Source organism: Eublepharis macularius, chromosome 12, assembly GCF_028583425.1.
Source record: "Eublepharis macularius isolate TG4126 chromosome 12, MPM_Emac_v1.0, whole genome shotgun sequence".
NCBI classification, from domain to species: Eukaryota; Metazoa; Chordata; class Lepidosauria; order Squamata; family Eublepharidae; genus Eublepharis; species Eublepharis macularius.
Genome location: NC_072801.1, coordinates 80,809,868 through 80,932,381, shown reverse-complemented (window position 1 = coordinate 80,932,381; position 122,514 = coordinate 80,809,868). Strand labels below are relative to the sequence as shown.

At 56.7% G+C, this 122,514-nt stretch overlaps 7 protein-coding genes and 2 non-coding genes across 10 annotated transcripts; 3 read left to right on the top strand and 6 right to left on the bottom strand.

Moving 5' to 3' along the window:
• The first annotated feature begins 2,777 nt into the window (after positions 1-2,777).
• On the top strand, positions 2,778-10,948 carry MOGAT3 (monoacylglycerol O-acyltransferase 3). The gene is made up of 7 exons (XM_054995530.1): positions 2,778-2,969; positions 3,581-3,688; positions 7,539-7,609; positions 8,075-8,279; positions 8,742-8,913; positions 9,017-9,201; positions 9,301-10,948. Exons 1-7 carry the CDS (start codon positions 2,900-2,902, stop codon positions 9,453-9,455), a joined length of 966 nt encoding a protein of 321 aa, XP_054851505.1. The 5' UTR covers positions 2,778-2,899; the 3' UTR covers positions 9,456-10,948.
• TRNAT-AGU (transfer RNA threonine (anticodon AGU)) lies at positions 9,584-9,657 on the bottom strand. The gene has a single exon. It is a non-coding gene; the product is annotated as a tRNA-Thr (tRNA).
• On the bottom strand, positions 9,969-10,040 carry TRNAW-CCA (transfer RNA tryptophan (anticodon CCA)). The gene has a single exon. It is a non-coding gene; the product is annotated as a tRNA-Trp (tRNA).
• Positions 10,949-30,174: 19,226 nt separating the features above from the next.
• NAT16 (N-acetyltransferase 16 (putative)) lies at positions 30,175-37,588 on the top strand. The gene is made up of 4 exons (XM_054994583.1): positions 30,175-30,491; positions 31,442-31,652; positions 34,206-34,430; positions 37,034-37,588. Exons 1-4 carry the CDS (start codon positions 30,175-30,177, stop codon positions 37,586-37,588), a joined length of 1,308 nt encoding a protein of 435 aa, XP_054850558.1.
• A 28,414-nt stretch (positions 37,589-66,002) lies between these two features.
• VGF (VGF nerve growth factor inducible) lies at positions 66,003-67,493 on the top strand. The gene has a single exon (XM_054994582.1). It carries the CDS (start codon positions 66,003-66,005, stop codon positions 67,491-67,493), a length of 1,491 nt encoding a protein of 496 aa, XP_054850557.1.
• A 3,067-nt stretch (positions 67,494-70,560) lies between these two features.
• AP1S1 (adaptor related protein complex 1 subunit sigma 1) lies at positions 70,561-74,396 on the bottom strand. Its single transcript, XM_054993294.1, has 5 exons — positions 74,314-74,396; positions 73,833-74,011; positions 72,814-72,922; positions 72,098-72,235; positions 70,561-71,300 (listed from the first exon to the last, which is right to left on the bottom strand). Exons 1-5 carry the CDS (start codon positions 74,314-74,316, stop codon positions 71,253-71,255), a joined length of 477 nt encoding a protein of 158 aa, XP_054849269.1. The 5' UTR covers positions 74,317-74,396; the 3' UTR covers positions 70,561-71,252.
• A 380-nt stretch (positions 74,397-74,776) lies between these two features.
• On the bottom strand, positions 74,777-81,675 carry SERPINE1 (serpin family E member 1). The gene is made up of 9 exons (XM_054995021.1): positions 81,536-81,675; positions 81,105-81,420; positions 80,649-80,882; positions 79,819-80,013; positions 79,279-79,474; positions 78,995-79,095; positions 78,370-78,456; positions 77,591-77,674; positions 74,777-76,240 (listed from the first exon to the last, which is right to left on the bottom strand). Exons 2-9 carry the CDS (start codon positions 81,397-81,399, stop codon positions 76,203-76,205), a joined length of 1,230 nt encoding a protein of 409 aa, XP_054850996.1. The 5' UTR covers positions 81,400-81,420; positions 81,536-81,675; the 3' UTR covers positions 74,777-76,202.
• Positions 81,676-92,575: 10,900 nt separating this feature from the next.
• TRIM56 (tripartite motif containing 56) lies at positions 92,576-99,048 on the bottom strand. The gene is made up of 2 exons (XM_054992335.1): positions 98,966-99,048; positions 92,576-98,201 (listed from the first exon to the last, which is right to left on the bottom strand). Exon 2 carries the CDS (start codon positions 98,116-98,118, stop codon positions 96,061-96,063), a length of 2,058 nt encoding a protein of 685 aa, XP_054848310.1. The 5' UTR covers positions 98,119-98,201; positions 98,966-99,048; the 3' UTR covers positions 92,576-96,060.
• A 5,595-nt stretch (positions 99,049-104,643) lies between these two features.
• On the bottom strand, positions 104,644-119,597 carry LOC129340276 (mucin-2-like). 2 transcript variants are annotated; one of them, XM_054994981.1, is made up of 11 exons: positions 119,434-119,597; positions 110,885-113,338; positions 110,537-110,737; positions 107,463-107,660; positions 106,907-107,022; positions 106,004-106,062; positions 105,749-105,897; positions 105,595-105,663; positions 105,332-105,494; positions 105,097-105,223; positions 104,644-104,832 (listed from the first exon to the last, which is right to left on the bottom strand). In XM_054994981.1, exons 1-11 carry the CDS (start codon positions 119,492-119,494, stop codon positions 104,737-104,739), a joined length of 3,693 nt encoding a protein of 1,230 aa, XP_054850956.1. In that variant the 5' UTR covers positions 119,495-119,597; the 3' UTR covers positions 104,644-104,736. The 2 variants fall into 2 exon arrangements, with proteins under 2 accessions (XP_054850956.1, XP_054850955.1); XM_054994980.1 differs by having other exon boundaries at positions 104,697-104,832; positions 105,595-105,897.
• Between the last annotated feature and the right edge of the window lie 2,917 nt (positions 119,598-122,514).

Sequence of the window (122,514 nt, the reverse complement as noted above, 5' to 3'; positions counted from 1 at the left end):
TGAGGACCTGCTTTCACCCTCAGTCACAAACTGTCTTGTCCCTTGAAAGGCATGCCTCCAAGCGCCTGCAGAATGACTTATACTTAAAAATGAATAAACCGTGCCAAGCTCCTCCCACCAAGGATAAAGGATGAGGACACACCTGCGTCTCGGTTTCTGGTATCTGCTGCTAGAGATGCCAGTCCAAAGGCCCCCTCCCGGCTCAAGCTAGCCTGAGAGATGGCCCCCCCTCACCTTGGCATGGCGGATTTGGCCACCTGGATTCATGGCACAGTGACATCGAGGCTAGGCAACGGCGAGACGCTCTCCAGAGCTCTTCCCTCTCAAAGTCAACCCGGAGACTCCCGCTGGTGCAGAACGAAGCAGCTCGTTTACTCTCAGGAGCCAGACGGCGCGTGCAGATCGCTCCCCTTATCCAGTCACATCAGTTACCGGGCTCACCTCAAGGTCATGACTATCACATGCAAAGCCCTTCATGGCCTTGGCCCCTGGTATGTAGGCAAGCACCACTCTCCCTGGGTTCAGCCGCAGCAGCTTCGCTCATCTGGACAGGGCCTTCTGCAGGTGCCCCCTCAGAGAGATGCTTGGACAGGGACTATATACTATGCTAGTCAATACTGTGTGCTGATGTAGGTATGCTCCTACTAGGGAGTTGCCATGTTGCTAAACATGCCAGGTTAATTAGTTAGACTTTGTTCCAGAGAGAGGCCCCCTCCCTGCTTGGCTGCGTGCTTGTTTTCAAATGACCTGCTTACTGAAGGGAGATAGTTGTGAATTTTGTGCATTGTCCAGGGGGTCGTTGGACTAGATTCTGTGCAGGTCCTAAGTGCTGATTATATTGTTTTCCACTTGCACTGTGAGAGCTGCTGTAGCCCAGTGGTTAAGTGGTTTGGCTGTGAATTGGCACTCTGCTGGTTTGAATCCCACTCCTGCCATGAGCTCAGGAGGTGGCCTTGGGTCAGCCACTCCTCTCAGCCCCAGCTGTATTGTGGGGATAATAACAACACTAAATTGTTCATGGGTCTGGGTGGGACAATAAGCTGTCCAGAAGAGCAGTATATAAGTGCAGTTACTGTTATTATTGTTATCTGCCTTGGGTCTTAGTGAGAAAGGAGGACTATAAATACATAAATAAATCTATGACACACTGAAGTGTATTTTGTATTTTTATAGATCTGATATTTTCAAGTCTGTCTGTAGCAGTAGAAAACGGCAAGAGCCCAGCAGCACCCAGAAGACTAGCCAAGACCGGAAGACTACTAGCATTTGCGGTAGGGTCCGAGCCTTCCTGGAAGACGCGAGCTGCGGCTGGCGGAAGCTCCTGCCCTGCCACACATGTTGTCCGTCTGCTAGGTGCTGCTGGGCTCTCTTGCGCTTTTCTGCTGATATTTTCAAGAGTGATCGGACTGGTTTTAAATAAAAGTGGTTAGAAAGAACAGGGTGGGGAAAAGGGGAACGTCCTGGGACGTGGCGAAGCTGTACGAAAGAGACGGGCCTCGCGGGAACGGGAAGGGAGCCCCAGGCTAGCCGGGCAGGGGCGCTTGGACGCTCCCTTGCTGGGCTTGCGCGCTGTCCCGGCCGGGAACGATCCCGAACTGGTAAGTGTGTCACGTGTCCCTGCTAGCCAGGCCGTGGGAGCGCGAAGAGGTTCCCCCTGACACGGAGCGGTTCCGGAGGAGTGTCCTAAACCCGAGTTAGAGATTTTGCAGGCTACGGAGACACGTGAAAGGGAGCCTGTGCGGTAACGCCTGGGCCAAAAGGGACAGGGCTGCCTTTTGTGGGAACAGAGTTGGCGCGCTGAGGACTGAGACGACCCAGCCGAGAGGCCTGCCTGCCTGCCTGCCTGCCTCCCCGCGCTGTTGGCATCTCCACTGGCACTAGGAACCGAGGCACACAGGGCCATGCCCATCCATCGCGGTGGGTTGCAGAATTCTCCCGTGGGTAGTGTCTGGTTCACAGCCAGGGTCTCAAAACACTGAGGGGCGGGGGCGGCGGGGTCTGCCCGGAGGATGGTGAGGAGCGCGCCCGCCTTTCCTGCCGCCAGGGGTATTTCTCTCGCCCAGGTGAGGCTGCTCGGCTCCCGAAGCCCCCGTTTGGCAACTCCTTCCCCTACTTCGAAAGTTAATTGGGGGGGGGGTGCGCTAGTGCAAGTCGTTACCGGCTCGGCACTGGTGGGGGGCGGTCCTGCTGCCGCCAAGGGACCGGCGCGTCTCCTGCGGGGCTCCAAACTTCAGCCTCCCCAGAAGGGACCCAACTCTTCATAGAAAAGGCGCCCCTTTCCGGATGGCCACTTGGGACTTGGAGAGACCGAGGAGCCCCGAGCGGGACGCCAGCCCCGGGCGGCTGCCTCCGTGCTTCTGGCGGCCGAGGAACGCGGCAGCGCAGGGGCTGGCGCAACCCTCCCGCGACGGCACCGGCCCTGCTGCGACCCCCTCTGGCCCCACGGAGCCTTCAGCGCCGCTCCGTGGTTCGCCCAGCGCTTCTTTCGGACTAAGCCGACGCCCAGCCAGGAGCCCCGCCGCACAGCCCGGACAGCGCAGCGCCGACGGCCGCCCGAGGGCGCCCCCGGGCCCCCGGAGACCCCCTCTCCAGCCCGGGCAGCCTCGCGCATCCCTTGCCCGCCCTCGCCCTCGCGGGCTGACCACCGGGCTGCCTCTGCCTGCGAGATCTGGGGCGGCCCAGGCGCCCGCCTTTCGCCCGCGCCCACGCCCCAGCTGACGGCGAGCTCCTTATCGGCGCCCGCCCGCCTCCAAGCGGGGCCAAAGTGCAGCGGCGAGGCCGGCAGGCGGGCCACGGAGGAGCGGGGGCGGCATCCCGAGGGAGCGGGGCCCCTGGCAGCAGCGCCGGCTTTGTGCTGCAGGGCTGCCCGGGAGGCGAGCGGCAGCGGCGGGCGAGGAGGATGGCCCGCGCCCGGGCGCACCTGGCGGCGCTGAGCGTCCTCCAGTGGGTGATGACCTTCCTCTTCTTCGGTGGGTGCCTCGGTCCGCACAGGCCCCCCTTCTCCCGGCCGGGAGCATCTCCGTGGGCCGCCGGCCGCCCTCTCCGCCGGGCCAGCCTTCACCGGAGCCCCCCCCCCCCCCGCTGCTTGGTCGCCCCGACGGTGCCGGGCTGGCTGCCGCTTTCGAGATCCCCGCTTTGCCCGCCCGGAGGGGTTGGCTTGGGGCGCTTCTCCTGCTGCTGGCCTCGCTGCCTTTCCCCGCCCGCGGTGTGAGCCGCGTTGCCCCTTGCAGAGAGCGGCACCCCGACGGCGCAAGCAGAGAAACCGCGGCCGGTCGGCCCCGCAGGCTCCTCGGAAGCGCCTCTTCGGAAGAGGGCTTCGGCTCGTTGCTTCCATGCCTGCGAAGCGTAGGCAGTTTTTGAGATTCGCGTAGGGGAGGGGGGGATTATTAGTATCCCGCTTTCTTGCCTCGTTCTCTGATATTGTTGTTCTCCAGTTTTCGTGCGTGATTTGTTGCGTGCCTTACATTGGCCTTCTTTGTAATCGCCGAGTCTGAAGGGCAAAGGCTGCCCGTCCCTGACCCAAGGAGCGGTCCCTGGCCTCGGCCTGCCCCTCACGGCGCCTCTGCCCTGCTCTCCACAGGCCTCTTCTTCACCGGCCTCCTGATCTACCTGCTCTTCACCTCCTACTGGTCTGTCACGGTCCTTTACGTTGCTTGGTGGATCATGGACTGGGAGACCCCCGAGCGAGGTGAGCCCCTCCCCAGCCCTCCGCGGCAAGCCAAACCAAAGCCTGCTGTGAGCACGAAGCTCACCCCCCCCCCCCACACACACACAAGCAGTTGCTCCGAGATGCCCACCTGGATTCCAGACCCAGGACGGGAGCAACGCCTGGGAAACTACAGCACCCCACGTGCCCCCAGCCTCAGGGGGCGCTGCCTGCCTTGCGGCTTGGCGGCTGCAGCTCAGAGCAGTTCTGTCAGGCGCCAGCAGGAGGCACACAAGGGCCGGATCTGCGGGAGGGCAGAGAGCTTGTTGCGTCATAACCTCAGCCTGCAGATAGGCTGGTGATGAGGGGACAGAGTACAGGGGAAAGTGCCAACTGCCAACCGGCAGGAGGGCAGGCCACTCCCAGCTGTGCTGAACAGGGCAAGGAAAGGCCGAGGAACAGTTTGCACCACCCCTGCTGGGCAGGGCAGCCCTTTCTCTCCTGGGCCAGCCCTCTCCACCCCTAGGGGTCAAAGGCCCACAGGAATGCCAGCTCAGCGCCTGCAGGCCGACACGTCCCTCGGGTATGTTCAGACTGGAATAGGCAGAAGGACAGGGGGGGACGGTCCCAAACTCCAAGGCAAAAGGCACACCAAGGACACGCCAAAAGACCGCTGCTGCAAGCCAGAGCTTTATTCACCAGTGCCCAGGGTCAAATCAAAAGGACAGGGGGGCGCCCACACTCTCCGGCTGCTCCCGGCGGGAGATTGGCAACGGGTTTGCCTGGCTAAATTGTCCCGTTTCACAAGGCTCACAGCTTCATCAAAAGCCACAAATAAATTCTTAGTGTAAAGCGTATTTCTTTTACTGAAAAATAACGTGCTAGACAAGAATCAAGTTTCTTCTTAGTTTTAGTTGAACAGAATTGACAAGAGAGGAAGGAGAGCCTGATCCTGTCAGGGCTTGAAAGCTAAGCAGGGCTGGGCTCGGTTAGTAATTGGATGGGAGACCAAAGAAATCCAGGGCTGCAGAGGCAGGCGGCAGCAGCCCACCTTAGTCTTTTGCCTTGAAACCGCAGCAGCTGTGACTTGATGGCACCCTCCGCCACCACTGAGGGGGCAGTCCTGCCACGCAGTGGGCCACGTGAGCCCCTTTGTTCTCTGGCCTGGAGGTGGCTCTCCCTGGCTGGCTGTTGCCAACGCGAAAGGGCTTTGCTGTCCAGGGACATCTCTGAAAATGAACAGCTGAAGGAGCCCTTGAAGGGGGGGGGGCTGACAATGTGGCAGTGATGGGGGCAGTGTTGGCACCAGGGGTGTACCTCCATTTCGACACCCCGTTACTGCTGGTGATGAGTCTTTGGTTCAGGACGGAGGGCTCTTCCAGAGGTGTTGATCTCTGGCGCTGTCCAGTCAGAAGGACCCATGTCCCTTTGGGCCCCCGGATCTTCTTTTGCTCTGCGCTCTGCAGCATCTCAGGTGGCTGGTCCTTCAGGTGTCTCTTCGTCATCACCTTCTCGTCTCCCTGCTCTTCTGGGTGCCCCACAGACACCTGTCTCTGCAGTGTCATAGTTCAGGTGTCCGGTGAAGAGATTTCGGTTCACAAAAGCTTCTGCATTTGTCTAGTCTTTAAGAGACCACGAAACATTGCCACTTGGGCTACCACCGGCACAGCCCTGACCCATTCAAGGCTTTAAACGGAAGAACGTGGCACCTGGAACTGGGCTTGAGCGACCCAGTGAAAGTTTTTAAGACCAGTGGAACACGTGGCCATCTTCAAAGGTAGCCCAACGTGGAGAGCATTGTAGTAGCCTAGCAGGGACTAACAAATCGAAGGATGTGGCCAGATCCCACTTCTCAAGGGTGGCTGCAACTGACAAGCCAAGCACAGCTGACCGGAGGCCACAGAGGAGCCCTGAAGCTCCCCACGAGGAAGCACACCTCTACTACCTCCAAGCATGGGGCCTGCTCCTGTAACCCTCTCCAGAGCAGTCTCACTCCTGCCACCTTGATCGGTTCTACTGCAGGTCCAACAGCACCCATATGCTGAGAGCGGTGGCACTGCCCTCCTCCAGCCTCCAGATGCAACCGCCCTGGGCTTCCATTGCCTCTTTGGGCTCGGCTGACAAAAGGCTTGTGTCACCGGCGTAGGGGAAGCTGCTAAAGGGGCCGTTCAGAGGCTTCGTATCAACGCTCAGCCCTCGTTCGCCACACTGCCACCCAGTTGGGAGAGGGCCTCTGGGAGCTCCTCAGGTTCTGCGTTGGTTTTCACCATCTTGGATCATTCAGTGTCTCACACCAACTTGGCCACTTTCCCTCAATTCCAGGCAATCTAGCGACAGTCCTAGCGCAGACATGGGGTGGGGGGGACGCCTCTGCTTGCTTTGTCCACCGTGAGACCTGTCCACTTCTGCTCCCTGCTGTTTGACTACTTAGAACCCCTGGGGAAGATCCACAGGCCTGCTGAGCTCACATGGGAGCCTTGGGGAGGAACCTTGTTGAAAGCCTTTTAGAAGGTCAACTACACGATGTCACTTCCTCCTAACCTGTGTAGTTGCTAATGATTTCTGTATTTACCCTCCTAAAGAATGCCAAAAGGCACTGGATTATTCCCTCTTTGTTAACAGCCCCACCCCCACCCACACACACCATTTTACCTGGAGCAGGATCCCTTCCCTGCAATTTCCCGACTTCCACTCCTCAACCTATGATGCTTTTTTTAAAAAAATCAGCATTTTGTTCATTTCTTTACAATTCCGGGGCAAAGGAGCCAGTTTGAGTGAGATTGTGTTGTCAGGAGATAAACAATTCAGCACCTGAGTTCTCTAACAGCCCTGCGGCACAGGCCATCTGGAACCAGTGATTTGTTTTAGTTCTTAATTTTCCAATTAGCTCTAAAATATCATCTCTTATTGCCTCTGACTGACTTCTTTAGACATTTCCTTCTGCAAAACGCTGTTCAAGTCCAGGTGTCCGTCCCAAGATTTTCTGCTGTCACATCTCAGCAATCTCCCCATTTTGCTTTTGAGGGTTGCTCAAATCTGTAAACAAAGATCAGCCTTCAGGTCAAGCACTGGAGCTGGAGGCATCTGACTGGATGTGTTGCTGGGGACCGGGGACATGTCCCTGGAAATGAGTGAGATGCTGACAGGTGGGCACACCTTTCTGGGCTAAGAATAAACAGCGTTGTGTGTGTAGAGTGCCGTCAAGTTGCAGCCAACTTCTGGCAACCCCTCATGGGGTTTTCAAGGCAAGAGATTTCCCATTGCCTGATTCTGAGTAGCAACCCTGGACTTCATTGGTGTTTTTCCATCCAAGCACTAACCAGGGCTTCCCCTGCTTAACTTCTGGGCTCTGACAAGCTTGGGCTAGTTTGGGCAGAATTAGTAATCTGCAATATTTTAATTTGCAATAAAATGTGCATGCAATTTCAGCTAAAGTAAAGCAATGCATTCTCATGCTAGAAAGATACTGTATAAAATATTCCTAAAAGCGGGTCGCTGTGGGTTTTCCGGGCTGTATTGCCGTGGTCTTGGCATTGTAGTTCCTGACGTTTGTATCCATGTCTACAATGATACAAATGACCTGCCAACATCTTTTCCACACTGTGACACTGAGAGATCTCTGTCTTTTGGTGCTACACCTCTGAAGATGCCAGCCACGGCTGCTGGCGAAACGTCAGGAACTACAATGCCAAGACCACGGCAATACAGCCCAGAAAACCCACAGCAACCATTGTTCTCCGGCCGTGAAAGCCTTTGACAATACATTCCTAAAAGCTATTTTTAAAAAATCGAAGGCCCTTGTCCAGAAGGAAGGATTTGCTCTGGTACCAAAGGCAAGCCCATAAAGGAAAGGATACCACAGGCCGTAAGCTGCCCTTTGCTTGCTTTGCAGGTGGTCGCCGTTGTGAGTGGATGAGGAGGTGGAGGCTCTGGCAGCTCCACCGGGATTATTTCCCCATCAAGGTAGGAGAAGAGGCTTGGGACAGGGGGGAGCATCTGGCTGGGGGAACAGGGTGGGAGAAGGGGCTTGGGACAGGGGGGAGCATCTGGCTGCTGGGCTCTAGTGCTGGCCTAGCACGTGGGTGCCTAGCGAACCCAGAAGGGACGCGGTTGCTGTCCCATCTACACTTGAGGGAGAAGGAGAATGCACCCTAATGCTTGTGCAGGGCAGTTCCTGGACTGGCAAGGAAGAGCAAGGGGGCTTGGAGGAGAGAGCCAGAGGGGTTGCTTGGAAGGTGGGGCTAGTGCAGACCCAGGCCAGTATTTTGGGGCACAGCCTACACGGGGCCTGGGCCGCTCTGCTGTGGCGTCTCTCTCAAGGGCAGGATGGGAAGCAGCGGGGAGGGGTTGTTCTTGGTGCCAGCCCTGATGCCGCGGGGCTCAGGATGGGCCAGAAAACCAGGTCCCACCCAATTCTCTGACTCGCAGCTGGTGAAGACAGCAGAACTGCCCCCCACTCGGAACTACGTGCTGGGCTCTCACCCCCACGGCATCATCTGCGCGGGGGCTTTCTCCACCTTCTGCACAGAGGCGACCGGCTTCTCCCGGACCTTCCCTGGCCTCAAGTCCAGCCTCTGTCTCCTCAGCGGGCTCTTCCACATGCCTGTGTACCGCGAGTATATGATGAGCTCAGGTAGGCTGCATCGCGGGGGCGGCCCGGCCCTGTGGCAGAGCTTTTGCTGGCCAGATAGAAGGTCACAGGCTCGAGATGTGACCCCCCCCCATGCAGATGTCATAACTGTGGTAAGGCTGGGGGGAAACATCGTAACATCGTTCGTCCGTCCGTCCCCCGTTCCCCCCCCCCCCCGCTCACGGAAGACCCTGGCAGATGCATTTTGTATAGGCTAAGGTTTCCGATCCATGTCAAGGGCAGCACCGTGCAGAGTGCGCTGCAGTAGTCAACCCCAATGTCTCCAAGGCACGCGTGACAGAGGGCAGGGCCACTGTTTACAGGACCAGCCACAGCTGTCCAGCCCTAGCAAGCACCAAGGAGCCTCCGGGGGGCCGGGGCGGGGCCGGGGACACCCGTGGCTCCCTCTCTGTGCGTGCCCGCGGGGCTTCTCTGACCGCGCCCGCCTTCCTTCTCTGCTTGCAGGCATGGTGCCGGTCAGCAAGCGCTCCTTGGACTTCCTGCTGCGGGGCGGCCCGGGCCACGCGGTGGTCATCGTGGTGGGGGGCGCGGCGGAATCGCTGGACTGCAGCCCCGGGGAGCAGCGCGTCCGCCTGCAGGGGCGGCGAGGCTTTGTGCGCCTGGCGCTCCAGCACGGGTAGGGCCCGGCCGCGCGGGGGGGGGGGGGTCCCTCCCTCCCTCGGGGACGAGCCCGGCGCTGGCCCGCCCTGGCCCGCCTGACCTCTGCTCTCGCCCCGCAGGGCCGCCCTGGTGCCGGTGTACTCCTTCGGCGAGACCGACCTCTTCCGGCAGCTGCAGTTCGCCGACGGCAGCCTCGCACGCCGCCTCCAGGAGGCCTTCAAGCGGTGGGCCGGCTTCGCGCCCTGCCTCTTCCGCGGCGGCTCCTGGGGCCTCCTGCCCTTCGCCGCGCCGGTCACCGTCGTGGGTAAGAGGGGCGCGGCGGGGCGGGGGCGCGCCCGCCTGCCTTGCCTTGCCCTGCCCTGCCCGCCCGCAGCCCCCCGCCTCTCGTCTCCTGTCTCCGCAGTGGGGGCGCCCATCCCGGTGCCGCGCCGCCCGGCGCCCACGCAGGAAGAGGTCGCGCACTACCACGGGCTCTACGTGGCCGCCCTCCGCGCGCTCTTCGAGGCCCACAAGGGCGCCTGCGGCCTGGCCCCCTCGCAGCAGCTCCTCGTCGCCTAGCCGGCTGCCCCCCAGCAGCGAAGACGCCCGGCCCAGCCCGCAACGTGGGAGGCCGCTCCGCCCCAGCTCCGACCGAAGCTTCCTAAAAGGGACGCCGTCCGCCGGGGAGGGAGAAAAGGGCCCGCTACAGGCACCGCTGGGATTCGAACCCAGGATCTCCTGTTTACTAGACAGGCGCTTTAACCAACTAAGCCACGGCGCCGCCTGCTGGCTGTCTGCTCGGCTGCCGCGGCAGTTCTCCGCACGAGCGGCGGGGGGGGGGGCAGGGCTGTCCGCGCCGGAGTCCGCCCGAGAGGCGCTCCGGCGGCCTGGATCGGGTAGCGGCCGCTCTGTTGTGGAGGGGAAGGCGGTGAAGCGCGCCCCTTGGCAGCCCAGGGGCGCCGTTTTGCGCGCGCCACCGAAGGGGATCTCAGGTGGGGATGTCGCTGAGCACCCGCAGAGTGTAAAACAAACGTCCCAGGCGCTGGAGCGCCAGCGCCTCACTTCCAAAAGAAGTTTAGAAAACTCCAACGCTGACCCCGACGTGATTCGAACACGCAGCCTTCTGATCTGGAGTCAGACGCGCTACCGTTGCGCCACGAGGTCATCGCTGCTTTGATTCATCGCTACTTTTACTCTCTACGATGGCTCCCTGTGCTTCCTGGGTGCCTCCCTCGTGCCTCCCCTACTTCGTGCCCGCTGCCCGCTGGGGCCCAGGACTATGCCCGCTGCCACCTTTTGAAGAACGGCGCTTTCTCTGGCTGCATCCTCCTCCTCCTTGGGGCCCCGGAAGCCCTGGCAGGAAGGAACAAGCCCGGCTCTGGCAGCGCACCTGTGCCCGGCTAGCCTGAAGGTGTGTGTGGGGGGGGGCGGTAGGCACAGGCCTGAAGCAGAAAGGATCCGGGTCCCCGGGGCGCCCAAAAGCCAACCTGGTGGGCTGCTGTGGCCTAGCAGCTGAGTGGCTGGACTGCAGGCTGGCCCTCTCCTGCTCTGGCTGCCCGGCTGGAGACAGCCTCTGCTCTCAGCCCCAGCTGTATTGGGGGGATAATGATGACACTGAATTCCTTCACTGCTCCGAGTGAGGCCCATCTGCCTAGAAGAGCGGAATAGAAGTGCTCAGCCGTTCTTATTATTTTCTTCCCATAGCAGCTTCTTCCATAAACTAGTCTAGGAAGGTGCCTGCTGGGATAAGAAGGGGCTCCTCTTCCTTTGATTTCAGTCTAGACCTGTTAGCTTTATCTGATGAAGTGAGGGTTGACTCAGGAAATCTTATCCCCTGGGAAATTCCGTTGGCCTAGGACGGAGGCGCTCCTGAGCCTGAGCTTCATGAGCCTTTAATATTTCAGGTCCAGCGGCACCTTAGAGACCAACAAGCGGCTGGGAGGGGGATTGCACGGGAGAGTGTCAGGAAGCCGGCTGTGACACCTGCTGCAGTTAGCTTGACAGAGCAGGGGTGTGAAGTGCAGGAAATTAGCACCTGCAAATGCAAGGACAAACATCTCTCGACCCTTGGGTGGGTGGGGGGGGGGGTCGTTGTTCCAAATTTGCAAATAAACTCCGTTTCCACAATCTGACTTTGTGATTTTCCTTTGGGTTTTTTTCTGCCTGAGAACTGCTACTCTTAGGTTAGCGATGGCATGTCCTGGCAGATTAAATTGCCCCCCCCCATTGGTCTTTGAACGTTGTGACTTTTGATAGCAGATTTGTGTCCGTTTGGTCTTCCGCGAAGGGGCTGGCCTGCTTGTCCAATACAGAGAGTGGGAGGGCACTGCTGACGCCTGATGGCATACCTCATGTTGGAAGAGGGACACGTGAAGGAGCCCGAGCGGGTATCGCTGGTGCTGTTAGGGCCAGTGATGGTGGTGTGGGAGTGGGCACGGGGTGGGGGTGGGGCGAGTGGGCACCTGGGTTTATTGCAGGCCCTGGTCCCAGAGTGCCTAGCCGTGTGGGGAGTGCATTGGTGTGAGTGAGGGGTTGTTTCAAGTGGGGGGGGCTGCCTGTGGGCAAGAGGAGGTTTGCCTCCCACTGCCGGCGAGAGAGCAGCATTGTCTATGGCATTGAGCTGGGAACTGTATGTGACTACCAATCGTGTTCTGCTGCTGTTCCATTCGGGCTTATCCTATAGCAGGTCATCCCTCGGTATCATTCTGGCTTTGTTGATCTTACTGCATCTGGTGGGTACTGTAATTCCAGAAGTCTCTGTTGTAGATCACGGAGATGGGAGTGTCTGTCAGAGGGACTAGAGTGGATGTGGCTGTAGGTAGAGCTCGGCTGGAGAGGATGGCTTGCCTGGTGTGCTTGGGCGGATGAATGGAGGTGCATTGATACGTTTGGTGATCAGTAGGTTTTTGGTATAAGGTGGTTCTTACGCTTCCATCATGCCTGTGTACAGTGGTGTCTAGAAAAAGTACCTCCTATGCGGGTTGATTCATGGTCGGGATGATGGTTGGGTGGAAGTTGCAGCAGGTCTGGTGAAATTCCTCCAGGGCTTCTTTCCCAGGCAATAAAAATGTCATCAATGGCTCTTGGGTACAAGAGGGGTGTCTGTGGGTGAGAACTGAGGAAGCGCTGCTCCAAGTGAGCCATGAAGGTGTTGGCCTATTGGGTTGCTTCGCGATCCCTTACCTATGTGGAAGGTGGCAGATCTCTGCAACTCCACTTGGAGCCACACAAAATCTCAGGAGGGACACGCCTTGGTGGGTGAAGAGCGGGACCACTTTGTGACGACCCCAACCATCACATCTTTAAAGAAAAAACCTAGGAAATGTCCTATTTATTCTTTTTATAAAATGAGTGTTTGCTTTTCAGGGGAAAGCTCATCTTGAAACAAATATTTTTAGCCTTTAAGATGCCACTGTACTGTTGTTTTGTTTTACCAAATTTAGCAAGCCTTTCACAAAACAAAACAGGAGTCCAGTGGCACCTGAAAGACTCTGTGTGTGTGTGTGTGTGTGTGTGTGTTATGTGCCGTCAAGTCACCTCCGACCTATAGCAACCCTATGAATGAAAGACCTCCAAAACGTTTTATCTCTAACAGACCTACTCAGATCCTGCAAACTGGAGGACGTGGCTTCTTTCAGTGAGTCAAGCAATCTCATTTTAGGTCTTCCTCTTTTCCTGCTGCCTTCCACTTTTCCTAGCATTATTGACTTTTTCAGAGACTCTTGCCTTCTCATGATGTGACCAAAGTACAACAGCCTCAGTTTTGTCATTTTAGCTTCTAGAGAGAATTCAGGCTTGATTTGATCTAGTACCCACTTATTTGTCTTTTTGGCTGTCCATGGTATCTGCAAAACTCTCCTCCAGCACAACATTTCAAATGAATCAATTTTTTTCCAGTCAGCTTTCTTTACCATCCAACTTTCACATCCATACATCGTAATGGGGAATACCATAGTTTGGATTATCTTGATCTCGGTTCCTAGAGAGACACCTTTATCTTTAAGGATCTTTTCTAGCTCCCTCACAGCTGCTCTTCCAAGCCTCAATCTTCTTCTGATTTCTTCATTGCAGTCTCCTTTTTGGTTGATGATTGAGCCAAGACGCAGAAAATCTTGAATAGTTTCAATTTCCTCATTGTCAACTTTAAAACTGTGTAAGTCTAATAACATTTATTCCAGCATGAACTTTTTCTGAGTCAGAGCTCACTTCTTCAGCTGCATAATGCCCAGGTGGAGTGAGCAAAAATGTAATCCTAAGAGATCTTCTTAGATGTGTACTGAAGTCTACTCAATGGAACTTAATACCAGGAAAGAGTTTTAGGGTTGCCCTGTGAAACGGTTCTCCACGTGTGTGGTAGGCTTCCCAGTTGCCCACCAATCAGGGCCAGATCTACGGTTGCCGGCACCCAGGGCACAGCACACGCGCGCGCTCCCAGCATTGCATGATGATGTCATTTGGGTGATGTCATCATGCAGGGCAGCGGAAGCAGTGTGCGGGGCTGGGAAGCCGCCCTCGCCATTTGCCTCTGCACAGGCGAATGGCGCAGGCGGCCTCTCAGCCCCCTGTGCTGCCTTTTGCCTGCCCCGCAGGACAGGGGGCGGCCAGCTTGCCGCGCACCCCCTGTCCTGCAGGGCAGGCAAAAGGCAGCGCAGGGGGCTGTGAGGTCGCCCGTGCCATGCAGCTGCCCTGCAGGACACGGGGCGGCTGGCTGCCCCCTCTCCTGTGGGGCAGGTGCATGGCGCGGGCAGCCACGCTGCCCTTTGCCTGCCCTGCAGGACAGGGGGTGTGCAGCAAGCCAGCCGCCCCCTGTCCCGCGGGGCAGGTGAAAGGCAGCACGGGGGGCTGTGAGGCTGCCTGCGCTGCTGCCTGCACGCTCTGGCAGCTGGCAGCTGCTCCGGGCGCCCCCTCCCTGGCAGTGCTGGGGGCAGACTACCCCCCTGCCCCCCCTCAATCCGGCCCTGCCACCAATAGTGGGCAATCCCCTGGGGGGGGGGGGGTTGGCCCATTCCCTGCCAATCACTGGTGATCGGTGGGAGGTGGCAAACTCCACAGAGATCATCCACCGCTGGCAGGTAGCTGGCGAAAGTGTGCATCAGTCATGCTCCCGTTGGGATGCGATGTCACATCTTGAAGAGACATTGTCTCACCAACCGGGGGCATGCTCCCGCTGTTACCAGAACTGCTGTTTTATGGGGGGATTAGCTTGCAGTCTGGGTTTTAATTATTGCAGATCTTAACCAGCTATACCGGAGTCCCTCTTCCAGATTACTCGTGCAATAAAGAGGTGAGACTAATAAAGATAAAATGTGTTTTTACTAATAGTGTTGCATATTCCTATAATAACACACACAAACAAGGTACATACAAGACACTAGGAAATAAAGAGTAGGAAAAATAGAGCCGTTTGTATTAGCAGGAGGACCCACTTGAGATCGAAGGAACTGGGCAATACGCACCTGGTCACGGCGTGGAATAATGATGTAGCAGCGAAGTGTGGCGGTATCTAATGCCTGCACTAGACACGCAGAGAGACGGCAGAGGGTCAGGATAGGAATGGCACGCGCCTCATGGCAGGGGAAGCCTGCTTAAATACCCCCAAACGTACCCTTAGGCTAGTGTCTTCCATGTGGTTCTCAAAAGGGGAACAAAGGCTTAATGGGTTCTACAACTATCCTTGATGGGCCACTTTAGTATTTGATTGTATGATTGTGACACCTCTGGAAGAGGGAACAAAGGAGGGGAGCGCCGGGTGGGTTGATTGGATCTGCCAGGAAGCTGGCCTTGTCTTGATGGCAACAGTTCTGGAATGAGGCGGTTGCATTGAGGTGCGTCCATTAGCTGTTCCGGACATTCGACACGTAGCTTCCATTTCGGGGCGGCTTTCAAAATATGCATAGCAGGGTGAGGCTGGCCGCTGCGGACGTGACCGGCTCGCTTTCACGAAATGGCAGCCTTGAAGTAAACTGTCCAGGCTGGCTCTTTTGCTGCATGGGAGCATGGCTTCTTCCTTGGCACGGCTTGGGCTTGCTAGCAGGCTGCCCAGTGGTGAGGGCAGACTCAGTGACCGTCCTGCAAGGGGGCCCCTGCGGGAACTGACCAGGGGGTGCCTGGCCAGGCTTGTGGAGGTTCCCCTCCGGCTGGCATTGTGCTGCTGGCAGCGTGGCTCTGGGCCCAGGTGAGGTGGGTGCCCAAGGAGGCAGGAGGCAGACATGGATGGCACAGTCCATTGCAGCAGGGGGAACAGGATACAGGCCTGGGCAATGCTGTCCCAGATCAGAGTCTTTGGTGGATCTTTAAAACAGCAACACAGGAGACTGACGTAGTCCATGGCAGGCCCCATAACAGGAGCGGGGGGGGGGGGTCCCTGGCAACACTGCATTTCACTGTGGCCAATTTTGGCCCTAAACAAGCCAGAATTAGCCCCACGCAAACTACGGGAAGTACATTTTCTAGGAATGACGTTATTTCCCAGGGATGGGCAGGTCCAAGCACCACACAGACGTCTCCACCTGCCCCTTCTGGCCAAACATGACATGCACACGAGCCACTGCTTTTCTTCTCCAGCGTTCCCTCCCTTCTCCTCTGCGGTTTGTCCATTCATGCCAAATTGGAGCCCTTCTCAGAGTCCGGCCACTTGTGCTGGGAGCTGGCCCCGGCCAGGGATTGCCCCCCACACCCTCTACCCAGGTCCTTATTCCCAGCAGGGGGGACCCGAGACTTACTGGCTCTGAGCTCCTCGCACACACGCAAAGCACGTGCTCTCAGAGAGGGGCAATGGTGAGGTTCTAAGGATGTTTCTTAAATAAATAAATGAAGATGAGAAATGAGGAGAAATATCAGAAAAAATAAGATGGGCCACAGAGTTGCTGGAAGAGGTTAGAGATGACAGTTGGGTGGGGCTAGGAGAAGAAGGCAGTCAAGGCAGGACAAAACAAATGAGGGAAGCAGCGCGTAAGAGAAAGAGCAGAATAAGGTTTGGGAGTGAAATTTCACAATGGCATGAATCAAAGAAAGAAAAATAGAAGAGCCCTCTAAAGCGACTCTGAGGTTAAGGGTGGGAAAAACACCCAAAAAAATACAAAAAGGCTTTTGTATTTGTAGGGAGGGGCTCTCTGATGCTTTGCTAATGAGTTAAGGGCCAGAGACTTCATCACTATGTTGCCTTATGTACTATCTGCTGTTTTGAATATGGGCTCCTGTGAGCTACTCGTGCCTCACGTGGCCCAGTGTCAGCCCTAGAATGGCTCATGTTCCGTCTCAGCACTTCTTCCACTCTGTGTTAGGTTCCTGCTTAATGCTATGTCTTTGTAAACATGTTTATTTGCCCCAGGGCATTGTTTATGGAAATGTCCTTGATACTGATTGTGCTAATCTCACACTGTGTAATCTGCCTTGAGTCTCAGTGAGAAAGGTGGACTATAAGTGAGATAAATAAATAAAAAGAAATAAATGACATAAATAAACAAGACGGCTACATTTAATGTTGAGCTCAAAAGAGCTCAGGGTAGCATCAAAATGCCCCCTTGGCAGGGCACATTTCGAGGGGGAATGCACCGGAACAGCGTTCCAGCCGTTCCCCCAAGTCAGGTGGCCCTGCCCACCTGACTTTAGGGCCATTTAGGCCTCGATTGGGGCCAAAATGGTCCAAATCTGGGCCAAAATGGCCTGGATCAGGTCGGTGCTGGGCGGAGGAACCTGATCCTGGCCGAAACAGGCCCAAAGTGGCCATTTTGGGCAATTTTGGGCTCATTTTGGCCCAGATCAGGGCTGAATGGGCCCGGCTTGGGTCGGTGTCAGGCGGGGGAAGCCTCCCGGCACTGAATCAGGGCCAAAACAGCCCAGACCGGGTCAGTGCCAGGCAGTGCTGGGACATTTTGGCCCTGATCTGGGTCTGAAAGGCACAAAATGGTGACTTTTGGCCATTTTGGCCCAGTTCCTGCTGGGATCGGGGCTGGAATGGCCGGAATCGGGTCGGTGCCGGGTGGGGGAACCCTCCCCTGCCTGGCACTGACCTGGTCCTGGCTGTTTCTGGGCCCAAACATCCATTCTTGGCCATTTGGGGCCCGTTTCGTCCAGGATCAGGACCAAAACTGCCAGCATTGGGTCGGTGCCTGGCGGGGGACCACTCCCCTGCCCAGCACTGACCTGATCTGGACCATTTTGAGCCTGATCCAGGCTAAAATGTGCCCAAAATGGCCATTTTGAGCCATTTTGGGCCTGTTTCGGCCTGGATTGGGGCCAAAAGGGCCCTGATTGGGCCACTGCCAGGTGGAGGAACACTCCCCCATCTGGCAGCAGCCAAATCTCGGCCATTTTGGCCTGATCAAGGGGTGTGGCATATGCTGATGAGTTGTGCTAATGAGTTCCTGCAGCTCTTTTTCTAGGAAACGACCCCTGCCCCTTAGTGTACCTCTGAGCTATGCCAGCCTACCTGAAAGACAGGCAAGGTATCCTCGCAGACAGCCACACCCCGGGGCTGCATTAGCTTCAGCCTGGGCAGAGTTGGGGGCATGCTGTGGATGGAGTGATTTTTTTTTTATTTTATATTCCTTCATTTATGCCCCACCTTTCTCCCTAATGGGACCCAAAGCAACTTACGTCACTCTCCTCTCCTCCTGTTTATCACCACAACACCCCTGTGAGGTAGGTTGGTATAAGAGTGTGTGACTGACCCAAAAGTCAGCTAGCAAGCTTCCATGGCAGACCGGGTGCTCACACCTGAGCCCCCCAGATCCTAGTCTGACACACTCCTAAACCATGCTGGTGATCCCCCCCCCAATGCCAGTGAAAACCCCAACAGAGCCCATAAAGCAGCCCGCAAAGGGAGGAAGTGCCCCCCCACGTCTGTCCTCAATCAGCCATGCAGTTTAGAAGGAGGGGGTCAGCTGCAGCCAGTCCCAGCCAGGATACCAGTGGGTCAGATGACAGGGCCAGGGTGGGCTGAGCACGGAGTACCTTGTTCTTTGGTGGTGGGAACCCCACAGAGGGGGGCGCTGAGCACAAAGAGCCAAGGCAAAAAGCCAAGATCCTGGCTGCCTTGGCCTGGTGCAGCGCTGCTCTGCTCCGAACCTTTTCAGTTGCTCCATCGCAAGCCAGGGAGCCCAAAGGGGAGAGATTGTTCCCCCAGCTGGGGAGAGCTAGCACAAGCCCAGCAGCACCCATACAAGTCAGCAAGGGGGGCAGAGGGGTCTTTTTGTGACTCCCATCACCTGCTGATGAAGTCACACACCTGGCCCTCTGTACCTGCACTGCTGTTTTGAGGCTTCACCTAGTGGCACTCCCCTGGACACCTCCCTCCAATCAGACGTGATGATGCCATTGACAACTACTCTATGGGTGCGATTGTCCAGCCAGTTCCCTGTCCATCTGACCCTCCCAGAGTCCAGCCCACAGTCCTCCAGTTTACCCAGCAGAACATCATGAGGAACCTTGTCGAAAGCGTTACTGAAATCCAGATAAACTCCATTGACAGCATTCCTGTGATCCAGTAAGCCTGTCACCCAATCAGAGCAGGAAATGAGGTTGGTCTGGCAGGACCTGTTGGGGACAAATCCATGCTGACTTCCCTGTATCACCATATTGCCCGTCAGATGCTGCAAATTCCCTTAGTGCCCCAGAGCAAAAGGAATTCTAGGAGGATGTGATCAGCTCTCCCCAAGGTTCTCACCAGCTTTACCCCCATCAACCAGCCCTTTCAGGTTCAGTAGGGCCCAGCCCCTCATCACTTCCTCCACCATTTGAGAAAGTAAGTTGTCGCCCAGATTCAACTTCAAGTTGTTCTCTTTTGGCCATTTGACCACAGCTGTCAGGCAGCAATCCAAGATTTCTCCTGCATCCTGTGTTGATCGAGTCGGGCGTCATCTGCATATTTACAGCATCCCGCTCCACAGCTGCCAATGAGTTCTCCTAAAGGCCTTATGCAGAGGTTGAATAACATGGGAAATAAAATTGTGCCCTGTGGAACCCCACAAGATAGTTCCCACTCTGGAAATAGCCAGTCTCTAACAGCAACTCTTTGAGGACGTTCCATGATAAATGATTTAAAATAGTTCAAGGCCCATCCTTTGATGCCCACTTCTGTCTCCAAATGCCTCAACAGGATGGCATGGTCTACTGTGTCAAAGGCTGCAGATAGATCCCGGAGGAGCAATAACAAAGCATGGCCTTTGTTTATATTCAGACAGAGATCATCCACTAAAGCTACCAGAGCCATCTCTGTCCCATGACCTGGTCTGAATCCAGACTGAAAAGGGCCCAGAGCACTACAGTTATCCAAGAAGACCTGGAGTTGGTCAGCTACTACTCTCTCAGTCACTTAGCCCAAAAAGGGCACTTTGGAGATTGGGTGACAATCGGTCATGTCATTTTTGTCGAAGAGCCAAACTACAAGTGACGCCTTACACAGGTTGGACACTTGTCAGCTTCCCTCAAGTTTTGATGGGAAATGTAGGCATCCTGGTCTTGCAGCTGTAATGGAGAGCCAAGCTGTAAAACCAGGACGCCTACATTAACTATCCAAACTTGAGGGAAGCTGACAAGTGTCCAACCTGTGTAAGGCGTCACTTGTAGCTTGGCTCTAAGGGTAGTTTTTAGTTAGCGGAAGGATAACTCCTGTTTGAGCTGTTGGGGAAAGGTGCCCTGAATTAGTGATTGATTTACAATAAACCTCAGTGGTTCATTTATGTTGTCCTTATTTGATTAGAATAGCCAAGAGGGGCAAGGAGTGGCTTTCCCACATGCCAGGATCCTCTTAAGGTCTCTCCCTGTAACTGGTTCAAAGTGGTCCATGCTTGAGCCAGGTGGTGTATTCAGCCTTTCTTCCACCTCATCTGTATTACAGCGGGCATCCAAATCAGAGCATATTCATGCTATTTTATCGACAAAAAACTTTGCAAAGGCCTCACAGCTAATTGTCTGACCTTGAGACTGTAAATGTTCAGAGTTAGTGGTTAGAAGATGCTGAGATATCTTGAACAAGTGGCGTGGTTGTGGACCAGCTGATGCAACGGTTACCAAGAAATAACATTTCTTTGCCGCTTTCATTGCAGCTTCACAGGTCCTCCAATGGGTTCTGTAGCACACTCCATCGGTTTCAGCATGAGTTTCCCGCCAGCATCTTTCTAGGCATCTTCTATCTCTATTTAGGTTACCCAGCTCTGTGGTAAACCATAGGGCTGGCTTCCATCCCAAGGGCCAATGGGGTCAGCAAGGAGTAATGTTGTCAATAGCTTCAAGGAGCTTTGCATTCCAAGAGCCTACAGCAGCCTCAGTAGGACAGGGGTCTGGAGCTATACAATCCCCCAAGAACTCATGCATTGCCCCCCCTTCCCTTAGTGCAGCCCCCTTTCCTTGCACTCGGTACTTGTCCTAAAAACAATGTTTCAATAGAGCAGGTTAGCAATGCATTGTGTTACAGCAGTTCAAAGTTCTCATGGCTGGGATTTCTCCCCCTTGTCCCTCACCAAGCAGGCAAGAGAGAGCCCCGAGGTAAAAGCTTTGTTCTGTGAGGCTTGTGTAGCTAAGCATGTAAAAAATTTAAAAGTATTAAAATGGTTAGAAATGAAAATTGGTTGCAAGGAGGAGAAGGAAAGGGCCGAGGAGACCGGAGAGGAGCTGCAGCAGACGCTGGGGAAGAGGCGTGGCCTGGGGACGGGAGAGCATCTGCCGCGATTCCTCCCCCCGGAGGGGCAGCCAACAGCTCTGGCAGCCTGAGCCCGCCTGAGTCAGAAGGGCTCCCGTTTGGCCGGAACAAAGCCCTTCAGTGACGACTGCTGAATGGCGAGCAGCACCGAAGCCAGGCTGGAAGGGGCCAAAAGGAGGAGAAGCGGGAAGAAGACCAAGGCCCCGGAGAAGGCGACTCTGAAACAGCCAGGAGGGAGGGAGGGAGAAAGGGGGCAAGAATTCCGTACAAGAAAATCTAAAGAAAACTAAGGAAAGGAGAAGCAACTGCTGGCTCCGAAGTAGCAGGCAAAGACGCAGAGCAGAGACAAAGTCTGCAGAGGTGAGGGAGGAGGCTGGCCTTGGGAGAAAGGGCCCTGCACGGAGACCCAAGGCACAAATCAGGGGGCGACCAAAAGAGCGGATGTGCGAAGGCAGGAGTGTCTTGGGAGTAGAACGCAGAGCCAGAGGAAACAGCCACAGGGGAAGGAGAAGCACAAACTGAATTAAAGGTGCTGGTTAAGAGCTCAGCAATGCCTGGATGGCGAAGCAGAGGACAGAAAGTTAAGAACGGACAAGGTGTGTGTGGAAGAATGTGCAAGAACAACCACCGCCAAATCAGGAACCTGGAGGCACTGGCGGCCAAGCCAACACTCCCCAGATTTTGCTCCAGCCGAAGTTTTGATGGACCAGGGGCTACTTCCTCAGGTACATGAAGTGGAGGTAAGGTGGAGGCATGGGGGAGACACCAAACATAAAGGAGTTTAACGGTGAAGAAAACAGTGCAAATTAATAGCAAACAAAATCTGCAGGCGTGTGAGACTGGAGCCCAGATGCTTAGAGGCTTGAGTGCAGGAGAAGGGATAGCGGGATGCCTTGAAAGGGAGGGCTGAGGAAAAGAGCACATGCCAGAGTCAAAGATGAGGGGAGAAGAGAGAAGCAGGTGCCCCCCGCCCCTTCCCAGGGGAGGCAGTTGAGGAATCGGAGGGGATGGAAGGGGAGTGAAGCAAACAAAGGCAGAAGGAAGTGAGGGCCAAGGAGGGCAGGCAGGTGGTGCGCTACTAAGGGGCTCTGGAGGCAGCCCTTGCCTGCATCATACTTTTTCTGCAGCTCGCATTGTTCTCCTCTCCATTTTATCCTCCTAACAGCCCTTCGAGGTGGGTTAGGCTTGCCGAGTGAGACTGTGACCCCAGCCAGCTTGCATGGCAGAGCGTGGATTTGAACCTGGGCCTCCCAAGAGCCTTGCCTGACATGGACATGGAACCACTCCACCACATTGGCTCGCTGAAGAGTGACAGGAGAGAGCAGAGGGGAGAGGGGGAAGGAGAATTGAGAGGAGGGCAATGGAGAGGCGCCACCTTTGTCACTGGGGCAGGGAGAGGTCCCAGTGCCAAGGAGAGGGGTGGGGGGAGGCCCAAGCAGGAGAGGAAAGGGGGACGTCCGGAACGGGGCCGGCCTCCACCCCTCTGCTCAGGCCTGCTATGCAGGAGGCTGAAGGGGCCCAAAGAACAAGCAGCAGCCGGAAGGAGGCTCTCCAGAGGGGGTCCGCAAGACCAGTGCAGTGCTGGGGGGCCATCGGGGGCCTGGGCACTTGCCCTCCCCTGGAATCCTGCACTGGGTATTTCTTTAAATGTGCCCAGGTACATTAAGCAGGCACACACCTGCTCCTCAACTACCTAGAAAGAAGCCCTGAGGGAGTGACTTCTGAGGCTGCGCTTGGAGAGAGAAGGGCAGGCTCCGGGGCTGAGGCCAGGCCTCTCTGGACTACTCTCAGGGAGAACTGAGAGGCTCAGCAGAGAGCTTAGACCTGGTCTAATGAGCCTGCTGCTTTGGCAAGCTTTATATGATATAGACACCCTATATGAGCAATGCTGATATAAACTGGCGGCGGGGGGGGGGTATATATATTAACCTGCTGTCAGCCTCTGACGTTAAATTGAGGACTGCAAGAATGGAGAGGGGGGCCAGGCATCTGACAGACCACAGTCCATGGCAGGGGGGGGGGGCTTGTGCATGGTGGCTTTATGGCCCAGTCATCCTTATCAGTAGATGTAAAACAAAGCACCCCCTCCCCCTTTTAGGGATCAATTTTGTGGCAAGAATATGCAAGCCTTTTAAATAATGAAATGCTCTAGAACTGAGCTGTGGCTTCTTATGACACAGGAGCGGTTCAAGAATAACATGGCGGAGTGTCCTGGAGAGAGACGCATGGAAGGTGCGAAGACAGCAAGACTTCGAGGCTCCTTGACTTCTGGGGTTGCCCCCAGGGGCCAATAGATGACCCATGATGCAGAGGTGAGGCAAACCATCTCCGCCTCAAGCCCAGGGGCCCCCTGCACAGATGCAGGGGGGGGGGCCTGCAGCTGGGTTGCCCTGATGGCCAAGGGCCCGCACCCCCAGCGGAGTGCCTCTGCCAGTGTGCTCACCTGGCACCCCTCTGGCAGCCTTCTTCCTGCAGCGTTCTTGCTTGGGATTGCCCGTCCCGCAACAGATGGGCCAGGAGCTTGTTCTGTGGCGGGACTGGCCCTTCGGCCTGGTTTTCCAGAGTGGGTGTGGAGGGCACCCTCAGGGAGGGGAGCAGAAGGCGCGAGGGTCAAGGGTGGCACTTGCCTGTGGATTGGGTCATTTTCTGTGGCTGTGGCTTTTTGCTTTGGTAGCCACCTTAAGTCTAAGAGACAAGGCAGGATAGAAATATTTTGAATCAATAAATAGGTCCTCAAGGAGATTCTGGTCCCCTGTCAAAGCGGGGGGGGGGTGGAGGGGCATGGGGGGGGTTGTCTTGCACATTGTTGTTTGGAAGCCAGCATGACGTGTAGAGCTGCGCGCCTTGAATTGCGGCGATGGCGCTGCGTGCTGCGCGGGCCATGTTGCGAACAGCGCGCAGCCCCTTCCCTGCGCCTGGCTTGCGCGCTCGGGATCCCCGCGCTGCCTTCTGGAGGCGGGCAGCGGGCGCCTGCGGGCAGGTGCGCGCGCGTGTTGCGCCAGGGCTCGGTGGGCTCCCCCCAGTTACGTAACGTGTGGCCAGTCGCACAGGCAGGCGGCTGCGCGGCGCGCTCTGCGCTTCGGCGGGCGCATCTCCTTTCCCCCTTGTCCCCACGTGCCCTCTCCTCCCCTCCCCTCCCACCCCCATCAGTGACGTGGGCGAAGAGGCCGGGGAGGATGGAGCCGCCGGGGAGGCGGGGCTTATGGAGACGTGGGCGGGGCTTGCGCGCATCCTTATACTGGGGCAAGGGGGAGGGGGAGATCTCTCCGCGCATCTGGCAGGACCAGAAGTAGACGCAGGGGCAGAGGCGGGCGAGGCTCCGCTCCGCTCCCGAAAGCCAGCGTCGTCCCCAGCAGCAGGTACTGGGGGAGGCGGCGCGCTGTCAGCCAGGGAGTCCGGAAGTGAGGGGCCCCTTCCCCCGCCCTTTCCCTGGGGCAGAGCAGCCGGGGGCCGGCGGGGTGAGGGGGCATAGGCACCAGTTTTCTTCTAGGTCCGGGTCTCGAGGGGGGCTGCCTGGGAGTAAGGGCGGGGAATTGGGCAGGAGCCTCCTTTCATGACCCCCCGCCTCAATCCGACCTCCCCCCCTCCCCGGCCTCGCTGCACCTCCTCTTTCGGACCGACCAGAGAGGGAGGGGGCAGCTCAGCCGCTGCCATTTCCAGCGAGGAACACAGATCTTCCTCCTCCCCGGAAAAACCGGGGAGGAGGGGGCGAAAGCCCCCCCCCCGTCCCGCTCCCACTCCTTGCCGTGCCGGAGGGGGCGCCCCCTCCCCTCCCCCTTTTTTCTGCTGTCGATTGCCCTCCTCAGTTTTTTGGAGGGGCGTTAAATATCCATCCCTTCCTCCTCAAATGCCTTCCTTTCCCGCTAAGCCCCCCCCCCAGCGAACCCCCCCCCCCAACGATGTTGCTGGCGCAGGGAGACTTCTGGGAGACCGGCTGCGGCCGGGGGGGGGGCTGGTCTTCATTCCTTCTGTTCGTGGCTTCTATTTCTAGGTCGGGACATGTGACTGGGGGGGGGGGCGAGCATCGGCACAGAAGGCTGCTGGAGGTGGGGGACGCAGGGGAAGGCGCGCCGCCTCGGCAGGCTCACGTCTGGGCGGGGGGGGGGGGGCTCCCGCGCCACCTGCTTCATACGGAGGGGGTTCAGGGGAGAGGGATTGGGGTGGCCCCTCCCGCAGTGCTCCCGGCGGCTCTGGGGCCGCCTCGATGGGTCCAGCGGCAGCGGCCCAGCCCTGCTGTAGCCCACGAGAACGGCTGGAAGTTTCCCGGGGGAGGGCGCTTTCTACCCCCCCCCCCGCCCCACAGGCACACATGGGGAGGAGGAACTGGCAGCCCCGTCTTGGCTGGAGCGGGAGGGGCTCTTGGCCTGGCCTCTGCGCTCCCTCCAGAGAGAGCTACTCGGGAACTCTGCCCAGATGGACCCAGAGGGGCGCCCGATGTCGAGCCGAAACAAAGCGCAAGGAATTCAACGTGACCTACTACGAAGCGGCAGAGAAACGACCGGGCAGGAGCAGGCCGACAGCTGCAGAAAATACACAGCGATAGGGCCTGCCCTCCGTATCCCTCTCACCCGAGCCTCTCTCTCCGACCCGCTGCCTTCCAGCGCGGCCCTCCTGCCCGTGCAGAAACGCCCTCCCGAGCAGTTTGGATGCGAATACTTGGAGGAGAGCCCAGAGGGGCAGCTCCCCTGACCTCCTAGGCAGGCTGTTCCGCAAGGTGGGGGCCCCGCAGAGAACGCCAGTGTGGGGGCAGCTGGCGATGTTGCCCACTTGCCCCGGGGAAGATGCCGCGGCAGGGCAGGCGAAGACCCTTCTGAGGTCACTACTGAGTCCTCCGGAGAAAAGAGTAGAGGGAAGGAGGGGGGGGCGGGTTGCACGCCATAGGGAACCTGAAGAGAATCGTGTGTGTGTGTGGGGGGGGTCCTCCTTGAGGAAATGGGATGAGGATGGGTGCGGGGCATCTAATCTGCCCAACCTCCTTGGCCAGAGGGGGGAGGGGGTGGGCTCAGCCCCCCCCCATCTCTTCCCCTGCAGCACCAGAAAGAAAGCCAGGCCCAAAGGTCCACAGCTCAGGCGACATGGGCCCTTGGCCCTGGGGCCCTTGGTGGGCATTTAAGTGATGGGCAGACGCTGGCAGTTGTGGGCCAGGGAGAGTGGCGCACGGAAGCCAGCCTGTCCTGTCCTGTCCTGCTCACCTACGTGGGGGCGGGGGGCGGGGAGGCAGTCTTGCTACTCTCGGGCTTCTCCCTCACATGCACAAACTCGTGCTCAGATTCTTCTCACTCTTTACCTGGCCAGGATAGACATTTGGTATCCTCGATGGCTCCTGAGACCCTCTCCTGGCATGGTTTCAGGTGGGTAGCCGTGTTGGTCTGTAGTAGAAGAGCAGGATTTGGGTCCAGTAGACCTTCAGGGAGCTCTGACTCTCGAAAGCTCACACCCTGGACATCTAGCTGGTCTTTAAAGTGCAACTGGACCCAAATCTTGCTCTTCTACTGACACGGCATCCAGTTCTGTGATTCTAAGGCCCGGCAAGCCGCTTGGTATGTGTCCACAGGGGGTCTCCCCCTAATCCCGCCTTTGGCCACGTCCACATCATCCAGGAAGAAGGATTTGGGAGAGGTGGGAAGGGGCGACCCCTTTTTGACACCCACGACCTCAGGAAGCTTTTGGTTGGGGCATCTTGGAAGGAGGCGTCTTTCACTTTGAGATGGCTGCAGTTTCTAGAGTCATATGGCCCTTTCACAGCACTTCCTGGCCAGAGTTCAGCTCACAGGTCTGCATGGCTGGGTCAGGAGGCCAGCAGGGAAAGAGACGGGTGCCCTGCTTGCAAGCCCTGAGGCCTGGTGGAAGAGACCCCGGCCTCCGTCTGAGAGCTCCCCTGGCTATGCACTGCACGTCCTTCTGCTTTCGGGACAGAGGCAGCGGCTGCAGTGCCACAACGCAGGGGAAGGTGACCTGAGGAGACAAAAGTTATTCATGGCCATACTGGTCCAGAATCCAAAACCAAAGCCCAGTCCAAACAGTCCCTTTTATTAGGATGAGCGTTTTACAGCTGCTTCTACATGGTGGTGTCAATCTGCAGTTGAGCCTTGAATTAAAAAAAAAATGGGGGGGGGGGAACAGCCAGGCATGAGCCCCATTCCTGCTGTGGTCAACCAGCCATAGACTACCATTTGGAAAACATCTGGACAGAAGTCTCTGGAGATCAAACCAGTCGGTTGTGCCCCGTGGGCAAGGAAGTGTAGCCCCCTGCCGGCATACGCCTCTTCCCATCCTTCCAAGAGGTCCGTGTTCAGCAAAGGAGCAACGCACGTGTCTCTTCTCTGCATTCCAGACAGGCCAATGTCCTTGTTAGTATTTTAACAAGAAGTCTGCACCCCTCTCTTTTTTCTTTCCTCTCATACGTAGGGCTGGCTCAAGGTTCTTTTATGCCCTGCAAGAATTAAAACATCATGTGTGCCCTGACCTGGATAGCCCAGGTGAGCCTGATCTTGTCAGATCTCAGAAGCTAAGCAGGACCAGCCTTGGTTAGTAGTTGGATGGGAGACCTCCAACAAGGACCAGGGTTGCAGAGGCAAGCAATGGCAAACCACCTCTGAGTCTCTTGCCCTGAAAGCCCCACTAGGGGTCGCCATAAGTCAACTCCGACCTGAGGGCACCTCACACATGCGCACACACTCTTCAAGTCCTCTAGCATGCTGAGCAAAATGGTCCATTAAAGAACTGTGAGTTCATGGGGATGGTACCACTTCCTCATTTCCCCTTTCAGTTTCGGCTGCCCTCCCGTTTCCCTCCCCCCTTTCTCTCTGCATTAGCCTTGAGCAGAGATCAGAAAGCTGTGGGCCGCTTGTGTCCCTGACAGGCACACGAGTCTCCCACTCTGTGCCGAACCTGAGCCAAGAGGCGGCAGATGCCCCTGCCAGGCCCCCTTCCCCTTTTGCCTGGTTTGTGTCTAAGGATTTGCCAGCCAGCCTTCCGCTGTTAACAAAAGATTCCTCTGGGCTCCTACAGAGCAGTGCTGTTATTGTGGCAGGAGGAAGGGTTGGGGGCTGGGGCCCACTGTCTCCATGGCGTGCCAAGATCTGCTTTGAGGAAGTAACGCTGTGGAAGTGAGCAGCTGCCAAGCACTCTTTGGGCCACTGAACTCCCTTTGAAGGAAGCCTCCACCAGGGCTTACCAAGACAGTGCAGAGGAGGCATGAAGTAATCCCACCAGATTCAAGGCGGATTCTGGGCATGACAGAACTCGCAAGCATAGATTACCAGGAAGGGAAAGGCTCCCCATAAGCCTCCAGTGCCTTCTGGGCAGAAGATCAGGATATGTGGCTAGAATGTCCTCGTGCACGGACTCCCCAGCAGCCTCGCCAGGGCTCCAACCCCCCCCCACTCCTTTGGCTCGTAGCATTCTGCCGCTGAGTGGCCGATTCCCCGAAAGGGAGGCTCTGGGCTCTGTGGTGCAACTCCTTGGACCCGCAGGCCTTAACGCCTTAACTCTAGGCGTGAGCAGCTGGACCCTGGCTACTCGTCAAGGTTTCTCACCTGCATGCGCCAAAGCAGCAGGCTCCAGTTTGACTCCCACATCACTTGCTCCTGACGGGGGGGGGGTGGGCGGGCGGCGATGGTGAGACTGCCTCCTCTTGTCCTCATCCCTCCCTGCCACCCCCTCTCTGTGTGCAGCATGGAAAATCTGGGGCCTGAAAGCCTCCGCTTGGTTTTCTCTTCCGTATCTCATTCCCAGGGCCGAGGCCTCGGGTTCCCTGATCCAGTCGATAGAATATTAATGGCCAGCTGCTGAGGAAACCCAAGACCTGCCTCTCAGGTGTCGGCCTCCAGATAAGGGGGCCAGGAGTCCAGCAGTGGGTGGACGTTAATTTCCAGAGCACCTCCCAGTGCCTCGGCCGCTTCTGGCGAGAGACTGCCTCCCCTTTCATTTAGGGGGGATATCTTTGTCTCTGTTTTGGCCTCTCCAGCCCCATTTCCTCATGCTTTGCACGGGATGGCCAGTTACGGAAGCACGCACATCATGGGTGGAAAAGCAAGGAGCTGGCAGCTTATTTAGAACTATTTATTAAAAGATCGGCTCAGCTGGGCAGCCACGTTGGTGTGCAGCAGAAGAGCAAGATTCAAGGCCAGGGGCACCTCACCCAGCAGCACGGCTGGTCTCTAAGGATCTTGCACTTCTGTTCATTAAAAGTCTTTCTGCCCCCAGAACGGCCGCAGTGGATCAGATGCAGCAGTCTGCTAAGACCCGTCCCCACCTTGGAAGGGCTTCTCCTGCCCCTTGCTGGTTCTCTAACGATGCAAAGCTGGACGGGCTAAGAGGCTTCTGCCTCGGGGGAGGGAGAGGAGGCTCTTGCACTAGCGAGTCCAGGCCTTTCCACAGGCTCTTAGCGGGGGTGGGGGGTCAGGCAGGATGCTCCTGGATGGAAAAGAGCACCCTGGACTTAACTGTCACATTTACTTTTTGTCATTGAGCAGGCTTAAAAGAGACCATTTTGCTACCCCAGTGTGCAGCGCCCCAGTGGACTAAATCGAACCCCCCCCCCTAATTGTCCTGATTTTGTTTCCAAAGTGTCTGGGGCAGGACCCCTGGGTGAGGCAAGAGGCTGCCAGAACCCCGCAGACGCATCGTGACCTCCACCCCACGAACGACGGCATTCCCCGGAGCCACGCAGCCCAGTAACTGAACCTGTAAAGCCAAAATTTCTCCCCCCACGTTGAATTGCTGTACCTGCTTGTAGTCACGTGTGGTGCTGATCCGAAGGCTGAGCTGGGGGGGGGGTCGGAATTGCCTGGAAGCAAATCCTGAAGCCCTGAGAAGGAGTGGGAGTTGCCTGCGGGAGAGAGGAACGGCTAAGCTGGGCAGCCCAGGGCCCTGCGTGGCTGTGGGAGACGCAGGGCTGCAAACAACTTGGGAAGCCAGCTGGATTTGGAGGGCTGACGGGAACTTCTGCACCTGGGTCTCCATTTTCCATTCTGACTAAGGACCCCAGAAGAAGAAGCAGAGGTGCATTCTCCCCATCTTTTATGGGGGAAGAGTTAGGGAAATCTCGGTGCATGGGGGAGTCCACAGGGGTGTAGACCCAAGGAGTACGTTCCCACATGGGGAGCAAGCCAGGAGTCAAGCGAGTGGGGTGGAGGTTGCGTGTGAGTCTCAGTGCCTCTCTTTGGCTGTAGGGAGCTGTTTGCCAGCTGTCCAAAAGTGCAATGACGCCCTTCCTCCCATGCAAATGTGGGACCCCATCTTTCCCAAGCTTTAGTAGCCCCCCCCTCGCTTTAGGTCATTGCCTCCAGTCCAGATGGGGCCATCTGCTTGCCTGTAGGTGGCAGTGTGGCAAAGCGACTTCCAGCAATGGTGGCAGCGGTGGGACAGCCGGATACCACACCGCTGCGAGGGGTGGGTGGCCTGTGAGCAAGGATTCCTCTATTTCCCCCGGGGTTGCAGGGAAGGAAGCGCCTCAGGCTCTCTCCCGTCCCAATGGTTTTGCACTGTTCCTGGGCTGCATCCGGGACAGTCAAGCCTCTTTTCCTGTGGGGAAGGAAGAGCCCCCTGGAGACTTCCAGAGACTCCGACTGCTTCTAAATGAGCAGACTGAGGTGGGCTGAAGGGGTGCCCTGGCCAGCCACGCCTCTGCCGCTCCCGCAGCGCAACCAGGGCATGACTCAGGAGCTACCCAAGCGGCCGGCTTGGGCTGCTGCCTTTCTGCAGCAGGTGTTCTGTTTGGAAGCCGCCTGCAAGGCCTGCAGCAGAGCCAGGTGTGGCCCCTGCAGGGACATCCTCTGTGCCCTCCATGCCAGAGTGAAGCAGCCCCGGGCGCCTGGCTTCAGTCAGAGCAACCCTCTCAGTCACCCCAAAGAGGGCAAAGCAGCAAGTGGGGGCCTGAGCAGGACAAGCGGCTCCGTTGCCACTGCCCTTGGGGTGGGAGCACAAGAGCCTTTCGGCCACGTGCAGGGAGAACCCTCAGGGGTCGTGTGGTGATGCAAGGATATAATATGTGTATCATTATTTTTGTCCCCTGACATTCTGCCTTTCTCCTCATTGGGGACACAGAACAGCTAATATTGCTGTCCTCTCCTCCATTTTATCCTCTCAACCCTGCGGGGTAGGTTAGGCTGAGAGGGTGTGACTGGCTCAAAGTCACCAGTGAGCTTCTATGGCAGAAGGAGGATTCGAACCTGGCTCTCCCAGATTCTAACCACTATACCACATTGGCTGTCACTGACCAAAGGATAAGCATCCTTAGCGCCTAAGCTAGGTATCCGGGTGCTGAGGCCGCTCGTCCCTTGCAGTCTCTCTGTTTACAGAGAACGACAAACTAGCCACTAAAGGACAGGTGCCTGTGAAGCAACCCCTCCGCAGAGTCCTTGTCAAAGGCGTTCTTGCCTTGGTTCTCTGATGCTCCCACAAGCTCCGGGGGGGGGGGGGGGGGCTGGATGTCCCCTGGGATGACTGTGGATCTCCAGAGACCAGTTCCCCTGGAGAAAACGGCTGCTTTGGAGGGTGGCCTCTATGGCATTGACCCCATGGATGTCCCTCCGTTTCCCAAACGCCTGCCTCCACCCCCGAACCTCCATGAATCTGCCAACCTGGAGTTGGCAACCCTATCCCCCATTCAGTTTTGATTAGGCAGGTATGACTTTTGCAGGAAATGTTGACAGACCTCCTACCCCTAACAAACAACAGTCCATCCAAGCGAAGGCTCTCTAAACATTGCCCAAGTGGTTTCTTTGCTCCGCACCAGAGCACGGGCATCAGCCCACTCTGGTCTAAGCCTCCCCCCTCCCCCGACCGAATCTGCTGGATTGTATCAAAGGGAGAAGAGAGATTGAAGCTGTTTTCTAACTGGCTTGCTTTCAGAGGCCCGGGGACCCCCCAAAGTGTCAATCCCCCCTGAAGGTTTTCATGGAAGTTTATCTCCCTGCAGCCCTTCTGTATCCTGTGTAGCTATGAAGCTGGAAAACACCCACCCCGAGCCACAGCTGGAGTTCACCGTCGCCACCGAGAAGGAATTTGACGAGATTCTGGCCATGTCCAAGGGCATCTATGGAGGTCTCGACTACCTCCCGAGCCGCTACCACTCCTGGATCCGTGAGCCCAACCGCACCGTTGTGCTGGCCAAGAAGAACGGAGCTGTGGTGAGGATCTGGGAGAGCTGGGCCTGGAGCTCTGTCTTCTCTCCCGTTCTCTGTCCAAAGCCGTTTTCAACCTGGGGAGAGGCAGCCTGGCCTGCAGAAGACTGAAGAGGGGCGCTGTCTGGATACTGCCTTGGAGCCACTCCTGGGGAGCGGGCTGTGTGTGCCCAGGCCCTCTTTCTTGGGAGCCTGTTTCGTTCGACCGAGTGGACAGGCTGGGGGCTTTGGCTTCAGGCTCAGGTGGGCAACAGAACCGTAACGCAGGCTGCAGGTATCCCGCCAAGGATGTCCAGGGCCCAGCTGGGTCTGGCTTATGAGTTCTGGCACGGGCCTCTGGACCGGAAGGGCTGGCAAGGTGGAGCTGCCAACCTCCAGGCGTGGCCTGGAGATCTCCTGGAATTTCAACTGATCTCCAGATTACAGAGATCTGTTCCTCTGGAGAAAATGCCGGGTGGCCTCTGTGACCTTATGCCCTGCTGAGGTCCCTAACCTCTCCAAACCCTGCCCTCTCGCAGGCCCACCTGGTTCTGGCAACCCCACGGGGGAGGCTGAACCTCATTTGGGGCCATTTGCTCGGGTCTCCAAGAGAGAGACGTGTATTTTTTAGTGTGTCATAGAATTGCATCTCCCATCTAAAATCCAGATCTGGGGGATTCTTTAAATTATTGCCTTAAAACGTGTTTGTTAGGATTTGGATTTTTTAAAAAAGGCAATGCATGCGTTGGGTTCATAATTTCAAACATGCAATTTAAAAAATGAAATTGTGAAACTGCTAGATTTTGAAAATGCAGCTGTTGGTGCCAGCAGCAGCCTCTTCTCTGCTTCCCTCTGAAGCTCGCCCCATTGGAAGAGGTGGCAGGTGTGGCCACAGCAGGCCTCCAAGGGCAGGCCAAGAGCAGGAGGCATGGACCTTTGGGGGACTAATAGCCACAGCAGCCCAGGTGGCAATTTCGACATGTAGAGAAACCAGCCAAGACTCTTGTGGCACCTCAATGCTGCTTTGAGGCATTCCTTATACCCTGCTAAGGCCCCTCACCACCACCCCCACCCCCAAACCCTCCCTCCCTCCCAGGGTCCCCCCCCCCGCAAGTCTCCCAAGATTTCCCAAGCTGGAGCTGGCAAGCAGAGAGGCAGGCTGTGTGGCTCCAGAGCAGTATCCTGGGCGCGTGGCTGCCCCCCTCTTCTGTGCCTCTGGTGGGGCACCTCTCGGTACGGCAGCTGGTTAGAGCCAGGAAGGGTGGCGTTGGGGTGTGGGATTCCGAAGCATCTGGGTAAGTCTGTCATGCACACTTGTGCTGAACCTTGGCACTGGAGCTGGGCATGGTGCTCGGCCTCCCTGCTGGCTCACCCTTCCTTGGCAGAGGGGTCCTGGGAGGGGGTCCAAGGCTGAGCCAAGCTTCACAGAACCAGATCAGGTCAGGGGCCTGCACAGTAAGCACAAATGGAGGTGGGTTTGGAGCCTTTTCCAGCTGGCACTTTATGCCAATCATTACAGGGACTGGTTGGGATATGTTCTGAGAACCTGCCAGGTTTGGCATCTGGCTCAAGGCCAAATCTCCCTGGTTAATCAATGACAGATTTGTGGAAGAGGCTGTCAGTGGGTGAGCCAGAAGTGCGCAACCCACTGATGGGATGCCTGGATCCCTGAAGACTCCCCCCCCCGCGGATGCCTGCATCCAAGGCAGATGTGCAGAGCGCTGGGCTAGGCTGGCACGATGCCTTTGGAGAAGGGACTTTGCTGGCTACCATTGTGGAGGCACCAGCATTCGGAGGACCGTGGGGCAGCACATACACCTCCGCAAGCTGGGAGTAAATGCCCAGCTGTCTTGGCTAAGCTCCCCCCTTGGCCATCCCATGGGGTGGTAGGCCCAGCACATCATCCCCCCACCCCCCACCCACCCCGTGCCCAGCTCCGCTTGTGCCCGGGTTCGGTCTTTCCTGGGATTCTGTGTTTCAGCTTCACTCTGGGCTCTCTCTCTTTCTCTTTCTTCTTTGCCTTTCTTTCTGTATCTCCTTTTTTTCTTTTTGAAAGAAAGCAATGGATTAAAACCAAATGATTTTCGCTGGATTTTATTCACGTAGGTGTGTGGGGGATCAGGTCCCCGTCAAGGAAGGTGGCGGGGCTCCCTCGGAGGACCGTGATGGGGCTGCTGGAGCGCGGATCCTAAATCCTTACAGTTCGGCCTCGGGACACAAGTTACCAAAATATATGTCTCCCTCTTTGTGTGTCTCTGCTCTTGAGACCCCCGTAGCATAAAGGGCCCCGTGCAATGGTACTAGTATGACGCTTACTCTGTGCTCTTGCTCTATCACTGCCGTTGTGCTCTTGTTTGTCATCGTTTAATTATGTGCTGAGACTTGCCTTGGAACGGCGCATTTCGCTCCGTTTTCCCTCTTTGTCCCTCTCCTTGCCCCCCCCTTTCCTCACCTGCTTTGTTTAATTAACGCCACCATTTTTTCCAATTGCAGATTTGTGCAAGACAGTGAATGGCTCCGAGCAGCACACTAAAGTCAATTCTCTGCTTTCTCCCCTCCCCGACCCCCACCCGCAATCAGATCGGGCTCCAGTCTGTCTACATTGTAGATGCTGGTGAGACAGTCCTGGTGGAGGGGCTGCGTGTGGCACCCTGGGAGCGTGGCAAGGGCGTCGCAGGCCTCTTGCAGCGCTTCTGCCAAGAGATGGTGAAAGAGAAGCACCCTGGTGTCAAGGTATGCCGCCTGACGAGGGATGACAAGCTGGGACCCAGGGACTTCAAGAAGTATCGCGTCATTGCGAAGCAGGTCAGTGGCCGGGGGGCAGGGCATTGCAGCAAGGGGGCGTGGCAAAGAGAGGAGCGTCACGCCTACAGGGAGCCACACGAGAGAGCAACACAGGCCTGCAGGCAGCTGGCCTAAGACCCCCAAAGCACAGGGTTAGGAAGGTGCGAGAGGAGGTGCATGCCAGAGCCTCTGGGAGACACACTGAGCTGCACGGATGACCCGTCACAGGCTGCAGCGCTGCATGTTGGCGTCCCAAGTAGGTTCTGGAGTGGGGGCCCTGCTCCTGCAGACATCCGCTGGGATGCTGACCTTGGGGCTGAAGACCCACGGAAGACCCCGTGCCCAGACTCTCTCTGTGTGTGTCCACCTGGCTCTTTGTTGAGGTGCTGGACCCACACGGGCGCATGGCAAGCTGGCACAGCCGCCGCTCCCTCCTGGGCCTCTGCCGGCCAGCCTGATTAAGCGGCATCAGACTTCAACCCTGGGGGCGGAGGGGGGCGGGGGGGGTGAGGCTCAAATGAGTCATTTTCGTTTCAGAAAATGAGGTGAGGGGGGAACAGAGAATGACGACGATTCCCAGTTTTCCAGAGACTCTTGTGGTTGTTTAAGTAAATGCTAATTAAAACCGGGGGGGGGGGGGGAGTGCTCAGTGCCATTGAGCAGAAATCTGCCAGACTTCCCGTTTCCGAGGAAGGGCGCCTGTTTTCTCCTGCTCCCCTTGTGATTCTGAAGGATGGCAGACGGGGTTTAGAAGAGCCTCTTCCTCAGAAAGCATACAAGATCCTTGCAATAGCATACAGGCACATTTTTGGTTTGTTATTTATGCTGTTTACAGCCTGCCTTTCTCACTGAGACTCAAGGTGGATTAGAGAGGAAACACTGCTGAAAACAAAACAGAAGAAATTGGAACATGACCTATTAAGTAACACAGAAACTACCCAGAAAGAGCATAAATACATCGACAGAGAGTACCCAGCAGTGCAGCTGCCAGTCCCTGTCCCTTTGCCCAAGCCTCCCTCTGAGCCATTTCCCGACAGCACAGCTGGCCCCCTTCCCAGTGTCCCAAAGCCCTCTTCAGCAAGCCCCACCCCTGGGCGCCAGAGAGGCGTTTGGCTGGGATGCCTGGCCCTCCACTGCTGGCCCTTCTGCTGTGCCGGCTCCGGGCCCACCGTGGCCCCTGTTCTGGGTCGGGAGAGGGGTGGGGAGTGAGGCCCTTCACAAAGAGAGCAGCCAAGAAGCCTGCTGGCTTTCAGAGGACAGGCTGTGATGCAGAGCGCCAGAGGGCCCAGACAGCCCAGCCGGCTGCCTCTCTCCCGCCTTTCGGTCTTGCCTTCCTACAAGGAGCTCAGAGCAACACAAGTAATTTCTCCCTTCCCCCATTTTAATCTTCCAAACAACCCCGGGCATGATTGGCCCAAGCCTCCCAGCAAAGCACTTTTAACCCTCTCTGAGCTGCAAGAAGAAGTGAGACAAAACCCCATGACGTCACAACCCTGTGACCTCAGAGGCACCTGACAGGAGGAGCCAGAATGAGGCCCTTGGAGACGGAGGGCAGTCAGAGGACTAAGAGAGGTGCAGGCAGGAAGCAGAAGCAGAGCACCAGGAGGCGCATGTCATGAGGGACGGGCCAAGGGTCCTCTTGGACGCTGACACACCTCATGCACCAGAGAGGGTCCAAGCCTGCCATGGCGCAGGCCTGGAAAAGGCAGAGTGGGGGGGGCACACTCTGTTGAGGTACTGAGGAAGCCCAGCAGAGCTGCAGGAGGCAGCCAGAACACAGCCCCCTCCTCCCAGCGCCATCCTGCCAAGAGCCTGGGCCAGCCCAGCAGCGACATATGACTGGGAGAGCCAATCAGAGCAGGGCTGGTGCTACATAAGTTCCACCTCTGACTTGGCTCCTCTGTCCTGGTAACCTGTTCATTATTGAAGAAGTTGGCTTGGCGTGTGCACGTGGGTACATGTTTGCTGCTGCCATTGACACCCCCCCCCCCGATCTCCTGATGGCCTCACCTGCTGCTTACTTAGTGGTGATGTTCCAGTCCTTGCTGACCCTGACAGAAGGTGGCAATCGTGTTTTTGAATGCTCTCTTTAAAATACACAAGTCCTTGCAAGCAGAAGTCTAGCACTGTTGGAGGTGGCCTGAACTAGAACCTTTCTCTTTGATGTATTAGGCCTTGATTTCCAGGGAGCTTTTTCATGAGGGGGAACCATTCAGTTATGGCACCTCCATAGCCAGGCAGCATACGTGGCTCTCCCTTCTCTATTTTCATCTTCTCAACAGCCCTGTGAGGCAGGTTAGACAATGTGTGTGTGTGTGTGTGTGTGTGTGTGTGTGTGTGTGTGTGTGTGTGTGTGTGTGTGAGAGAGAGAGAGAGAGAGAGAGAGAGAGACTGACCCAAGGTGACCTAGAGACCTTCTGTTCCATCACTCTGGCTGCTCAAAGAGCACCTCGTGGTTTTCCTGGGCTGGGGAGGATGTATGTGTCATGTGGCGCTTGCGCCAGACGGGTGCTCAGCTCAGAGAGAGCCTGAGACAAAGCATTCTCAGGATGCGGCCCTTGCTTGTGGTCCTCATTGGGGGCCTCCTACACCCCGTCTCTCCCACCCTTCCCTCTCCCACTCAGGGGATTCTCCTGGTGCGCTTCAACGCCCAAGACCTCCTTTCTCGCCTGGACATCCTGGTGCTGGCGCTGGAGGAGGGGGGCTTCTGCCCAGAGCCATCGGAGCTGCTTGTGGCTGGCGAAGTGGCCGAGGTCGTCCTGCGAGAGTCTTTCCGCACCGAGGTTCTCCCCAACCAGACGATCATCCAAGACTGGCAGCCCTTCAAGGCCACTGCAAGCAACCTGAGCCTCCTGCAGAAGAAAGAGCTCTGCTGGGTGGTAGACAAGAAGTCCTGTCCTGTGGTGGCCACCCTAAGCACCCGGCCCTTCTCCATCCCGTTGGGCGAAGACTGGTTCTACCTCAACATCGATGTCTTTGGCCATGCCCTGGCCCACATCAAGAGCCAGCTGATCCACCACCTCCGCCTGCAGGTGCCCGGCCTCCAAGGCAACGTGATGTGCCAGCTCTTCCTCGAACCAGCGCTGTGGCTAGAAATGGCAGAATTCTGCCAGGCGGCACTGGGCCTGCAGCTGGCCAAGGACTACACTGAGCAGTACCTTCTGGAGTCTGACATCTAGCAGGGCCGGAGGAGGGAGAGGAGAGGAGCCGAGGGAAGAGCAGAGGCAGGCAGGCAGGCTCCCCGCTCCCTCCCTCCCTCCCACCCACCCTCTTCCCTTCAGGCAAGCACTTTCTGAGCCTTTTAACACGTGATCCTGGAAATACTTGGTTCCCCTTTCCAACCTACCCGTCTCATTCTGCTGTCCAGAGACAAGACCCTTCCCACTCCCCTCCTGCTCCCACGCTGCTGCACCTGAGTGGGGCGTGGCTGACAGTGTGGCAGCTGGGGAGGGGAGGCCATTGGTCGTCCAGAAGGGCCAGGCAGGCAAGACGCTGGGCACTGCTTGCCAGCCTCCAGAAGCCCCTTCCTCTGCCACAGAGCAGCTCAGCCGACTGGAGGCCAAAGGCAGGCCCCGCGAAGGCACGGCGGTGTGTCGCTTAGCTGCTGAGCTGCAGTCCTCACATCTGGGGGGTCTGCATGGGATGAGCGCAAGCTAAGCAGCCTTTGCGTCATCCCTAGTGGACTCCGAAGCAGAGCTGAACCCTTCTTTCTCCATGGAAACCAGTGGGCTTCAAAGGGGGCAACTCCGCTCGGGCGCACACAGTGCAGCTCTTTCTGATGAGCGATTCCACTTCTAACAACAACAACAACATTCGATTTATATTCCGCCCTTCGGGATGACTTAACACCCACTCTGAGTGGTTTCCAAAGTATGTTATTATTATCCCCACAACAACAATCCCCCTGTGAAATGGGTGGGGCTGAGAGAGCTCTGACAGAGCTGTGACTGACCCAAGGTCACCCAGCTGGCTTCAAGCGGAGGAGTGGGGAATCCAACCCGGCTCTCCAGATGAGAGTCCCGCGCTCTTAACCACTACACCAAACTGGATCTCTGATTAGTGCCCCCCCCCCGCTGCACAGGGCAGAGGGCACCAATGCTCCCTGTCTCCCCAGGGGTGGAAATTGCCCTTCTGGTGGCTTATAGGCTTCCAAGCTCATTGCCAATGCCCTGGAAGTTGTTTAGCTCAACTTGGAAGCTGGGCTTCTCTGGGGACTGAGTCCTGAAGCTGGGCTCTCGGTTGTGGGTCACAAAGCGTCCAGCTCTGGAAAGGGCCCCTTGGGAGCCTGGGGGGTCGAGGTGTCAGCACAGCAGCGCTGCAGAGGCTGAGGTTTCTCCCAGAGATCTCGGAGGAAGCTGGAGTGGGGATCAGGAGGGAAGCAAGGACTGCCGCCTCCTGTCAGGGGCTTAACAAGACCTAGCAGTGTGAGAGCCCCCCCTCCAGCACAGCGGCTGACAAGGCAGCAGCCTAGGGAGCTTAGCAACCAGGCTGACGCACTGGGTGGAACCTAGTAACAGTTGTCATGGTGATGGAACTGAGGGATATGATGACTGATGGACTGGCCCCAAGGTCGAGGCAACCTCTGTCGCCTGTACAAGGGATGATGTGGGCTCGGCCACCCTTTCCCTTCTCCCCCCCCCCCGCTCCTGCTCGGCCCCTTCCCTCTTTCTCCTGTAGCTTTCCTACTGACTATTGTGCAATATTAGAATCTTGTAAATGGAGATCTATTTATAAATAGGCTGTGTGCAGAGAGTACTTTGGTCCTCTTCACTGTGTGTAGAGCTGCATTTTGCACCCTTCAGAGCTGGCTTCTGTAGACAAATGTGCACGTGTTGTTGCCCCGCCTCTCCCTCTTTGGGAACAGGGCAGTGCCAGAATCATCGGGTGCTGTTGGACTGGGGGGAGGGATGTTGTGTAGCCCAGAGGTCCAGGTGGCCCCAGACTGGCTGCCCACCCTAACGTCCCCCCCCATGCTAGCGAGCACAGCAGGCCCCCTCTGTTCTCTGTAACCCTCTCCTCTTCCTCCTAGTCCTGGGATGCAAGAATCTCCCACCTGTGCAATAAAGCTTGGCCCTACCTATACCCACCCTCAGTGGCCGCGTGTCCTTCATTTCTGTGCTCAGCCCCCCCTCCCCTCCTGTGCTGCTTGGAAGTAGCCTCAAAGCATCACCAGGCACAAGCTCAGAGGCGCAAAGGGCGGTGGGGGTGGGAAGTGCTCCGCGAATGCCTCTCGGTCACGTTTGCTTCTCCCTTCTCCGGTTCCTGGTCTCCTATAAATTCCAGCTTTGCTATTGATGCTTGATGACAGATTGTACTGTGAATTTCTGAAAGGGAGGGGGGCGGGTTTAATGTATTGAATCTTTTAAGTCCTTCCCTTTCTTCTTGGAAAGAGACGCAGCAGGCCCGGTGGAGCACAAATCTCTTGTGGGGGCAGCAGATCTGGGCGGGCTTTGCCCCCTTCCCTCTGACATCAGGAATGCTGGAGCCAAGGCACACCTTGCCCTGTTGCCCCCCCCTGGGGGGGAAATAGTCCCAAGCACCCAGACATGACAGGGAAGTCACCATGAGTGCCAGTTGGTAAGAGGCGGAGGAGACGGTCAGGCGCACCAGCACTCCAGTACCAATGGCAATCAGATCAGCATCACCTGACACAAAAGCCTGGACCCACCCCCACCCCCGCTGAAGAACAGCCAGCTGTTCCAGCTAAAAAAGCCCGGCGGTGCTTGTCTTGGCTCTTAAATTAGGACTGTGGATACACTGATGTCTTCAGGCTGTGCACGACCAGTTCCTGTTGCTGGAGTTCAGAGTATGAAAGCATTCAGGTCTCATAGTATTGATCACTAGGAAGAAAGGAAAGCCCATGCCTTTCCCACTCTGCCTGATGAAGAATTCTTTGCTGCTAGAATGCTTGCAAACACCACATCTAGGTTGGTGGAGCAGAGCTGGAGCCAATTCTTTGGGGAATGAAAAGAAGCTGCCATGGTGCCTCCACTTCTCCAGATACCACCAAGACGCGTGGACTGGTCACTGGGGGAGCACCAGTGCCCTTCCTGGGAGGGAGGGAGGGAGGGAGGCTGCCCATACCTTCCCTCCCAGTGGATCGTCTTAGAATGATCTCCCTGGAAAAGCACAGGATCGAGGGGGGAATGAGTAGGGGTCTAAATAGGTCATCAAATGCTAGCCAGATTCTCCCAGCAGTTGCATGGGAGGCAATAGGTACTGGAAGCAAGCACAGAAGTCTCACTCAAGCCTAGCCTACCCCGCAGGGAAATTACTTGGAGTAGACCCCAAAGAAAGTAGGAACCCTGGACTCTGAAGCCCCTTCTTCATTATGCGCAGACCCATTACTACCCTCCGGAGCCTCCAACATACACATCTGATACAGCTCCTCAACAAGAGAATGTGTGTGTGTGTGTGGGGGGGGGGGACTTTCCACAATTTTCTCCACTTGCTGTCCTTGAAACAAGCCAAGCAGGGGAGAAAGTACGCTGCTAAAGGCTGGCACAAAACACCCGCCCCCGCCCCCACATACACGCACCAACAACGATAAGAAATGCTTAAGTCATTTTCACCCCTAAAGCCAAGCCCGTTCTGGCTCACAGGAAAGCTACAACAGGATTTGAGCCCAGTAGCACCTTACAGACCAAGATGATCTTCAAGGTGTAAGCTTTCGAGAGTCAATGCTCTCTTCTTCAGATACCTTCCGAGAGCTCTGATTCGTGAACTTTCATACCTGAAAATCTTGTGGGTCTCTAAGGGGCCACTGGGCTCAGATCCGGTTCTTCTACTGCAGGCCAACATGGCCACCCCCACCCCCACCCCTGAAATCTACGGGATTGCTTGTCGTTATTTTGCAGCGCTCAAAGGAAGCTCCAAAGGGCTTAAGTGCTCTGCCAGAATCGGACCAGCCCCAGCCCAAGGAACAGCCGTTCTGCAAGGAGGCAGTGGATGGGCACCTCCCAGGGGCATATTCCAAATGAGTGGGGGGGGGGGCGCGCGCGTGCGTGCTTGCGTGTTTCCTTCCCTCTAGTGCGAGGACTCTCTGGCCCATTCATCTCCCTCTGAGGCACAAAATAGTACTGCCCACAAGGTGGCAGCACCGAGGCCTCTGCTGGGAATTGGAAACCGGAGCGCTTCCGGTAGGCAGGCAGGCACGTACCCCGTGACCTTCACTGTGGGGGTGTTACTCCGGTCTGAGCCGCTGCCATCGGGAAGCGGGCCAGAGGAACGGAGTCCAGCAGAGGCGATCACGGCTGATGGACACATCTGAAATTAACCAGTCTCTGGGACTAGGCGGCACACAACCCAGCCATTTAGCCTCACGTCTGCTTCAGGCCAACTGCTGGCAACTGTTAGTAAATTTTTATTAAAAAAAATATGTCATTTATAGTCCGCCTTTCTCACTGAGACTCAAGGCAGATCACACAGTATGAGATTAGTACAGTCCATATCAGGAACATTTCCATAAACAATGCCATAGGATAAATAAAATCAAAGAGAGTCCAGTAGCACCTTTAAGACTAATCAACTTTATTGTAGCATAAGCTTGCGAGAATCACAGTTCTCTTTGTCAGATGCATGGAGGGCAAGAAGAAACTGGCCAGATACAGAGGAGGAGAGGGGAGGGAGGAGTAGATGCAAACCACTGCTTCTGATATGGAGATCAGTTTGCTTCTGTTAAGGAAATCAGTTACTTCTGATAATGATGCAGAGGAGTTAGCCATGTTAGTCTGTGGTAGCAAAATCAAAAAGAGTCCAGTAACACCTTTAAGACTAACCAATTTTATTGTAGCATAAGCTTTCGAGAATCAAGTTCTGTTCGTCAGATGCATGGTACAGAAACTGGTCAAATATAGAAGAGGAGGGAGGAGGAGGGGAGGAGAGAGAAGAGGCAATTAGGGCGTGAGAGGGGAGGGTGCAACCAAAACATTCCTTTGCTAGTAATTTGCTCGAAAGCTTATGCTACAATAAAATTGGTTAGTCTTAAAGGTGCTACTGGCCTCTCTTTGATTCTGATAATGAGATAACCATTCATAGTCCCTATTCAGTCCCAACCTAGCTGAGTCAAATACAAGTTCACAAAGACACAGCATTAGCAGGAATCCAATACAACATAGTGGTGAGGTCTATGATCCCTGACTTATTAGTGGATCATCTGAGATCTCCTCCCTACAATACAGCCCTCCCAATTGAGAAAAAAGCCTTTTTGAATCATTTGGTTTTGCATCATTTGTGGAAAGCCAGGCGGGTGGGGGCTCTCCTGACCTCCTCAGGCAAGCCATTCCACAGGGTGGGGGCCACCCTAGAGAAAGCCTGTGTATGGGCTGCTGTTGATTTTGCTATGTGTAGGGTGGCACCTGCCGGAGACCCTGTTCAGAAGAGTGAAGCTACTGTGGAGGAGCAGAGGGAGGGAGGCGGTCCTGTATGTATGCCGGACCGAGGCCATGAACAGTTTTGTAAGTGATAACCAATATCTTGAGCTGAGAACAGTCGCTGATAGCTGGCCAATGGAGTGACTGCAGGATGGGAGTGATGTTCATGCTGATAACAGTCAAGCCGCAGTGTTTGCACCAATTGGAGTCTCCTAGTTAGTTCAGATAGGAGACCAATGTATAGAGCATTACAATAGTCAAGTCTGGATGCTACCATAGCACGGTTCTAGGTCGGCCATGTCAAGGTAAGAAGCCATTTTCCAGGCTAGGGAGAGGTGGTAGAACAGACCACAGGGCACTTACCATGAAGGGTCCTTCTGCTCTGAGGAAAGGGGGACCTCTTGAAGCCGGGTGATTCCCACGCTCCGCTTAGGGAGGCAGGAACTAAGCAGAACTTCCTGCCTTCCTGGTGGTGGCACCCTTCCATTCAGTTTGGTAACTCCAAAAGCAGTAGTGAACCTTTAGTACTATTAACTAAGTAACTCCGGAAAAGGGAACAGATTGAACATAGAACAGGAAGAACACATTAAATAAGTATGAAAGGGGGGGGAATGAGATTTGACTTGGACCAGGCTTGGCGAGGACTCTGGGAGGGACAAGATGTCCTCCTTTCCTCAGAGGAGAAGGGCCCTTCACTGTTAGGACCCAATGGTCCGGTCTCCCTCTGAGGTGGAGGACATCGTGGAGCTGGGACCTCCCAGAGCAGTGTCCCTATTCTCTGGGCGGTCATTGCCTTCAGGTTGGAACACATGTTGAAGAACTCTTCTGCCGGAAGCAGCATCTGCATAAGTATTTAGTTTGTAATGCCACACAAGGCGGATATGGAGACCACGTGGCTGCCCTGCAAACCTCGTCCACCATGGCATGCGTAGAAAAGGCCACGTTGGTTGCTGCACTGTGTGCCACTTTTTTAAAGGCCTGGATCTAGGGTTGCCGGCGCCCAGGGCAACCCTAGTCTGACCCCTTGTGCGTGCGTGCGCACTCCCGGCGCTACGTGATGACATCACTTCTGTGACATCATCACGCAGGGCAGAGTGTGCCACCCGCGCGGTGCACCGGCGGAGGCAGCATGCAGGGCTGGGAAGCCGTCTGCGCCATTCGCCTCCCTGCAGGTCAGGGGGTGGCCAAGCCGGCCCCCTGTCCTGTGGGGCAAGCGAAAGGCAGCACAGGGGGTTGGGAGGCTGTCTGCACTGCCGCCCGTGCACTCCCGGCAGACTACCCCCTCTCCCCCCCCCCGATCCGGCCCTGCCTGGGGGAGCAATCTAGGAGCTGGGATTTTATTCCCAGGGTGGAGTGTGCAGTATAAAACCACTGTCCTTCACTGGTTGTCCAAAGCCATGACAAATGGGGATGAGGGGTTGCCTAAAATCCCAAGTGCCGTCCATTTGCCCCCCGAAGTTCTGAATGGCCTCCAAGAGAGAGAAGCACACTGTAAGATTTGAGGTTTCACTGGGTGTGAATGGAGTAAACAACCAGCAGAAATCCAACACAATGTTAATTTTAATTTAATTTATAATTTAATTTAATTTATTACATTTATATTCCGCCCTCCCCGCTTTCGTGGGCTCAGGGCAGATAACAAAAATATAAATGTTAATACCATTAAAAAACACTATATCTAATCATTAAAATTACAGCTATGTATATAAATGTCATATATTTACATACAAATAGATAAAAGCAGCACATAATTGAGATTTGATGTTCCATACAGTGGTTTTTCCAGAGCAACTATGTACAGTATCAAGTGTGGACAATAATAATAACATCTGCATCCGTATAGGAGGGTATATGGTTTGATCCTCCCCGCCACAGTGCGGGAGAGCACTGCCCGGTGTCAGCCATATGCCTGGTAGAATAGCTCCGTCTTACAGGCCCAGCGAAATGCTAACAAATCTTCCCGGGCCCTTGTCTCACAAGACAGAGCATTCCACCAGGCCGAGGCCAGGACCAAAAAGGCCCTGGCCCTGGTCGATGCCAGGTGGGCTTCCCTAGGGCCAGGGAACCTTAACAGATGCTTCCCACCTGACCGAAGAGTCCTCCGGGTCTCATATGGTGAGAGACGGTCCCATAGATACATCAGTCCCAGTCCGTGTAGGGCTTTGTAGGTTAACACCAAAACCTTGAACCTGATTCGGTACTCCACTGGCAACCAATGCAGCTGGCGTAGCACCAGCGTGATATGCTCCCACACCGGTGCTCCAGCAATGACCCGCGCCTCTGCATTCTGTACCGGCTGTAACCGCGGATCAGGCTCATGGGAAGCCCAGCGTAGAGCGCGTTACAGTAGTCCAGCCTAGAGGTGACCATTGCTTGTGTAGCCAAGTCGCGGGGAGATAAATAGGGGGCAAGTTGTCTGGCCTGCCGAAGATAGTAAAAGGAAGACCTGGCAACGGCAGAGATCTGGTCCTCCATCTTCAAGGAGGAATCCAGAATCACCCCCAGGCTCCTAACCCTCGGGGCCAGCATAAGCGCTGCCCCATCAAGTGCAGGAAGCCGGGGTCCCAAAGCCATCTCCCCACGATCCACATACAGGACCTCCGTCTTCGTGGGATTCAATTTCATCCGACTTTGCCTCAACCCACCAGCCACAGCCTCAAAAGCACGCTCCAGCCCATCAGGGGCCGATCCAGGCCGTCCGTCCATCAACAGATATAGCTGGGTGTCATCCGCGTATTGGTGACACCCAAGCCCGAAACTCCGCACCAGCCAGGCGAGGGGGCGCATATAGATGTTAAATAATAATGGAGAGAGTATCGCTCCCTGTGGCACACCACACACACTAGTGGCCTACGAGATGATATTCTCTCTCCAAGTGCCACCCTCTGTCCCCGATCATGGAGAAAGGAGACCAGCCACTGCAGTGCTGTCCCCTGGATCCCCACATCGGCGAGGAGGTGGGTCAAAAGCTCATGATCGACCGTATCAAATGCTGCTGACGGATCCAGCAAAATCAGCAGTGCTGATCCACCCTGATCCAGCTGCCTGCGGAGATCGTCTGTGAGGGCGACCAGCAGTGTCTCGACCCCACGTCCCGGGCGGAAACCGGACTGGAAGGGATCTAGGGCCGAGGTCTCATTCAGGAAATTCTGCAGTTGCTTCTCTGCCGCCCGCTCAATCACCTTACCCAAAAATGAGAGGTTAGAAACCGGTCGGTAATTGAGCAGGTCGGCAGGATCTAATGATGATTTCTTCAGAAGAGGCCGTACCACAGCTTCCTTCAGTGCCTTGGGAAAAACCCCAGAGCTCAAGGACAGGTTTACAATCGCCTCCAAGGAATCCCGAAGCCCGTCAACACTGGCTTTCACCAGCCATGTCGGGCACAGGTCCAAGGGGCATGTGGTAGGCCATACCACCTGCAGAATCCTGTTCACCTCTTCCCCGAAAAGAGGGCTGAAATGATCTAATATGGGTCCCAAAGACGGCCAAGGGGCCTCTAGTTCACTTACCGTATCAACTGTGGCTGGTAAGTCGTGGCAGAGAAGCAAGATCTTATCAGCAAAAAAGCTCACAAAAGCCTCACAGCTTATCTCCAAATTCAACTTTTGATGGTCTCCACCTAATTGGGAGACCAATGAACGGACCACATTAAATAATTTAGCTGGGCGTGAGCTAGCTGATGCGATGGAAGCTGCATAATATTCCTTTTTTGCAGCTTTCACCGCCATCTCATAGGACCTCATAAACAGCCTATAAGATGTTCTTGCTTCCTCATCGTGAGATCGCCGCCACACACGCTCAAGTCGTCTTAGTTCCCGCTTCTGTTGCTGTAGCTCCTCTGTATACCAAGGAGCCCGGCGATTCCAGCAGCGAAGAGGACGACGGGGGGCGATTTCATCGATGGCCTCAGAGAGCCGGACTTGCCAGCTCTCCACTAGCTCATCTAATGAATCGCCGTGGAACATCGGTTTCCACAGAGCATTCTGGAACCCAATTGGGTCCATATGTCTCCGCGGGCGAGCATAAATCTGCTCACCGCCCTTGCGGCGGGGGCGGGGGGGGGGTGGCACGCCCAGCCAGGCCTTCACAACCATGTGGTCTGACCATGGCACTAACTCTACTTTATCCAGAACCACATCCAATCCCATGCCGAAGATCATATCTAGTGTGTGGCCTGCTTCATGTGTGGGTGCCAATATAAACTGTTGAAACAAAACAAACAGAAATCCAATACAGTACTGGAAAAAACACAATGCTGAACAACATAACATAAGCAGATTGATATGACATATCAAAAATGGCAGAACTATCTAGTAGAAGCATACTTACAGCAACAGACAGTACACAGTAGTATAGTCTACAGACCCAACTCCTGCCCCAATGCATCTCGCTGAATCATTTCCTTACAGCATGGGAGCTTCCTTGACCTCTTCAGGCAGGCTGTTCTACAGAGAATGCTTGTGTATAAGTATTATATTACGAAAGGGACTGAAAATAAAACATCATATTTTGTAATGCCCTTGTACAATGATATGGGGTGGCCTTATTTGGAACACTGTGTGCAGTTCTGGCAACATATCTCAAAAATAACGTTGCAGAGCAGAAAAAGCACAGGAGACAGAAACCAAGACGGTTCAGGGTTTGGAGCACCTTCCCTGTGGAGAAAGGCCGGGGAGTTTGGGACTTTTCAGTCTAGAAAAGAGGTGCCAAAGGCAGTCATGACAGAAGTTTATAAAATATGCCCCCTCTTGAGATATTAGAACGTAGGGCACCCAATGAAGTTCTTGAGAAATAGGTTGAGGACAGATAAAAGGAAGCATTTCTTTACTCAATAAGTGACTAAACTGTGGAATTCACTCCCAATTGAGGCAGTGATGGTCATGAGCATAAATAATATGCGGGGGGGGGGGACATTTTAACCCTCCAGGACTTTCCTGATGACCTGAAAGTACCAGTTCTCCTGCAGAGGAATTTCAAAGGGAGATCAGAAAGAGAGACTGCTGAATTGCAACTGATAACAAAGCTCAAGACAATACAGCCCCCTGGAATGAATCAAGACAAAGGCTTCCTGTCTCATTACCAATGCTTATTTCTCCACACCCACCACCCCTCTGCGTACCCCACCCTATCCAATGTGGCCTGCTATTGTCGTTCACTGGCTATTGTCATTCAACTTCTATAATCACTCCATTCTCCAAGATAAAAGGGTAGATGGACTCACATTCTAGCTGTATCTGAAAGAATGAGCTGTGGCTCACGAAAGCTCCTACCCTACCACAAATTTTGTAAGTCTTAGGGGTGCTACTGGACTCTTGCTCTTTTCTACTACTACAGACTGACTAACATGGCTCCCCATCTTGATCTACCTTTAAAGGAGTTAAACAAATTGATGGGGGGGAGGTTCGTCTATGGCCAGTAGCCGTGGGGGCTCAAGAGAACCTCTGTCTTCAGCGGCAGCGGCGACCCTCTGAGCCCAGGGCCAGGCAGCAACAGCCGAGGAGGGGCTGCTGGAGGTCCCCTCTCACTGTTCGGTTGGCTCTGCAAGGCAACTGGTTGGCCACTGAGTGAAACAGGAGGCTGGACTAGATTAGCAAGTGTCCTACATTCAGTCATGAAAGAGTTCAGTTGTTGTTCTGTTTGCTGTTTAGTCAGATAGCGAGTTTGCATTGGACCAGTTAGGCCTCGAGTTAAAGTTCCCACCATAGACAGGGGAGTCTTTGTGCTTAATTAAGGGATCTAGGATTGTCTATTGGATAAATCAGTTTATTGAGGGGTAATTAACTAGCAACATATACTAAAGTTTTATTGCTCTTTGTTCAGCCAAAGTTTCAGTCTTTGTCTTTATTCAGACAGTATTTTGCTCTAGTCTGACCATCAAAATGTAAAAGTCAGTTAGGTATTCTTCATTTTCTCACCAAATGTACCCTTTTGTCCTAATATGTAGTAAAGTCTTCGTATATTCTGCTGCGCATTAATAACCTCTGCTAATTACGTCCAACAGCCGTCACTGGCCTGACCCAGCAGGGTGTACATACATTCTTATCAGCCCTGGGGCCAAGCCGCATTCCCCAGCAAGGCCTGTGTGGAGTCCGGCTGTCAGAGAAGTGCTGAGCCACCATAGCACACTGCCTGGGCAGCTTGGGGTTCAAATCCCCACTCTGCCCCGGAAGCTCGCTGAGCGACCTGAGGCCCTTCATAGACTCTCAGCCCAACACACCTCGCAGGGTTGTTGTGAGGATAAAAAGGAGGGCGGGAGAACAGTGTAAGGCACTTTGAGTCCCCATTGGGTAGAAAGGTGGGGTATGAAGAAGGGCGCTTTGACTCTCGAAAGCTCATACCCTGGAAATCTAGTTATCATTAAAGTGCTATTGAAACAAATCTTGTTCAAAATAAATTTTAAGTATCTCTTCGGCTCCAGTATAGAATCATAGGGTTGGAAGGAACTTCTAGGGTTATCCAGTCCAACCCTTGAACAACGCAGGAAATTCACAACTACCTCACCCCCCCATACCCCCAGTGACCCCTGCTCCATGCCCAGAAGATGGCAAAACACCCTCAGGCTCCCCAGCCAAACTGGCCCATGGAAAATTGCTGCCTGACCCCAAGGTGGCGATCGGCATTACCCTGGGCATGTAAGAAAGGGCCGCGAGAACTAAGCCCTGCGGTAACCCATTCTGCCCTCCTCCTCCTCATGATCTGCCTAGATTCACAGAATAAGCATCTCCACTCATAGCAGTTCCATGGAGTTTATTCCCCTAATGCTTTTTAGCTTCTTTGATATTATGGAGCACGGCCCTCCCTGTCCTGCCTATGGAGTTCATATCCAGGGATAACAGTGTCTCATTGATTTTCCGCATTACTCCACATTTCTGAAAAGCCCTCTAGATTTACATTGTCATTTAGCACCAACCGCTCTAGCTCCCCAATCTTGGCTCAGAATGTTATATTGATTTAAATCATATATACTCACGTTCTGTATCTGTATCTTGGTAAACTTTGCATGACCTTTAATAGAGTTTGCTAGCAGGTGTGGGAAAACACACACGTTTGTTTATTTTTGACAACCAAATAAAAGTAGTTGGAAAAGAGAAGATAAATTATCTTTAATTGCTAGAAAAGACGAACTGTATTTACTGTATCTTGTACTAGCTTTATAAGAAACCGATCAGCACAGATGTGAAATGATGTCATAAAATAGCTTTAGCCAAACGTCACATGATGAAAAATAAAATCAGCTAGATTTATAATATTGCCATAGAGATTTTTCTATAGGTAGAAAACATCAGTTATTTAATTTATTTATTTCAAATTTGTATTCCGCCTTCCCCGTGAGCGGGCTCAGGGTGGATAACAAAATATTAAAACTACAATTAAACATTCATGTTCATTAAAAACAACATATTTAAAACAGGATGGTGGACAGCCTTCACAGGGAGGATTAAGATTTATACACCCCCTTTTTTCCAGGCTGGCGGAGGCCCAGCCTCAGCCATATGTCTGGCGGAACAACTCTGTCTTGCAGGCCCGGCGAAAAGATAGTAGGTCCTCCTGGGCCCTGATTTCAGCAGACAGAGCGTTCCACCAGGTGGGAGCCAGGACCGAAAAGGCCCTGGCTCTAGTCGAGGCTAGGCAGGCCTCCATGGGGCCAGGGACCACCAACAGCTGTTTGTCCCCTTATCGGAGTGTCCTCTGGAGAATTTATTTATTTATTATTTATTTCAAATTTCTATTCCGCCCTCCCTGTGAGCAGGCTCAGGGCGGATAACAACATATTAAAATACAAAATACAATTAAAAACATATTAAAATACAATAAAATCCATATACATTTAAAACAGGATGGTGGACAGCCTTCACAGGGAGGGTTAAGGTTTTAAGTTAGTATAAATAGATCAGTTAGTATAAATAAATAGACAAATTAGAGTTTTGATGAAAGAGATCTCACACAGACGGTTTTAGGTGAGAAATGTATGAACCTGAAGGCCTGACTCCTCCTCTACTATCCGGCTTGCCCCTTAAGATCTGCCCCTCAAGTCCTGCTGCTTGCTCCCATCTTCAGAGGCGAGGCGGGTGGCGACAGGGCATTTTCTGTGGTGGCCCCTCACCTCTTGAATGCTTTTCCCCAGGCAAGGGGGGCTTGCCTGACACTTTATGTTCCCTTAGGCACCAGGCCTAAACATCTCTTTTTACCCAGGCATTTTAAATTAGGGGTTTAATCATATCAGCTGTTTAACAGTCTACATCTGTTTTATGACAGCTTTTGTGCTGCTAATGTCCACCGGCTTGTTTTTATATTGTGATATTTTTAATTGGAGGCTGCCTTGATCATGGCTTTGAAGAGGTGGTATAAAAATATTCTAAATTAATAAATAAAATAATCTCTCTGCTATCTCCATCCCTTTGGTCCTCTTTCCCCCCCCCCCCCAAACCAAGTATTCCCAGGCACTTCACTTCCCACCCTTCCACCCCCTTTCCCAGTGCAACAACGCTTGCGGCGTGGCTTCCTCACTGCTCGCACCGTAAGCACTAAACACTGACCCTCTGGCCGTACCATCTCTCATCAGGAAATGCCACAGGGTAACTCAGGCCCTGAGTAGAAGCATCTCTCGTCTGCCTGCTTGTTCCTTGAAAAAGGAAAGATGCTTTATCATCACCACAGCTTGGAGCGACCATGCAGGGTCAGTCACCATTTGGGAAAACCTTCCAGTAAGATCTTCACAAGGGTGTTGCCAGAGAATCCCTCTGTGGAGACTTCTCTCCCGCCCTGAGCCACTCGGAAGCTGCTCTTTGGTAAGGGCCAGGGAAGTGTCTCTCAGGGGCTCTCATAGCAACAGGGCATGTTTTTAAGAGAGGCGGCACTTCCCATGGCCAAATCCCTGCAGCAGCAGCAGCGAGAAGGGCCACCAACATTCCTGCCCAGGCCAAAAGTTCAAGGGGGGTGGATACGCTCACCCACACCCCCCCCCGGGGGTCTGTGTGCACTGGACCTGCTTGGCCCAGAAAGAGTCCAGTTCTGTGTGGTGTAGGGATTGGGATGTCAAACAATTTTCAGAATTGGGCTGACTTGAATCCCTCCGTGCAGTGGAAGCTGCCTGAGAGAGAGACCTCACCAGTTGGCTGGAGGATCAACTTGAAAAGAGGAAAATGCCGCAGCCCTGGGCCCCTTTGAGTGGTGAGGGAGGGATAAACATGGCATAGACAGAGAGAGAACTTCGGTTGAAGAAATACATCGACAGAAGAGCGAACGCGCTTCATAAAAGAGCACAGCCACAGAGGAGGGGCACCCTGGGTCACCCAGCAAGGGCCCAGAGGGCTTGTGGCTTCTGCAAGCAAGAGTGGGGCGCCAAGGGAACTCGGGGACCTGCTGGATTGGGTCTGAATGGTGTGGGTCACTGTGGGACACGCAGTGTGTGTGTGTGTGGGAGGGGGGGTTCTTGAGGCGGCAGCAGGGAGGGAGGAAGTTGCTTGTGCCACACTGGGTGTGCGATTTTGTGATGCAGTTCCCATCGCTGTGAAAAGGGGGCATAGCGGGAGCCTTCCTGGGCAGGAGACGATGGCATGCCCTGGCAAATGAGGAAGAGGGCTTTGCCGCAGCAGCCCCAGATGCTCTTCTGGAGGCAGCGGGGGGGGGCTGGGGAGTGGGGCTCAGCCTGCTGCTGAGCGCAGCATGTCCACCTGCCCCCTCAAGGGCCACAGAGGGGATTGGGGCCTGCTTTTCTCTCCAGGCAGACAGAGGCGTTGGGGGACAGCCTGACCCCCTGAGCAGTTCGGCAGAGGATCCCGCCGTCTCTTCTTTATGGGGTCTTCACAGCCAGGCTAGAGAAGCTACCTTGCAGAGAGGCTGTGGGGACCGCCTGGGGTCCACTCTCGCTATTCTGCGGCTCCCAGGCAGTTCTCGGCTTCGGTGGGTTTCTTGCGAGTTGTCTCAAACAGGCTTGGGGTGCGAGCAGGTGCGGACACCCTTGCTGCAACTTCTCCTCGGCACCTCGCCCCAGAACTAACTCGCGGCTTTGCCCCACAGATAACTCTGCGAAGGCCGCGCAGGAAAGGGTGTGTGGCCGCCTCTAGAGGGGAGACGGGCCTTTGGGGCCAGCCCAGCCCGCCGGCTCAGAACGTACCAGATAAGCCCAGGCCCCTCCCGGCCTCCGGCTCCGAGAATCCCGCCCAGGGTGGCTGCTGATGGGAAGGGGACCCAAGAGGGACCCCGGCGGCCGTCAGCAGCGTCTGCCATCCACCCGATGGCGGGAGAGGCGCGGGCGGCTCTGGGCTGCGCTTCCTCCCCTCCCTCCCCAGCTCCCTTCCCTCCCTGCCGCCAGCTGCCCCTCCCCGACACGGGCCCGGCCTCTCTCCTGGGCCGCAGAGCCACAGTCGGGCCTTGGGGCAGTCGCCCTCCAGGCTTCCGCGGCGTCCGAAGAGCAAGCCAAAGCAGGGCGCAGCGCGTTTCTCTCTTCTCGTCCCCCACCAGCGCCCTCGCGGCACGGGGCAGGCAGGAGAGAACCTTGGCTTTCACCGCAAGCGGCATCCCGCGGAAAAACCACAGTCCAAGCCGCCCCTTCCAATGGGGGGGGTTTCGCTGCGCCTGCTCAGAGCCCCCCGCCCCGCCACTGGCTCGCCTGCTCTTGACAGTCTTTCCAAATCTGTGCGGGCGGGGGAGGCTCAGCCTTCCCAACTCTTCTCCCTCCAGGGCCGGGCACTAAACCGCCTCCCAGCGGCTCCCCTCCTCAGGCTGGACGGCCCTCCCGCGGGAGGGGTGCGGCTTTCAACCCCCCCCCCATATTTAGCGGCCACCGGTCTTCGCTGCGCCCCCCGAGCAGCGTGACTCATTCTCCGCAGCCACTTCCTGCGTCACTAAGGCTGGAGGAAAGAAGGGGGAGGAGGCGCCGCAGCCGAGTGGGGAAGGGGGGGCTGCCTGGCTGGCCGGCCGGCGGAGGTGTGGGGGGCGGGCGACTTGCAAAAGCCCGAGGCCGACTCCCCTTCCCTTTCCCGGCCCCCGAGCCCTCGCCCATTCCCTGCCTGCGGGGAAGCAGCTCCCAAGTAGAGGAGGCGCCCTGCTGGCTCGGAGCCGGTCCAGCCCGGCCTACCTGGTGCCCGGGGCAGAGCCAAGGGACGATCCTACTCTTGCGGGGCCCCCATCCCTCGGTGTCAGACCACTGCCCCGGTGACCAAGACCCACGAAGCCAGCGTCCTTGGAACTGCCCTCTGCCCTCTGCAGGGACCCCCTTTGCCTGAGAACAAGAGCGGGGGGTGGGGTGGGGGGCTGTGCTGAGCTCCTGGCCCTGCCAGACGGGCTTCCAAGGCGCGCGTGCGCGCGTGTCTGCAGTTTAACCCCTCCGTATCGAGAAGATCTCACAGCTTTGCTAGGGAAATCGCGCTTTAGAAATGAAGGCGCCGGCCTGCCCTCCCCGACCCCCGGCCTCGCCCCGCAGCTCCAAGGCGGCTACCAAGGGCCCCGCGACGCCGGCAACCGGCTCCTGCCGGCGCACCTTCGCCAAGCGTGACTCATCCCCTCCGCCCGCCCCTGCCCGCAGTGAAGGGGGGCGGGGAGACCGATCCCCTGCTGCTGGCCTCTCTGTGTGGCCCACCCCTGCGACGGCATCCACGCCCCTCGCCCCCTTCGACGAGAACAAATCGGTGGCAGCCGAGAACGGGTTGGAACTGCGGCTCATTGCCCAGCGTGAATCACCGCTTCCTTAAGCCCTGAGCCCAGAAAGTCGCCACGGCGAGAGGGGGAGGCTCGCGATCCAGGCCGGGAGGAAGAGCCCAGCCACCCACGCCCTCGACTGAGGCAGGAACAAAGAGGTCCTCTGAGCATCTATAGACTGCACGGAAGAACGGCAGAGCTCCGCGAGCTTGCAAAGAAACGGACACGACCTGTGGGCGGATCGGGAGCCGCGCCGCCCGGAGGCTGCCCGAGACCGAGTCGCATCCCGCCCCGCCGCCCCCCCCCGCCCCGCCCGGGCTCAGCCGCCCGCAGGAACTCTCCGAGGTGCTGAACGGCCGGAGCGGGGAAGGGCGCTCGGGGAGGCGAAGAGGCAGGGGAAGGGCCTCCTCCCCGCAGCGAAGCCAAGGGAAGGGGCTAAGAAGAGCGCAGAGAGAAACGTTTTCTCCGCCAGCCCCTGGAAACGAAAGAGGAACTCGAAGGAGCGAACGCCTTTGCTTTTTTTCCCAAGCACAGTGCAAAAAAAACCAAAAACAAAACCCCAAACGCAAGCCCCACCTCATCGTTCAGCGGGGGGGGGGGCTCAATCCAGGCCCCCAAAGTTATGCAGATTCTAGATTTCTAGCCTGCTTTTCAGTCACAATTGTCACTTAAAAAAGCTCATTTTTTTCCTAAACAGCAATAAAATCCAATATAAATGTTCTTACCCTGGATGGCCCAGGCGACTCCTAGCTCCTCGGAAGCTAAGCAGGGTCTGTCCTGGTTAGGACCTGGAAGGGAAAACCCCAAGGAAATCCAGGGTTCTTACTCAGAGGTGGAGAGAAAGCAACCCCCCTCTGTTGGGCTCTTCCTTTGAGAAGGGGTGGGGGTGACCATAACTCGCCTGTGACTTGACAGCACTTTCCACGGCCCCAAATGGCCCTCAGGAGGTGACACACAACTGAAGCTGTAGCCAGGCGTGGTGGGGACGGGCCTCGCTGCTTCCCGCCCTGCCACCCCACCTCTGCATAGATTTCTTTCTGGAGGGCACTTTAGTCCGCAAGAGTTCGTGCTAGATCTTTTTAAAGCAACCTGTTCGCATTTAAGGTGCCACAAAACTATTTACTGCTTACTCATAGGAAATGTAAGAGACGTGTGTGATCCTTTTTGGGACAGAAAATGACATAGTTGAAGCACAGGGGGAAGAAGATTGCCGGGCTCTAGCAGGAGAGGGGTGTGTGTAAAGGGCCGTCAAGCCGCGGCCAATTCACCCTGACCCTCTATGGCTTCGAGGCAGCAGGGCGTTGCAGGTGTCAGAACCTGTTTAACCTGAGTAATGCCCTGTTTAATCCTGTAGTGTTTAGTCTTCTTTCCCTTTAGGCACCACCACCTGCAAAGGGCCGATTCCATGGGAAAGGAAACTCTTATCTGTCGTCCCGACCTTGGCCAGCTCTGAGAAGTTTGCTGTGTGAACTGGGGGGGGGGGAGGCTGGGCTCAGGGAGTGTGAGATGTAACAACTTTCCTTCTATGATTCATTCCTAACAACGCTTTGCTCGGCCAGGACCTCTAATCCTGGAATACGTACATCTGGGCTTGAATGCTGTCTTTCACAATAAACCTTTTGAAAACAAAAGACCTTGTCTTCTTGCAGAAGGGAGTGAGACAGACTATCAGGTCTGGAATGCCATAGTCTGCCAGCAGGGACCCTGAATTCTTGCGAAGGGGAGGAGAGAAGCTGGAGCGCCCGGCTGTCGCCTTTGTTGTAGGGTCTGGCTTTTCATAGCAACCCCCTCCAGCCGTGGGAGTAATAGAAGACCCCTGGGAACCACCGATGTTTCCTTAACCCCGCTGTTCTCTTTCCGCGTTGAAAGCCCCAGTTCCCTCCCACACCCCAACAGAAGAGGCCGAGTGTTAGCGCGATGGGCCGGGCGTCCGACCAGAGCAACAACTCAGGGAGAGAAATTGCACACCGCTCCCTCGTGGCCAGGCGGCTTCCCCCTCTCATCTCTTTCCCCACAGCCCCCACGGCCGCCCTCCGTGCTGGCTCCTCAGTTTCTCCGACCTCCCCTTTTCACACCGACCTGACTGAAAAGAAGTTGGGACAGCCACCGCCAGCCCCGTCACAAGGCTCTAAGCAACGTTTAATTGACCAGAAAAGATGTCTCATCCTCCCCCCGCCCCCAGCCGCTTGGCTGTGCCGCTGCCGCTGCCGCCTGTGAGTCAGAGACTCCCACCCCAGGGAGACAGAGCCCCGGGCCAGTTGCCTAGCCGTACGCTCTGCGACACAAGCAGGAAGGTGTCGAGTGCCCCGCACCATCCCCACCCCACCCCACATCTGAGGCCAGCCAGAACAGGTAACAAAGTGCAAGCTTCTGGCCTGAGAAGGGGAGCGTGTCGAGGTCAGACTGCCTCCCGCCCGGAGACAGGGGCTTATCCTCTGACTGCAGAACACCCCACTTCTGCCCCCTCTCCCAGACCACCCCTGTCTCCTCCTCCCGGGTGAGTCATCAGAGACCAGAGGGGATTGCCCAGGCCAGCCAAGGCCGTTTCTCCCTCCCAGGCAGGGCTGCCGGCAAAGAACAAAGGCTGGGGAGAGCTGCAAAGGGCGACCAGGGTCTTTCCTCGAGCCCCAGCTCTTCACGTCCACAGCCATCCCCGGCAGCCTCAAAATGTCCCACTTCGCCCGAAGGACCACGCCGGCTTCACCGAGCGGTCAGAAGAGTGGGCAAGCCCAGCTCTGGAGGCAGCCGCCGGTGCCCAGCCCAGGAGGAAAAGCTTTCCTTTTCGGCCTGTCCACAGCAACCAAGCGAATTTCTAAGCAGTGTGACAAGACCCCCCGGGTATTGCCAGGGGACGCTTTGGCCTAGCATCGAGCACCTCTCCACTTAAACCCTGAGCAACAATTGCAAACGATCCGGGGCCAGGAGCGTGCCCACGCGGATTCTCCTGCGCCCTGCCCTGGCTTTAGATCCGGCTCCCATGGTGTCCTTTTAGACAAGCTTAGGGGCTTAGCATTAGGAAGCCGCGTGCTTTGGTGGCTCCCCTCTTGCCTGACTGGATGTGCCCCCCCCCAAGGTTGGTGCTGGGGGTCTGCTGCTCAACGCTGTGGCATTTAGGCCACGGCGTCTCCCCAGGATTCCCTCGCGGGCGCCATTCTATTCAAGGTCTAGAGGAAACCTCTGGGGGAGATCAGCCCAGGGTTTGGCATGAGAAGCCCCCCTAGCTGCAGAGGGCACCCATCCCTGCTTCTCCTGAGCAGCTGAGCGGGGCCGGAGAGGCAGGACTTGCTGGGCAGGCTGGAGAGCGCCAGAGGACATGTTCTTCCGTGGCAGTCTTCAGATGGCAATAGGAACGGAGGAGGATGCAAATAAACTGAAGCTCTATCCAGACAAGACTGGTGTGCTCTCGGTCAATGGAGAAGCGGCTCCAGGACTGAGGGGCCAGAGGAGGCGGCTGCGCTCCCGCACAGGAGCGGGCTCAAGAGCTTGGGGCGCTGCTGCTGGGTCCTGGCCTGCGGCTCAAGTCTCCCCTGCAACGCGCAGCACATTTTGCCACTCTCGGGTGATACGCCATTTACTTATTTACTCGTTTTGCTTGCTTGTTTGCTCATGATATTCTATGCTGCCTCTTCAGAGTCCTGCAGGCGGCTTATAATTCAAATAATATAACATACAAAAACAAACCATTGGACATAAACTGTGTAAAAACTATCCATAACACAGAAGTAGAACATTATAAAAGCTGGTCAGATAAAACCTGTAAATCAAAGCCTGGGTTTAAAGATATGTTTTAGCCAGGTCCTAAAAAAGAAAAGTAGGTGTCAGTCAAGCCTCAAGGGGGAGGGTGTTCCAGAAACAAGGTGCCACCACAGAAAGGGTCCTGTCTCTAGTTGCCGCCCACCTCACCTTCGAAGGTGGCGGTGCAGAACCGGCTGCAGAGGCAAGTTTCGCTGGCGAAGTGGATCCTTTGGGAGGAGAAGGCTCTTCTCTGGTTCGTCCTCAGAAAGCACCGTTTGGCTAGAGTGACTCACGCTCCAGGCACATCCAAGCTAGGTCACTGTAATGCATTTTATATGGGGTTGCCTTTGAGCACTGCCTGATCAACAGTTGGCCCGGCTGCTGTGGAAGGTGGACGGAGGGACCTTTCCCGCCTCTGCAGAAGGGTTTGTGCCGGCTGCCCCTCTAGTTCCAGGCACAATTCCAAGTGTTGTTTCTTACCTGAGGGGCCCTCAACGGCTTGGGGCTGCAGTACCTGAAAGGCCGCTGCCGCTCCTATTGTGCAGCCCACCAATGAAAGCCTCCTCCAAGCCCCGCTCTCCGTGCCCTTGCCTGTAGAGGCGAGGCAGACGGTGGCTGGGGAGAGCGCTTTGCCGGTGGTGGCGCCTTCCTCTGGAGTGCTCCCCCACGTGAGACGACCCTAAGTAGGAGCCAACCAGCTTTTCTGGTGATGAAAAAGAGAAGAAAGGATTCTTCTGACCACCCACGCAGGCTGTATGTATCATGGAATGAGCACGGGAAAGGCCGTGTCTGCTAAGGGCTGCAGTGGGAATGGCTGGTCAGAAATACTGGCTGCCCTCGGCTTTTCATTGAGCGTTTCCGCCTTTTAAACCGGTTTTTAATTCTCTTTGTAGCCTGAGGAATCTCTTGTGAAGGCATGAATAAAAACTACTGAATGTTGTTTTTATGCTGCAGTTTTATGATTCCATTGTGGGGGGGGGGACTTCAAGCAGAGAGACAGAAATAGCCACATCTGGGATCTCAGGACACAGCGCTCCCAGGCCTTGGAACGTGTTGTGAGTCCCAGCTTTTCTCATTTCAGAAATTAAGCCCCGGAGGTCAGGAGTTAACGTACCTCACAAGGTTGTTGTAAGAATGATGGAGGAGGGGAGAAGTATGTAGGAACGCACCCGGGGTCTCCGTCAGGGAGAAAAGTGAGGGATAAGCATCTGAATGAATAAGTAAACTGGGAGCCCTGCTTGTGGCCGCCCATGGGGATCGGGCAAGGAGCGCCTCTCCTAACAGCCTTTCCGTGTGGCTCCGGAAATAAAAATGCTGCAAACCAAACCCTGCCCACGGCGCCTGGCCTTGTTATCGCGGTGGAAGTTTTTGGAACTAGAAATAATCTTCACGTGGGGTTGTTTTTCGCCAGGGGTGCAAAATCACAGCTGACTTGTTTAGGGGGAATGTGTCTGCCTCTGGCAGGGATTGAAATTCACCCCATACAGGCGTGTGCACGCGCACGCGCACGCGCACGCGCAGACTTGTGTGTCATTTCCCACCCCCACCCCAAACACTACTGGTGTTCATAGATAGAACAGGGCACAGAACTCAAAGCCTCTGGGACTTTTACAGAGTGTGTGGGGGAGGAAAGGGAGCCGGAGGAGACACAGGCTGTGACGAGGTGGCCCATAGGGAGGGTCTAGGGGGAAAGGGGGCCTTTGCTGGAGCATGAAGAGTACTTGCAGACAAAGGTATGGGCGTGTGGGGGGGGAGGTGTTGCGTGGAGAAAAGTGGGAAGAAAGGGAAGAGAGATGAGAGCGTCGATTGCTGGGGAACCAGACGTAGGGGGCGAATGGCCAGCTGGCAGGGAGTAGCTCGCTTGGGTGGCTGGGAGGGGGTTGGGACCCAGGACCCCCCACCTATTCATGACAGGAGTCAAGGCCAGTGAAAGGCACCATCCTGGGAGGGGCCTGGGGTGATGCGGCGGCCCGGAGAGAGTCTTCCTTCCATCTGCAGGCCACGGAGGACCCCAGAAGAGTAGCGCGGATGACCCCGTCCCGAGACTGCAGGAGGCCGCTGCCGAGCTGGGGCCACAGCAGAGGAGAAGTGCGCAGAATCAGGCCGCCTGCCTCGACCACCCGCCCGTCTCCTGGCTGGCTCGCAGTAGCCCCTCGGGGCACACACCCCTCATGGGGCGCCAGACCCCCGCGCAAAGAGGACGCGGCTTCCCGGCCCGTCTTTTAAAACCAGACAAAGTTGGGCTGCAGGTTGAAGCGAGGAGGGGCAAGAGTCCTTCCAGGGCTCTGCCGGCGGGCACGCGCGGCGATGCCTCCGGCAGGACCGGCCCCAGCCTCAAAGCGCCCCTCGCCAGCGCGGAAGGCCGGTGCGGCCGAGGCTAGGACCGGCTACGCACTTGATTTGCTTCGTCGCTTTCATTTACACGCGACCGTTTTCCTCAATGCGGACCAACGCGGCTTCTCTCGTTCCCCTCTCCTCCATTTTATCCCCCAGGCCACCCAGCAATCTTCCGAGACAGAGCGAGGATTCGAACCAGAGTCTGCCAGGACGTGGGCCGAACCTCTGACCCCTGCATCACCGAGAGAAGGATCCGCAGCGGCTCCTTCCCGCGCAGCTGCTGCCTGTGTGCCGCTCTCAGAAAGTTGTCGGGTTGAAAGCCGGCCGCCGCCCACCTCTCCCTCACTGGACACCTTAGCCCAGGACCTGCTGGCCTGCTTACCTTTCTGCACATATTGAAAGGGAGGGGCGCATTTTCTCACTTTCCTCTCTGTTTTTTTTTTGGGGGGGGGGAGGGCACAAGATGTTCCCTATGGGGGCCAGAGGAGCAGGAGACCTGAGGAGGAAGCCGAGCAAAGTCCCCGGGCAAAAGTGGTTGCGAGCGCCCCCCCCCCGGCTGCGGCCCCCTCCACCGGCCCCACCGGCCCTGGCCACGCTTCCCTGCAGCCCCTGCCGAGACGGCCCGCCGCCCCTTTCTCGCGCCTTCCCCGGCCCCTCTGCGCTTTGGTCACGCGAGTTCGAGAGGCCGCTTTACACCAAGTGGGGATCCGTCCCGTTTGATTCATTCACACAATCCGAAGCTCCTGCTGCAAGAGTGAGTCACCGGCCAGGCATCAATCTCCACACTGACAGCCCGGAAATCCGGCCTCACCCCCGGGAGGGCGCCTGCTCATTTACCCAGGGAAAGGACGGGAAAGGGCCGCGCGGGGTGGGCTGTCAGGGGCCATTGAACGGGCCGCGGGCCCGGGTTCTGCACGCCCCAGCACGGCTCCTGATCGACTCCTGCACAGCTCAGGCTCCTAGTCCGCATTCCCAGCCAGCCCTCTCCGGTCTCTCGGCCGCCTCCTGGCTCCTGTAGACCTGCGTCTGTGGGGCGCGTCCTCTGCGGATCCCACCTGTCAGCTCCCCCCGCCCCCTAGGTTCCTGCTGCTTCCTTTGCCAGGGGCCATATGAGACCCTGACCCCCACCCTTCTCAGGCACCCAGGCGCCCCCGCATGAGCAGAGGGCCTCCCGCCCACCAGCTTCACCGGGCAGCACCGGGAAGAGGCAACCGGGAGCGATGGAAGGAGCCGTTGCACGGCGGAAAGCCTTGCAGTCCGTGAAGGGGAGCCTTCATTCGCCCTCCCGGGACAGCGGAACCAGCCACCAGACAGCCTGCAAAAGAGACGGCCAGAGGGCCGACGGGGCCCCCCTTTCCAGCCGGAAGCGGCGCCAGGAGGAGAGTTCTGGGCCCGCTGGAGTGGGCGTGGCACTGCCCGCCTGTTGACTACGGGGCCAGCGGCCCGGGAAAGGAGAGCAGGACCCCGGCTGCCCGATAACTCGGACCCGGCGAGGCTGCAAGGCGCAGGCGCTGTGGTCCAAGGGGCGACGCGCCCCGCCGTGCCAGCGAATCCAGTCGGCGGAGAGGCAAGGCGCAGATGGCCCCGGGATTAGGAGCTGAGCCGCTGCCCCCTGGCCCCGACGCCCAGTGTGTGATTCCCCCGCGGCGTCATTCCGACCTTTGCTGGTCTTGGGGAGCCTCAGGAAGGCGGCCGCCCCCTAAGAAAGCCTCCAGGAAGGGCGGGGGGAGCACCAGCCTTTCCAGGCGTAGGAAAACCATTCGCCCGGGGACGCGTCGCCTTCGGGGTTTGAATGGCGAGCGTGGCCGTGCCGAGGGGGTTCGAGCCCTTGCCAGCGTGGGTTTCGGCTCTGACTGGGCCAGAGCACGCCCAGGCCGGCCGGCCGGCCTTTCAACGTGGCCCGAATCCGCTGGACCCACAGTGGGTGGCTGAGGCGAGAGGTTTGCAAGATGGCGCCACGTCATGAGGGACCCAGTTGCTGAAGGAAGGAGAGGAATTGGGGGTGGGGGTGGCAAGGACTTTCTCTTCCCGCACACGACTGGGGGCCTTTCCGGGAAGTGAAGGCAGGGGCCATCGGAAGCTTTGCAGCGGAAGGGACTGTGGGCCATAATGAGTACCCTCACAGACTGGGAGAGTGGATGCGGGGGGGGGCTTACATACCTAGCTTCGGCACCCCCTGCCTCCAGACATATTCTCCACACCTGTGGAATGACCCCCTCCCTATTGTGCGCGCGCGTGTGCTTAATAAATGCAGAAGGAGTAGGAATCATCCCGACCAGCTGGAGGGGGGAGTGGAGGAAAAAGCGCAAAGGACTGCAGAGCCCGGGTGACTCATCGCCCCTTCCCCACTCCCCCTCCCATCCGGAAAGTGTCCTAGAAATGCCCCACTGGCAGCCAGTCCGAAAGGGGGGTTCTGGGGGACGAAGTCGAGGAAGAACCCCGTCGAGGGGTGAAAGCGGGCAGTGAATGCAGAGAGGGGGGCAGAGGGATTGGCGGAGACGCCGGCATAAGCGGGAAAGCAGGCGCAGAGATGATCTTGCAGGCAGGCGGGGATGACGGGTGCGCAGCGAGTGGCTCGGTAGTGAAACGCAAAGGTAGATGGACCAAGGTGGTGTAGGCGCCGTGAAGCAAATTCATACCCCCTCCACTTTTGTCTCCAGAAGGAAACACACCAGGGGGCCGCGGGAAAGGGTGGTGGCACACCAGAGAGACAGCATGCCAAGCCTTCGCTGTTTGCTCACGAGCAAGGCTCGCAAAGTCTCTCCTCCGCACCCACAGCCGCACCTGGCTCACGCTTCAAATGGAGCGGCCGCTGCCCACACCGGCGGGGAAGGGGTCTGAGATGCAAACAGGCTAGGGGAGAGGGCTTCTCGTGACAGAATCTCCTCAGATCAAGGCCAGGGAACAAAGCCTACCGTCCCCTTTGCCCCATTGGGCAGAGACAGGGGGCAGCCCCATCATCTCCCCTGGAGTAAAAAGTTCCTCGCTCGCCTAGCTACCCGGTTCCAAACGCACTACTCCCGTTCATTCATGAATCTCCTCTTCTTCATTCACCTACCCTATCCCGTCCCGTCCCGTCCCTCCATTCATTCATTGCAGCTGATCCAAAGGCTTTTTCGGCTTTGCGCAAGCGCGGGGCTCCCCTCCAATCGAGTTCGCATTTTATGAATGAATGTTGACGTCAATGGAGCCCCCCCACGTGGGCCCCGCTGGAAGTACAAAAGCGGCCGCCCAACCCAGCCCTGTCCAAGGTGCTGAACGCCAGCGGAGCTGCGCGCGATCGGAGCGGGACTGGGCGCAGGCAGGCAGGCAGGCAGAGACAAAGGGGTGGGCTGGACCGGACCGGACCCAAAGCCCCTGACCACCGCGACTGCGACAGAGCGGGTAACGTCCCCCCAGCCCCACAGTTGCCCCCATGCACTGCTGGCTATAGAGGGGGTAGGGAGGTTTCCCCAGGGATGGCGAAGCACCCTTGCCGGGCTGCCACTCTTCGAACCGGGTCTTCATTGCGGCGGGTGATATGAAAGAGCGGATTGGCCAGGGAGTTCCTTCGGCAGGGCGGCCAAGAAGCGCTGCCGCCGGGATACTAGATTCAGGGCGGTCCCTTGGAGCGGTTCCCGGAGAAGAACGCACGTCTTCCCCATCGCCAGAGGCTCGGGGAGGGAGGGGGAGGGGAGATTGATGTAAGACTCACAGAATCGTTCCGGGGGCGGGGGGTGGGGGCGGAATCGCCAAGGGAGAAAAACGGTCGCAGGGAACCTTCCGGGAGTATTTGGTCTTTACAGCCACATCCAGGATAGCGGTTGTCTTTATCGAACAGATACCACTGAGCAATGACTTACAGAGGGGTAAAATGCGTGTATTTCTTAATGGGAGTCAGCTATGATTAAAATGGTTTTAAAAAAAATAAAACATTGTACTTGATATAATTGGGGGATAGGATATCTTTAATGTGGGGTGGGGCTCAGTTTTTTGTAGAAGGGCTGATAACGAGTACCCTTCAGTGGCAGATATAGGTATAATTTAGGGAGGTGCTGTTATCCTTTAAGAGGGTTGAGGCGGAGGGAAGCAGCAAGCTGTAGGAGGGTCTTGGGGATGTGTCGGCTGATGCTGGCAAGCCTCTGCCTGCGCGGGTGGGCGGTGGGTGTGGGGACTGCAGAGAGAAGAGGGGGGGAGGTCTTCGCTCTTGCTCTGTAGCGGGAAGTGCCTCCGCCAAAGAGCCTTTTGTGCCGGTGAGTAACTGCTTGAGTAACGGGGAGGGAGGGGGCCTCTTCGGTGGAGAGGAGGAAGAGACTTCTTTGTTCCAAATATAACTGAGGGGTGGGGAGATCACACCCGCCCCTCGTGAAGTGGCTTCTTGATCCATCATGGGGGGGGGAGGGGTGTGCAGGAGAAATCCGTGTGTCTTCTGGGGCACTACACACAGGCAGATAAACCTCCCAACCGCTCGCCAACACTTCCTTCTGCCCCCCTCAGATTTAAAAGCCGTCTTGCTAATCATAGCACAGGTCGATCCTCAGTCTGGCTACGAATGTTTCTTTGTACTGGAAATGAATTCGGTTTAATACACAAATAGCGCCCACACAAAAACTCAGCTCTCCCCCCCCATCAAGAATGCAAAAATGCAGGACGACGTCAGCCCCGGTGGCAGGGGAGGGGGGTTGGCAAACAGAGGATAAGACGGGACGGATACCGTCAGTTCCTCTCCAATATCTTTATAACTGTAAATAGTACCCCTGTGATGAAAGGGAACCGGATGCTTAGGGGGTGGGGGTGGGAGGGCTTGAGCACAACCTAACCTCTCTGTCCTGTGGGCTATGGGAGAAGATGGCACTCATAAACCATTCCCAGCGGAAGATTGCTGCTCATCAAGCCCTGGGGGAGTGAAGTGGAGAGGCGGCTCCACAGCTGTGGCGCCCAGCCCCATCCCCAGCGGGTCAGTGTGCATAGAAAACAGGGGCAGAAGGAGCGCTATGCTTCTGGCTCTCTAGCAGAGGATCAGACAATCACACGCGCACGCAGAGGAACTGAGCACCACTGCGCTGGCCCCCGAGCTCTCCCCCTGCGCTCCAGCTCCCAAGGCGCTGCTTCCGGGTTCCCGGCTCCGCAGGCACGGCTTCAGGAGGCACTCCTCACTGCTGGCTCTCGGGCTGCCTGCAGCTCTGCCACCTCTGGGGCGGGGGCTGACCGGGAGGAGAGGGCAGGACGCGGCTTCCTCTCCGCTGGGACTCAGCTGCTGTGGGGGTCAGTTTTCAAAGCCAGGGCTCAGACTCAGAGTGCGTGATGGAACAAGGAGCGCAGGCTGCCGATAGCCGTGGTGCTTCCCCACCCAGTGGGCAAAGTTCTTTCCCCCCAGGGTTGCGGAGACTGGTGAAGGCAGCTCTTCCAAGAGGCCCTTAGGGAGGTGTGTGTGTGTGTGTGGGGGGGGTTGCACAGTTTCTGGGACAGCGGCCATCTCTGACAGCCCCCTTTTTATGTCTGCTCCACAGCAGCCTATCCTCGTGGCGCGATGAGATGCCCCTGGAGCCTCCGCGGAGCCGCCCTGCTGCTCCACCTGTGCCTCCAGCTGCAGTGGCCCCTCCGCGCTGCTGCCCGCCCAGGTGAGGCTTCTCCCAAGACACGAGACGTGCCGCCCAATGAGATCCAGGCTCGTTCCCTGCCAGAGGCGGAGCCAGACACAGCAGCGCCCCGGGCCGATCAAGACGACCTTTTCCAGGATGTCGACCCCAAGGCCTTGGCAGCTGTTCTCTTGCAAGCTCTTCACCTCGAGCCCGAGAAGCCCGAGGAAGGGCCCGGAGACCTTGAACCCAGCGCCGACGAGGAAAGAGTCCGAAGTGAGACCAAGAGCTCTGACCTGCAGCCAGAGAGGGCGCCGGGCTGGAAAGCCAGGAAGGAGGGGGGCCAGTCCCTAGGCGAGGAGATGGAGGCCTTGGGGCGGATGCTGCAGGGCCTGCAACGTTACAGCCCCGTGGCCAAGAGGGAGGAGCAGCCGCAGGAGCGCCGAGCGGCCGCCGCCGCCGCCGAGAGTGCGCCGCGCAACGACGTGCTCCAGGAGCTGGAGGAGTACGAGCGGCTGCGTGTCCACACCAAGCGCAAAGCTCCCCCCAGCGAGCCCTGGGAGGGAGCGCGGAAGCTGAGGCAGCAGCAGCACCTGGAGCACCAGCTCCTGCAGAGGCGCTACGAGGAGCTGGCCGAGAGCCGGAGGCAGGCGGAGGAAGCCCGCCGGGCGGCCGCGGAGGAGGAGCGCCTGGCCGACATGGCCTCGGACCTGCTGCTGCAGTACCTGCTGAAGGACGGGGAGGACGACGACCAGGAGGGGGACGAGGGGGACGACGAGGAGGGGGAGCGGCAGGCCTCTCGGGAGGGCAGCCGGAAAGGGAGCGCCCTGCTCTTCGAGGACGAGGAGAGCAACGTGGCCGAGGACAAGCGCTCCAACGAGGCGCCCGAGGAGGGCGGCCAAGAGGACGACGGCGACGGCGACATCGACCCCAACACCATCGACCGCCTCATCGAGCTCTCCAGCAAGCTCCACCTGCCCGCGGATGACGTCATAGACATCATTAATGACGTGGAGAAGAAGAAGGCGGCGGCGGCGGCTCCGGAGCCCCTCGGCAAGGGCAAGGCGCCGGCCACGCCCCCCCGGGACAAACCCAAGAAGAACCCCGCCTACCCCCAAGGCCCCAAGCCCCTCCAGAAGTCCTATTACCCCCTCGTCCGCCAGCCCTCCCCTCCCCTCCCGCCAGAGGAGCCCGACTCCTGGAACGAAGTTCTGCGAGGAGACCAGCCCCCCGCCGCCAAGTGGTTCCGGGCCAAGCCCAACAACGTCGTCTCCAACTACATCAATCCCAGGACTTTCCGGCCGCCAGCCTACCCCCGCCACCCGCACTTCCCCGGCCCCATGGTGCCACGGGGTGAATACTACGAGGAGAGCCAAGCCCCCGGCCAAGAGCTGGAGAACTACATTGAGGAAGTGCTGAGGAAGCGCCCGCAGGGGTTCTAGCCCCGCCCAGCCCTGTCGTCTCCCCTCCCCTCCCCTCCCCTCCCCAAGAAACTTGGCCATTCGCAGTGTTTCGACATTAATCCAAGTTTTGCATGAGTCAGGAGAACAATGTCCCCCCACCTAGAGAGGTTCCCCCCATGATAAGGGTCCCTCCTCCTCCACTCACTAAACAGACCACTGCCTTCTCACCATCAGGAAACTCCCCCACCCCAATTAACGCAACCTTGTGCCACGTTGCCACGTTAAGCCACAAAGGCTATAGGCGAGAGCGAAACCTCCCTTGGCCTCCACGGAGTGAACTGAGAAATCCACGCAGCGCGCCAAGCCCACCCCCTCCCCTAGCAAGCGGCAGCGCTACAAGTGAAGGGCGGCATCTGGCCTCCGTTGCCAAACGATCTTCACAGGGGCAGCACTACAGAAAGATGCCACTTGGCTACCGTAGGAAAACTCAGAGGCATTCAGCGCCAACTCACCAGGCCTAGGCCCCCACTCGCCACAGAGTTTTACAAGGCCGAGAAAACACAACATGTCGAGGAGGGCCTCGGCTGGGAGAAATGACGACAACGGGCGGCTGCCACCCCCTTACTCCTGTACTTCCTTAGGGCCCTCCAGGAACAGCGTTTGGCGGAGCCCAGCGGACTGCAGTGGGAGGGGGAGGCAGGACAGTTCTCCCTTGCTCCTGGGACTTGAGATCTGGGCGCAGCCCCTCACCTGCCGCCCCCACTGGCTGTTCCCACAGAAGCCCGCGCCTCTCGTCCCTTCTGGTTCCCGTTCAAAATGAGATCCTTTTGTGGTTTCGAACGCCAGCAGCAGGTCAGTGACAGTCCCGGCCAAGAGGGCTCCCTGGCTGATCAAGCCGCACAGCTGGAGGCCCGAGAGTCCGTGGGAGCAGCACAGCCTCCCTTCGCCTGGGTCTGAGGCCGGCTTGGGGAAGTGCACACCGCGTGTCACCTTTGTGGCCCAAACGGTCAATGCCTGTGGGGTCTGCCTCGGGACCAGCTGAGTCCAGGGCGGCACCCACAGCCACTGACATTTGGTGGCTCCTAGCTTCCGAGGCCCACAGAGGCCACACCGCCAGCCCCTGCAGGAGATTGCAAGGCCGAACCCTGCAGCTTGGCAATGATGCTCCACCCACCCCCTTCAATTCACAGGAGAACCTTAAAGAGCCATTCTTAACCCTCCCCCCCCACCCAAGACCGCTGGCGCATTCACAAACTTTGCCTGCTGGAGAAGAATATTCCAGAAGGGAAGGCCGAGGGCCCTGATGGGAGGGCTGGGCCCAGGCAAAGTGAGAGTGGCAGGAATGCTCCAGAAGGGGCCTCAAAGGCCACCCTGCGCAGCCACGTATTTGCCCCTCTGGCCCAAGGCTGAGCGGCACACAGGCTCGACCCCTCCGAGGCGAGGCGCTCCTCTCCCTTCACCCCCGCTAAGTATCCCGCTCCCAGCGCTGGAGATGGGAACAGGAAAAGCTCTCCGACTGGGAAGGTTCGGCGGCCGCCCCGCTCCCGGCAGGCAACCGGCGCCCCCCTCTCAACTCTTTGCAGGCGACCCTCCAAGGGGGGAAGCGGGTTTGGCGCAGGCTCTCTCACGCCCACTCGTGGAAGTTCACGGCCATCCGGAGCCGCCGCTAAGGAACCTACCGGGCTTTGGAGGGCAAGGAGGGGGTGGCGAGGCACGTGTTCAGTCCCCCGCATCGGTCCTCGAGTGCGCGAGTTTCTTCGCTTTGTGACGTCCCGTCCTGTAACACAAAACAAGAGTTGTTCGATGTCCTGGTCCGTATGTTGTACTTGAAATAAAACACGTTTGGCCTGTTGTAAATAGCACGTGGGATGCCTAGTTTTGCTAAGAAATAAAAGCAACTATTTTATTACGAGTTACTCTCGTTATTTACAGCCCAGGCACCCAGCCTCCGGGTCCCGCCGGGCAGGCGGAGGAGCTGCGTCGGAGACGAGGGACAGGCCCTCCCCGGCGCCCCGCAGGCGTCGGGCGGACGCGGGGGCCAGAGGCTCCGCCCGGCGGCTCTGGCTGGGGCGCCCCGAAACCGGGAGCCTTCGCGTGGCCGCGGCGCGGCGCGGGACGCCTGGCCCTCCCCAAAACCGCCCCAGCGAGCCCCGACAAGCGAGGCGGCCTCTGGGCCACCGCCGGCGCCTCTGGCTTCCCGGCGCAAGGAACGGGAGCGGGGCGAAGCCAGCCGCCTCGGCGCGCTCTCCCGACGGCTTCGTCCGCGCTGGAAATCTCCCTTCGGTAGCCGGGGGCGCCGCCGCCCAGGCCCCGCCTCCCCCTCCGTGCCACACCCCGCCTCCTCCGAACGCGGGACCGGCCGACCGACAAGCCGCCGGCCCAGGAGACGCCCCCCCCCCAAACGCTCCCGCCCCTGCTGCCGCCGCCCCTTCTCTGCTTGGCTCCAAAGAGCCCCCGCCCCCGCCAGCAAGCACTTCCTAGTAGGGCAGAATTCCTGAGCCGCCAGGTAGTCTGCAGTAGAACAGCAGGATTGGAGCCAAGGGGCACCTCAGGGGCCCACCAGATTTTCAGAATTGAGCTTTCAAGAGCCGGAGCTCCCAGCTTAGAGAATCATAGAGTTGGCAAGGACCTCCAGGATCATCTGGCCCAACCCCCTGCACAATGCAGGAAATTCACAACTACCACCCCCCCCGCCCGCACGTAAGGAGGGGCCACAAGAACTAAGCTCTGGGGTAACCCTTCCTGCCCTCCCCTTCATGATCTGCCCAGGGTCACAGAATCAGCATTATCTGAGGACCGGCGCTCTGACTCTCCAAAGCTAAGTTGCCACTGGACTAAAATCCCACAGTGGCCATCGGTCCCCATAGAATCTTGCTGCTCCCTACCCGCCCCCCCCCCACCAGAACCAGCTAAGAGGCTCCCCTCTGTCCCTCCAAGGTGCTGTTTGCATCACATTTGCCCCAGAAGGCAGCCCACTGCAGTCTGGCTTGTTCAGAGGCCCTAGAAAATGGGGGCAAAGCAGCGAGCAGGGGTTTCCCCTCCCTTCCCATCGAGAGAGCCTTCTGCCTTCACGTATGCATGCAAGAAAGAGAACCAAGCTGGAGTCTTCCTTCCACACACAATTTATTCCAAAAACAGGAAGACACGCCCATTCCTTGGTCTGGAGAAATCATGCCCACGGGAAAGGGGGCGATACACACACCCATGCACCCCTCCCCCCCAAAGTTCAGAGGGCAACCACTGTTCAGCTGGTGCTTAGAGGAAGTTTCCACCAAACTTCTGAGCACGTATATGCACACCCACAGCCCTGCAAGTAGCAGGGGACCCTGCCAGAAGGCAGGCAGAGATCCTCTGCGTCCTCCGCTCTCGATCACATGCTTGCTGCCTGGATGAATCATAGGCCTGGGGGCGGCAAGAAGACCCACACTGCTGGTGCAAACAGATGGGGAAAGAAGGTGGCAGAGGAAAAACAGAACAGATGAAAAGAGAAAGAGGAGGAGAAAGGGAGAACCACAGGGCCAGCTGACTGGGAAGGACCAAAGGACCCTTCTGTACAGCAAGCTGGGGCGGCCCCCCCGCCCCCGCTCCAGTGGCCACAGTGCGCCCCTCTCCCTGAAGTGGGGGGGGGTCAATATTTACACAGTACAGTTTGCTACTCTCTCCACTGAGTTGATTCCTCAAACACGGCGGACTGTGGGGGGGAAGCCCTGGCCTCCTGCCCCCCCCCCACATACACACTGGGCAGCAAGGGGGGCAAAGTGGCAGTGGGGGAATGATCTGAGATTGCGTGGTGAGCAGCTATGCCAGCCCCATCTCCTCCAGCACACTCCGGGGTGACTCATCTTCCTGCAGCAGAAAGAGACAGGGAAAGAGGTTGCAGTCTGGCCCCCCATTAGACACTGCTTCCCCCCCATCCCCACCCCAAAAAGAACAGAAAAACTCAAACCAGCCCTAACCCTCCTGGTCCAGCTGCTGGGAGGAGGGTGGGAGGCAAGCTCTGGGGAAACGGTAGCTGCCGGTCTCACTTCTAGAACAGGCAAGGGCTAACTGGGATGGAAAGGGACTCTGCACACGTGCAGAAGAGCGCCTCTGCCAGGGCCAAATACCAAGACGCCTTCAGCCTTTCCGCTGCCCAGAAAGTCTCCAAGGGCAGGGGATCTGGTTGGGATCTGAGTAAAGCCTCAGGCCTCCACGGAGTGAGGGGGGGGGGTCAGAGGTGGCTCAGCGGGCAACACTACTGAGCATGCATTGCGTGTGGCGGGGGAGAAAGACACAGACCACAGTGGGGGGGTTGCTGCCTCTCCCCCCTCGCACAACAGTCACAGAGTGCGGCTGCTGGAGTTGCGTCACCCACGCCAACTGCAGGCAGAGCAAAGCAATCCTTGCCAGTGACTCATCAGACGCACAACAGGCAAGATGCCACAGAGGGGCCTCCAGCAACCCCCCACCCCCACATCACTGCAGCAGACCCAGACATGGGGGGTTAAGAGGGGGAGATAATTAATGGGATACTTGGGACAGTAAGTCCGAAGAGAGGAAGAGCAAGAGGTGTCCCCCCCCACCCCCGGGGCATGCACAACCCCAAGAGGTGTCCCCCCCCACCCCCGGGGCATGCACAACCCCATGCAGGGCCCCACCTCTACCTCCTGCAAGAGGTCCGCCTGCTCAATGGCTTTCAGGACGCTCTTCTTGGAAGTGTCCTGCACTTCGCCCCCCATCAGGAACTCATCCAAAATGAAGTAGGCCTTCTCAAAATTGAAGATGATATCCAGCTCACAGACCTGGGGTGGGTGGGGGAGAGAAGGAAAGAAAGAAAAGTGTTACTCAGGGCCCAGCCTCGGCTCCAGACTCTAGCGGCCCACCAAGCCCCCCAAACGGCCAAGCTCGCGGAGAGCAAGCGACTGCCGCTGTGTCTGGCAGGGGAAAGCAGCTCAGAGGCACAAGCCAGGCAGCGGAATCCCAGAACACTCGCATCTGCTGAACGGCCACGAGCCGGACAGCAGCCATTTCGGGGAGCGGGGGGGGGGGGGGGGGAGACAAAGTCCAAACTCTGCACCAAGGAAACCCAAACGCAGCAAACATCTCAGGGGTGTAACAGTCACATAGAAAATCTCGTTCCTGTTATCTGAGTGAGCGTGTTGGGGGTAAGAGGAGAAGAGACAGAACTGAATCCCAGCCCTACGAGATCTACAAGAGCCCTGGCTTTAAAGTCTTGAGGAACGCGGCAGCCCCTCCGCCATGCTGCCTGCGCCTGCAAGATGCCTAGGTCAAACCCCGCTGCTGACCCCCAGCGTAGAACACCCCCCTCCCCCAAACCAGCTGCCTGCTGTTTCTTGGCCAGCCATGGCAACCCACTCACACTGCCAAAATATTTGTCCAGCAATTCGACATATCGGTGGATGAGCTCCAGGGTGATCAGCTCATTGTCTTGTTCCTCAATGGCGCAGCAGAAGTACAAGCTGGCATATCTGGGAACAAGAGAGGAGAGGGCGGGTCAGGCCTGCCGCTAGTTGTGCCGTGCTCTTGTGGCAGCAGAGCCCCACTGTGTTGCTCCCTCCCCACCCACCCCGGCAGAACCAGGTCAAGGTTGTGGGTGGCTACCCATCCTGACCCAAACCTGCGGCCGGCCTCAGTCAGATCAAAGCCCGGTCCCTGCTGCAATGCTGATCGCAACAGGAGCCCAGGAGAGAGGCCCTCCTATGGCACTGAAGCCCTCTTTGCCATGCCACCTCAAGAAATCAGCTGAAGGACCCAGCTTGGCCGCTTCGGTGCTTGGCATCCACACAAAAGGGTCAGTAGTCACCTTGGGATCAACCGCCCGCCCTACTCATTTCTCACCAGGACCAAGAATTAGCAGTGGATGGTATCAGAAGAACCTGCCATGAAACCAAATCAGGCCCAGCAGCAGAGTGAGGGGTGGGGCTGCATCCGAGTGCAACTGAAGGAACCCCAAGAATGGACCTGGCTGTCCCCAGGTGGCATCACTTTAGGGATCTGCAGCCACATGCCTGCTGGAGCCAGAACTCTGACAGCCAGCTCCATCCCAGAAGAAAAGCGATGCTGAGCCCGAGGGCCCTGAGGCCATCTCTGCCTCAACGGGCATGCCTGAGAGAGAGCCCAGCCATTCAGTCTGCATCCTCCCAGGCCTTTGGACAGCAGGGCCAAGCGAGGTGTGTGTGTGTGTGTGGGGGGGGGTCCTTCCTGCTGCTCAGCCGCCTCCCTCTGGGGCAGCAACTGGGAGATCTAACTCTCTCTGCCCGGGGGGGGGGCTTAGCCCCTCAACGCCGCAGCCAGCAGAGCCGCGGGGGGGGGGGGGGGCGAGGTGAAGCCTGGCGGGGCAGCGGCCCCAGGCGGAGCCCCGGGAGAGAAGCGGGTCACCTTTTGTAGACCACCTTCAGGTCGCGCCACTCCAGGAAGCTGCACATCTTGGGCTTGCGGGCCAGCACCACCTGCATCAGCTCGCGCACCATCTTCTTCTTGTCCTTGTCCGACGTGGCCAGGTACCACTTCTGCAGGCGCAGCTTCCCTTGCCGGCTGAAGAGCAGCATGAAGCGCATCTGCCGGGGGGGACCCGCGCGCGCCTCCGTCAGACGCGCGCGCCGTCCGCCGCCAGGCCGCGCCTTCGCCCGACGACATGCAGCGCCCCGCCTCGCCCGGGGAGCCCCGGAGGGACCCTCAAGCGCGCGAGGGCGGGCAGCCCCTCCGGGAAGGGGCCCCTGCCCTGCCCTGCCCTGCCCGGGAGGGAGGGGAGTCGCGGCCGGCCCCGTCCCTCGGCGCTCCCCGCCCACACGCGCCCCGCCCCGCCCGGCGCCTCTCCCGGTCCCACTACAGGAGGCGGCCGGGGGCTCCCGACGCTCACCATGACGACGACCGCGGCAGTTTGTCCCTCGCGAGGCCCCGTCCGCCCGTCCTTCCGCCCCTCGGCCCAACCTGCCCAGGTGGCTCTCCGCCGACCCCGCCCTCCATACCGCGCATGCGCCTCAGGCTCACTTCCGGGAGGGTTGCTGCGTCCTAGGCGCAGGGCGGGGCCTCCGACGGGGCAGAAGGCGGCGGTTGCCGTGGCGACGGCAGGGGCGGGGCAGCTCCGGCTGCCGGGGGGGCGCCGACCCCCCCCCGACTCCGCCCCCTCGCTTTGGCAGGGGCTGCAGGGGAAATCGGGATCCCTGGAAGAAATGGGACTGCTTCCGAGTCTCTGTAAAGACAGCTGCTGCCCTGTGTGTGCGCGTTTTGTGTGTGTTGGGGGGGAGAGAGGTGGTTCAATAATAATAATAATATGTGATTTATATACTGCCCTTCCGAATAACTTAACACCCACTCAGAGCTGTTTACAAAAGTATTTTATTATTATCCTTGCAACAACAATCACCCTGTGAGGAAGGTGCAGCTGAGAGAGCTGTGACTGATCCACGGTCCCACCGGTGGCTTCATGTGGAGGTGGACTGAAGAGCCTTCTGCTCAAATCTTCAGCCCGCCACAAAACTCACTGAGGGAGGAATCATGGGGTTGCAGTGGCAAAACACTGGCCCAAGAGCTGTCACAGAAGGCTGCCGTATGCTTGCTTGGGTCAGGTACTTTGATGTTACCATTAACTGGAATTTTTTCTGGGTAAATGCCCCAAAGGGAGAATAAACCACTCAACATCTGCGCGGTGTTTTAAAAAGTGGCCTGAGGAATGCTGCAACACCTGTCGCCACAGAGTTGCATAAAAGGAAGGACAGAGGCCCCCAGGGCCATCCCAAGGCAAGGCAGTGCATGCAGAAGCACGGCTAGCAAGACAGTAATTGACTGGAGTTGCTGCTCCAGTCTCCTGCAGTGGAGCTTGTGTGGAAGGAATGCCTGGTGATCCTCTACGAGCAAAGAATGTACAGCCAGAGCGATAGGTGGCTTCAGTTGCAAATGAAAACACCGCCCCAAATTGCACTCAGCAGAGGTGGTATATGGTGAGGGAATTACTCTCATACTGGCTGTTGTCCTGATGCTCCTTAAGCACTGAATATGTGCCCCTGCCCCCTGGGTAACGTACAGTGAGGGTCTCAAGGGGATGCTGTTGCTTTTCCTCAAAACAAAAGGGAAGCATTTCTACCTGATTGCCCATCGACACCCCCCCCCCCCCACGCACAACATATTAAGTGCAAATTACAGTAAGAATATATTAAACTTTTCATTGTCCATAATATACTTGCATCTTGGCAGTGCACAAAGAAAATAGACATCATTACAAATGTTCATGTGTCCTCCTGTTCAAACTCAACTGGAGAACAAAAGGGTTGTCCTATGACAGACATCAAAAAGAGGAGTCAGCCCCCCACCCTCTCCTTTGTAAACACTCAATTTCAAGCAAGGCACTAGTGCAAGGTGCAGTTCAGTGCGAGGTAGAAGTGAGATTTCTTTAGGTTTCTTGGGGCTCCCGGCTGTGTTCTGGCAGGGGCAAGGGTTCTGCAGCTTTTCCCTTGGTAGTCGCTGAGTGAGCCTTCTTTCTGGCCGGCCTCTGGTGGAGGTGGAATGGGAAGTAGAAGCATTTTGGCCAAGCCGCCTCTCAGCGCTGGAAGGAGTAGAGGGCCATTCTGTGGGATCCTTTCATCCTCCGCTTCTCTGGATCTTCAGAGATCGATATGCCCCCCCCCCACTCTGTTCCTTCAGCTGCAGGGGTTAGAGGACAGCCAGCGAGTGCTACCTCTTTGGGGGAAAGCAGGGAGAAAGGGATCCTCCAGTGCCAGGGCCACTTGGAGCGCACGGGTTGGCAGGGCCTCAGGGCTCCATCACCTGCCCCATGAAAAGGAGGGCACCTGCAGTAGGAGAGAAGAGAGTAAGAAGAGAGCTCTGGTTCAGGTGGCGTGCCAGAGAAAGGGCAAAGCATGTGTTTACTTGTGCCCAGGGCAGAGCAGGGACTGCAGCAGATCAGAGTACAGGGAGGCGGGGTGGGTCACAGTTTGGAATATTAAAAAGTTCCTGGAACTAGTAAGAGAAAAACGAGGGGAACGGTCCAAAACAGCAAAAAGGAGAGACGCCGAAAAACGAGTCAACAGACCGTGCCTCTAACAAATACAATTACAGTTGAGCTGTTCTATACGGTCTGTTGACTCGTTTTTCGGCGTCTCTCCTTTTTCCTGGAACTAGTAAACCAAATGTCAAGGATAGGGGGAAGGGGTAGAAACCTTCTCCCTCACGTATTGGTTTTCTATTTAGACAGCATTTTAAAAAAACGTAAGGCAGCACTCAAAAAGTGGAATACATTTGCCCCAATCTGTGATGCAGTCTGACCTCCCCACCTCCACTCAGGCCCAAATGATGTTCCAGACCAAGCCACACAGGGGCAGGTTAGGGTTAGGGTTAGGGTTAACCTAACCCTAACCCTAACCAAGCCACACAGGGGCAGGTTCGCACCGCTCCCTAGCTCAGCCCCTCCTCCTCTACATAAACACATTTCATCCAAAAAGAGTCCAGTAGCACCTTTAAGACTAACCAATTTTATTTTAGCATAAGCTTTCGAGAATCAAGTTCTCTTCGTCAGATGCCTGATACACTCTTAACCTGGGTGGGGTGGGTGTTTGCACACAGGGGCTGGAAGGCAGGCCAGTCTCTGTATCAGGCATCTGACGAAGAGAACTTGATTCTCGAAAGCTTATGCTAAAATAAAATTGGTTAGTCTTAAAGGTGCTACTGGACTCTTTTTGATTTTGCTACCACAGACTAACATGGCTAACTTCTCTACATTTCATCCAGAAAGTCTGGCTGCCCCCTCCCCCCACAGGTCTCTTGGATCTGGAACAGCTTTCCTATTCCCCTCCCCCAGTTGCAAAGATGGTCTTAGAGGCACAGCCCCTGCTGCTGAAAATCCATTCTAGAAGAAAGCCATGAGAGGGGCATTATTTCATGTTGGGCCAAGCTTGCACTCTTAACCTGGGTGGGGTGAGTGTTTGCACACACGGACTGGAAGGCAGGCCTCCTGGGAATTCAGTTCACCCCTCCTCTGCAAACATTAGCAGAGAGATTCTTCAGTGCACAAAGTCTGAGGCATGTCAGGAAAGCGGTTTGCCGTCTTTGTGTGCATGGGGTGGGGTGGGGTAGAGTAATGGCAGTGGGAGAAACAACAGTGCCCGCCCCGCCCCCCCCCCGCATGCCTCAGAGGCTCTCACCAGTCGGATTATGCCGCACCACAAACAGGAAGGGCTTGTCCATCACGACCGCCATTGGGGCCATCCGGGCATAGATGATGGCAGCTGCAGAGGAGAGACATGGGAGGGAGATGTTTTCTGAGGCTGCGACACACAAAGTGCCGAAAGCTTCCACAGAAGGGCTGCGCTGAGTCATGGGGACGCAAAGGATCCCAACTCTCAAAGGACGCACATGCCCGTCGCCCCTGCCCAGCCATGCTTCTTTCTCCCTCTCTCCAAACTGAAGAAATCAAACTGAAAGGGGCCTTTTTCTAGCAGAGCAGGTTGCAATGGAGAAGAATATTTGCAAGTCGCTCCGTAGAGTAAGCATGGCATGCAAGTGTCAAAATTACGTAGAAAGAGTCAGTGATAAAAAGCCCTTTCAACAGTAAGATACTCTCTGCTCCAGTGAGATCCAGATGCCTCCTTTCCTCGTCCTGTAAAGATGCAACTTGGCTTTAGGGTGTGATACGGACTATTCGATACTTGATCGGACGGGGAACAAAAGCAAGATGGAACTGGTCGGCTTTGAGAGGTTACGCTCTTAAAAAACACCGAAGCCTTTCTTTCAAGATCCTCAGAAAGTACCTTCACTGAGGTTATGCAAGAAGGTACACAAACTGCATTGAAGAATTAACAAATTGGTTTTACAAACCAGCCTAATCTGAGATGTAAAGATAGTGGAGGTCCCTAACCGAAACACGAGGCAGAGATTTGCCTGCCCCACTCCCCTCCCCTCCCCTCCCGGCTACGGCACCCACCTGTGGCAGAAGCAGCCTCCGTCCCGCTCTCATTCACATCAATCTTCACCTTCTGCAAAGCCTGGCCCACAAAGAGCGACTCTTGATCTGGCAAGAAAAGAGGACAGGCTGTGAGGAGGGGGTGTCCAGGAGAGGCCGCCTCTTGGGGCCCCAGCATGCTCCTTTTGGGCTGGGCTGGGCTGGGCTGGGCTGGGCGCTCTTGAAAAGGAGGTGCAAGAGCCTTGGGGCTTCTGACCCCCAATGGCAGGAGGGAACAGGCAGGTTTGGCCTCCATCGTCTGCTGACCAAGGCAGCTCTCCGGCCCACCCCCAGAGATGTGCCAGTGGATCCTCTGCAACGCTGATGAGCATTCTTGGCTCCCAGGACCCTCTGCGAAAGGGTGGCTGCAGGGGGCAGGGAGATGCCTCGCCGATCCCACGGCTACTTCATTGGCCCCTTGGCAAATATTTCCACCCAAATGGCTGTCTTGCTTGCAAAGTGGGACCTTCTCCCACCTCCACCTCACACTTCCTTCATGTGAGCTCTGGGGCAGAATCCAGGTTCTGGGGCTGAGCCCCTGCAGCACACAGACAAGGCAGCGAGGGAGAAGAAAAGGCTTTGCTCACAAGGACCCCAGAGGACTCACCCGAGAGGCTGCTGAAGTTGGCTGCGTGGGCATCAAACATGGCCGTCATGCCCAGTGCCTGCAGCGGCCCCTGCAGATCGCATTCGCTTTCTAGGCTGAATCTGTGCAGAGGGGCTGGTCAGAGATGGTTCTGGAGTCGCCAGAGAGCAAGACCCAACAACAGGCCCAAAGGGGCCAAGGAGGAAGTGCCCCAGGGAACTGGTGAGTGTTTCATTAAACACATCCCCCTCCCCCGGCCTCACACACGCCCTGGGCTGGGCAGACAGGGGTCCTGAATCACCTACTTGGGCAGGACAAGGAGTCTTGTGGCACACAGCAGGTTGCTCTTCCACTCAGCCACTAGGTGGGCACTGAGGACTGCAGTCAGGGCCGACAGCGGGGCGTTCTCGAAAGGGGCAGCAATGAGCATGCTGAGGGCCTCCCCCTGGTATGGCACTTCGAGGACATCGTACTCCACTTGCTCGGGGGTGGAGAATTCCCCTGGAAGAAAGGGAGGGGTCAGGTCCGCCTGGCAGCAGAGCCGGGCACACCCTGGGATGCATTGCTAGACTGGGTGGGTCTGCCTGGAAGCCCAATCTGCTGCTCCAGACACCCTGACCCTAAACCCAGGTGCGCAGGGTTGAGTTGAGGTTCCTCCACAAAGAAGGAAAGGCACTCTGCACATGCTCACTAATGCCCTCAAACAGGCTCTTTATTATGTTTTAATGTTTGCTGCTTTGGGGACCTTATTTTGGCTAGAGGGTGGCATAAAAGGGTTTTAAGTAAGTAAAATTAAAATTATTAGCCCTGACCGACCCACGTGGGTCAGCGGGGGCACTGCTTACCATAGCAGTATTTGCCAGTCTGCTCCATCATGGGAACCGAGACGGTGCTCCCGTCCAACTTGTGGAAGAGGCGCTGCCGGGTGGCTGCCTCTGGGAATGGCGTCCTCCAGTGGCCCTTGAAGTGAATGGCACTGAGGAGCACTAGGCGGGTCATCTCATCCACGGACCCTTCCGGCAAAAAGTCTTGGATCATACCTGAGATGGGAAATGCTGTCACAGCAATGCACACCGAAGGAGGGCCCAGGAGCCCTGGCTCACAGGCCCTCGCCTTGATGGATTGGATTCCAGCCCTTCTGGTTCTGAATCGCGGGATCCTAGAGCTGGAAGGAGTCTGACAGGCCACCTAATCCAACCCCCTGCCCAATGCAGGAACAGCCTCAAGCATCCCTGAGCTCCTTGAAGACCGCCAAGGAGGGGGAACCCACCACAGCCCCAGGCAGCCCAACCCACCGCTGAGCTACTCTTAAGGGGAAGACGCTTTTCCTCAAGCCCAGCTGCACCTGCCCTCCTATAGTTTAAACCCCTTGTTTGGAGTCCTACCCTCTGCTGCCAACAGGGACAGCTCCTTCCCCTCCTAAATACTTCTAGGGAGGAATGGTGTCTCCCCGCAGCCCCCACTGAACGTTCGCCCCGGTCGCTGCCTGAGGGGCCCCACCGAGCCCCACTCCACCAGCAAGCTGACCTGGCTGCCGTGCCCAGCCAGCCCTGCTCCACTGAAGGCCCCCCAGCTGCCCCCTCCTGCCAAGCCTCAACCCTGCCCGCTCTGCCCGCGGGGCCTGTTCCTCGCCCGCTCCCAGGCCCCCGCCTGGCTGCCCTGATGGCGCCCTCACCCGCCGTGTGCTGCTGCACCCAGTCGTTGACGATGAGGCGGGCCCGCGGGCCCTCGCTGAAGTCCACCTGCTTGACCGTCTGGCGGAAAGCCTGGCGGAACCGGGGCATGAAGGCGGCGGCCAGCGGCAGGCCCCGCTGCACAAAGAGGGCCTCCGCCGTGTGCACCACGTCGGGCTGGGCCGGGTCCGTCAGCGCCTTCTGCAGCCACCGCAGGGCCTTCGCAACGCCCTTCTCTGCACGGAGGAAGCCGGGAGACCCTTCAGCCGGCGCGCCTCGCCCGCGCCCGCGCCTCCAGCGAGCGAGGCCCACAAGCCCTTCTCTGCAGGGCTGAGCGCGGCCGCGACACCCGCCGGGACGCCCGGGCAGCCCTTCGCTCGCAAGCCGCGGAAAGGCCCGCCGCGGCCCGCCCCGCCCCCGGGCCCGCCCCGCGCTCCGCGCTCCGCGCTCGGGCTCACCGCGCAGGCCGTAGGCCATGGCTCCCTCCAGCTGGCTGCGCGTTCCGCCGGCCGCCGCCACCTGCAGCATGGCCAGCACCGAGGCGACGCCGTGGGGCGAGAAGGCCACGTTCCGGTCCCGCGAGCGCCGGGCCACCTCGCGGAAGACTCGGGCGCCGAACTCGGCCGAGAGGCGGGCGATGCGCGACGCGCCGGGCGGGGGCGCCGTGGCCTGGGCCTGGGCCTGGGCCTGGGGCTGAGCCAGCGCCAGGGCCAGGGCCAGGGCCACGGTCGCGACGGGGGGCGGCACTCGCATCCTGCGCTTTGGTCGCGGCAGCTGCAGGGGAGCAGAGGAAGGGCCCGTCAGTCCCCGCCCGCCGCACGGCACGGAGCGCGCCCGGAGGCGGCCCGGGCACAGCAGCCAGCCGGCCGGCCGGCGGGCCCCGGCTTACCTGGCTGGCTGGCTGGCTGGCGGCTTGCTCGAGCGGCGCTGCGGCTCGTGACTCCCGCCGGGGCCGGGGCCCCTTTTATGCGGCCGCCGCGGGCCAGGAAGCGGCGATGAAGTCACCCGCCGCCCGCTTCCTCCTCCGCCTCCGCGGCGGCCGAGGCAGAGGCCCAGCCCGGCGGGGACGTCTGAATCAGCCCGAGTCACGCAGGCGGGGCGCGCCAGCCGAGCGCAGCCCCCCTCCGCCAGCCGGGCCCATGCTGGCCTCGAGAAGCAGCTGCCGGGCCGCCCCTCGACGGGAGCACAGGCCCGCGGCGGGCAGGCAGGCAGGCAGGCAGGCAGGCAGGCACCGGCTCGCCCCTGGGCCTCTGCCAGTGCCTGGCGCCCCTCGCTCCGCCGGAAAGAGGCTGCTGGGCTCCTTCCGCACGGCGCTCAAAGCGTTTCCAACGCGAGAAGCAAGGCAGAGCCCGAGGGGCGCCGACGCGCAGCACCCGGCCTCGCTACGCTTCGCCGGCTCTGCCTTGCTCCGCGCCCTGAGGGGCCACCGCAGGCAAAGCGCTTCTTGCAGTTGGCACCTCCCTAGCCCGGGGAGAGGAGAGGGGCAGAGGCTGAGCGGCCATCAGCCTCGCGGGGACGTGGCGGCGGCAAGGCCGAGGGAGCTCAGCCAGGCAGCCCGCAGAGCGCAAGGCGGGCTGGGGAGGAACCCCCTTCCGCGTTTGATTATTATCGGCAACGCTGAGCTGCTCCTTCTCTGGTGAAGTAAATACGCACGCCAAAGGAGGGCTGGCAAACCCTGCCATGTCCTAGGTCAGAGTTCAGGTTCACCCTACGCGGCCAGGCTCTCAGCGGTTAGGGGGGCGCCTCACCGACTGGGAGCGACTACTCTCTGGGTCAGTTCTTGTTTACAGCGGGCAAGGAGATGGGGAACCCGGGGCAGAGCCGGCAGCACCATCCCCGTAGGAAGAAGGGAGGGTGGGCGGGACCAAAGAGGCGCTCCAGCCCCCGACCTCTGGCCTCCTCCGTGACGTGCGAACCGTTTCAAGCCTCCGAGGCAGAGAACCGCGCCTGATTTGCGCCATCCGTTCAATTCCCGGCCTCACAGCCCTTCGCCATTTGCTCCTCGCAGGCCCTCCTTTCCTCCCTCCCCTTCTCTACTTCCCTGCAAAAAAAGGAGGGAAATTATTTTCTTTCTTCCACTGCATCTGAGGATCTGAGCTCTGACTCATGAACACTCATGCTGGAATAAACACGGTGAGTCTTTCAGGTGCCGCTGGATTTCTGCAGTGTAGGGAAGCGTCTATAGCCATAGAGTCAGGAGCTGAACGCTTCGGCCTTCTACTTCAAACAAAACTACATTTCCCAGCAACCCCAGCAACAGACCCAGAGCCGGCTTCCAGGCGCCTGATTTGGGGCTTGGGAAGTTCTTGTGCAGTTGGGAGGGAGGCTCGAGTCTCTTGCGCTGGTTGCCTTGTCTGAGCCTGCGGCAACCACACACATCTATGGAGGTGGTAATGTTTTACAGCAAACTCATATAAAAAGGACCATTGGGTACATTTTCCAAGAGTTTACGTTTCAGTTTCCATTTCTGGAAGCACAGAATTTAGGCCCTTTGAAGGTGGTTTCCTTAGAGCAACCTCCAAGGAGGAGGGGGTATTCCAAATGCTTTGTCTTCGGTCTCTGCAGTGGCCTTGTTATATAGTGTAACGAAATGGTTACCAGGGGTGAAACGAGTGCCAGTTGCTGTTAATCTGCCTTTAAAGAAAGGGGAGGAAATGTTCCCCCTGAGGGTTGATGGGCTGTGGGGCCACGGAGGGGCCTGCAGGAGTCTTGGGGTGGGACGCCCTTCTTCCTGGACTACAACTCCCAGCTGCCCTGGGCCAAGAAAGGGCGGGGGAAAAATAAGGGGTGGGGCCAGAATTGAGAGACTCAGCTGATCCTGAGGGGGGAAAGTCAGTCAGTCACCTTCTTGGGTGAAGAAGGAGAGGCTCCTGCTGCTGGGTGAGACCCGGGTGCCTGGGCCCTAAGTGTGGAGGGCCTGGGAGGCAGCAGAGAGGGAATAAAAGGGGGAACCTTCTTCCCTGAGACCCCCACCCCCACCCCCTTAAGGCAGAGTAGGGAACAGTGTGGTAGGGAAAGCAGACGGCGGTCCTCCTCAGTTTGATTTTCTGTGCCTTTACCTGCTTTGTATATAGTGCTCTGTATATAGTTATTAAATCATACTTTTTTGGAATATAAAGGACGTTGTGGTGCTCTGACTACGTAAGCTCCCCCACTTGGCACACTACAGGGAGGGAGGGAGCCCGGGAGAAACTGATCAGGCCAGACCTTGGTGGGTTGCCCATTCTCCAGGGCCCACCCAAAGAGTGGGGAATGCACTTCCCAGTAGGGAACCTCAGCCAGAGGGGTCTCACTGCCCCTCAGTCAGGTGGTGTACAAATCAGTGAGTGGTGGCAGCGACAAAGAGTGTGAGCCATGCCCACCAGGGACGGTGGGAGGCGGATAGCGGGGCTAGCAGGCCATTGATGGTGGCTCAGTTGCCCAGACTGAGAGCCAGCGCCCGTTCCGCCACATATAGTATCCACAAATTGGTAATAATTCCAAAGAAGTGGTTATGTAAGTCTGTTGCAGCAAGAATAAACAAGAGACTTGTGGCATTTAAAGATGGACAGATTTTTTTATTGCAGCTTCCGCTTCTGTGGACTAGAGAGAGCCCATTTTGTCCCCCAAACGCCTGTTCCCAAACTGAGGTTCTGATAGGTGGTCCGGGTGTCATCAGAAGAATCTCTGTTCCTTGGGCCGCAGACATTGCAAAGAGCCCCCCCACAGTGCCTCAGGGGCAACTTCTCTGTTGTCTCTGTTGTTCATTAACCCTTGAACCCAGGCGGGGCCCACCCGCCCTCCTGGACCTCGGAGAGCCAGAATTCCTTGGCAAGCAGCGGGCACTTACCCCCGGAAAACTCCCCTTCTGTTCCAGCTCCAAAGCGGCTCTTCCCACAGGAACCCAGAACAAGGCTGACGTTGTTCCTCAGTCTCTACGTATGTTTCTTTGAATGGTTTTATGATTTCAAAGTGCAAGGCTGAAAACCTGGAAAGCGTAGTGGCTGTGCATGGTGTGGTCAAGCATGCCCACTCCAACTTACTGAAAAACGAGTAAAAACATACTTGTGGCTGCTTACACAGGACAGTGTGAATATTATTTCCAACAGAGATTATTATAGCTCGAGACTTGGACTTTGATAAGGATGAAATCAATGGCACATAACGCTGGAGGTCTGTGACTGGAATTCCAGCTGGGTTGTTTGGATTTTAAGAACAAGAACAAGAACAACAACATTCGATTTACATACCGCCCTTCAGGATGACTTTACACCCACTCAGAGCGGTTGACAAAGTATGTCATCATTATCCCCACAACAAAACACCCTGTGAGGTGGGTGGGGCTGAGAGAGCTCCGAGAAGCTGTGATTGACCCAAGGTCCCCCAGCTGGCTTCGAGTGGAGGAGAGGGGAATCAAACCCGGCTCTCCAGATTAGAGTCCTGCCGCTCTTAACCACCACACCAAACTGGCTCTCAAAGCTGTGAGGAGGGCCCTTTGGGTTGTAGGAGAAGCAGACGGCCGTTTCCCCCACCTCCATTTAAAGGGTTGAATTCTAAACCTATGAGACGCATGTAGTATAGTCTGTGACTATTTCCATTCAAACTTAAATATGGTCACCAATTATTTCTGTTGCGACTGGTCATTATGTGCTTATCTTGGTTATGTCTGAATTTTAAATACGAATCTCACAGCCTGTCCCTGCGTCTCCCGGTCTTTAGCACAGGGCCTGCTTCTCATCTTGCTGGCTGGAGGTGAGCCCCTCACTCTTAGTCCTCGCCTCGCATTTACGGCAGCCGCTGCCATGAAGGGGTTAGAGCCTTGGACTGGGGGTGGGGGCAAACCCCCTTTCAGCCCTTTCAGCCTGCCTCGTGGCCTTTAGCCAGTGGCTTGCTTTTACTCTCTGCCAAGCCTAGCTCACAAGGTGGTTGTGAGAATAAGAGGAGGGAAGGATGCGTGCGGTCCGGAGCCCTTGGCATCCACACAGAGGCCATGCACCCCTCCCCCTGGGCACTTTCAGTCCTGTGCCCTTTGACCTCCTAGCATCTGCCCTTGAACTTGACCAGAAGCAGGCAAGACGGCTGCTGGTTCGGGAGCACCAGGGAGAGAACGTGAGCCCTGGAGGGATGGCTGAACGAAGGATGGAGGGGGGGGTCCATGATGGAAGAGGGGGGGGTCCAGTCAGTCCTGGCATCTGCATCTTCCACTCTCTCTCTCTCTCTCTCTCTCTCTCTCTCTCTCTCAGCATCTTCCTGCCCCAGCGCTTTGGCTCTGCCTGCTCTCGCTGCTTTGCCCAGCAGTTGACCTTGGAGCAAACTCTTCCCCTTCCCAAGAGGCTGTGTGGAGGCTTTGGCCTGAGAGGAACATCAGGGGAACCTTTCGGCTTCCTGTGTGGTTGTGGCTCATTTCTGCTAAACCCAGGAGCCAGAAGTTATGCAAAATCATTGCTAAGCAGCCCCCCCCCCCCGGACACCCAGCCTCCTGCTCCTCGTGCACTGCAAAGGCCTTGACTCGGCACATTTGCCGGTCTGCTGCTGGCCAGCCAGCTCCATGACAAGAGCCGGCATCAGCTGCTGAGCAGGATTTTCCACTGCGCCCCCCCCCAGCCCTCCTGAACCCTGTCCCCTCCGATCAGGCCTGGGAATCTCCACAAGCTGTGTGGGTGGGGCAGGTCCTCAGCTGGGCGGGGCCTTCAGAGAGGGGAGGGACCCTCTGACTCCAGTGGTGTGAGCTGGACAGGTTTGTGTGTGATCTGCAGTTCCAAAGCCCAGGGTTTGGTGGGGTTCCTCGACAGTGATCGAATGGTGTTCTGCCCATGCACAGAGGGTGAGCTGCTGTCATCTTGCTGTCAAGAGATCTAAGCCCCCCCCCACGTGGAGCTGCCTTCTCCCCCCTCCCCCTCCCCCTCCCCCTGCACGGAATTGGACCAGGGGCCTTCCGTGTGCCAAGCAGATGCTCTGCCGCTGTGCCCCCCATGCTCCCCAGGCCGGCCTCTGGTGGACCTGGCTGAACTGAAGCTCCGCTGGATTCCGGCCCCCCCACCCTCCCGGGAGCCAAAGGCTGTGCCTTCAGCCGAGGAGGCACTGAGCCCTTTCCCGAGCATGAGATGTAGGCCCTGGCCCAAGGAGCGTCCACTTTCAGTGCTGGCGTTTTTAAATGTTTCATGGAAATGAATTTTATTGTATTTCAGTGGGTTGTGTGATCCACCCTGAGCTCACTTGCAGGGAGGGTGGAATAGAAATGTGAAAAATAAAAACGATATTGGGAGCAAGAGCAGAGGGGTGGAAGCATACCACGTGTGCGCAGGGGCTGGGGGCCGGGGGCCTCCTCCCAGTCCACATCCTTCTGGGAATGGAAGCAGAAATGAACCCTTGACCCTGTCGGGTGGTGTGGCTGCTATTTCTGTCTGGGCTCTGGTCCAGGCCGCACAAGCCCAACATCGCCCATTGCATACCTTTCCCTTGCAAGGGACACTTGCCCTATAAATATCCCAGCCAGCAGGACTTCCACGGGGGCTTCCACAGCGCACCCACTCAGCTCCTAAAGAGGCCCCTGAGTCACACACCCAGAGCCCCCCTAAAAGGAACCACAAGGCATGTCCTGTCCTGGGGATGGGGGGGGGGGCAGGAGCTCCCTGGGCAGGAACATTCCAAGCCGACTTCTCACAAGCCTCGGGGGGGGGGGGCGGGCTCCTACGCAGCTGTGTCTCTAAGCCAAGAGGAAGAGGGCTGGCAGCCTGCCCAGCGGACCTTCGAGAATGCATTTATTTACTCACTTATTTTATAGTCCTCTGCCATTCTTGTGGAGACTCACAGCAGATCGCACAGCGTCATCAAAGCAATCAAATAGCATGGAACATCGAATAATGAGACAGCTAAGAAGCCATGCAATAATAAGTCTAGGATTACAAACACCAGAAGCAATGCAAAACAGAACCAGACAGGAGAAGTTCCACAGTGCAGGGAATGGAGTGACAGAATGAGAACGCGGCGGAGCCAGAGCAGCGGCACACAGACCAGAAACGGATAATGTTGACCAGGAACAGCGCCGCCATTTCCCTGCGTGCTGTTGTAGCTAAGCAACGTCTTCTGGATGCCCAGTACGGGGGGGGAGGGGTGGCTTGAAGGCGGTTGACCCCCCCCCCCGCCTGGCTAGGCTGCTAGGCCTGCTGTGCGCACCACCCCCACCACCAACAGCATTCGGTTTATAGACTGCCCTTCAGGACAACGTAAAGCCCACTCAGAGTATGTCACTATTATCCCCACAAGAACAAACACCCTGTGAGGTGGGCGGTGCTGAGAGAGCTCCAAGAGAGCTGTGACTGACCCAAGGTCCCCCAGCTGGCTTCAAGTGGAGGAGTGGGGAATCAAACCCGGCTCTCCAGATTAGAGTCCCGCTGCCGTGGCCATCCAGCCTTCCTCCCCCCCACTCTACCTCATCCCCATTTGCAGGCCATCCACCTTCTTGGCCCCCTCCCTGCAAGATAAAACACCCCCCCCCCGCTCCCCAGCCTTGCTCCTGGCCCCTGCTCTCCCTCCCCTTTCCCACTGCCCCCTGAGTCCGCGCAAAGGGACTAGGCGGAGAGAGGACTCGGGGCTCCTGGCGGAGCTGGCTGAGACAGCGGGGGGGGGGGGCCGTTTCCAACCGGCCGCTGCCAGTAGGATTGCCAGTTCCAGGATGGGAAATTCCTGGAGATCTGGGGGGTGGAGCCAGGGGGGGCTGCAGAGTTCGGGGAGGGGCCTAAGTGGAGTCCGCAACCCCCCCCCCCCCGAAGCAGCCATTTTCTCCAGGGGGATTAATCTCTATTGGCCTCGCGTGACTTGGCACTCTGGCTCCTTCGAGGGCCACTCCAGTTCCCTGAGCTTTTTCTTGCGCTTTCATGCCTGCCACCAAGTGGGGAGGGGGGAAGTAGGCTCCCTGCTCAGACATTCATAGCATCATAGAGTGGGAAGGGGCCATGCAGACCACCTAGCCCAACCCCCTGCCCAGTGCGGGATCAGCCTAAAGCACCCCTGACAAGTACTCATCCAGCCTCTTCTTGAAAACTGCCAGTGAGGGGGAGCTCACCCCCCCCTAGGCAGCCGATTCCTGCCATGCCCAGATCAAAGTAGCAGAGGGGCAAGAGGAAGAAGGGGCTGCTGGCAAAGCACCCCCCCCACCCCCACCCCCCCACAGTGCCTGAGGGCAAGGGCAGGACAGCGGGAGGCTTCCACACACCGCTGCTTGGCCCCGATAACTGGCGCTCCCCTCCCCGGTTTGCTTCTGCTCACGAGATGCCTTGAAGGTGCTCAGAGAAACCCCTCTTCTCCCCACCCATGAGCCCCCTGGAGCTGCCCACTGTGGCCCCCTCCAGGAAGGGCTCTACCACTCCCTTGCCCCCATCGTCCCTCTCCCAAGCGAGGCTTGGCTGCTCTTTGTTGGTTTTTGATTTTGCTACCACAGACTAACACGGCTAACTCCTCTGCATCTTTGTTGGCCAGACTCCTTCTTGGCTCCCACTCCCTCGCCCTCTGCTTCTGGCTGGGCAGCACACATTGGCCAGGGGGGAGGAGTTGCTAGACCCCCTTCCAGGGGCTTGGATCCCTCCCCATGGCTCTGATTGCAAAGCAGGACCCTCCCCCCCCCCCGGCACCAGCAGCCTTTCCTCTGCGGCCGGAGGGGACAGGTGGGACGTCGCCCTTCAGGCCTTCTTTGTGCTCCAAAACTCTCTTCTCATGCTGCCCTTGCAAAGCCCCGCCATCCCTTTGCGATGTGGGCATCTTATCTACGGGGTGCAAACGCTCCCTCAGGAAACATCTGGAGTTTCCTACCGAGAGACGGCAGGCAAACAGGAAGGAGCAAGAGATGTCTGTACACAGGCAAGAGACGGGAATTCCTTGTCAGGGCTATTTGTGGTGATTCATACTAGGGGGGGGGGGTTCCTCAAAGGGGGGGCAGGATTACTGGGCCCCTAGAGGATCTGACACTGTTCAGTTCAAGAAGGCCAGCAACTAACAGCCATGGCCAGTAGATAGAGACTTCCACGTCAAAGAGCACAGAGTCCGGGAAGGCCGGAGCCCCAGCGCCTCTCCTTGTAGAACTGAAGCGCTGCCTCCTGGCCCAGGGCACAGCCACGTTGCTGCTCGGGGCCAGCATTTATCGGAGCTCGGGGTGACGTAGGGCTGAACTGATGCGCTCATTGGTCTAGAAATGTGATTAAATATTAAATGTGATTAAATATTGGGGAGGACGTGAGAAGGGCCCTGCGGCGGCTGCTGACAGAGCTCCAGGGAATGAGGAGAGGCATCCTGGGTGAGGCCTGCTGGGTGCCCTTTGGGGTCTCCTTGCTGTAGGGTGGAGTGGGGGAGGGCAGAAGGACTTGCTCTCTTTGGGGCACGTCTAAGGCCTTGATTCACACTGACAGGCATCAGACTCATAGACTCTAGAGCACGTACAGAGTGATTCTCCCTCAGCACCAAATATGCTGCACGTTTGTGAACAGAGGTGAGGAATTGTGAAACTGAGGCTGAGGGCCTAGGAAGGGAATGGAAGGTGCCGGGACCCTGGGCTCCTGCGGAAGCATCCAGCCAATGGGGGCTGCTGTGGCTCAGCACTGGCCCTTGGAAGAGCAGCCCCTCACCTCATGCCCTCTGGGCTTGTTTTGCGCACCTGGCTTCCTACGCAAGCAGCTGATCCATTTGATCCACCCCACCCTCTTGCCAGCTTTCCTGCTGTGGAACTGCCGGTGGGTGCTTAAGCACGCATTGGTGGGAACCAGAAAAGGGACTGTCCAGTTTGTGATGAACTCGGAAGAGGAAACCATGACAAGGGAACAGCGGAGAGGACAGGGGGGTGTAAGGGGAGCCCTGCCGGATCAGGCCCAAGGGGCCTCTCCTCCAACCCCAGGTGGGGCATTCGGTCCGCAGCTGCCCCGCTGGCCTGCACTGGCCGAGCTTGCAGAGCCAAGCCTTGCCCAGAGGCCAGTCTTCCAAGGACTTCTCGGTCTTCTGCTCTGGAGGGATTTCACACAGATCATCTTCCATTTCAGCCACGCTTTCATCTCCCCCAAGGTGGCAGCTGCAGGCACTGGCATCTCCAGCTGGAGGGAGAGAGGGGCTCCTGGAGATGTTCCTCTGCCCTTGGCCCAGAAGAACTGTTGGCCTTTGGAGCAGAGGAGGGGGGCTCTGGCCCATGGGAGGCCCTTTGGGGCGTTTGTGAGCAAGCATTTCTGCCCACAGCCCCTTCCTCCCCCCCCCCATCCTCAGGGCTGATGCTGGCTGGGCATCTCATCCCCTCTCCCCCAGCAGACAGAGACCCACAGGCTGGCCCCGGGCTTCCCCCAGGCTTTGAGGCTGGAGGGGAGCAGCAGCACCACCTCCTGCCTGCGCGGCCTGGATGACCCACTCTTTACGCTTCTCCTGGGACAGTTTTTGTGCCTCCCCAGAAACTGAGGGCAGCAGCCATGGCTGTTCCCTCCCTCACATCTGCATAACACTCGGAGGTAGCTTGAGCTGAGGGACTGGCCCAAGGCCAGCCGGGGAACAGCCTGGCAGAGGGGGGAGCTGAGCCGCCCACAGAGGCGAGGGGGATGGACTGCAAGCCAGGGCTCGGGGGGGTGTTCTGGACAGGGACTCCAAAGGGCCCCCCTCAACATGGGATCAGTTCCCAGCAGGCCCCTCTTAGGGGTGCCTCTGCTGCTGGAACAATCTCAGCCCACTGCTGGGTCTTGATGGGGGGGCGGGGAGGCACAGAGTCCCTATTCCGCTGCAGAGTCCATGGGAGTGGCCACCGCTCCGTGGTGCCTCTTGCCGGTGTGAGGGTTCAGCCGAGAGCCATTCACACATGCATCTTCATCGCTCCTCGCCTGCAGGTATTGAGGGCACGCTGGAATGAGTTGGCACAGGTTAATGCCTGCATTCGGGCCACTTCAAGTTAACGTGGCTGGACTTCAGTGGCAGCTGCTGCCCCACTGTGATGTGCTTGCCTGCGTGCGCCAACCCAGGGCACACGGATGCAACTCAGCAGGACTTTCGGGCAGGCCCAAGTCCCAGGACAGAAACCACCCGAGTGTGCAGTCAGGGCGTTCCTCCCACAACAGCTGAAGCACAGAACAAAGCCCTCGACACCCTGGGAGTCCTCCAAAGGTCACCCGGCGGCGTTGACAGTCACGCCCAGAAGCAGCCTGGGTATGTGTGGAGTGGCACTCAAAGGCTACCCGAGGAATTCAAGGTTATGCAATCTGGTTGCATAACTTGTGGTGGGTTGGTTGTGCGTACTTGAGTGTCACACAGGAGGGTGTCTGCTTTAGTTTCAGGAGGATTTGCTGATATGGAGAAGTAAAAGGGAAAGGTTGCAAGGGACCCAAATTCCCATTCAGCACTGGCGTTCTGATGCCAAGCGGCTTCCCACACGAGTGACGCCTTTTCTTGTTTATTGCTTGCAGTGCCCGCGGGGAGCTGAGTCTCCCTGGTCCAGCACCCTCTTTGCCCGCAGAAGGCTGCAGGTCCCATCCTGGCATCTCATGAAAAGGTCTCAGGCAGCAGCTGATGGAAAGGGCTGCCAGTCAAAGGAGCCCCTACTGAGCCCGGTGGCCCAAGGGTCACGGGTGCCTCCCTGGGTGCTGCGCAGGCACAGCAGTGTTGCTCCTTCCCTGGCGGGCAGAGCAGAGGGGCTCCATCACCACCCGTGGCAGCCCAAAGCAAGCCCCTCTTGAGGGTCCAAGCAGAGGATCATCTGGGGCTGGCTGCCTGGAATGGGTGCCCCAATCCCCCCCCAACCTTATCTGTGCCCCTTTTTTAGCCCTCCATGTGACCAAATCTTCCTTTATTCTCCTCGGTCTCTCTTTGTTTTGAGGTGGGCCTTGCTACTAAATTTATGGTAGTTTCTGGGACCCTTTTGCAAAGTAGCTCCACCCTTTTTTCCCCTCTCCAAAATAAAAGGCATGTATCTCATGTCTGTTGACACTGGGAATGTTCAAGTTTTATTTTTCACGTTGCACATTTATACACACACAGCATTGTAAAGGAACGGCCTGCAGTTCATGGCCATTTCACACTCGATGCCCTTCACTCCTCAGACCCCACTTTCCTAGCTCTTCCCGTTCTTCCTCCACCCTGCTGGTCTTGTGACCCCCCCCCCCAAGGAATTTGGAACCCACTCCTGGGTCCCAACCCACAATTTGCAATCCAGTGCTCTATTGCATAAAATGAAGAGCCCCGTGGCGCAGAGTGGTAAGCGGCAGTACTGCAGCTCAAGCTCTGCTCATGACCTGAGTTTGATCCTGGCGGAGGCCGGGTTCAAGTAGCCGGATCAGGGTTGACTCAGCCTTCCATCCTTCCGAAGTTGGTAAAATGGGTACCCAGGTTCCTGGGGGTAAAGTGTAGATGACTGGGGAAGGCCATGGCAAACCACCCCGTAACAAAAGTCTGCCAAGAAAACGTCGTGATGCGACATCCCCCATGGGTCAGTACTGACTCGGTGCTTGCACAGGGGGACTACCTTTACCTTTTTACCTATTGCATAAAATATTTAAGCCCCTCACCCCAAAGAATGACAGCAAAAATATTCTTACAAGGATTAATTCAGTGTTCCTTGGCCAAGATATTTTTAAATAGGAAGCAGAGTGTTGCAAATTATTATCTTTTAAAAAGCAATTATTATCATGTATTGCTAAAGAGATACAAAATTATTGCAAAGTTATGAAACTTTAGGCATGTTCGTGGCTCCGACTACGCCAGAAGCTGCTACGGAGAAGCCAGGCCTCGGCCCCATGACTTCCCCATTCCTCTTTCTTCATACATGCCCACATAGGTCAACTTATGTCTAGACCACGTGCCCCAGAATTTCACCAGTCACTCCAATGGCAATAGTATCAGGGAGGTAGCTGACGGTAATAATAATAATAGCAACAAAATTCAAGTCCAGCAGCATCTTGAAGACCAACGTTTTTCAGAGTAGAAGCTTTCTCGACACAAATGAGAATGACAATCCATCAGCCCTTATATCCAGGTCAGAAGCGTGCAAGGGTGTTGCAAAGAAGGGCCAGCTGGAGTCAGGATGCAGAGGTACGACACAACATGCAACTTGCTTGAATAGAGTCAGGAGATATGCACAGAGATGGGAAGTGCAGGCCCAGCTAATAACGTAACACTATAGATTCACAAAAGCTTATCCCCTGGAAAATGCTGTTGGTATTTAAGGTGCTCGTGGACTTGATTTTTGTTCCCACGGCAATAGCTTCATAAATGTGAGCATCATGTGAGAAAACACAGGCTGGTTGTGCAGCCAGAAAGCCCTTGAGTTCCACACACACATCTCCTCATAGCAGCCGAGCAGTGCTCAGCCCTGCTACATAAGCTGGGGTGGGGGGTGGGGGGAAGGCACTTGGGGCCTGAAAGGCACCAGCAGTCTCTCCAAGTCCTGGTTTCATGCCCCAGCCACCCCCTTAGGGTGTCTCAAGAAAGATGTTCTGGGGCCCCCTGAAACCCACAGGCCCAGATGCAGAAGTACTTCCCCCATCCCAGATAAGCTGGGCCTCGTTGGGGTCACTTTGTGAGGACAGAAAAGAATCTCACCTGTGCCTGCTCAGACACATTTAAAAAACCTGACTATATTTGTGACATTCAGCATTTCGAACCTCACAAATTATTTGTGCATGTTCAGAAGCACACTTTTCTTTCCACTGTGCAAGTCCCAGGTTAAGCCTATGACCAAAGCCAGGTCCTATGCCGGCTGGAGACCCCGCTGATTCTCTTTGCTAAGCTCAACTGGCCCCAGAGGTTGGCCTGCGGGTGCTGCGCTCTGCCGCCTGGTGGCCATGGTGGGGATGACCCGTGTGGAGGGCTCCTCAGTGGAGCAACTCGAGTCTTACCGGCTCAGCTTAGACAGCCGTTTGTGCCCACGAGTTTCTCCCCCGTACACAACCCAGAAGTAAAGTTCACACACATTAAAAATCGAGCGGCATGTATGATATTTAACATTTTGGATGTCTCAGATTTGTTCTGAACACAATCCACATACCTTTGTCTTGGAAAAAAACAAAATGACATAAGAGTGTGCAGTTTTCCAGAGCCCCCCTTCTGGCTGGACACTACAAACATAAATAAATAATACGGGAAGGGAAATGCTTCAGGCGGGCTGTGGACTCCTAGCTGGGTCTGCATTGCATGCTAAATGCAGCACCGTTTCAAACATCCTGGTATCCAGTCAGAGTTTGCTTTTTTGAGCAAGGTGCCACAAAACGGTTACAATCCTTAGGAAACACAAATTCGAACCAATGGCTCTAAAATCTGTGCTGCATCAGATTTGCTCCAGAAAACACACCTTTAAATATCGTATGTAGAGTATTTTGCTGACAAATACTTTCCAGGCAGAGTTGTTTGGTAACTCGTGAGATTCAACACCTAACACACACTGTTTTCCTAAAAACGCCTCTAAGTGCTGCAGATTCCACCACAACTGAAGAGGTCAAGGAGCCATTCAGAGCAGGAGAATCCGGGTTCACACCTTTGCGCTGGGGGAAGAGGAGGCCAGTGCGAAGGCCTGGTGTGCAACAGCCTCTGCTCCCTTCCACACAGCTCTGCCCCGCCAGGCCAGCCCCACCCCACCCCCATCAAAGCCCAGTAGTGCTTCTCTTGGGCCCCAGTCACCTGCAAACACTTTCTCCCAGGAGGGCTTCATCTGTGCAGAGGCACAGTGCTTTATGGGCACCAGTGCCAGTGAGGGAATGCGAGAGGTTGTGATGAACGGCTACAACTGTGTGCGTGTCCCCTTCAGAAGGCACCTTCCGCTTGGTTGTACCAACTGGTTCACATTTTGTCCTTATCTAATTCTCAGTCCTGGAATGCTAAAAGCTTTGGGACAAAGACCTTCCTGCCTCAATGGCCAAGCTCTACATCACGGATGGTGTGGAGGGGGGACACAGCCACAGCTGCACCCCCAGTCCCCACCTGGACACTCTCCAAAGGGCTCCCTCTGCAGCCTGCCTCGCCCTCTCTTAAACCCTCCCCCGCCGTTCTGTCTGACAAAGACTTCTGTGCAAGCCAGAAGTCTGGCACGCTCCTTGCTCCAGCCACTGACAAGCATTGGCTCCAGCCACACTCCTAGCTTCACACCCACCCCAGCCTGCTTGTCCTCTCTCAGCACTCGGAAGCGGCTTCAGTCCTTCCTGGCCCCCTGCAAAAGAACCCCCTGAAAACGGCAGTGGCGGCAGAGACACCCGAAAGGGATGCTTCCTGCTTCCACAGCAGCCGCTCTGCAAGGGCTGGAAGCCAGGGCAGCGTAGCAGGTCTGAAGCTGGTTTCCCTTTGCTGTGTAGACGTGTCCTGGTGAGCCCCTCAGGCAGCAATGCTCCTCCTCGCCATCTGAACTCGCCTCTGCCAGGCCCACCCGGGTCCGTGCTGTCTTCAACACATGCTTACACACACACAGGCACTCTCCTTCACACCACCCAGACACCATCACTTGCTTTCATATCTGATCTTGAAGATGTGGACGGTGCCATTGCTCAGTGCCACCGCAAAGTGCCCCTTCCCTACCACTGTGACCACCCGGGGCCGGTCAATGCTGTTCTCAGCGGTGAGGAATGGGCCAAGCTGCTTGCCGGCCCTCGAGAAAGCCATGACTTTGTTCTGCTCCCACAGCACCACGTAGACAACCCCCGTGGCGTCGGCACAGACAGCCCCCGGCTGGCACTTGTCTAGCTCTTCCTCTCTGCACTCAGCCGCCAAGCGCCCTTGGCTGCTGAACACTACCAGGCTGCGCCGGTACCAGTCGGACGCCACAAAGCCCCCCTGCTGGCTGGCCAGGAAGACCAGGCACCTCTGCTCACTGCCTTCAGGCACCACCTTCCCCACAAGCCGCCCCTCCAGGTCATACACCTCCAGGTGCCCCGCCACACTCACCACCACGCGATTGCCCCCCACTGTAGTCACGGAGTGGCTGGCCTGGCCCAACTGAAGTGCCTTTTGCCACATGAGACCACCCTCACTGTTCAAGAGGAAGAGCCGTGATCCGGCAGTGAAGGCCACTTTGCTGCCCACAGTAGCCACGCTGCAGGGTGCCACGTTGCTTGGCACGGAGAGGAGGCCTTTGAATTCCCCCTGCAGTGAGAACCTCTTCAGCTTTTGGTTCTGGGTGTCTGCCACGAGGAGCTCGCCGGAGCCAAAGGGGCAGATGCCCGTCACCTGTGGCCGTTTCTTGTCATTGGGGATCTTCACCCAGAAGCTGCAAGAGAAGAGGGGCTTGGGGATGAGCTGGGGGTCTTCAGGCCTTGTGGAAGGAGGGCTGGGGAGTTGTGCAGGGGGGCCGGGCTTCCCTTGGCCCGGCATCTTCACCTCCTGACTGGCAGGGGATGGCAGCAGCTGCTTCTTCTTCTTCTTCTTCTTCTTCTTTGCTCCTTTGCTGTTGCTCTGCTCTGCACACTCGGGCTTCTCCTCTCTGAATTCCAGGTGGAACAGGCCAGGGAGGCTCTCAGATCCCGGCTGGGTTGCAAGATGGGGCAGCTGGAAGGGGAGGGGGTCCCATGAGAAACTCTGCAGCTGCCTCAGTCGCTCAGAGATCATCTGCTCCAAGGAGACGATCTCCACCTCACGGCCCAGGCTCAGCACTTGCTGGGCAAAAGCCACTGTGCTGGAGGCCACCTGCTCTTGGAACTCCAGCTCTGAGAGCAGAACTTCCGAGGCCTTCTTCCGCTCTTCCACAAAGCTGGAGAGCTGGCCCAGCACCTCCTCCTTCAGGGAGAGCAGCCGCTGCACTGCCTTGGAGCATGTCCACTCCACTGCGTCCCGGATGCTGACTTCACGCACCTGCAGGCACTCCATCCGCTCCTCCAGGCTGCCTCTTGCCTCGGCAGTGAGGCGTATCTTCTCCTCCACCCCTGCCAGGAGGCCCTCGATGATGGGACAGCGTGCCTTGGCTGCCTCCGACAGAGACAGGCACGGGTGCTCCAGGTGGGGGCCCAGACGGCACTCCCGGCACAAGGCAGTGGCACAGGGGGTGCAGAAAAACCGCAAGGATTCCCCATGGTGCTCCTGGCACTGAGAGGCCTGCCTCTTCCGGGCCTCCTCGTCGTACTCTCCCGAGAGGTAGCCCTCGATATCCACTATGTAGTGGGCATGGGTCAGCCGGGAGCAGCGGTGTCCACTGGCACACGCCTGGCACAAGTTGTCAGCACAGTCCAAGCATCGCGACACAGCGCACTGGCCGGCATCTTGGCTGAGGAGCGGGCAAAGGCTGCACGTGGCGCCTGTCCTTACTGCTGGATGAACAAGGTCAAGAAGGCCGTTGATGAAGAAGTTGGTCTTGAGGCCCCCCACGCCCGCCGGAAGGGGGACATGTTGACGGCACTCTGGGCACTGCAGCGCCGACTGCCCGGCTGCCAGCTTCCGCAGGCAATCCTGACAGTAGGTGTGAAGGCAGGGGAGGATCTTGGGCTGCCGCAGGCGCTCCAAGCAGATGGTGCAGGTCAGGAACCCACTGGTGAGGGCCTCGGGGAGGGATGAGGCTCTGGCGGCCATGTGAGCCAGGAGGGAGCCGGGAGCCTGTCAGTGGAGTGGCCGGGAAGGAACTCCTGAGCCAGGCCTGGGAGTCTGGAGGCCTCCTGCAAAGAGCAAGAAGGAGACACGTCAGGAAGTTGGGGGCGTTGCGTGCCCAGGCGTTTCTGCCACCAGCTCAGGCTCTCCTGATGCACTCCAGCATGTGGGGTGGGGGGGTGGAGAAGGGGTGTGTGTGATTGTGTGCATAGAGAGGCCTTGGGGATCGCAGGCGAGGAGGAGAGCTCCTCAGAGGCCTGGAGCCCCAGGGCTGGGGGTTCTCTTTTCAGCTCTGCGGCTTCAATGGAGAAATCAAGTCCAGGCAGAGAAAGACTCTGTGGGCTGAGGGGAGGGAAGACTGGGGCCAGATCTGGCTTAGATTTCCAGCCAGGGTTAAGGGGAGATCCCTTGGGATTGTGGGGAGTGGGTAGGCAGTGCAGAGAACACCCCTGGCGGTTCTGCAAAAGCGGTGAATATTAACAACCAAAGGAGTGGGGAGCAGCTCAGGCCAGGGCGGGCAAGGAAGTGCTCCTGGCTGCCCTAGGGTGGCAGTGGGTGGGGTGGGACGTACAGCAAGCCTTCCCCAGCTCTCTGGGTGGCTCCTGGGGAGAAAAGGCCCTCAGCTGAGCCTTGGCCCTGGAACCGGGAGGAGCAGCAACAAAAGGCAGCCTGCCCCGCCTCTGGCCTCGCCAGGGCAGGCACCCACCTTCTCCCTGCTGCCCAGAGGGAGATTTGCTTGGCCAGAATGGCCAGACAGCACGTGGGGGGGGGGGGCCAGCCGCTTCTCTCCTGCTTCTCCTTCCTGTGCCTCAGAAGCCCACCAGCCTCTTACCTTAGGCAGGCTGAGAGGGCACAGCGCAGCACAGCAGCCCCCCCCCCCACAGCTCTTCTCACAACAGCCATGCAGGAAGCAGCAGTGGCAGAAATGAAACTGAAATGTGACTCCTCGAGGCGGAGTTTGGCTGCAGCCAAGGACGTGTCCATCTGCCCTGACATGATCGGTTGGCAGCCGCCCTGCAGTGCGGCCTTTGCTTCCTGCCTTTGTGGGAGTGGCTAGACCAGGCAGAGGCATGAGCTGTGAGGGGGGGGGGCTTCTTAGGGGAAGCCCTGCAATTGGGACTTCCCCAGCGGTGCCACTCCAGTGGAGGCCAGGGTCACCTGTGGGGCCATTTATGAAGATTCCCAGGCTCGGTGGCTTTTCACTTTAAAGAGGTCTATAAGGTTATGCCAACCTCTACATGGTGGCTGCCAGGGCTTTTTTTCTGGGGAAAGAGGTGGTGGAACTCAGTGGGTTGCCCTTGGAGAAAATGGTCACATGCCTGGTGGCCCCCGCCCCCTGATCTCCAGACAGAGGGGAGTTGAGATTGCCCTCTGTGCATGCTCCAGCAGCGTGGAGGGCAAACGATCCCCAAGGCCTCTGTATGCACACAACCTCTTGACCATTTTCAAGAGGTTCCGGAACTCCGTTCCACCGCGTTCCCGCTGGAGAAAAAGCCCTGGTGGCTGGAGGTCTCCTGAAATTGGAGGGTGGGACTCTATGGCATTATACTCTGCTGAGACCCCTCCCCAAACACCACCCTCTTCAGGTCCTCCCCCCCCCCCGCAATCTCCAGGAATTGCCCACCCTGGAGCTGGCAGCCCTACTCCCGGGCAACTGGCGGGCTGCTGTGTGAGACTCGCTGGGCCTGTGGTGAGACCCAGCTGGGCTCTGCTTGTGCCCTGCCTGGGCGAGAATTCGAGAGGCAGAGAGCCTGGAAACGATGCCCAGGGAGACCTGCGTTGCCTTCGCCCTGCTTGCCTCTTGCCTGCTCCGAGTCCACTTCCATTTTCTGCTGGTGGGTTAATTGGCATCAGAATTCTCCCCGTCTCAGGTGGATGAGAGACTGCTCTAAGTAACTGGGCAACTAGCCATGGTTGAGAGCCCTTGTGCCTGAGCTGCCACGCCTCCCCCAAAGGGAAGCCTGTGACCCCTGCCCTAGAGTCATGGGTTCAAGTCCCCTGTTGTCATGAGGCCTGAGGTCTCTCTCTCGGCTTCATTCAGAAAAAGGAAGTCCCACAGGGATGTTGGGAACACAACAGAGACAAGAGCATAGAGCATTTTGCTGACAGGCAGGGCTAGCGGATGACAGCCAGGAACGGGCAGTGGGCGTCCTCCATCTATCGAAGGCCAGAAGGGGTCACCCGTAAGCCCCCGAAGGCTCTACAAACCCCTTCCTCACCAGGCCGAGGAGATGCCTCTGGCCAAGTCCCAGGACCACTTCCGCCCGAATAACGCTTGGTGGTGTGTGGGAAGGCCCCTCCCCCCTCCTGCTGCCTCTTCTCTGCAGCTGCAGACTCGCGAGCCCCCCCCTTTTCTTTCTTTTTTAAAAAATAAACTCACCTCAACAGAGAAAGTAATAAACCAACACTCATCACAAAATAGTAAGTTTTAATTATAAGTTATGATTATTTAAAGCTTACTGAAGTACCAATTACTTAATTCACACTCAGTCTTAACGGTTCACTCTTTTCATTATCCTGTTTAATGTAAAAGTAAGGGACAAATGTACAAGTCTAACAGTATATTTAATTTATCCCTCCAAAATTCAAAGAAGTATTTCCAGCTATCAGAAAAAAACTTTTTGATATTTCCGTCTCTTTATTGAACAAGTTCTCACAATGTTGATGATTTTGCAATAACTCAGACTGTTTGAATCTCGCATTGAACTGTGAAATGTTTACCAGCTCTCCAGTTTTTTTGCTGGCAGCAACATTGCAGCTGTAAACATGTCGAGAATCACCTCCTCCAGACCTTTGGGTTGCCGGCATTAACTAGTCCCTTGGGATCTAAAGGGACAGGAATCCCTGTAATGCGGTAAGTTTATACAAGCATCTTAGACCAAAATATTTTCACCACTGGACAAAACATAAGTTGAACATCTACCTTCTTTTCTCTGCATCTCCAACATGCATGCTGGTTTGTGTGATGCATTTTGCAGAATATAAAAATTCTTATAAAAATTCTCCTTCATAGAATCGCAGAGTTGGAAGGGGCCTTACAGACCCTCCAGTCCAACCCCCTGCCCAATTCAGGAACAGCCTAAAGAATCCCTGACCAATATTCATCCAGCCGCTCCTTGAAGACTGTCAAGGCTTGAAGACGTCCTGCGTATTCACAATTGCTGTAGCATCAGGAGAGAAAATCATTTGCCATTCTTTCTCAGCAATGACTTTAATCTATCATTTGTTGACTTTTTTTTGCAAAATTACATTTCAGTATATCCAAAACTGGCACTAAGCAGCCATTTCTGGCTGAGACAAGTTCTGTATTTTCGTATTATATTCTATGTCCTCAAATTTTGTCAAACTTGAATTCACCTGGTTTCCAACTGTTTGGCCACAACAGAGCTACGTACGTGGGAAAAACTGAAAGCATCTTGCTGCTTCATGTTCCTGTCTTAGTTCAATAAATGGGAGACGATCCACATTATCGGTTACATCCAATAAGCTAGTAGTTTGATTTTACCGAATCTGGTAACAGCTCCATGACCTTGAACTGCACATAAAATATGAGAGACTGTAATAATGATCCCCCTAGGCTTAAAATCCTTCTAGATACCCATTACTGCCTCAGTCATTGGGTACTAAGTGTCATGTCTGTCACCCCTCCATGCCGTTATTTTCAGCTGATGTGTTGCCATGAACCATTGTTCTATGCTGTGCCCTGATATCATATTGCTGATGCCATAACATGCCTTGTATGCCAGGCCTGTTGTATCCAGAGTGTCTTATCTCTTGGGCTTGAAGCTCAGTGTCTCTGACCTTGCAAACCTGCTAGTTCTCAGGGGGAAGAAGAATACCGTGTTTCATTCTTAATCTGTTGCCTCTTTTATGTCTAGACTAAGCATGTGAACTATTTAGGGAGTTGTATTGTCAAAGGCTTTCACGGCCGGAGAACGATGGTTGTTGTGGGCTTTCCGGGCTGTATTGCCATGGTCTTGGCATTGTAGTTCCTGACGTTTCGCCAGCAGCTGTGGCTGGCATCTTCAGAGGTGTAGCACCAAAAGACAGAGATCTCTCAGTGAGGAATTTGTGACGTTTCCCTTCCCTTCCCCCCTAAAGCATGCAGCTACACTGACAGATCCACAAAAACCACGTGCCCACACCCAAACCTCCACAAACGGCTTTTCAGACAAGGAAGTGAAACTCAGAAGGTGCCTCCTCGCCAGCTCCCTGCTTCTCCAAGCAGAGCTGGGTGAGAGCAGGGCTGCCTCTGGGCCTCTTTCTTTCCAGAAGACCCCAGGCCCAGAGAGGCACCAGGCCCTGCCTGGGATCCTACACTGGACGCAGGCAGGGGCCTTGAGAGCCTCAGGGCATGAGCTCTCTTATTACTGAGCATGTTGTTTTATCCTGCTTAGGGCCTCATCCGTCTCTCCCATTTCATTCTCACACCAACCCTGTAAAGTGAGCTGACAGAGAGTCTGTGCAACCGGCCCAGTGAGGGCAAGTTTCACAGCCGAGTGAGGATTTGGACTTGAGTCTAACCACTGCACCATTCTGGCTTCTTTTTAAGATAACTTTTTTCTATATCTGCCCTCGTGAACAGTTCTGTGGTTTGGGATTTTGCTTTGGACCAACAGGGCTACCACAAAGAGGTCTGGAGACAGACGGAACGTTGTAATATTGGCTTTATTTACAAATATACAAGCACCACAGAAAAGGAGTCCCAGAGGTCCTCCTCCTCAGAACTGGCCCCCATCAGACCCCAGGAGCAAACCACATCTCCCCCCCCCCCGCTCCTCTGGCTGCAGCTCCCCCTTCGTCTTCCAGCTCAAGCGCCTGCCTCTTCACACCCAGCCTGCCCCCTCCTCCCTCGGCTGCCCCTTGCCCAGCTCAGGCCTCTGTCCAGAGGCTGTCCCTTCAACCAATGGCTCCCAGGAGGAAGCAGCCACGTGCTCCCAGGCCCTGACCCAAACCAAACGGAGAGGCCCCTTCGCAGGCACCAGGCAGCAAATACACACCACCCTTTGCCAAGGCTGGCGCAGAAGAAGGTCCTGCCTGCACTCGGCGCATGGCCCAAGGCACTTCTCTCTTTTTTATGCTTCACAGCACTGGGGCTAACCCTGCATTGTCCACAGGCCCCAGGGCCTCTCCTGTTGCGCCAGGCTGCTGGCTGGGGCCTCCTGGGCTGCTCTTCTGGGGGGGGGGTGTCTCCTGCTCGTCAGCTCATGCAGGGGCCACCGTCACTGCCGTGCATGCTTCGCCCACTACCCTCCATTGCCACCCTAGTCTGCTTTCCACTCTCCTCCCCACTACACCAGCGAGAAACCAGCCCTCGCGCCTAACCACTCCAAAGGGGCTCCCACAGCTGGGGACAGGTGAGGGCCTGAGGTGCTGCAACACCCGCCCAGGCACCTGTCCCCCTCCCTTGAGGTCAGATTCGTGGGGTGGGGTGTGGTGCCAGAATGCAGAGGGCCCTCTGCATGTGCTCAGATACCCCCGCCCCTGTCATTTGCATCTGGACCTGGGGCGTTACACAACCCAAAGCCCCGGGAGGTAAAGAGGAGGACACTGGGCCCCTTGCCCCTGCCCAGGGGTTTCCTTCAGCCCGTCACTGCTGCTGCCTGGAGAAAGAGGCAGGCCGCCATCTGACTGGGCCTGGGGCAAGGAGGACACAGAGGTCAGGCAGGCTCTGTGGAAGGGGGCATTGACAGTCTCCACCTTCCTCTGCCAAAGGCATCGAAGCTGGCTCTCTTGCCAGCCACAAAGAGCCATGGGCAGGGTGGGCGGGAGGCTGCCGGGCAGAGACAGAGCTCAGCAGGCCCGGGGCTCCAACGGGACTCGGATGGACCTGGGGGTGGAAGACAGACACGCTCCAGGGAGGGCCCAGCCTGTGCCCACCGCTGCTCTGGAAGCAAAGCTCCCGCCGAGACACACTTCCCCTCCGGCCTCCCTCTTCTTCAAGGGCCCAGAGAAGGCGGGCTGGCACCTGCTTCTCCAAAGCCCACACCAGCCAGCACCAAGAACAGCAGGCGGCACCAGGCACATTTCCTGCTGGCGCTTCACAGAAAAGAGGGCAGAACCCATTCTCCTTCCTCTCAGCCCCAAGAAGCTTCTGAAATCCCCTGTGGCCAGGGATTTCTGTGCCTATGTCAGAAGCAAGCAAGCAAGCAAGCAAGCAAGGGGGGGGGCAACAGTCCTTCTGAAGCTCAAAACAAGCCCCTTCCCACAACAAGGAGCCAAGGGAGGCCCACAGCAACTTTGCAAGCCAGAGCAGACCGTGGGGAGGGGGCAGGGTGGGCCACAAGAGTGGGCTTCAGCCCCCCTCACACACACACATTGGGGCCCCCTTCTGCCGCCTGCAGTCCTGAGAATAAATACGGAAGGACCTGCGTCCATTTAAGGAGCTGAGCACTGACTGGCCAAAGCCGATGCCCAGGGCCCTTCTGTGGGTCCGGAAGGGGCCCCGGAGCCCTGGCTCAGCTGGTTGCCCCCCCCCGGGGGAAGCTGTCCCTGCAGCCCGGTTGGCTCGGTGGGGGCAGAGCTTCTCCTTGGGCTGCCTGGAGGTGCCCCTGTTGCGCCCCTTCAGGCCCGCCAGGCCACCGGAGTGCGCGATGGGGGTCTCTACTGCCCCCTCCTCCTTGCAAGGCCGTGGCTCTGTCGGCTTCGCTCAGCGCCCCCACGGCAACGGCAAGCCCGCGGAATCCCGGACCCAGAGAGCTGCGGGGAGGCAGAAAGGGCGGGCCCGGGGTCAGGAGAGGCCGCCTGCGCCCACGCCCGCCCAGCACCGACCGAAGGCGATCGCGCAGAGGGGGGCGGGCAGCCTGCCCGGCTCTCGGGCTCCTGCGGGCCAGACCCCAGCCCGGAGCTGCCCAGGGCCCAGGCAGGCAGGCAAGAGGAGGGCCCGGCCGGCTTCGGAAAGGGCGGCCGCCGGGCTGCTGCGCCTCCCCTCCGGGAGACCCCAGGGGAGAGATCCCCACTCACCAGCGCCACGACCACGTGCAGCCCCAGGAAGGCCAGCAGGGCGGCCAGGCCCACGGCCCCGCCCAGGCGCTGGATCCGGCCCTGGCAGCTGGCGCCCCAGTACCAGAAGGGGCCGTCCTGCGGGCACCTGCAGGGGGGGGGGAGGAGAGAGAGAGGCAGAAGGCCCTGCAGGGCGGCCGCCAGCCCCGCGACGGAGCCCGCTCGCCCGCCCCCCGCCCCGGCCGCGCTCACTTACTGGCACCGGGGCCCCGAGCGGCCCACCCGACAGCGCCCCGCCTGGCAGTGCAGCGCCCCGGGGGCCCCCGCCAGGCACCGCGAGGCGCACCAGAAGCCGCTCTCCGTCGCCAGCGGGAAGTAGTGCGAGCCGAAGGCCGGCGGGCTCCGCTCCCTGCAGAGCTCTGAAAGACAGCAGCGCGGGCGGCAGCGCGGGTCGGTCCGCTCCCGCCCCGCCCCGCCCCGCCCCGCCGCCTGGGAAGCGCCCGCCGGGCGGAGGCTCACCTGCGCCGCTGAAGCGGCCCAGCTGCCGGCCGGTGACCCCGAGGGAGCGCGGGTTGAAGCACAGCGTGGCTGCGGGGAACGAGAGGGGCTGAGCGGCGCAGGCGGGCCGGCGCGGGAAGGGCCGCCCTCTCGCCGCGCTCGCCGCCCCACTCACCAGCTGCCGCCGGGCAGAGGATCTGGTCCCCCGCGGCCGCCGCGACCCGCCGCTCCAGCGCCCGGGGCAGCGCCTCGAAGGTGGCGTTGAGCTCGGCGCGGACCGGGAGCGCGAAGAAGAGCCGGTGCGGCACCACCACGCTGCCGGGCCTGCGGGGGCAAACCCAGCGAGGGCAGGGGCGCATCCGCCGGGGCGCTCCGCGGCCCAATCAGCGCCCCTTCCCCCCCCCCCCGGCGCCCGGAACCGGGTCCTCACCTCAGCCCCGTGACCGCCACGTCCTGGAAGCCGCCGAGGTCGCCGTAGACGAGGCTGATCTGGAAGGCGGGCGCGGGGGGGGGGGCACGACACGCAGCGCTGTAACCGCCTCTTCTGCCCTCCAGGCCGCCTCCGCTCCCCCCCTGCGCCCCCCCCCCGTTGCCCGGGAGCGGTCCTGGCTCGGCAGCTGCCGCGCGCCCCCCTCGGAAGTGCCCGGCCGGGAGGCTGTCCCCCCCCCCCCAGGCCTCCTCCTTGGAGGTGCAGAGGAACCGCCCCAATTCCTCCCCCGCCTCCCGGGGCTTCTGGCCGCCCTCCGGCAAGCGCCTCCCCCCGCCTCGCTCTAGGGCGAGGTTTTCCGCCACCGGCAAGAACGAGGGGGGGGGGGCGGGGCGCTCTGCTGCCTGGACGAGCCTCAGGCCCTGAGGGGCCTCGAAAGCGGCAAGGGCCGGAAGGCGCTGGATGCCCCCGGTGGGCAGCAGGTTCCTCCCAAGGGGGGGGGCGCAGAGGCAGCCGAGCTCTGCCAGGCCGAAGGCATCGCGCCTGCGGGATGGGGGGGGGGCTGTCTCTGGCCTCCGGAGGAAGAGGGCTCTGTCCTGGAACTCCGGAGGAACGGGAGATAACCGGGAGCCCCCCCCCATCTTAAAGACCGGCCTGATCTTATGCAGCAGAAGCTTCGTGAATGAGCGCCCCGACGTGGCGCCCCCCACCCCGCCAGAAGCCGGCCGTCCTGTGTCCTCAGAAGCGGAAGTCTCCCCGCCCCCCTCTCACGGCTGGAGGACGTGGCAACCCCCCCCCCCACTCCTTCTGGGGGCAGGGGCGGCCGGCGGCAGCCGAGGAAGCTGGAAAGCGGCCCTCCAGCGGACTGCAGAGCTCCCGCCCGGCCCTCCCCGGCCGCGCTCCCACCTGCGCTCGGAACTCCTGGGCGAACTGCTGATAGGCGGCCGTCGTGGGGTCCTCAAAGCCCGGGCGGAACTCGCGGTTGACCACCTGCAGCTCCACGTCCAGCGTTGCGTTCACCACTGTCCGCAGGCGAGGAGGGAGGTGGGGCCTCGAAGGAACGCCCCCCCAGGGGTTTGCTCCTGCCCCCGACCCACCTGCCTTCTCCCTGCTGCCCAAGCCAGGGCCGCCCCCTCTAGGGCAGGCTGCCCCCTCTCCCGGTTGGGCCCCCCTCCCGTCGGAGCTCCTGCATCCGAAAGGGAAGATCCCTGGGGAGGAGGACTGGCAACCCCTCCCGCGGCAGCTGCGCCCCCCCCCCGTGGGGGTCTCTATCTTGGCCTGCCTGTCCTCGGAAGAGCATCCCCCTCCCAACATCTCTGTGAGGGACAGCCTGCAAGGGGGGGGGCGGTCATTGGCCCAAGGTCTCTCAATGAGCGCCGTGGCTGAGGCAGCTTGGGAGGCGGGGGGGGGGGACTCTCTCGCCACTGCGCCAGGCGGGCTCTCCCAGCTCCCGTTTCCTTACCAGCTTCAATCCTGACCGCCTCCACGGCAAACTCGCAGTGGGCCCCCTGAAAGAGATCCGGGCAGCGGCAGCCCGCCTCGGTCCAGACGCCTCCGTTCTGGCAGTCCCGGGCTTCAAACGACTCGCACAGGGCGCCCCAGTAGCCCGGTGGGCAAAGGCACTCCGCGCCGTCGGGGGAGCCGCCGTTCTGGCAGGGAGCTGAGAGAGGGGGCCAAGGTCAGGGGGAAGCTCCTGTCTGCACATGTAACCTGCACGTGTATGCGCTCTTGAGGGGCCACGGGGGGGGGGGAGAGTTAAATCCGAGTCCGGGCAAGAAAGAAGGGGGGTCTCCTGCAGGTGCCACCCTGCACATCATGGGCCAAATGGACAGCTGCCCACATAGGTGGGTTCTCTGTGGTGGCCCCCGCCCTATGGGAGGGCCTGCCTGAGGAGGTCAGGGGAGCCCCCACTCTCTTGGCTGTCCCCAAACGATGCAGAAGGGAATGACTCAAAAGGGGTTTTTACTCAGATAGGAGGGGTGCATTGTGGGGAGGGGGTCTCAGATGCCTCGCCAAGGAGCTGGAGACCACAGACCTCAGCACTGAGTTGCCTGCGTCCTATTTCTGGCTTCAGGTAGGTGCTTGTTGGGATTTTAGCAAGCGTTTCCATCTCAGTCATGAAAGAGTTAAACTGTTTTGTGTTACCTAATTAGTAAACTTATTTGCATGTAACCACTTAGGCCTCGAATCTGGATTCCCTAGAAATGGGAGTCTCTAAGAATAATGAAGTAGAATTAGGATTTTCTATTGGGCAACCTGTTTATTGCGGGGGGGGGGGCAATTAAGTGATACTGTATACTGAAGTTTTATTGCTCTTTGTTCAGTCGCCTTCTTACTCTCAGTTACTTTTCTAGCAAGATGTAGTCAGTTCAGCAATTTATTATTTTTCTCCAATGTAACCCTAATTTTTATCCTTTAGTATTCTTACAGAGCTACACTGGAGTGTGTGCCTGTTCTCATTAATTCCAATGCACAATCTTTGCGTTAACTCTGCTAATCTCCAACAGTGCTTCTGTGTGCTGTGTGATATTGACTGTGCTAATCTCACTTTATGTAATCCACCTTGAATCTCAGTGAGAAAGATGGACTATAAATGGCACAAACAAACAACCCGTCAACCTGCAAAGCCACAATCCATGCCCGAGCTCTTAGCGGGGAAAGACAAATAAGCAGAGCTGTGGCTGACCTGCCCTTTGGCATGAAACGTCCCAGCAGCACTAAAACACCAAGTGGAAGCCCTCCCCCCCCCCGCCCCCAGCAGCCACATTCCTCCCCAGAGACTGCAGCCCCAGGGCCTGGGCGAAGGAGAGCTTCGCTTGCCGGCAGCTCACCCTCATCCACGTTCCTGCCAAGCAGCAGGAGTCACACGTTCGCCGCCGGCAAATTTGGTGTGCCGCACCAGCCCTTTGTTTTTTGATTCTGCATTTGGCCCCTCTCTTTAAAAGGGAAAAATATTATGCAAGTCACCAAGCAATTTTTGCAAAGCGAATCAATAAGATTTTGTTTGGCAAAGCACAGGCTATCGTGTGGGAACGCACCCACATACACACACACACCTTTCCTTGTGTGTAGGATTCTCATCGGGTTTTGTGTGTCTCCAAAGACCTACACAAAATCTGCATGAAAAGGAAATGGGCAAAAGAGGAAAGGCAGCTTGTGTGTGTGTGTGTGTGTGTGTGTTTGTGTGTGTGGAAAGGGGTGGCTGGAGCATTTGTGGCTGGTTGTGTGTTGCTGCTGTTCAAAAGCTAAAAGGTGGGGGTGGGGGTGGGCCCAGGCCAGAGCTTGGGGGCACCACCAGGAAAGAGGCCACGTTTGAAGACTGGTGTGGAGTCCAGACTAGCCTTTTTGGGCTGGCTGGTGCAGCACCTGAGGTGCAATAAAGGGGCAGGAACGGACAGGTCGCTGCTGGTGCTGAGCCTGGGGGTGTGGGGGGTGCTGCATTCATGGCACGGGGAGCAGCCCAGGAGTAGCGACTCCAGCCTCCCTGCTGCACTTCCTTCGTGATCTTTGGTAGCCTATTTAGGGTGACAGCAGGTTGGTGACAGTTTCCTGCAAGAGGACAATCGGGGGGGGGTGATAGTGGGGGGGCTCTAACTGCAGTCATACTAATAACATTCGATAATAACAACAACATTCGATTTATATACCGTCCTTCAGGATGACTTAACGCCCACTCAGAGCGGTTTACAAACTATGCCATTATTATCCCCACAACAAAACACCCTGTGAGGTGGGTGGGGCTGAGAGAGCTCTGAGAAGCTGTGACTGACCCAAAGTCACCCAGCTGGCTTCAAGTGGAGGAGTGAGGAATCAAACCTGGTTCTCCAGATTAGACTCCTGCTGCTCTTAACCACTACACCAAACTGGCTCTCAGGCAGAAGTGTTGGTGGCCATATGGATGGGCCAAACTGCAGCAAGATCGGAACTCATTACAGTGGGATTTTGAGACTCAGGGATGTTGTGTTGTTGTTGTTGGTGGTGGTGAAAATGAACCCAGCAGCCGTAGCATTTGAGGAGCAGGCAGTCCTGGCGGGGCCAAGAGCCCACTGGAGCAGTCAAAGGGCTCTTCTTGTGTGGGGCAGAGGGGGTGATGAGAGTGGGGGAGCCTGAATCCCTGGGAGCTTTGGGGTGGGCATGTGCCAAGACTGGTGGCCCAGTTAGAGCGGAGAGATGAGCAGAGGGGGGCAAGGGGAGTGGACTTTGTGACTGCAAAGTAGACAGGGGGGCGCTGGCTCTGGCTCCTCCTCTCCTCCCCAGCTTCCCTATTCAAAGGTTCAAGGACCAAGGAGTGACTGCTGCAGACGGAGAGTGCTCTCACCTGGCAGGCAGGGCAGGGGAGGGACGCGTGGGGCTGGCGTTTGGGGCTGCAGCAGGGGCAGATGGGACTCCTTGGACCAGGACAGTGTCTCCCCTCAATGCATGGCCCATCCTCAGCCCACACCGGCAACACCATCTAAGCCAGCTGGAGCTAGAAGTCTTGTGGAACCATCAAAGAAGCAAAGCATTCGAACAGCCCCGGGAAGGGGCTGCACTCACCTGAGGTGCTGCTTGGAAGAGAGATCTGGGGAGAGGGGCCTGGAGACCTGGAGGAAGAAGCAGCCAGTCCTGGGCTGGAGGTCCTGGGGGCACCTGTTGCAGCGGAACTGACGGGGACAAGCCCCGGGAGGGAGCTCAGAGCTGCAGACACTGTGCCGGCGTCTGCTGTGGAAGTCCCAGTAGCCAGTCCTGTCACGAAATCTGTAAAAGGGGGAGACAAGGGAATGAGGCCTGTCGTCAGGCTACTGCGAGTTAGAGGGCTGTTTGTGTAGCCAAAGGGTGTGCTTGTGAAGACTGAGGCAGCTGTGGTATTTCCAGCTCTGGCGGAGGTTTCTGGTGGAGAGGTACCTGTGATTCCTGTGACTGCACTTGTGAAAAATGTGGGAGCTGTGGTATTTCCAGCTGTGATGGTTGTATCTGGTGAAGAGGTACTTGTATTTCCAATGGCAGTAGTAGTCGAAAGTGAGGGAGCTGTGGTATTTCCAGCTGAAGTGGAGGCGATTTCTGGTGCAGTAGTACTTGTGTTTCCAATGGCAGTAGTTGTCGAAAGTGAGGGAGCTGTGGTATTTCCAGCTGAAGTGGAAGTGATTTCTGGTGCAGTTGTACTTGTGTTTCCAATGGCAGTAGTTGTCAAAAGTGAGGGAGCTGTGGTATTTCCAGCTGAAGTGGAGGTGATTTCTGGTGCACTAGTACTTGTGTTTCCAATCGCAGTAGTTGTCGAAAGTGAGGGAGCTGTGGTATTTCCAGCTGAAGTGGAAGTGATTTCTGGTGCACTAGTACTTGTGTTTCCAATGGCAGTAGTTGTCAAAAGTGAGGGAGCTGTGGTATTTCCAGCTGAAGTGGAGGTGATTTTTGGTGCAGTAGTAGTTGTGTTTCCAATGGTTGCACTTGTCGAAACTGAGGGAGCTGTGATATTTCCAGCTGAAGTGGAGGTGGTTTCTGGCACAGTGGTACTTGTCTTTCGAATGGCGGTAGTTGTGAAAAATGTGGGAGCTGTGGTATTTCCAGCTGAAGTGGAGGTGATTACTGGTGCAGTAGTACTTCTGTTTCCCATGGCAGTAGTTGTCGAAAGTGAGGGAGCTGTGGTATTTCCAGCTGAGCTGGAGGTGATTTTTGGTGTAGTGATACTTGTGTTTCCAATGGCGGTAGTTGTCAAAAGTGAGGGAGCTGTGGTTTTTCCAGCTGAAGTGGAGGTGATTTCTGGTGCAGTAGTACTTGTGTTTCCAATGGCAGTAGTTGTCAGAAGTGAGGGAGCTGTGGTATTTCCAGCTGAAGTGGAGGTGATTTCTGGTGCAGTAGTACTTGTGTTTCCAATGGCAGTAGTTGTCAAGAGTGAGGGAGCTGTGGTATTTCCAGCTGAAGTGGAGGTGATTTCTGGTGCACTAGTACTTGTGTTTCCAATGGCAGTAGTTGTTGAAAGTGAGGGAGCTGTGGTATTTCCAGCTGAAGTGGAAGTTATTTCTGGTGCAGTAGTACTTATGTTTCCAATGGCAGTAGTTGTTGAAAGTGTGGCGGCTGTGGTATTTCCAGCTGAAGTGGAGGTGATTACTGGTGCAGTAGTACTTCTGTTTCCAATGGCAGTAGTTGTCAAAAGTGAGGGAGCTGTGGTATTTCCAGCTGAAGTGGAGGTGATTTCTGGTGCAGTAGTACTTGTGTTTCCAATGGCAGTAGTTGTTGAAAGTGTGGCGGCTGTGGTATTTCCAGCTGAAGTGGAGGTGATTTCTGGTGCACTAGTACTTGTGTTTCCAATGGCAGTAGTTGTTGAAATTGAGGGAGCTGTGGTATTTCCAGCTGAAGTGGAAGTGATTTCTGGTGCAGTAGTACTTGTGTTTCCAATGGTTACACTTGTCGAAAGTGAGGGAGCTGTGGTATTTCCAGCTGAGCTGATTTTTGGTGTAGTGATACTTGTGTTTCCAATGGCAGTCCTTGTCGAAAGTGGGGCAGCTGTTGTATTTCTAGCTGAAGTGGAGGTGATTTCTAGTGCAGTAGTACCTTTGTTTCCAATGGCAGTAGTTGTTGAAAGTGTGGCGGCTGTGGTGTTTCCAGCTGAAGTGGAGGTGATTTCTGGTGCAGTAGTACTTGTGTTTCCAATGGCAGTAGTTGTCGAAACTGAGGGTGCTGTGGTATTTCCAGCCATGACGTTTGTTTCTGGTACAGAGGTAGTTGTGTTTCTAGTGGTGGTTGTTGTGAAAAGTGGGGCAGCTGTGGAATTTCCAGCTGAGGTGGAGGTAGTTTCTGGTTCAGCGGTGCTTGTGTTTCCGACAGCTACACTCGTCAGAAGCAAGGCGGCTGTTGTATTTTTAGCGCCAGTCCTGATTTCTGGTACAGAGAAGCTTGTATTTCCCACAGCGTTGGTGATGGTTTGTCCTGCAGAGCTACTTGTGTTTCCCATTGATGGCCCTGTGAAAAGTGAAGGAGGTGTAGTGTTTCTAGTTGTGGTGGTGGTTTCAGTTACAGGGATGCGTGTATTTTGAACCGCTGTGGCAGTGGTCTCTGGTGCAGCAATACTTTTGTTTTCTGTGGTTGTGCTTGCGAAAAGTGAGGCAGCTGTGCTGTTTTCCTCTGAAGTGGTAGTTTCTTGTGTGCGCGTCTTTGTCTTCTCAGCTGCTTTATTTGTGACAATTGAGGTAGTTTTGCTGTTTACAGGTGTGGAGTTAGCTTCTGGTGCGAAGACGCTTGTGTTGCCAAGAGGTACTCTTTTGAAGAGTGAGGGAGCTGTTGTCCCTGGTTCACACGTACTTGCGTTTTCAGCTGCAGTGTTGATTTCTGGATTGGGGGCATTCCTGGCTTCCATTGTGTAGCCTGTGAAAGATGAGGACATGTTAGTGGGCCCTGTTTGATGTAGTTGTAATGAGCTTTTGCCCGTGTCTGAAACTAAGCTTTGACTAGCCAAGAGAAGGATGTATCTCTGTCCGGGAAAGCTTACAGCAATTAGTTTTCAGACCTGTCAAACAGATAAGTTCTTTGAACCAGCTGTTTATCAGTACATTTATTTATATAGGGTTCAATATTGCTTTGCAGCTCTTTATCAAACACACAGACACCTGCCTAGAGTTTATTTCACTTTATTGAAAATACACCCTAGTTTTTTAATGAAGCAAGTAATCAAAATATAAATGGCTATTAATATAAACCCTATAAAAACAGAACACAGAAAGGCAATAAGAAATAAGTTTGCTAACATTTCTTAATAAATCTTAATAAAGTTTAACATAAACAAAGTTTCTATGAAATGCATAGGTTAAGATAAGTTCTCACCTAAATTCTCTCAAGAGATTTCTTCCATCAGAGCTCTACCGTTCTATCTGTGTTTGCAATTTTATACCTCATCATATGCAAATATTTAAGGTCTATTCACATGATAGCACAATCAATTGATGATTGGTTCGATGCTTCACTGAATATTCATAATTTCTGTAGTACAACCTTCCAATTAGTAAAAAATTACGTTATTCTCAGGCTTACAAAAGAAAACTATAAATCTCTGAGAAGTGTCAGGAAAAGTTAAGTTGAACGATCACCATTGGTTGAATCTCTGATAGAGGAACATTCATCTCGATAGAGTCCACTATTTTAATTAAATGTCAAAGGATGAAAGCACACCTGTTAGAATTACCTAACACATAGAAAAAACACACAGACAGTTCATGCAAAGTTTAAAAGTTCATCTAGAGAATGCAAGAATTTGGCCTAGTATTGTTCAGTATTGATTATTGTCATGTGCTTTTATCTATATTGGTATAACATAGTGAGCCAGTTTGATATTGAGGTTAAGAACAACGGGACTCTGATCTGGAGAGCCGGGTTCGATTCCCCACCCCTCTGCTTGCAGCTGGCTGGGGGACCTTGGGTCAACCAGCACTTTCACAGCCCCGCCCACCTCACAGGATGATTGTTGTGGGGATAATCCTACTATATAAAAGACTAACTGTGTTCCTGACGACTCACATTTAGTGCAGGCACAGTTGTGCCCTCCCCAGCCAATCAGCTGGGAAGAGGCGGGACTGCCGAGCGCGGTGCCTGTGCTGCCAAGCTGATCAGCGGGCAAGGGGGGGGGTGAGCCTGCTGCCTTTGCTGTGTCCACCTGATCAACAGGCTCCTTTGGCCTCTCCAGTTGATTGACCGGGGATGGGATGGGAAGGGTGAGGGGCCCTTGCCATCCCACCCAGCTGCCAGCCCTCCTTGGCCCGTCTTCCTGCCAGCCCTCCCCAGCCCCAACTTTCTAGAGCCTGTTGTATTCCCACAACGGGCTTTGTTGCTAGTAATAACACACTTTGTAAACAGCGCTGAGTGGGCCTTGAGTTGTCCTGAAGCACGATATTTTATTTATTTATTTTGAACTTCTATTCCGCCCTCCCCGCGAGCGGGCTCAGCTATATAAATCGAATGTTGTTGTTGTTGCTATTGTCATGTTAAGTTCTATTTGTCAAGGCACTTTTGTTGCCAGTTCCGGGGCTTGTGATCGGCGAGGGAGATGGAGGATTGTCTGATGACTGACACTTCTTCCTCTCGGGGCAGAATTTCTGAACTTGGAGACGGCCCTTTCATCTATTTTTGTGCTGTTTGCTACATGGTGGAGCGGAGCTTATATTTACCATTCCACCGCTTGGGACAAGTGAAGCTTGGGACTGGTGAGTGCAAGTGTTGCTAGGCAGGAGCAGTTGTGCCAAGAGGGCATTAGCTTGTGAGTGCGCTGGCACAGCGCTGGTGTCTGTTTGGGAGGGGCTTCGCTTGCCGACGGCAGTGCTAACATCTAGCTGGGTGATGCTTGTTGCGAAGCTAGCGATGAGGACATGTGTGTGAGATGGGTGACCATGCCGGTCTTTGTTGTGCTGGCACGTGAGGTGCACTGCAGGCGCACTGCTTGTGAAAGGCTGGGTAGTGTGAGAAGTTGCACTGGTGTCTCTACCTATGAAGGTGAAGGCTGTTGAGTGTGCTGTTATGGTGCATGGGAAATTTGAGGCTTGTCTCCTGGTCTGAGGCTGGACTTGCCTCGGTGTCGAGAGCTGGGACCCACGCCTGCCCTTACCCCAAGCCAGGGATAAGCGCTCACAGGGCTCCTGCTCTGTATCAAACAGAATTACAAAAGTGTGACTGAGAGACTGCTCTCATATCAACTTCTGGTAGCTGCCACCAGTCAGTCCCCGGCAGGTAAACCCCTCAAGCCCCTCCGCAGTGAACACACGTCGGTTCCAGCAGAATCAGCTTTATTAGGATCTACGCGGTTCAGGCCTGTTCTCCATCACGGAGCTTGACAGAAGTGACAATTCAGCTCAAGCAGTCTATGTTATAGATGAGTTTTCCCACGCTCCATATGACAGTTAGGTTTTGGCGCGCAAGCGTACAAGAGTTCTGTGAGAACCTACTTAGTTATGACTTCGTATTAGGTATGCAATGCCTACTTCCCAGCATCTGGGAACAGGAGAGAAAACTAGAATCGAGACACGTCGAGGTCACGGCTAGCCGAGACTCGCATATAAGATAACAGGAGAGGCCCTTTCTGGGTCCTGAGGAAGTGGCGTCTGCAATATGGTTGCAGGTGATCAGAGAGAGTTACACATCAGTTTAGTAAGAATGCAGTATAGCTTCTGCATATGGTGGTACAAGCAGTATAACCAACAATAATATCAAAAAGAGTCCAGTAGCACCTTTAAGACTAACCAATTTTATTGTAGCATAAGTTTTCGAGAATCACAGTTCTCTTCGTCAGATGCATGGAGGGCAAAAAGAGAAACTGGTCAGATATAGAGGAGGAGGGGGGGCGGGGTAGATGCAAACAGCTCCTTCTGATGTGGAGATCAGTTTGCTTCTGTAAAGGTTCAGAGGACTTAGTCGTGTTAATCCGTAGTAGCAAAATCAAAAAGAGTCCAGCAGCACCTCCAAGACCAACCAATTCCACTGCAGCACAAGCTTTTTGCCCTCCATGCATCTGACGAAGAGAACTGTGATTCTCGAAAGCTTATGCTACAATAAAATTGGTTAGTCTTAAAGGTGCTACTGGACTCTTTTTGATTTTGCTACTACAGACTAACACGGCTAACTCCTCTGGATCTACAACAATAATATAATACAACAGACATGACATTACCAGTCCCTTTTATTTATCCCAAAGCACAGGCGCCAAAGGACAAATCTCCTGGCCTTTCAGGGAATTAACCAGAAAGTCTACCCTGCAAGGGCGGCTTGCAAGTAGAGTTTCTCAACAAAGTTTTACCTAGTAGGTGGTTTTGAGTCAAGACACTGGCTTCAGCCTAGAAGTCAAGAACCACAACAGATTAAAAATAGAATTATTTGTTTGGTGCAAAGATATTCAAAAAGACCAAACAGTCTGTGGGGACAAAATAACAAAGGCTTTAGCGATAAGCGCTAGCTACACAATCCACGGGCACCATTAGGCACAGGTGCAAATGACTCTCTTCCATAGACACAAGCAGGACTGTCGGTCTGAGTCCGTCACAGCAGGCAACGGGAGGGTCGCAGGGGAGCAGCCGTCTTTCAGGGGGCGCCCAGGTTCTCCCTCTCTCAGCCTCTCGCCTTTTGCTCCTACAGGATGCGAACTAACTTTAAGAGTGAGGGTCTCCATTGGCCCAGGCCTGTTTAGCCAATCAGAACCCCAAGAACTGACGCCACTGATGCTAGCAGGAACACGTGACGTGAGTGGGCAGAAACGAAACCAGTCGGCAGTCTTGGGGTCCTCCCCTCTCCCACAGGTGCTTGGGAAGGTTAGGTGGTGGAAGCTTTGCTAAGCAGCTCCCTCTTATCGCCAGGGTCTCTGTGCTCTGGTCTGCTAGCAAGCTCCGTACACTTCCTTAGGCCTTTCCCCAGAACCAAAGATTTCCAAGATGGTCACAGTCTGAAAGAGAAGTCATTGTCTTTACACGGGGGACATCCAAAAGCTTCCGGGGGTGGTTCTTGCAGGAGGTGCTGGGGGGCGGGGGGCTTGCGTCTCCCACGCCGGCGCTTGTGGAAGGTGGCCCTTTGCTGGTGTCTCCTGGCCCTGGTGACCACACGGCTGATATGCGTTGGCTGGGAGAGTGGAAGAAGGGCAAGTGGATTGTGCAATGGCTGGTGCTGCCCTGCTGCAGACTGAGGAAGTGAGAGCCGAGCTACAGGCGGCAGCAGCCGTGGGCCCATCCTGTGGCCCTCGTCGCCGTTTTAGAAGCGTTTGTGGTGGTTGTGATGTTGCCCCGAGGCCCCTATCCGGAGCACGTGCTTGGCCCCAGGAGCTCTTCTTTCTCCTCGCCCCTTTACAGGTGCCAAAACAGCAATTGGGGGCAGGGGTGGGGGGCAGCTCCTGGGGCCACCGTGCCACGCACGTGCTCTGGATTGGGGCACAGCGGCAATTGTAGAAGAACTCCACAGGCTTCTAAAAGGGCGCAGCTGTCACTCGTCCTTTGCCTCGGATTCTGTCCAGGCTGTTCCGCCCTTGCCTGCTTTTCTCCTCTGCCCTACAGGCCTCTGCTGTCCCTCTCTTTGGGTCATATCCTGCTTTTGGTCAGGGAGTTTCCTGGATCGTTTTCCCATTGTGGAGGTTGCCCCGCGCCTGGCTTCTGAGCTGCACTCATTCTTCCTCTTTCCTCCCAGCTTTCCCCAGCATTGAGTGGCCCTCTAAGACCTGGAGAGGGTGCTGGGGGGGAGGGGGCAGGGTTGCATTTGGATTTGTTTCCAGAAGCACCTGCACAACGCAGGTGAGCCTGCAAGGAGCCCACTGCCCCCTCCCTGAGGACTGAAAGGTGCGCTCTCCCCCTGGGGAAGGGGGGCAAGGGAGGCCCACAGAGGAACCTGCGCTCAAGCAAAAGGCACCTCGCCTCCGACTGGGCTAAGCCAACCCCGAACCGCCAGGAGGGAGGGAGCGCGGGCTCTTCGTCTGAGCCGGATCTCAGCCAGGGGGTGTCGGGCAGGCTGTGGCTAGCTACGCTGGTCTGGCCCCAGTGCCCTGGTGCGGGGGAAGTGAGTTCTCTCAGTTGCCCCACTGCGAGGCGTCCCAGGACCAAGTTGGGTGATGCATGGAGATTTGGGGGGTAGAGCCTAGAGAAGGTGGGCCTGGGGAGGGGAGGGACCTCTGTGGAGCAGAAGGCCCCCCATAGCAGCCGCTTTCTCCAGGGGAACTGATCATTGTGGCCTGGAGACCAGTTGTGATTCTGGGGGATCGCCAGCCAGCGCTTGGAAGCTGGCAACCCTACCAACTGCTGTTTCTCTGCTCTGCCATGCCATGCAACCCCCCACCCCAAAGGAGCCCCTGCTGACTTGTACTGGGGCCCTGCGGGTGCTTCGGAAGGCCAAAAAAGGCACCTGGCGATCCAGCATTGCATGCCAGATAGGCCAAGTCCCCTTCAGTGCAAGCTGAAGGCCCCCCTGCTCCCAGCCCCCAGACTCTGCTTCCTTCTCCCTTCTCCTGGCCCACCCGGGGCTCAGAGGTCTTGATCAGAGGCCCAGCCACTCCCTGGCAGAGCCCTGGCATAGAAAAGAGGCACCGCTGCGCAGGTCCACCCCACATGCCTTCCTCCCTTCTGCCTAACCTGGCCCAGGGCAACTGGGTGGTCTCTGCCAGGTCACTGCAAGCTTTGCACTCCAAGGAGACCCTCTGAAAGGGGGGCAGCAGCCCCTGGAGAGGCAGGCGAGGATCAGTCCGGCTGCCAGAAGCTCTGGCAGTGGCCTTGGATCAGCGGGGCCGTTTCCCCAGGCCACAGCAGTGTCCCCGAGAACAGCTTGACTGATGGGGAAGGGGTTCGGGCTTGCCAGGTGGTCCAGCCAAGGACACCTTCTTCCCAGTTAATGGCTGGGGCAGGTGGTGCTCCCACGGAAAGGCCTTCTGCACGTTCTCAGAGGCACCCTCCCCTTCACTACTACATCCTATACCTTCCGGGCTCAGAAGCTGAGCCGCAGCCTCCACTCACCTGGCTCCACAGCCGAGTCAGCCAAGCCCCACAGCAGGAGCCACACCAGGGCTCCCTTCATCTTGTGCCCAGCTCAGCCCCAGAGGCCCAGGCTAGTGTTCGGAGAGGCAGCCCTTCAGCACCGTTTCACCTCTGCCAAGAGAAAGCTGTTTTCCTAACCGAAGCGAGGAGGAAGTTCTTTGGACTCATCAAGAGGCAGTCGGGGTGCACACTTTGCCCCCAGAGGCAGGAGGACAAGCCCAGCCTGTTGTCGCTTGTGGGAAGAAGGGAGAGGGGTTGATAAAGGGGTTGATTGGGAGGGAAGAAAGAGCCTCGCCGGCCTTGATCTGATGGGCTGGGCCAGCAGCTCTTCCGCAGGGAGGAAATGAGGGTGCCACCAGCAAACTGAGCGTGGTTTGGGACTGGAAATCACCGTGGCTGCTGGAACTTGTGGCCGCCCGACAAGAGAGCTGCAGAAGCCCTGCGGCCCCTCAGGCTGGTCTCTTTCAATGTGCCTTCCATGGAGGTCACACAGGAGAGACGCAACTGGATTCTGCAGCCTTTTCTCCTTCATAAAGGGAAGCCAAACTAACACACACAAAGGAAGAAAGAGCCCCGAAGGGGATGTGGGTGTGGGAAGTTGCCAGTATTCCCGGATGTGCCTGTGTCATCATCAACCTGTAACTAAAATCAAAGGGCCTTCATCACGTCCCATTATAACCCCAGTGAAGGGCTTTGCATGAGTGCGGGGGCCATGGGGGGGGGAATGCACGGCCTGCTCTATCAATTTACCTCACACAACGTATTCTATGAGGTAGCAACATTTGGCCAGAATGGATACATACTGGTTTCTGGATGTGTGCGTTTGTTTTTACGATTGTTTGTCAAAGTGTGTATCGTTGGCCACTGAGGGAGGCCCCTGGGTTGAAACGCGTCCGGCCTTGCGTTGGTCATTTGACACGTTCGTCCGCTGCGTTTGGAACAGCGCACGTGAATCTTGCTCTGACTCTTGGTGCAGCCTGGCAATCAGGCCCCTTGTTTTTAATTTTATTATTGTGTACACTGCATAATAAATAAGGGTTTCGATTATTGCATCTTCAGGATATTTCGGGCTGAGTTTGGGGTTTTTCCCTCCCTCTTCTTTTTTCTTTCTTGATGTCGCAGCGTCATCAGAGCAGAGTCACCTGGGCTCAGGAGCACATGGTCTGCAGCTGCTAGAGGAGGTAAGGGCTTTTTGCCTTTCTTGGCTGTGGTGGGTTAAGCTGAGAAGCTAAGGGTGGTCCTCTCTAGCTTTGGGGCTTTTTGTGTGTAGTTTTGTGTTGATTTGAGTGTAGTTTTGAGGCTGAGTGTGTTTGGGCTTGATTGTGTTTGAGGGTGAGTGTGTTTGTAAGGCTGCTGGGGGTTGCTGGAGTACAAGCCACACACCCCCTTTGTGCTCACCTCCTGTGCTTAGCAGGAAGTGACCTTTTGCATTGAAAAGGCAACTGCTGGGCAGGGGCGCGAGCCTTTGGCACGAGCCGAAGGGCGAGAGCTAAAGGGCTCTTGGCCTGTGGCTCTTAGCCGGGGGATCATAGCCGTTTTCTTTCCTCTTAGTGTGTTATTCCTAAAACAGAATAATGAAGTCAGAATGCCAGCAGGGGGTTGGGGGCTTTCCAGTGTATTGCACTGAGTGTCACATGTATGACTATCTGCCTTCTGGTCAGAAGTCCTGGATGTGTGCTCGCTGCAAGGAGCTCCTGGTTCTCAGGGAACGAATACGTACCCTTGAGTCCAAGGTGGCTGACCTGGAGAAGCGGAGACAGTTAGATAGGCACGAGGACAAGATTCTCAGGGACAGGATAGATGTGTCCCACTCTAAAAATGGCAGCGTTCTTGTTGTCAAGGAGAATGAGGATCTTGTGGAATCAGGGCACCGTACTGAGGATAAGGGGAACATGCCCTCAGAAGGGACCTCTTCTTCAGTTGGTGAGCAGGTTTCCTTTCGCATCAAGGAACCATCCCTGGGTGGGGCGGGAGGGAGGCTCTTGGTAGTTGGTGATTCGATCCTTAGACAAGTAGATAGCTGGGTGGCACAACCACGTTCTGACTGTATGGTGACTTGCCTGCCTGGTGCGAAGGTAGCGGACATTACGCGTGTTATAGATAGGCTGGTAGATAGTGCTGGGGAAGAGTCAGCGGTCGTGGTCCATGTTGGAACCAACGATGTTGGGAAAGGCAGTCGTGAGGTCTTGGAACAAAAATTTAGGCTGTTAGGCAGGAGACTCAAGGCCAGGACCTCCAAGGTAGCCTTCTCAGAAGTGCTACCTGTTCCATGCGCAGGGCCAGAGAGACAAACGCAGATCAGGAGTCTCAATGCGTGGATGAGACGATGGTGTAGGGAGGAAGGGTTCAAGTTTGTTAGGCACTGGGATTCTTTTTGGGACAAGCGGGAGCTGTACAAGAGAGACGGTCTCCACTTGTCCCGAGAAGGAACCCGGCTGCTGGCACTTAAAATCAAAAAGGTGGCAGAGCAGTTTTTAAACTAAATGCTAGGGGAAAGCCGACAAGAGATAAAGTGTCTCTGGTTCAGGATGGTTCATCTCAGAGAGATGAAGGGCTAGGTATAACACTTCTACAGGGAGATAGATTAGAGTTGTCAACTGAGATGGAGACAAACAGTGCAGATGACCTAACTACGTCTCGAGGCAAAGTGTGCCGGGGAAGTTACAGGTGTTTATATACAAATGCTAGAAGTGTCCGAGGTAAAATTGGGGAGCTGGAATGTTTAGTGTTGGGCGAATCCATAGACATTGTGGGCATATCAGAAACTTGGTGGGATGAGGAAAATCAGTGGGACACGGTGATTCCTGGATATAAATTATATCGGAAGGATAGGGAGGGAAGGGTTGGTGGTGGGGTGGCTCTATATGTCAGAGAAGGTATACATTCCAGTAAGATTGAGAAGGTAACTGAATTAGATTCGCTTCTGGAAATGCTATGGGTTGAAATTACGGGCCCAAATGGAAACTTAACTGTGGGAGTTTGTTATCGCCCTCCAGATCAGAAAATAGAGGAGGATTATAAAATGATGACAGGATTAAAGATGGCTGCTAAACAAAAAAA

Excerpts from the sequence above, each read along its gene's own strand:
- MOGAT3 (XM_054995530.1), top strand. The coding sequence starts at position 2,900 with ATGGCCCGCGCCCGGGCGCACCTGGCGGCGCTGAGCGTCCTCCAGTGG. Across the intron at positions 7,610-8,074 it reads GGGATTATTTCCCCATCAAG|CTGGTGAAGACAGCAGAACT; the intron begins GTAGGAGAAGAG and ends TCTGACTCGCAG. Across the intron at positions 8,280-8,741 it reads CGAGTATATGATGAGCTCAG|GCATGGTGCCGGTCAGCAAG; the intron begins GTAGGCTGCATC and ends CTCTGCTTGCAG.
- NAT16 (XM_054994583.1), top strand. The coding sequence starts at position 30,175 with ATGACTCAGGAGCTACCCAAGCGGCCGGCTTGGGCTGCTGCCTTTCTG. Across the intron at positions 30,492-31,441 it reads GAACCCTCAGGGGTCGTGTG|CCCTTCTGTATCCTGTGTAG; the intron begins GTGATGCAAGGA and ends ATCTCCCTGCAG. Across the intron at positions 31,653-34,205 it reads CCAAGAAGAACGGAGCTGTG|ATCGGGCTCCAGTCTGTCTA; the intron begins GTGAGGATCTGG and ends ACCCGCAATCAG.
- VGF (XM_054994582.1), top strand. The coding sequence starts at position 66,003 with ATGAGATGCCCCTGGAGCCTCCGCGGAGCCGCCCTGCTGCTCCACCTG.
- AP1S1 (XM_054993294.1), bottom strand. Across the intron at positions 72,923-73,832 it reads CTGAAGGTGGTCTACAAAAG|ATATGCCAGCTTGTACTTCT; the intron begins GTGACCCGCTTC and ends TCTTGTTCCCAG. Across the intron at positions 71,301-72,097 it reads AGGCGGACCTCTTGCAGGAG|GAAGATGAGTCACCCCGGAG; the intron begins GTAGAGGTGGGG and ends TTTCTGCTGCAG.
- SERPINE1 (XM_054995021.1), bottom strand. The coding sequence starts at position 81,399 with ATGCGAGTGCCGCCCCCCGTCGCGACCGTGGCCCTGGCCCTGGCCCTG. Across the intron at positions 80,014-80,648 it reads GGTGCAGCAGCACACGGCGG|GTATGATCCAAGACTTTTTG; the intron begins GTGAGGGCGCCA and ends TTCCCATCTCAG. Across the intron at positions 76,241-77,590 it reads GGTGCGGCATAATCCGACTG|GTGCCCTCCTTTTCATGGGG; the intron begins GTGAGAGCCTCT and ends CTCCTACTGCAG.
- TRIM56 (XM_054992335.1), bottom strand. The coding sequence starts at position 98,118 with ATGGCCGCCAGAGCCTCATCCCTCCCCGAGGCCCTCACCAGTGGGTTC.
- LOC129340276 (XM_054994980.1), bottom strand. The coding sequence starts at position 119,494 with ATGAAGGGAGCCCTGGTGTGGCTCCTGCTGTGGGGCTTGGCTGACTCG. Across the intron at positions 105,495-105,594 it reads GGGCCGCTTCAGCGGCGCAG|AGCTCTGCAGGGAGCGGAGC; the intron begins GTGAGCCTCCGC and ends GCTGTCTTTCAG. Across the intron at positions 104,833-105,096 it reads TGCACGTGGTCGTGGCGCTG|CTCTCTGGGTCCGGGATTCC; the intron begins GTGAGTGGGGAT and ends GCCTCCCCGCAG.